At 41.7% G+C, this 110,223-nt stretch overlaps 1 protein-coding gene across 5 annotated transcripts; it reads left to right on the forward strand.

Moving 5' to 3' along the window:
* Window positions 1-29,612: 29,612 nt before the first annotated feature.
* Window positions 29,613-104,232, forward strand: RNASEH2B (ribonuclease H2 subunit B). Of its 5 annotated transcripts, none has more exons than XM_043891823.1 (11): window positions 29,613-29,875; window positions 52,668-52,739; window positions 54,670-54,777; window positions 57,863-57,939; window positions 62,070-62,193; window positions 70,598-70,662; window positions 72,483-72,588; window positions 75,095-75,176; window positions 76,706-76,748; window positions 88,434-88,514; window positions 90,930-91,362. In XM_043891823.1, the coding sequence occupies exons 1-11, from the start codon at window positions 29,647-29,649 to the stop codon at window positions 91,035-91,037; spliced, it is 1,095 nt and encodes a 364-aa protein (XP_043747758.1). In that variant the 5' UTR covers window positions 29,613-29,646; the 3' UTR covers window positions 91,038-91,362. The 5 variants fall into 5 exon arrangements, with proteins under 5 accessions (XP_043747758.1, XP_043747759.1, XP_043747760.1 ...); XM_043891824.1 differs by having other exon boundaries at window positions 62,079-62,193; XM_043891827.1 differs by lacking the exon at window positions 29,613-29,875 and adding an exon at window positions 29,883-30,231.
* Window positions 104,233-110,223: the final 5,991 nt, after the last annotated feature.

The following is a 110,223-nucleotide window of genomic DNA, read 5'->3' on the forward strand; positions in this document are numbered from 1 at the left end:
GTGAAACACACTGAAAAAGAGAAACTATATCATCATACCTATAGATACAGAAAGGCATTTGACAAAACACAGCATCTCTTCCTTGTAAAAACTTGCTGCAAACTAGAAATGAAAAGAAACTTCCCCGATGTGGAAAAGCATATCCTTGGAAAACATACAGCTATACCATACAAACAGTAAAAGATTGAATGCTTTTCTCCTGAGATTTAGGACAAGGAGAGAATATTCACCACCATTTTTATTCAACTTTGTCCTAGCAGATTCTAGCCAGTGGAAAAAAGAAAAGAAAAATAAATTAGGCATCCAGATGGAAAAGAAAAAAAGAAAAACTACCTTTTTCTGCATTCAACGTGATTATTTATGTAGAAAATCCAATGAGAATTTATTTTAAAAAAATCACTGGAACTAACAAACGTAGTATGTTTGCAGGAGCTCAATATTTAAAAATGAATTGTATTTCTATGTATTAGCAAAAAATTCGAAATTGAAACTTTAAAAGAAGTGCCATTTATAACACATCAAAAAGTAAGAAACAGTTAGGGATATATATGACAAAATATGCACAATACTTGTATGCTGAAAATAATAAGAAATTGGGAAGAGAAATTAAAGATCGAAATAAATAGATACTCCATGTTCATTGATCAGATGCATTCAATATTAAGATGTCAGTTCTTCCTAAATGGATATACAGATTCAACACTATCTCATTCACAATTTCAGAAGGCGTTTTGGTATAAGATGACAAACTGACAATAAAATTCTTATGGAAATGCAAAGGCCTAAAATAGTCAAAACAACTTGAAGAAGAACAAAGTTGATTTCAAGACTTTTTATAAACAATAGTAGTCAAGATAGTCTGTTGCTGGAATAAGCAAAACAAATAGATCAATGAAACAGAATAGAGCCCAGAAATGGCCCCATACATAAGTCAATTAATTTTTGATGAAAATTATAAGGCAATCTAATAGGAAAAGAAAATCATTTCAACAAATGGTGCTAGAATACTTGTAAAAGATTTAGAATAGTGTGGATTATTCTGAAAAAGAAGAATGGAGCTAGAGAACTTTATTTATCTATCTATCTATCCAGATAAGGTCTGTCTAGTCAAGGCTATGGTTTTTCCAGTAGTCATGTATGGATGTGAGAGTTGGACTATAAAGAAAGCTGAGCGCCAAAGAATTGATGCTTTTGAACTGTGGTGTTGGAGAAGACTCTTGAGAGTCCCTTGGATGCAAGGAGATCCAACCAGTCCATCCTAAAGGAAATCAGTCCTAAATATTCACTGGAAGGACTGATGTTGAAGCTGAAACTCCAATACTTTGGCCACCTGATGCAAAGAGCTGACTCATTTGAAAAGACCCTGATGCTGGGAAAGATTGAAGGCGGGAGGAGAAGGGGACGACAGAGGATGAGATGGCTGGATGGCATCACCGATTCAATGGATGTGAGTTTGAGTAAACTCTGGGAGTTGGTGATGGACAGGCAGGCCTGGCGTGCTGCAGTCCATGGGGTCACAAAGAGTCAGACACAACTGAGCGACTGAACTGATCTATCCAGATAATTTTTGTCAAAAATCAATGAATGGGGGAAATGGAAATCTTTTTAATAAATGTAATTTTATTGAGAAAATGATTTGCCAAATCACAAACTAGCGAAAATATTTCCAGTAAATATTAACGTCTGACAAAAGACTATATCTTAATATACACAAATTGATAATTGAAAAAAAAATCCTGTTTTTAAATGAGCACAGAATTTGTATAGACATTTCACAAAAGAAGGCATATGAGTAGTCAACAAACAGGAAAAGTAGCTGCACATCATTAGTTATCTGAAGAGACAAGTTAAAACCACAAGGTGCTGCAATTTCAGTCAGTAGAGTGGCTTTAAAAAAAGAAGGCTGATGACAACAAATGTAGGGAGGACGTGGAGCAATTGAAAGTCATACGTCACTGGCGGGAGTGTAAAAACATGGTCAAGCAACATGGAGAACTATTTGGCAGCTTCTTATAAAATTAAACATACACGTCCCCTATGACTCAGCAATTACATTCCTAGGTACTTAGCAAGAGATGTTCAAACATATGTTAACTAAAGGACTTGTAAAACAATATCATAAGATTCTTACTCAGAATAGCCAAAAACTGGAAAAACACACATGTCAGTTAACTAGGAAAGTAGATAAACAAATGATCATATATTCACAGAGTAGAATATTTCCCAAGAAAAAAACTTAAAGTGATTGATAATAGCAAAACATGCCAAAACTTACAGATACTAAATTGACTGCATTAAGTGAATTAAAAAAGAAAAAGAATCTTTATTGCAGGTAGCAAAATTTTGGCCCCATGACTTTGGCCATGCTGTTATTCCTGTAAATATGTTACATGACATAGCAAAAGAGACTTTGAAGATGTGATGGAGGTTACTTATCAGTTGATCTTAAAATAGATTATTCAGGATTATTCTGGGGAGTGGGGGCTCCGCTTAATTATATCTTGAAAGCAGAGGCTGAAGGGGAAGTGAGAGTTATTGAAACTTGAGAAGAACTCACATTAGCTTGAGGATGGAGAAGGCCATGTGGAAAGTGTGAGGAAGAAACAGATTCTGCCAGCTATCAGTGCTTAGAAGATGACCTTGAACCCCAGCTGAGACCCTCCCCTCAGCCAACGCTGGATTTTGGCCTTGTGAGATCATGAGCAGAGAGTTAAGCCATGCCATGCCAGATTTCTGATCTATAGAAACTGCAAGATAATAAATATGTGTCATTTAGGTTGCTAAGTTTGTGGCAATGTTTTACACAGAAATAGATAATACACTATATGATTCCATTCATTTTCATCATTCAGTTCAGTCTCTAAGTCATGTCCAACTCTTTGCGACCCCGTGGACTGCAGCACGCCAGGCTCCCCTGTCCTTCACCATCTCTCAGAGCTTTCTCAAACTCATTTCCATTGAGTCAGTGATGCCATCCAACCATCTCATCCTCTGTCATCCCCTTCTCCTCCTGCCCTCACTCTTTCCCAGCATCAGGATCTTTTCCAACAAGTCGGCTCTTCACATTGGTGGTCAAAGTATTGGAGCTTCAGCATCAGTCCTTCCAATGAATACTCAGGGTTGATTTCCTTTATGATTACTGGTTTGATCTCCTTGCATCCAAGGGACTCTCAAGAGTCTTTTCCAGGACCACAATTCAAAAGCATGAATTCTTCAGTGCTCAGCCTTCTTTATTGTCCAACTCATGGAAAGACCATTGCTTTGACTATATGGACTTTTGTCGGCAAAGTGGTGTCTCTGCTTTTAAATATGCTATCTAGGTTTGTCATAGCTTTTCTTCCAAGGAGCAAACATCTTTTAATATCTTGGCTGCAGGCACCATCTGCAGTGATTTTGGAGCCCAAGAAAATAAAGTCTGTCGTTGTTTCCATTTTTTCCTCATCTATTTACCACGAAGCAATGGGACTGTATCTTAGTTTATTGAATGTTGAGTTTTAAGCTAACTTTTTCACTCTCCTCTTCCACCTTCATCAAGAGGTTCTTCATTTCCTCTTTGTCTTCTGCCATTAGGGTGGTGTCATATATGATTGTTGATATTTGGTCATACCTGAGGTTGTTGATATTTCTCCCAGGAATCTTGATTCCAGCTTGTGCTTCATCCAGCCTGGCATTTCCCATGATGTACTCTGCATATGAGTTAAATAAGCAAGTTGACAATATACAGCCTTGATTTATTCCTTTCCCAATTTTGAACCAGTCCCGTGTTTCATGTCCATTCTAACTTTTGCTTCTTGACCTGCATACTGGTTTCTCAGGAGGCAGTAAGTGGTCTGTTATTTCCCTCTCTTTTTTTTTTTTTTAATTTTAATTTTAATTTTTTTTTCCATTTGTTTTTATTAGTTGGAGGCTAATTACTTTACAATATTGCAGTGGTTTTTGCCATACATTTCTTTAAGAATTTTCCAGTTTGTTGTGATCCAAACAGACAAAGGCTTTAGTGTAGTCAATGAAGCAGAAGTAGATGTTTTTCTGGAATTCTCTTGCTTTTTCTGTGATCCAACGGCTATTGGCAGTTTGATCTCTGGTTCCTCTGCCTTTTCTAAATCCAGCTTGTACATCTGGAAGTTCTCAGTTCATGTACTGTTGAAGCCTAGCTTGAATTTCAATGATTAGCACAGCCAAAACTGTGATAATAGAAGTCAGAAAATAGTTATTCTGTGTGAAAGGAGAGAATTAATTGAAAGGGGTACAAGGGAAATTTCTGGGAATAGAAATGTTTTATATGTTGTTATACATGGTGATTACATTATTTATAAAATCATCACAATTCATTACACTTTGTATCACCATCAACACAAACAAACACAACAAACACAGTGAGACACCCTACATGCCCACTAGTCTGGCAAAAATAAAAAGGACTGACAGTAAGTGTTGCTACAATGTGAAGCAACGAGAACTCTCATGCACTTCTGGTGTGGGTATAAAATGGCATAACAAGCTTGGAGACGTGTTTGGAAACTTCTTATAAAGTTAAACTTATATTTTCACCATAACCCAGCAATTCCACTTGTAGAAAAGTGAAATGCTACAAGTGAAATTCCACTTGTAGAAAAGAAAAATGAAAACTAAGTTTACAAAAAGACTTGTGCAATAATGTTCATAGTAGCCTTATCCATAAGGGCCCCAAGTTGAAAAAATAACCTAATGTCTATCAAGAGGAGAATGGAAAAACAAGTTGCAGTATATCCCTACAGTAACACAGTGTATTGTTGTTGTTTAGTTGCTAAATTGTGTCTGATTATTTTTGTGACCCCATGGGCTGCCCACTAGGTGCCTCTGTCCATGGGATTTCCCAAGCAAGAATACTGGAGTGGGTTGCCATTTCCTTCTTCAGGGAATCTTCCCGAGCCAGGGATCGAACCTGTGTCTCCTGTTTGGCTGACAGATTCTTTGCCACTGAGTCACAGAGATGCCCAATACAATGTATACTCAGCAAAAAAAAAAAAAAAAAGGAATGAATGATACTCATAGAAACATGAGTGAATCTTAAAAATATTATATTGAACAAAATAATTTCTGTACAAAAGAATGCACACTGTTGATTCCATTTATATGAAGCTGGTGAACAGTAAATAAATAGATAAATAAGTAACTATGGTGGTCAGAACCAGGAATTGGTTGCCTCTGGGATTTGGGATGAATGATTAATTGGAAAGGGTCAGGAAAAAACTCTCTGGGGTGATGGTAGTATTCTATAATTTGTTTCGGATGGTGATGACACAGGAGTAAGCAATTGTCAGAACTTATTCAACTGAACATTGGAATCCTGTGCATTATATCATATGTAAATCTGTCTCTTTGTAAATGAAAAAGAAATCCTAAGGAAGTGGGAACAGTATTTATTTGGTCAGCATTTACTCTCTGAATGTAATGAATTAAGTGTCTTATCTACTGCACGCCTGACCCTGTGCTGAGCCCTCATGCTGGAAGACCATTTTGTTTTGATTTTATCTGTTTATTATCTTGACAGATGTGCTTCAGATGCTTCCTTAATGACAAAGTTCACAAGTTCAAACAGGTCCTTATTACCTTAACAGTGAAAAGTTACATGTAGTTGTCCACAGATGCTCCATGTACAGTGGTGTGGTATTTGCATATAACCTACACACACCCTCTCATATATCTTAAATCATCTCTAGATTATGTAAAATACCTACTACCATGTAAATGCTATATAAATAATTGTAAATACAAGGTAGATGCTATGTGAATAGTTGCCAGAGTGTGGCAAATTCAAGTTTTGCTTTTTGGAACTTTCTGGAATTTTTTTTCTAGATATTTTTGACCTAGCGTTGGTTGAATCTGTAGATGAAGAACCCACAGATAAGGAGCATTGACGGTATCATAATTGCACCCCATCCCCAAAACCAGCAGTTTTAAGGGTTCCCTCTTACTCGTCTTGCTGCTGCTACTACATCACTTCAGTTATGTCTGACTCTGCAACCCCATGGACTGTACCCAACCAGGCTCTTCTGTCCATGGGATTCTCCAGGCAAGAATACTGGAGTGTGTTGCCATTTCCTCCTCCAGGGGATCTTCTCAGCCCAGGGCTCAAACCACGACCCCCACTCCCCACCCCAAACCCCATCTCCTGCATTGACAGGCTGGTTCTTTATCACTAGCGCCACCAAGAAAGGAGGACTGACTATATAATAGTTACACTATTAGCCTAAAATGTGTATTTCCAACAACTATAGCATGAAACACAGTGTAGCTTATTTTCATAGGAAATGGAAAATTATGTCTAAGGAATAGTTTGATTTAGAATCCTGAGTCCACCCAAACGTGATGGAGTTGAAAGCTTTGAGATTAAACTGAACAAAGATATTGAGATTTACATTTCTTTTTCTTATTTCTATTTTGGCAGTATTTGTTTGCTATGGATTATTTAGTCACTGCTTTAATTCTTATTGATACCATACACGATATGTTTTTAATATTATGCTGTGGTGAGTATGAAGATTTGAAGGTTTTATAGAGAGTAGAGGGATTATTATGGAGATATAAAGTTTATTTTAAAATTTCATTTTGCCCTTGCAGAGCATTTTGCTTCAAAATTTAAAGCAGTTCACAAAAGGAGAAATGCAAATGATTAATAAGCTTGTGACAAGTTAAGCCATTCCAATAATAAAAGAAAAATAAATTACAAATTAGATACTACGCTTTTGCCTCTCAAATTACCAAAGATTTTTATAAGTGATGTTATCAAGGTTTGCCTGGGTTGTAACATGGGTTGATGGTAGAAATGTAAACTGGTACAATTTTTGGAAAAGCAATGTGGCTTTGTACATGAGCACCCCTACAAGTATAGGCAGCTCTCTCCTTGCGTGGTGCCATGTTTAGCTGAAACTCATTCATATCAGAACTATGCAAAGTAAGGAGTGTCTTTATTGCTTTAGATATAATAACTCTACCTTCAGGAATCTATTTTGAGACAATAAATAGAGATGCCTAAAAGATTAACGTATATTTATGGGGCATAATTTATAATAAAATGGGAAATAATCCACATATCCAACAATAAGGAATTGGTTAAATAAATTATGGTGCTTCCATATAGTGGAACACTCTGCTTCCATAAAGATCATGTTTTCAAACAATAGCTAAAGACATTTGGAAATGCTTATGATATAATATTCAATAAAAAAAGGAGAATGCAAAAATTACATACAGAATGAGCTCAATTTTATGTGCATCTGTGCAGCCATGCTCCCAAGAATATACACATGATTCTAGTTTAAATTGAACCAAAATGTTAAGAAGGCTCTTTCTGAGTGATGAGATTATGGATAATCTTGTAATTTTTTTTAAAGTTTTCTGTACTTCCCCCAATTTTTCTTATAAAGCTATTCATTCTTATTTTATATTTTAATACCTACAATAAATGTATTTTATAGTACATTTTTAAAGTCTGAAACTGTATAGAGTAAAAAGGTAAAGTGCCCAGTCTGTTTTCCTGTACAAATGTCCAAACCATTTTCTATGTACTTGCATAATGATAAAGGCATTATCCAAATTAAAAATGACTTCATTGAAAATTAAGTTACTGCCTACAATAAACCACATCCATTTGAAGTGTACAGTTTAATGAATTTGACAGATGTACCTCTCTGTTAAACTGGCACCATAATCAGAACATGAGACATTCCCATCACCCGCAAAAGTTTGTTCATGTCACTTTACAGTTCAACACTCCCTCCATTAATCAATTTTTGTTATCTTTTTGAGAACTTTATATAAATGGAATTATATAGTAGTTAGTCTTTAGCTTATTTTGCTCATCATTATGGTTTTGAGATTCATCCATGTGGTGTGTATAGAAAGAGTTCCTTTTTTATTGCTATAGTATTTAATTGTATATATATAAGAAATGCTGTTTATTTATTCACCTGAAAATATTTGACTTATTTCTAGTTTTTTTACTATTACAGATAAATCTGCTTTTATCATTTGTACATAGTATTTGTGTAGACATAACATTTTCATTTTTCTTGGCTAAACACCTAGGAGTGTGTATTAGTCTGGGTTCTCTGGAGAAAAGGAACCAAGAGAATATATGTAATAAATATCAATATAGATATTACATAGATAGATATATAGAGAGGTAGATAGAAAGACAGAAAGGATTTACTATAAGGAATTGGCTCCCTTGACTGTGGGGGCTGAGAATTCCTGAAATCTGCAGTTAGTCAGCTGGAGACCCAAAAGAACTATTGGTATAGTTCCAATGTGAGTTCAAAAGTCTGAGAACCAGAAGAGCCAATGGTGTAAATTCCAGTCTGAGTCCAAGTCTGAGGGCAGGAGAAGACTAGTGTTCTAGCTCAAAGACAGCCAGACAGAGAGAGTGAATTCATCCTTCCTTAGTTGTTTAGTTCTATTCAGGTCCTCAGCAGATTGGGTGAGGCCCACCCTCAATGCAGAGGGCAATCTGCTTTACTCTACTGATTCAAACATTTATCTCATCCAGAAACACCTTCGCCGACACACCCAGAATAGTATTTGACCAAATGTCTGGGCTCCCAGTGACCCTATCAAGTTGATACATAAAATTAACCATCACGGAGTAGAATGAATGAGTCATAAGGTAAATGTATGTTTTACATTTTTAAGAAACCACGAGAAGTTTTCCGAAGTGATTGGGCCATTTTCCTTTCCTACCAGCAATATATGAGTAGTTGCACTTTTTCCACATCCTTTCCAACACTGGTACAATCAGTCTTTTTAATTTTAGTCGTTCTGATAATTGTTACTTCACTATGGTTTTAATTTGTGTTTCCAGAAGATGTAAAAACATCTTTTCATGTGCTTATTTGCCATATGTGTATGTTCTTTGGTAAAGTGTTCAAACTTTTTGCCCAGTTTTTAATTGGATTGTTTCTGCCCTTACCATTGTGTTTTGAAATTTCTTTCTATATTCTGGATACAAGTCCTTTATCAGATACACACTTTATATTTTTTCCTAGTCTGTGGCTTAACAGTGTCTCTCCAGGAGCAGAAGTTTTTTGGTTTGATGTAGTGCAGTTTACAATTTTTTTCTTTTTTGCGTTATGCTTTTGGTATTGCAGCTAAGATCTTTGTAAATGCTAGGTAATAGGTAACAAAGATTTTCTCCTATTTTTTCCCAGAAGATTTATAATTTTACATTTATGTATGTGATTCATTTTGAGTTAATTTGTATATATGATGTGAGATGTGAATCAAAGTTCTTTTTTAAAAAATACAGATGTCTGATTGTTCCAGCCCTGTTCCACCACTGTTGCAGATACTATCCTTTCTCCACTGAATTGCTTTTGCACCTCTGCTAAAACTCAGTTGTTCATCTGTGTGAGAATCTATTATTGGAGTATCTAATCTGTGTTATTATCTCTTTGCCTATCTTTATGCCAAAACTGTATCGTCTTGATTAATGGAGCTTTATACTCGGTTTTGAAATTAGGTAGTGTTAATCTTCCAACTTTGTTTGTATATATCACATTTAGTTTGATTATTTTAGATTCTCTGTATTTCCATACACACTTTTAAAATTAACATTTCATTTCCTACAGAAAGTCCTTTTGAGGTTTCTACTGAGTTTGTGATGAATCTATAGATCAGTTTGGAGACAGCTGACATCTTAATATTGAATCTTTCATCTATCAACATGGTTTCAGTATCTATCTATATCTATATTAATCTATCTATCCTAAACATTGCTGAAGCTATCAGACATTATTAATATGTATATCAGCAGTGCACATACTCACACACACAATATTGTTAAAACCATTAAACACTGCTGAGATATATATCAGGGCCTCGTGATACAGGGATGAAAGTCCCAAGACATTTAAGATTCTAGTGAACTTTGGGAACAATAGAAGGATCATAATTTAGATGTGAGCACTCCCATGATATTCAAGTTCACATAGTCTAACATTTGAAACAGCTATTTCAGGAGCCAAATTATTAAGGATAATTTATTCCAGATCTCTGCTGGAATAAACAATGCTTCTGAGTTCTGTACAGATGTGTAGCCAACAGCGAACCGCCTGACTGCATCAGTTTCTAGACATCTTTCAGCAGAGTCAGGGCTGCATGAGGAGAGCCAAGTATTCAGGGCCTCTGTGCGTTTTCAGGCTCACCCCGGGGCCTCGGGCTAGTAAGGGGTTACACGCTTCTCTGTGTGTGATTGTTTCACTGGTGACAGATTTAATGTGGATAATAATGCTCACTTAATATAGCAGTACAGTATAATTTAACAGAAGTTAGTAATTTAAGTTAAAATGAATTTTCATCTACAATTTTCGGAGCATCGTGTGTGTATGATAGAGAAGAGCAGTGAGTGAAGAGCTAACCTAAAAATAGAACCATCCTGAATTGTGTGTTAGTGCATTCATTTCTTTTACTTAAACAGCTGAGACTATGAAACGTGGAAAAATGTATGGCTTGGTAGAGACAATTTGCGTAAATAATAAGAGCTTAAGCCAAAAGATTGTACCAGTCACCTAACATAAGACATGAAATCATGTTTACTTACAGTTTTAGCCCATCAACTAAACCAGTGTTGGCAAATGTTTTCTCTAAAAGTCCAGATTGTGAATGTTTTAGACTAAGCAGACTATCCAATTTCTGCTGCAACTACCCAACAACTCTGCCTTTGCAGCCTGAAAATAGCCATAAACAATAGGTAAATAAATGAGCATGGCTGTGTTTTAGTAAAACTTTATTTACAAGAACAGGTAGCAGGCTGGGTTTGGCTTGAATGAAAAGGTGGGAGCAGTGGAGCTGAAATTAGACTCTCTACAAGATAAGTTATGCACAAAATGAGTTGATCTATGGCTGGCTCCGGACAGAATTAGTTGATCTACAGCTGGCTACAGGCTGTGTGTTATGCATTAATTATGACTATCATGAAAATACAAGATGAAATTTATGAGTGGGTATTATATCAATACATCATGACCATTTTCCTCAGGGTGGTCAGGGAGATAGATTCTCAGTGGCTTTCCACTGAGTGGGAGAACTATTAATTAGATTAAGATCACTTAAGTTATAGATGTTTTCAACACCACTCATTCATTCATCCAGCGCTATGTTGTTCATATCTTGCTAGGATCTGGGAATACAAAGATAAATAGAAAATAATATCTATTCCCAAGGGCTCAGTCTAGTTACAGGAAGTGATGAAAAAATAATTAAAAAGATTTAATAAATCTCATACCCGGTAGCCCAGTGATAAAGAATCTGCCTGCCATGCAGGAGATGCGGGTTTGATCTCTGGGTCGGGAAGATCCCCTGTGAAAGAAAATGGTTACCCTCTCCAGTATTCTTGCCTGGAAATTTTCATAGCCAGAGGAGCCTGGCTAAGCCTGTGGGGGTCACAGAGCGCTGGACACGACTGAATGACTAAGCATAGCCCAACACATAGAAAAAGCACGGACAAGGGACTCTGATATAGGGAAGAGAAACTTTCAACTTTTCCTGAAGCTACTAAGGAAGGCTTTGCAGAAAAGATGTCGTTTATTTGGTCTTCAAAGACTGAATGTTTGCCAGGCAGACAGATGAGAGAGAATTCTAGGCAGACAGGCAATTTCATTGTACTTTCTTCATTTTATTCTTAACCTCTGGTCATCAGGCTTCTGTCTCCACAACTTAAACTATTCTCTCCTCTCAGCTCTTTCTCAGGCTGTATATTCTCCTTGATTTTTCTGCCTTATGTCACATTGTTTAACCACTGTCTTCTCCTCATTCATTATTTTTTTTCCCCTCCTTCTTCTTTTTTTAAACAGATACATACTTTTGGAAAATCCCTCAGCTTGAAATATGGAAAATAGATGGTAACGGGGAGACTGGTTACAATTTTATTGTGTTAATTTAAGTAAGAAATAATAGGTCCTGACCTGAGTCTTGGAGTGCTAATTGAGAGAGGGGAAAAGATTCTAGAGGTGTTAGGAAAATTGATTCCAGTGAGTAGGGACTGATCAGATTCGGCACTGTGAGAGGTAAAGGTATGGCCCATGACCCCACCACACTGAACTTGGTGTCTTAGAACCTTGAAAAAAGCAATTGACTCCTGTCTCAGAAATACTATCACCCCTAAACACATATAAAACAGACATAATTTTACTTGTTTCTTTGAATTATTTTTTAATTGTCTTAAAATACACATATAAATGTTACCATCGTCACCAGTTTTAAGTGTACATTTCAGTGGCATTAAGTACATTCACATTGTTGTGCAATCATCATTACCACCCATTTCCAGAACTATTTCATCTTTTGTGAAACTGGAAGTCTGTATTTATTAAACAAAACTCCCGTTTCCTCCCCCTGCATCGCTGGCAAGCACCACTTACATTCTGTCTCTGTGGATTTGATTACTCTAGGTACCTTGCACAAGCGGAATTACACAGTATTTTTCTTTTAAGGAGTGGCTTATTTTACTTGGCATAATGTCCTCAAAGTTTATCCATGTTGTAACATATGTCAGACTTTCCTTTTTAAAAACTTAAAAATATTCTACTATGTGTATATACCATATTTTGTTTATCCATTCACCCATTGATGGATACTTGTGTTTCTCCTAGCTTTTGGATATTTACTTACTTTCTAATGCTTAAAATAACATTGTAAGATGCTTTTCAAACTAAGTACTATTTGAGTACTATTGTAACTACTATTTCAAACTAAAAAATCTACAAATTATCAATATTTTCAAAAATGCATGATTTTTTTCACAAATTAACCTAGTGTAAAAAAGAGAGAGAGGAAAGCACAAAGCTGTTCTTAACCGCACAGATATCTCAAAAATCTTCCATCTTCTATACACTCTTTTTGTGATTTTTCTCTGCTTGGTCCTTTCTTCCCTTTTATGACACACTTAAGAAGAAATTGGCTGTTAAATAACCCTTAGAATAGCCAACATGTATAATTATTACTGTTTGATAGTCAGAGCTTGTTTTGTTTTATTTGCACCTTTGCCAAATAAAGCAAAGATGTATTACTTCTTACCTCCCAGTTCTCTCATCTGGTTTCAGTATTCTTCTTCCTGAAGAACATAATTCAGTAGCTCTTACAACAAGGACCTAGTCGATTTCTCAGGCTTTGTTGCTCTGAAAGTCTATTTTGCCCTCACTCTTGAGTGAAAGTCAGAGGACCATAGTTAGACACATCAGCATGAAACCTCAGGATACCAAGGAAAGAGAAGCCTACTAACTTAACTTAGATGTAGACATTTGGCATATGACAGAAGCAGCATTATAATTAGTAGTCTTGGGAAATTTGGCGGCTCAGATAGATGAAAAACCTAAATAAAAAAAAATGCAATATTGTAAAAGTTTGGAAAAAATAGAAAATAATATCTTTATGGTATTGTAGTTATTATTATATAAGATTCAAGAACATAAATGATAAAAAATAATAAACTTAAATATCTTAAGCTTTAAAAAAAATCCTCACACAATACCTTATACAAAGTAGAAAAGCAACACATGTGGTAGGATATTTGCGTAGCACACAGCAGACAACTACTATTATGTAAAGAATTCCAAGAAATCAATAAGAAAAAGTGATAATAGAAAAACTGGGCAAAGAATGTGAATAGGCAATTTATAGAAGAATAAACTTGAATAACCAGTAAGCATTTGAAAAGATAATTAGTCTCACAGTAATGAGAGAACTTAAAAATAAAGAAACATTGAGAATGGTCCCTTACACTCACTGGCTTGGCAAGGAAAATATTTTATTTTTATTTATTTATTTTTTTAAGGAAAATATTTTAATCTGACTACACAGGATGTTGTTAAGGACGCGAGAGAAAAGAACTCTAAAAAGTCACTGATTAGAGAGTGAATTGCTATAATCACTTTGAAAAATTTAGTAGTGCCCGTGGCTCAGTAACTAAACATTGCCCTGCCATTCCAGGAGACACGGGTTCAATCCCTGGAGAAGGAACTGGCAACCCACTCTATACTCTTGCCTAGAGAATCCCATGGACAGAGGAGCCCCGTAGGCCACAGTCCATGGGGTCACAAAGAGTCAGACATGACTTAGAGACTAAACAACAACTACAACAATAAATTTGAAGGGACACACAACCTACAACCCGGCAGTTCCACATCTGAGTGTCAATTATCCATTTAATAAAATACTGTAAAACAGAGATTCCCTTTCTAAAATAAGATGTAGGGATACTCTTAATGTTATGTTCTACCTTATGAATAAATACACTTTATAAAATCATTTTAGGATAAGAGTACTTAGGGTAACCCTATGGCCAAATACTCATCAAGGTAATGCTTTCCACATAAGTTTTAAAGTCCTTAATCATTAGACAGGCAGATAAACCTGACTGTAATGTATAAATTGAAATATTATAGCCTATCATCATTAAGCTTAAATCAAAAATAAGTAAAGATTAGCATTTTGGTACAACCACTCCTCACTCAATGAATGACAGTTATTTTCAAATTATTTTCCTGCAGTCTTTGGCATCTGTGCTGCCCTACACAGCACCTACCCCCGCCAGCCATTGGGTAAGCCAGGAGTGTCGCTGGACGGTGGAAGAGGTGCTGGGGGTGTGCTCACAGTCTCCTGCTCGTCCTGATGGTAAGTGGATGCTCAGCTGCAGTTCATGGAACACGTATTCCCCTTCTTAGTATCTCTTATTCTATAAAAGGAGAAAGAGTAGAGGAGGGGAGAGGAAATCTAGGAGATGAAAGAGAAAAGCAAGAACAGAAGGATGAATTAGAAGGGCTGTGGTTTTGAAACACAAAGCCTGAATAACAGAAAATGCAAACAGAAGAGAAGAAAAAACTTAAAGCTATGGAACAAAGGGATATGAGAAATGAAATCTTTAATCTGAAAAAAAAAATGTTTGATGATAACAAGCAACAGGACTCTTAAGAACATCCTGAAATGTCCTTGATTGTACTAAAGTGTTTCTCATGGTCATTTTATGTCTGTAAGAATGGTAGGTGTACAAATGTAAATGATGAAAAGCAACCTTGTAGGGGAAATCAAAGCACTAGTTTGGTTTAATATGGCCCGAACAAGCTAAATACACCCACTTTATTCAAGTGCTTTGCAGCAATCCATGGACTTTTTCGATTCTATGAGACCCTTGGGATTCCAGCCATACTTAGGATTCACTCGCCTTGTAGTTTTGGTACCAAAGCCTTACAAACGCTGTTTGTGTAGAGAAATCAGTGATGTTAAAGAAAGCCATCATTCATAAGGAAAATTCCAAAGGGAACAGTAACACAAAATGATGAAAATGCCAAAGATGTGAAAAATAAAGACAATTGTTACAAGACACAATAGCTCTGAATGTTTGCTTTTATGTGACAGATGTTTTTAACCAAAGCTCAACGTTGGCAGTTTAAGTACACTTATGATTTTAATTTGTACTCTATCCCCTTTTCATATTGATGTCTACTTACAACATCTGTGAAGGCTCTATAACCTGAATTTGACAGGGGAAAGTGAACAGACTGCCTTTGGAGTGTTTCCATTAAGTCCACGTAATAGACTGTTAACAAAAATCTTAAATAGCTATTCTAATCATCGACAGCAATCCTACACAAATTAAATTAGACCCAAAGAGCCTGATTAACTTTAAAATGCCTTACAGGCATGTTGCATAAGTTTAACTCTTTTTTCCTTTGGAATAGAATAGGATTGTTCGGTGCGTGTCTGATGTACAGTTTAAAAAAGAAGTTAGCATGCATGTTGGATTCATAAGGACTCAAGACAGAGTTTCGTTTTCTTTATCAGGAAACCACACTTCTGTGCCTAGAAATTCAGTTACACCACAGCCAAGCTCCTTGTTTACATGCAAAGTAGATGCTTTGAAAGAGGTAGGGAACACAGCTCCTCTATTAAGCTCAAGGAGGTCTTGCTGGTAAAGAAAGGAGGCATATAACAATAGGCATTAACATTAAAATGATGCCCTCAGCAGAGGTTAAAGCTGAGCTAGAATTTCTGTAATTTAAATCCACCTATCAAGAAATAAGCTTGATTCATGACGTGAAGTATAATTATACTATGAATCAAGGAAGAACCATTGCTATAAATATCTTCCTTTCTTTCCTTTAGCCAGTTCCCCAGAGGCCCGTCCAAATGTACTTCCTGAATTTTCACTCATCTCAAATTCCAGCCATCATTTGGACATTTTGGTATAGTCTCCAGTCTTCATGGATAGTTGATAACTTTGTGTAGGCACCTTCCTTCCAGCTGCATGGAACATGTAATTTCTGCCCAAATCAATAGCAGTGAATGAGAAAGTCGATTCATATTAAAGAATATTAACCACCAAAAATTCCCAAAACTACATATGGGCATTTGAGGAAGATATGGCCTTTCAAGTCTTACAAAGCTATCACAGACACCCATACTTGTCAACACCCCTGTGTTCTGGGACCCTAACAGTAAGTTTTTTCACCCACTTAGGAGTTGTTGTTCTCTGCTCCCCATCTCCCCAGACACTGGATCAGGGTCATGCAAAATGTCCACTGCCTACAGAATATTCATTAGTACCTTATAGAACCAAAACACTTTTTAGAAACCCACTCTCCCTTTCACACATCTCGGGATTTAACTACCACCTAGATCACCAAGGATAGAACCAGATTCATTCAAGTCAATGGCAGTCCCCCAGCCACTGTCAGTCTAAACCAGGAAGTGTATAGCTCCATTGCCACTGGCAGCCAAATTCTGAGCACGAAGAGAACCAGTCCTAGGATTAAAGTGATGCTGCCTGCTTTACCTTTGTGAAAGTGAAAGTGTTGGTCACTCAGTCATATTGACTCTTTTGTGACCCCATGGACTGTAACCTGCCTCTGTCCACGGAATTCTCCAAGCAAGAATACTGGAAGTGGGTTGCCATTCCCTTCTCCAGGGGATCTTCCTGACCCAGGGATAGAACCTGGGTCTCCTGCATTGCAGGCAGATTCTTTACTGTCTGAGCCACCAGGGAAGTCCTGCCTTTGGGATCTAGTTGTATAATAAAATTTTCTTAGTGTTTATGCCAACCTGAGTCAGGGATTTTAATTCCCTGTAGTTGAAAATACTTAACTGATTTAAGGGGTCTTCTGAGCAATTTGTTCTCCAGTGTCTCTGAATTTTTCCTAGAATTCAACCAGCAGTTCATGAGGGCTGGGCCAAGACGCTCTGAACGGTAGAGTGTACTCCATGCTGTCTGTATTCTCCAGGGCTAGAGATCTGGTTGTTAACCAAGCATGTGCTTGGCTTTCTAAAAATGGGTTTATCTCCCAAGAGAGTTCTATCCTCATCCAACTAGACTCTTCCTACCCACCCGCCAAGTATGTTCAAGTATGCCATAAAATATATCAGGCCAGACTCAAACTAGAACCTTAGTTACATAAATACATGTATTTTTTATTCAGTTCAGTTCAGTCGCTCAGTCGTGTCTGACTCTTTGCGACTCGTGAACTACAGCACGCCAGGCTTCCCTGTCCATCACCAACTCCCAGAGTTTACTTAAACTCATGTCCATTGAGTCAGTGATGCCATCCAACCATCTCATCCTCTGTTGTCCCCTTTTCCTCACGCCTTCAATCTTTCCCAGCCTCGGGGTCTTTTCAAATGAGTCAGTTCTTATTATCAGGTGGCCAAAGTATTGGAGTTTCAGCTTCAACATCCGTCCTTCCAATGAATATTCAGGACTGATTTCCTTTAGGATTGACGGATTTGATCTCCTTGATAAAACCCACTTTCTTAGTTTATCTTCACACCTCTCAATTTTAGATGAAACCTAGAGTGAGGAAGGAGTGGCTCAGACAGTAAAGAATCCTCCTGCAATGCCGGAAGTTGGGTTCAATCATTAGGTCGAGAAGATCCCCTGGGGGAGGGCATGGCAACCCACTCCAGTGTTCTTGCCTAGAGAATCCCCTGGACAGAGGAGCCTGGAGGGCTACAGTCCATAAGATTGCAAAGAGTCGGACAGGACTGAGCGACTAAGCACAGCACACAGGCTCAAACTAGAACACTTGTTACATAAATAAATGTATTTTTTATTCATTTGTGCTAAAGCGCACTTTCTCAGTTTATCTATCTCCACATCCCTCAATTTTAGAAGAAACCTGGACTGAGGAAGGGGCCAGACTCAGGAGAACAACTGAGGAAAACCTGAGCTGAGACTGACCTCACATCCCTGCCCTCAGTTCAGGGCTCTGCCTGAGGCAGACACGCAGCCTTCCAGGGTAACCCCAGGGCCCTTCCCCAGTGGCCTGGGAGCATAACGCATGCATTATGCTGGGGATTTAGAATAAAACTGTCGAAATTCTATGTTTAAAAAGTCCAAATTTTTCGTATCGGCCAAATTAGCTGTTTACATGATTTTTGCTATTTTTCTTGAAATAGGGCTCAGGTGCAGTGAAAATCTAAAGAAGAACCAACCACTCAGAAGGGCTCTAAGCCCCAGGTCAAAGCTCCGCAGATGTCGTCTGACTGATGATAAGTTTCATCCAATTACGCTTGCCCTTCTTTCCATAGGTGTGTTTTAAATTAATTGAGTAGTCATTTAACAACAAAATTTTATATTTTAACAGAAAAAAAGAAGTAGACTTTTGATTTCATGCATGTGGACCTTTCATCTTATACCTTGCATTCACGCTCAGTTGCTTCTGTCGGGTCCGACTTTGTAACCCTTTGGGCTCGCCAGGCTCTGTCCATGGGATTCTCCAGGCAAGAATGCTGGAGCAGGTTCCCATGCCCTCCTCCAGGGGATCTTCCTGATCCAGGAATCGAACCAGTGTCCCCTTCGTCTCCTGCACTGCAGGCAAATTCTTTACTGCTGAGCCACCCGGGAATCCCATTTTATACCTAATCCATGTGAAATACTTGATTGTAAAAAATTGCTACCAAATAAATCTGGAAACGTGGTTTATAATATATCTCTGACCTACTCAAGAACACACACTGCTTCTTTCCTTCTTTCCCTCCCTCCTCAAGTCTAGAATTCTTTGGCTGATTTTCAAAGCATTCTGTGACCACACACCACTAATCAATTATTCCACTTCACCACCTCCCTTACTCTCCAAAATATCTGCACTATAGACAGATTCAGCAACATTCTCTGATACTCAGGAACAGTTCTCAATCCAGTTTTAGCCCCCATTTAGCAAACATATGAAATGCCCTCCACCCTTCTACAACAGTTCAAGTTCCATCCATCCCCCAAGAATCCTTCTAACCCCCTCTTCATTGCTGGTGAGCCCACACGCTTTGCTGTGCCTCAGCCTCATCCATTGCTGTGTTCAGTTCAGTTCAGTCGCTCAGTCGTGTCCGGCTCTTTGCGACCCCATGAATCGCAGCACACCAGACCTCCCTGTCCATTACAAACTCCTGGAGTTTACTCAAACTGTTATTTGAGACTGGTTTCCTTTAGGATGGACTGGTTGGATCTCCTTACAGTCCAAGGGACTCTCAAGAGTCTTCTCCAACACCACAGTTCAAAAGCATCAGTTTTTTGGTGCTCAGCTTTCTTCACAGTCCAACTCTTGCATCCATACATGACCACTGGAAAAACCATAGCCTTGACTAGATGGACCTTTGTTGGCAATGTAATGTCTCTGCTTTTTAATATGCTATCTAGGTTGGTGTGTTATGTTTTTCTAATTATTTCTTATGTGTGGGCCTTTTCAAATTTGATTGTACACATTTTAAGAATAAGCAATGATGGTATTCTTTCCTATATTCATTCTGCAGAGCACCTTACACAGTGTGGAATGTGAGTGATCCTCTATAAATGCTTATTGATGGTGGAAAGAAATAATCTGGAAGCAGGTGAAGAAGCATCTTCCCCTGCATCATTGGCCCCGAGAGCCTTGGTCGCCTTGGTCCTGCTTAGGTACCACTAGCATCTCTTATGTTATAAGCTCTTATGAGGACTGATGGCCAAGCTTTCTTGTTCTCTTCCTCAGTGTCCTTTCCTTGTTGCAGATTCTGAGTAGATCAGTAAAGATCAGTAAAGAATAGATCATAAAGATCAGGCCTATAGAGTTGGCAGACAGAATCTCAAATTTCCAAGGACATCTGTGACATTGCTAATCCCTTCTAGTTCCAAGTAGGCTAGGATCTAAGCCGTTTCAGCAAAGCTCTTATTCTCAAAATCCCCAGGCAGTCCTGAAAGTGTTACAGAGATCTGAAATTATTTCTTATGTCTAATCTAAGTCTCTCTGACTGCAACTTAGTCTGTTTCCTTTATCACAACCCTAAGGATTGATAGAAATAGAGACTAGGGCTTTCTTTGCTGAAAACCATGTCCACACCCTAAAACTGATTTTTTTTTTTTAATGTATTTATCAGGCTATCTTCTTTACAACATGAGCTGTACCTTTTCAGTCTTTACATCATCTCTATAAATGCTATCTGGAATAGTGTAGGTGGAGACTTGAAGTGTGAACCCAGTGTACAGTGTGCCCTGACTCGCTCCTTATTGGAATAGCCAAGAGGGGATCTGGAGGACGAATGAGAGGCATGGCCTCAGTGAGGCTAAATTTAGTAAATAATTTAATAACTAGCAGGAATTTGGGCACAGAAGATGAAAATCAATGAGTGGTCACTTCACCAAGACATTCACCAAGAATTCATAGAGTATCAACAAATTCTTGATTCTTGAGGAATTATTATTTGGACTCAATAAGTTGTCCTTGAAAGGTGTAAAACCTTTAGATAAAACTATCTTTATAAGCCAAGGGAAATCATAATTAATATTCACTGATGAATTTTCCTTTCATAATTATTCTACAGCAATTATTCTAATTTCTAGACTTCAAAAAATTTGCTTATTCATCTGCTAACAAGAACTTACTGAGCATTGATTATGCCCCAGACTCTGTGCTGTGAGGAAATGGGACAAGAGAGATGGGTCCCTGCCCTCATGGACCTCACACACCTCAAGGAAATATGCCATCACAGGAACAAGTTAGTTCGTGCTGTTACAAGGGCTCTCCAGCACCCTCTGCCTCGTCTTCACACGTGTGGCTCCTTTCTTCCTTCAGGGTCTCAGTGAAACTCACTTTCTCCAAGAATCCTCTCCCCACCAGCGATTATTCTCTGGTCCAGCTCAGACCCCTGACTTAAGATGCTATCACAACTTACTCTCATTGGGGTGTTTTTAGACAGTCTGTCATCCTAACTAGACTAAGAGCTCCACAAGGACACAGAGCCTGTCTCTTGTCCTGTCATCTTTGCTGACCCTCGCCAGCATCTAGCACAATGGCTGGCTCATCGATGGAACTCAACAAACTTGCTAAGTGAGTGAATGAACACGTGAGCCAAGAGGAGGAGGAGACCTAAGAAATGAGTTGGCTTTGTCCAGGAAAGGAGGACACGAGAGGAGTATTGGATGGGGAGTGGAAACAATTTCCTGGCAGAGGAAACACCCTGTGTCTGATTTTTGGGGCTGGAAGGAGCATGGCATGCTGCAGAGGCAGAAAGAAGACCAGGAGACTGGAGTTGCAAGGACCTAGTGGTGGGCAGTGTCTTCCCTCGTGGCTCAGATGGTAAAGAATCTGCCTGCAGTGCAGGAGACCTGGGTTCAGTCTCTGGGTTGGGAAGATCCCCTGGAGAGGGCATGGCGACTCTCTCCAGTATTCTTGCCTGGAGAAGTCCATGGACAGAGGAGTCTGGCGGGCTACAGTCCATGGGGCTGCAAAGAGTCATACATGACTGAGCTACTAACACACACACACACACACAGTGGTGGGCTGGGGTCGGTTCATCTTGGTTTTGAGTGCCAAGCTGAGGATTTTAAATTTTGAAACGTTGTTGGAAACCACTGAAGGGATTTAGGCAAGACAGTGATCTGTTCAGGTTTTCACACCATCCACATCAGCACTCAAAAGCACAAGTGGCTCGTGGCTACCCTAACATAGAAGAACAGCTATAGAGCATTCCCATCATTGCAGAAAAATCCACTGGGTAACACTGTGGAAAAAATTGGCCACTCTTGCTGTGTGGTCAGTGGATTGGAGGGGACATTTCCAGTGTATGATAAAACTTGAACCTATCCAATGGCAAATCTAAGAACTTTTTGCACTGGCAAATATATCTATATCTATATCTATATATCTATATCTATATATATTTAAAAGTACAACATTGTTGAAAATGAATTCTAAGTTTTGAAAGGGCAGTTTAACGGTTCAGAAAAGTACCAGTGCTTATATATTCATAAAACCAAGCTGTTCTCAAACATTTTGAAAAACTTTAAAAAGATTTTTGAGATCCAGTTCTAAAATTTGCACTGGTTTCTAAAACAACTATATCTAAACATTGGTCTGGAGATAATGAACAGAAATCTATTAGCAAATTTACTAATTAGGGTCATGTCTACACTTTTTTTTTTAATTTATTTTTATTAGTTGGAGGCTAATTACTTTACAATATTGTAGTGGTTTTTGCCATACATTGACATGAATCAGCCATGGATTTACATGTGTTCCCCATCCCAATCCCCCCTCCCGCTTCCCTCCCCATCCCATCCCTCTGGGTCATCCCAGTGCACCAGGCCTGAGCACTTGTCTCATGTCTACACTTTTATGGAAACAGTAAACATTTGTTTATTTGAAGTAAAGTCTCTTTAGTCAGCTACCATAAATATTGGCTGCCCGTCAGAAATGATGTACCTGAATTTCACATGTTTTATATTTCCTAATAGTGACCCAGCCCACACAACATTTGTATATGACTACAACTGTCATGAAAGCAGAATATCTTGTATATACATTGGCTTTTCATTAATGAGCTAATGGTGGTTCCCTGTTGAAAGTCATTAGGCCTTATATGTGTTTAGCCAAAGCTCACTCAGAGTTGACAAAGATGTTGATTATGTCATCCACATGTTAGGGTGTAGCCAGAACAATCACATTACCAATTAGCCATGCTCTCTTAACTGTACATCACAACTAGGTTGTAAAATCAACTTAGTCGATGTTATCAGCATTGAATAAGGAAAAGAAACCTAATAGCCTAGATTTAGAGTCCACTGAACATTGATGTGTGTAAATTTTGGTTTGTGTAACTTTTATTTGTATGTGAGCCTTTTGTGTGATGGTTGGGTCATGCTTTAAAATATATTTCTTATTTAAAATATATTTCTTATTGTGGAATGACAGTGGAAATATTTTGAGCAACACTGGGCTTTTCTGTCATGTTTTTAGTTGCAACTATTCTTGATTGTTCTCCCTTTTTCCCTTTTCTTATCCTTTATCACACTCTTAGCTTTCCTTGGTCAGCCCTCTGGAGAATCCCATTTTACCTCTTCCCATGGCATATAAGGGCTTCCCTGGTGGCTCAGATGGTAAAGCGTCTGCCTGACCCAAATTCGATCCCTGGGTCGGGAAGATCCCCTGGAGGAGGAAATGGCAACCCACTCCAGTACTCTTGCCTGGAAAATCCCATGGATGGAGGAGCCTGGTAGGCTACAGTCCATGGGCATGCAAAGAGTTAGACATGACTAAAGCGACTTCACTTTCTTTCTTTCTTTATGGCATATAAGGTCCTCACTTCTCCATACTTGTCTCCTGCTTCTCTTCCCCTTGCTCATTTCAGTCAAGCCACACGGGCTTCTTTGCTATCCTTTAATGTGCCGTAAAGGCTGTAGTCTGGAGGTTTTGCACTGGTTGTTCCCTGTGCCTCCCCTTCCCTCAGATACATACACTTCCTTTTCTCCTCAGGTCTTTACTCAAAGGTTACCTTCTTAATGAGGCTGACACTGACTGCTTTATTTAAAACTGCAACCCTCCTCGTCCTCATGAGCCCTTTGCACTGCTGTACTTCTTTCCTACAGAGGACTAGCCCCCTTCTATTGCACTACAGAATCTATTTATTATGTGCGTTCACATTACTAAGAAAAATGTTAATCTTTTGCAACAGATCAGCCATATTTAGCAATTGCATTTCCTATTTTTTGCTAGTTTGACAGAATGAATTAATAAAATATCACATTACTGTTTGAAGAGTATTTTATTTGTAGGCAGAGAACAGCAGAAATGTACTGCTTAGATGTTATAAATGAATGTGTATCTTTTTGTTGTTCAGTCGCTCAGTCATGTCTGACTCTTTGTGACCCCATGGACTGCAGCATGCCAGGCTTCCCTGTTCTTCACCATCTCCCAGAGCTTAAACTCATGTGCATTGAGTCTGTGATGCCATCCACCCATCTCATTCTCTTTCATCCCCTTCTCCTCCTCCTGCCTTCATTTTTCCCAACACCAGGGTTTTTTTCTAATGAGTAAGTAAGCTCTTCACATCCTGTGGCCAAAGTATTGGAGCTTCAGCTTCAGCATCAGTCCTTCTAATGAATATTCAGGATTGACTTCCATTAAGCCTCTTAATTATGAGATCTTCAGTAAAAGTTATCAGAACTAACCACATGAGAACCAGAATGTTACTGTTTTAGTAGCTAGGAGGAAGCACAGAGTTTAAAAAAAAAAACAACTAGAAATGAATAATATTGCTATTATCAAATTAAAAATATTAACTGAACAATTTTAAAAAATATATCAAAGTAGAAAAAATTGATTAAAGGACAACTATGGTTAGATGTTAGTCACCAATCTTTCATTTTTATCATTCTTCTCAGTTGTAATCATGCCCTCTATACAAGTTTGTATCCTGCTTTTGAAAAGTATTTAACTGAAAAATAGCCAACATTTGGCATTTATCCATTTCTCCTTGTCAGATAACTCAACTTAAAAGATACATCTCAAAAACTCTGCACTATATGAAATAGTAAAAGCACATGTAAAAGCATAGTGGGAGTAAATTGAACATCAAGTTACTGAAATTTTCTGAATGATTGCTTATGCTGTGAGGAAGCAAAATATGTAATTATTCGACTGTCTGCTTCACTTGAGGAGTAGGAAATGGCAACCCACTCCAGTGTTCTTGCCTGGAGAATCCCATAGATGGAAGAGCCTGGCGGGCTACAGTCCAAGGGGTCACAACGAGTCAGACACGACTGTGCAACTGACCTACTGCTTTATTTGAGCATGGCAGCCTAGCTCTATAGTTTGCAAAAGTACATTTTGGAGCTTAAATTGCCTGAATTTTCATACTACCTTAATTTTACATAAATATATGTAAGGTTTATGACTGTACGCACACACGGAGAGGAAATGTGTAAACACGGTGTCAAGCCCAAGTTTAGCTCAAGAACAACTTGCGGTTGATCAAGCAGATCCAATACTCAATTGCCAGAGGCAGAGCACAGGCCGTGGGAAGTCAGGGGTGTTGAGCAGGAGGGGGCTGGGAGGAAGCGGGGGAGGGTTGGGCTCTGGTTGGGTGACCTGGGGAGGGTCCAAGGACACAGGGATCTACCCTGGCTCTGGTGCTATGAGAAAACCGGGCAGTTCTACCATTGGTGTCTCCTCTACAAGGAGGGGAAGCTGGGGGAGGATGAAGCTGTAATTGCGAAGAAGTAGCAGTCACTCATTTCAGCTAGGAGAGGAGGTGTTCCGTATTTTGCAGGTCACCCAGTGACCTGTTTTTGTCTTTGCTTCACCCAGATCGTGAAGCAGCCTTACTCTCATTTTATCGTGGTCTCAGGGCAGCCTTGTCTGAGGCTGGTATGGTCCTGGGAGAGTCACGGGATCCAGGGGGGCCAGCTTCTGAATGTCTGAGGCTGCTATTCTTTCTCTCTCAATAGCTTCAGTCATTCTTGTTCTATAACTGGCAGATCTCAGTTTTATATGTGGGTATTTGCATATAAGATATGCAGCCTTTTGCAACAAGTACGATCCTATTGGGTTGGATAAGAGAGTGAATATAAGAGGAAATATTATCCCCAGAAAGAACAGCTCAGTACTACTCCTTGGTCTCCCATCTAAACAGTTGGCCCTTTCGAGAACTGGTGCTCTTCTCCTCCCCATCTTTTGCTTGGGTACCATGTTGCCTTCCTTGTTATCCCTAGATGAGTGCTTGGCACCAGGACAAAAACACAGCAGCAATCCTTTCTCAGGATAAAGTGATGATAAACTAGGATTTTCATTCTCATTTTGTTTTGAAAGAAGAATTCTCGTGTTTAATAATTTATAAGAGGAAAAGAATTTTATTTCATTATCAGTGCAGACTCTCTGTTCTGATCACCACTAACCATTGCTAGAGGTCACTGGGCTCTGAACTGTCTTTAAAATTTTTTTCCCCAGTTCTTTTTTTTCTTCCACTAGAAAACAAACATGTCTTATTTCTGGTATTTAGAAGAGTCTTTTTTTGTTTCCTTACTCAGAGGTATTAATGTTGCTGTTCCCTTCTTACTCCTTGGAGAATGACTGTTGGTCCCTTTGTATGTCAGTATAACTAGTACAAAAACTAATTTATGGAATATTTTATGATACACTAAATATAATCACTTTGTTCTTGCTTATAAAACTTAGGAATGCCACACTGACTTTTACCATAACTGCCTATCTATCCACATGCATGTTTACTCAAAAAATATTTGTGGGGCATCTGCTATGTGCCTCAGCTTTGCTCCAGGCATCAGGACACTAAGGAAGGAGGGAAGGGAGGCCAAGAGTCCAATGTCTGGGTTGGAATTCCTGCTCTGCCACTGCTGGGTAATTCGTTGATCTCGCTAAAGTTTACATTCTTTCTCTGTAAAATGTGGGGATCACACTGCTACTTCCCCTTAAGACTGCTGGGAAGACTAAAAGAATCAGTTACATGTTCACTGCCATGCTTGTCACAGTTAGTAAGCAGTGAAAGTCATCTCTCTCTCTCTCTTTTTTTTTTTTTTTTGAGAATAAATTGTTGAATTATTAAATGCTGTCCTTCCTCAAGGAACTGACTGAAAATGAGGCTCACTCCCTAGTAAGGAGGCATTCCGCTCATTCATGGGGAGGGTGTTTGGAAAGAGGAAGAGGAGCCCTAATGAGAAGTGAGCCTGATGGGTGAGGGTCCAGGAGAGTGAGAGAAAAGGCGGAGGGGAGCTTAGTCCATAGTTGTGTGTGTGTGTGTGTGTGTGTGTGTGTGTGTGTGTGTTAGTCAGTCAGTCATGTCTGACTCTTTGTGACCCCATGGACTGTAGCCTGCTAGGCTCCCCTGTCCATGGGCGGAGGGGAGCTTAGTCCATAGTTGTGTGTGTGTGTGTGTGTGTGTGTGTGTGTGTGTGTGTGTGTGTGTGTGTGTGTGTGTGTGTGTGTGTGTGTGTGTTAGTCACTCAGTCATGTCTGACTCTTTGTGACCCCATGGACTGTAGCCTGCTAGGCTCCCCTGTCCATGGGATTCTCCAGGCAAGAATACTGGAGTGGGTTGCCATGCCCTCCTCCAGGGAATCTTCCCAACCCAGGGATCGAACCTGGGTCTCCCGCATTGCAGACAGACTCTGCCATCTGAGCCACCAGGGAAGATTTAGTCCATAGCTGAGAGCAGTGCAGTTCCAACATTAGGGACATAGTGTCAAGTGCTAACAGAGAGCAGTTTCTTAGGACCTGCCAGACTGTGGTCAAGGTGGGGAGGGAGGGAGGCAGTGGAAACTGACGGGAGGGGCACGTGAGGACCAGATCTCATGGGCCATGTGTTCCAAGCTTAGGACCTTAGACTTTACCCTGAGGACAGTAGGAATCTGGAGCCTGTTTGGAACATCACCACTGGTCCCCCTTCCAAGAAGGTTATTCACCCAGTTGTGTCAGACTCTTCAACACCCCATGGATTGCAGCACACCAGGCCTCCCTGGTGTCCCTCACCATCTCCCGAGTTTGCCAAGTTCACGTCCTTTGCATCCAACCATCTCATCTTCTGACGCCCTCTTCTTCTCCTGCCCTCAGTCTTTCCCAGCATCAGGGTCTTCACATCAGGTGGCCAAAGGAGTGGAGCTTCAGCTTCAGCATCAGTCCTTCCAATGATTATTCAGGGTTTATTTCCTTTAGGATTGACTGGTTTGATCTCCTTGCTGTCCAAGACAGCAAGGGTTCCAAGAAAGTACTTAACTAATTTTTTAATGAATAAATGAAATTGCATAGAGATGTTTGTTTCAGCACATTAAAAAAAGAAAGTTTTCATACTTGGACCTACAATGAATTATATTCTCATTCACAGGACATAGTGACAGTCATCCACGTGCCCCTCCAATCCCTCTTTTATTTGATATTTCTTGCCTTCTCATTCCTTATCCCATTCTTTTCCCGTTTAAAGACACCCATTTCTTATGTGTTTGATATATAGCCTTAAATGTGCATGTATCCTTCTAAAAGATATGTTGTTTTATGTGTTTTTAATTTACCAATTTTTTTTTCTGCTCTAAATCTTTCCCTCCTTTTTTTCCCCTCTTGATATAAAGCAGCCACGTTGCCATGTGTACATTAGTTCACTATGTATACCTCTAGTTCATTGCTTGGCTCAGTGGGTAAAGAATCCGCTTGCAGTGCAGGAGACTCAGGTTTGGTCCCTGGGTCAGGAAGATCTCCTGGAGGAGGGCATAGCAACCCACTCCAGTATCCTTGCCTGGAGAATCCCATGGATAGAGGAGCCTGGGGGACTATAGTCTATGGGGTTGCACTACTGAAGTGACTGAGCACACACTCCCACTGCATAGTCCATATATAGTATACATTATAGCATTGTTTAGAGTAACAGTTTGAAATAACCTAAATATTGCAGGTTAAGAAATGGGTGAGTAACCATGGTACGTTAGCAGTGTGAAATAGCCTGTCTCCAATGACGGTTCTGGATGCCATGGGAAAAGTGTTTATGGCAATGTTAAGGGAGAAAAGCAGACAAAATAGTCTTTGCACTGTTGAAACAACCACATAAAAACACATATTCAAACAGTCAACCGCTGGAAGGGATCAGAGAAAGATGAAAATAGCTCTAGAGCAATACCCCTCTGCTGCCTGTCCCAGAGCTGGCCTCTGGGTGCCCCTCCTCTACCAGAAAGGCTTCCTCTCTGACAGGTGTGTCCTGCAAGTCACCTTCAGTTGCATTTGTCTGCCCTGGTGGGAAATAGGATTGAAACAGAGAATCTTTTCAGAAGGCTAGGTGATCTAGTGCTGCAGCATTTAACTATCTTCAAGATTAAACAAGAAACGTTAAGTGCCTTAAGAGTTATGCATATTACACTTTCATTTGTGCAAAATAAGAGTAAGACACAGGAACTTGTTTGTGAATGGGAAAATTCTGGAAGAACAGATACGAGGCGGTTAACACTAATTAGCCCTGGGGAGGGGGGTTGGGGATCTAGGGTAGCAGGGTGTCAAACTTAGTCTTAAGTATGAGACACACACTTGGTACCTTTTCTAAAACCGTGTACGATTAAAATTTTATTTTTGAGAAGTTTAAATACGTAAACATCATGACTCTGACTTTGTAAACATCGCTTTTTAAAAGTCTTGACTTTTAACTCGTTACAGATCAACGTCTTCCAAAACAACAAATGTACATTTGGGGCCTCAAACTGTGCCCCTGTTTGGAGTAATGAGGACTAAACCCAACTTGAGGTCTGCTTTGCATGCATTTTGTCATGAATCAGAGCACACCAGATTCTGGCATTAATTCCAACGCAGAATGCAAGCGCTATCCAGAAACGTTGACGAGGAACAGCGGCGTGAGGATTCGGGTGTGACGGTTCTTGTCCTCAGGATGGATTTGCACCAGGCTTTGCCTCCTGCCAGGTGTGCGCGCGTCCGCCAGCCTTCTGGGGCGGCGAGCGTCAAGCCTCCGGGCGCCCCACGGCCCAGGGACCCGGCCTCGCCGCGATCTCCCCGGGGCCGCGCCCCCGCCGCGCGCGCGGAAGGCCGCAGGGAGCGCGGACCCGGAGCCCCGGGGCCCAGGCGACCCCGCCCCCGGGCCGCGTCACGGGGCGCCGCGGGTGAGCAACTACCATTGGCCGAGCCGCGGAGGGGGGAGAGGCCGCGACCCTTCCCCGCCGGCGGGCGACGAGCCAGGGGGCCGGCAGCCTGGGCCCGGCGCTCAATTTAAACTCTGAAATTCGGGCCGCTGGCGGACTCCGGAAACGAAACGACGTTCGCCCGGCAGGCCGCGCGCCCCGGTCCCCGCCGCATTCCCGGAATCGACGCTTCTCCCGCCATTTGCCACCCGCCTCTCGCCGAGCCCGCGCTCCGAGGGCTGAGGCCCGCGGCCGCCGGGAGCGGACGAGCGGCATGGCGCGCGGCGCGGACGGCGGGGACGGCGCTCGCGTCTGGCAGCACGTGTTCCTGCTCCCAGGTAACCACGCCGGCCCCGGGGCGGCGGCGGCGCGCGCGCGCGGCCCGACCTCCTGCCCTGGGCGGCCCGGCCCGAGAGCGCGCTGGGCGGGTTCTCGGCGACGGGGCGCGCGCCCTCTGGCCCGCGGTCCCCCGCGCGCGCACCCTGACTGTTCCGAGTCAGCGCCGAGCCTAGGGGCCGCCGACCCCGGCCCTGCGCGCCCCGCGGCCGCGCGTGGGGGACCCGAGTGTGACCCGGAACACGTGGCTCCTCATCTTGGTCACAGTGCCCTCGGTTGCGCTTTTTTTAAACCTGAGCCGGAAGCGCAGAAGCAGACCGAGTGGATTTTCCTGGTTCGGGTTCCTTGTGGATCGGGTGGCCTGGCGGGCAGGCTTAGGGAGGGCGGCGCGGGTTCAGGACCTGGGGGCCAGCGGCGAGGCCTGGGGGCGTCTGCTCTTGGGGTGTAATTTGGTATCTTCTAGTCGACGGTTGGCTTAGCGTCTGAGCCCTGCTGGATCGGAACCTAGAATCTAGTAGGTCCGCATTGACCTGAAGGCTCTGCTGCCTTAACACTTTCCCTGCGCTGGGACATGCCTTAATTTGTGAGGCTGCATGGTGGCGGGGATTAGGACAAGGGTGATTCGAAGAGATTCAGGCAGGTAGCTAAGGGCTGCAGCCAGCCTTGTCAGCTTCCCCAGGATGGTGACCACATCCAGGCCTGCAGGGGCTAGGGGTGATGGACATCAGTTGCCACCTATGATGGCATGAAGGGGCAGAATAAATGGAGTTTGGGACCAGGGAGTGCAAGCTAGAAAGTTTTGGCCTTTTGATAGGAGGATACATTGATTTGATGGCATAATTGAATATAGGAAAACCCATTGTTCTCTGTATCTAATTTTGAGATGTAGCCCAGCAAATACAGTATTTTTGCAGTAAATGATACTCTGATGTCAGATGTAGTTGCCCAGTAATTTAGATTTTTATGTGTGCTTAGTTGCTCAGTCGTGTCTGACTCTCTGATCCCTTGGACTATAGCCGGCTGGGCTCCTCTGTCCATGGGGTTTTTCAGGCAAGAATACTAGAGTGGTAGTCATTTCCTTCTCCAGGGGATCTTCCTGACCCAGGGATGAAACCTGACTCTCTTGCGTCTCCTACATTGGAGGCTGATTCTTTACCCTCTGAGCCATCAGGGAAGATTTTTATGATTGATATTGAAAATTATTACAGGATAGTCTGTCAAGGATATTTTGTATGTGTTTAACTTTTCTTCTCTTTGTAAAGAAGTATAACATACATATTGTTGTCCCTTTATAAAGAAATATAAATATTGTTGTTATTTAATCACTTAGTCATGGCTGGTCCGACTCTTTGTGACCCCATGAACTGTAGCCAGGCTCCTCTGTCCATAGGATTTCCCAGGCGAGAATGCTGGAGTGGGTTGCCATTTCTTCCTCCAGGGGATCTTCTGGATCCAGACCCAGATCATACCTGCCTCTCCTGCACTGGCAGGCAGATTCTTTACTGCTGAGCCACCTGGGAAGCCCATATACATACAGTAAAGTGTAGAAGTTTTAAGTGTGCAAGTCAATGAACTTTTCACATGTATACACCACTGTCACCATTCCACACGTCAAGACCTTGAACTTATCCTGTGAGCTCCTCTTGCCTGTTCTAGATGGCCTCAGTAACCTCTATGCTGAACTCTGTCACCAGATATTTGTTCTGCCTGTTTGGTCAAGCATGTGATTCTTTATCTCTTGCATCTTTCACTCAGCGTTACATCTGGGAGGCTCATCTGTAGTCTGTAACTGTGGTCAGGTTTGTTGGTTCATTTGCATTTTCCTTGCTGTGTCTTATTTTATTGTGTGCATAGTCATACTATTTTTTTCCACTACTGAAGATGGATATTTGGATTATTTTTTCCTGGTTGTAACTATTACGAGTTACACTTCTAAAAACACTTTTATGAGGCTTTAAGTAGCTGGACGTGGTCATTTCTGTGTGGTGCAAACCCAGGAGTGGAATTGCTGGCCCTGGATATTGTGTTTAGCTTTGGTAGACACTGCTCAACAGTTTTCCAAAGTGGTTGTACCGATTTATTCCCCCAGCTGTGTGAGAGTTCCCGTTGCTCCACATCCTCACTGGAGATGTTTATAGTTTGTGTAAGGCAAATTAATGAAGGGCTACCTGATACATGCTTTACAGTAGAAAATTTCTCTTCTCACTGTTACTATGTTATCTCAATGAGATTTTAATGGTGGGAACGCTAATCATTAAGAGTGCATAAAAATAATTCAGATACACATAATGGCTGAGAATAATTTGAGTTTCTTGTTCTATTTAATCAGTATTGAAATTTTCATTCTTAAAGTATGTTTGTATCCTCATAGTATTAAACACAAAATCTTTAGTGTAATTAAATATCGATTGCATCCCTGAAATTTGTAGGTTCAATATGTCTTCTTTTGGACCACAACAAGAATTTCAGTCCAGTTCCTGTTCAAAGCTGGGATGTACTGTGACCTTCGAACTCATTGGAGGAGGCTGAGCCAGCTGTTAAGAAACTGTTGAACAGTGTGGTCAGGCAGGCTGGCTCTGTAACACTTGGAACTTGAGCTTCTAGTGCCTGTAATTCTTCTAACTGGCCTTTACTGCCACCTGCAGGCTCTGGGAGTTACAGGTGCCGGTGGTTTGATAGTTACGTCTGTGCAACTGTACTTCTCAAACTTGGGGGCCTCAGTCACCTGGGGAACTGAGCTCCGGGGAGTCTGTAACTCGGTAGGTCTGGGGACAGAACACGCATTTCTAACAAGTTACCCAGTGATGCCGATGCTGCTGGTCAGAGGTTCCACTAAGAACCACTGCCGCAGGCGAGCCCTAGGGAGCTGGATTGGGAGATAGACACAGCCAGCCTCAGGTTTAGCTGTCTTTATTTTTATGGTGGGTCAGAATTTCCAGTCACGGGAGTATATGTAAGTACAGCGTATGAGGCCCATCTTCACAGACTTGTTTTTTTTCCCAGTAGATGGAAAGTCTGCCCCAGTAAGTTATGCATTTGAGCGGAGGAGAACCATACCCTACCACTGTCAGTTTTTGGTCGCTAAGTCATGTTCGACTCTTTGTGACCCCACGGACTGTAGCCTGCCAGGCTCCTCTGTCCATAGGGTTTTCCAGGCAAGAATACTGGAGCGGGTTGCCTTTCCCTTCTCCAGGCTATTTTCCTGACCCAGGGATCAAACCCATGGCTCCTACCGCATCTCCTGCATTGCAGGTGGATTCTTTACCGCCGAGTCAGCGGGGTAGCCCATACCCTGCCATCCGGCTGTATTATATCTTAAAGGATACAGTAAGAGACATATTAAAAAGTACTAGTTAGGTCTCTCTGCTGCTAGTATTCAGTTTGTCTGAGAAGTCCAATATCCCAGAAAAACAAGAGCTGAAACTTGGAAGGGATACTTGCGAGGTAGTCAGACGTGGGGCCTTGATTTTTTATAGGCCAGTGGAGACAGAACGGCCTCCTGTTTCAGCAAGGTAAGCATTTCTTGCAGTTTGGGTTGGTCTTCAACATTTCTCCCACATGGCCTGGAACACTGGCTGGTTTGCACTTATAGTTGCTATAAGAGACCGTGAATATCTCTAATTTTTGGAATGAGGTAGTAGTTTCCATCTCTCTTTGCTGCCCTAAAAGTAAATGTTTTAAGTTATATTTTTAATATTTTTCTCTACTCCAAGTTTTGTATGCTTGTCGGTCCTAATAAGTTGGAGTGGATGCCAGCAAGACGGATTCACGGAATGCAAGAGGGAGGACTGGGTGGACTGCTCCTATGGCTGAACTCTGTTATTTAGCCATCCCCAAGGAAACATGAAAGGGTTGGGAAAACCTAACGTTACATGAGGGAAAAAGAAAGGACAAAAATGATCTCAGGGTCCACTTACGCTGAAATCATGCCTTAGTCAGCCACTGCCTGATTGGAGAGTCTCCAGGTCAAACTAGGGCTTCCCTGGTAGTTCAGATGGTGAAGAATCTGCCTATAATGCTGGAGACCTGGGTTTGATCTTTGGGCCAGGAAGATCCCCTGGAGAAGGGAATGGCAACCCACTCCAGTATTCTTCCCTGGAAAATCCTATGGACAGAGGAGCCTAGCAGGCTACAGTCCATGAGGTTATAAAGAGTCAGACATGACTGAGCGACTAACACTTTCACTTTCAGGTCAGACTGGACTTTAGATCACATCTTCAGTTGGAGACAAATTTTGCAATAAAGTTATTTCCCTTTACTTTATGAAAGTACACATTTTAAAGTATTTTAGGTATTTGGTATTTCCCCCCACAGATCGCATTAGCAATGCCAGCTTTTGGAGGGTAGAGGACGGAGTGCTGTCTGGGAGATTATTCCAGGCCTGCCTTAGACATTCCAAGTACAGAAACAACCCTTATGTGTGAGGTGCCATGTTAATCACACATAGTAATATCAGATTTGTCTCTCCAGAAGAAACACAAAAATAGATTTGTATGACTGCAAGCTTTAGAGCTATATGCTAATTAATGGATTAAAAAAATTAAATTATAAAAGGAAAAATGAATTTCCTATTTAATAATGGAGAAAATTTATATTAATATTACGTTTGATTGGGACTCATAGCTTTTTTTAAATAGGCCCACAAGAAACACCTCTTGTTTGAAAAGTAGAAGTTTAATGTGGCAAAGAAAGAATTACTATAGACCCAAATGACTTTTCAACCCTAAAAAAAATAAAACTTTTTTCCTCTTTTTACCTAAAGGCATATGGTTAGCCTCAGAAGAATGTAAGCAGGTTATTTTGTTCTTTGTCAACACCATTTGCTTGTATGTATGTCTGTGCTTAGAATTACACCTTGTGGGCTGAGAGTTTCTCTACTTCCAGAAGAGCTTGATCACCTGGGGGAAACCTGCGTTAAGTTGGCCAGAGACAGGGAACCTGGCTGGTTCACGTCCTGACTCTCGACAACTCCAAATCATTCAGCTCAGCTTCCTGGAAGATGTGTCATTTACTGAATAGTAAGGCGGATGGCCATGAGGAAGTCTCTGAGTTTTCCAGCAGAGTGTGTTTAACATTTTCCACACAAATCCTCAATCTGGCTTTGTCTTTATGAAACGTTTTTGGAAGGAACCCGGCTGACCTTTCTCAGATGACCGCTCACTGGACACGCTCCCCTTGCTCTCTGAGCACGTTCTGGAGTGAATGGACTCAATCAGTTGCCAGTCAGTATAATCCGGCGGTTTCCAGAGCTTGATCCGGTCCTGCTAGCAATTGTTCCAAAAGGCCTGGGATGTTTGTAAGTCAGGACTCAAGACTCCCACATATTTATCCTCCAGGGTAGAAAAGAATTCATAAAAGGAAAGTAAGACATGCTCATGATTTTTTTTTTTTTTCACTTGAATAGCAGAATAGGGACTGCTTGGTTTCCCCCCATGCTCTGAGTGTTAACCATGATGTTTTCAGAAACCAACAGCTCATCAACGTTCTTGAAAGCCTGGCTATAATAAAAACACACCTACAAGTAGACATATACTATTTATGAGCTCTGTGTCTTTGGAAAAACTGCTCGTTGTAAAGCCTCCATTTCCTGATCTCTGCAGTGGGGAGAATAGTACTGGTCTCACGGGGTTGTTGTCTGTTGGTTTGAATTAAATGTCAGCTCTCTCTTGCACCCCAAGCTTTTAATCCCCAGACTGGGGATAGAGGAGGCATGCAGTCAGTGAACGTTCTTGGAAAGAACAAATGTCTTTCATTCTGTTTCTCCCCACGGCCTTTGTCTTTGCTCATACTGTCCTTTTTCTTCCCTTTCCACTTTCATCCAAATTCTACCCTTTCTTCAAGGCTTGGTTCACCTGTGTTTTCCCTGAAGCTAAGCTATCTGTATGTATCACAAAATGAATTCCAGTATTCTTTTTTCTATCTCTCTCTTGATTTCACTGTTTACTCTTACTATCTCTTTACTGGATTCCTCTGTGAAATACTTAGCACTGTTTTGGAGTTACACAGCTTCTGTTTCTTTGAGTGCCCGGGATTTGTGCCTGCCTGGACCCCTGCGCACTCTTTTTCACATTCGTTGCTTGGCAAAGAAATGTTTAAGAAATCTCTCTTTAACCCAGTGCAAGTGTCACCTCCTCCAGGAAGCCTTCCTGGGCCTTTCCCACTGTTAGTGTGCAACTTAATAGTACCTCTCCCACCACCTACACAGTTCATCGTGGTTATGCAGTTCATTATCATTTATATATGAGTGTGTGTCGGATGCCCAGTGCGTGCCTGTAGCTGGGGAGGATCCAGGCACTTTCTCCCCAGTGGCCCCATTAGTTCCTCAGCTGTAGGCTCGCCTCTGAAGGCACACAGGCCACCAGACCCTTCCAGCCTTTTTGTTCTGAGGTCCTTTATATGTACTTTTAAAATACTTTTAAAAGGAAGGGCCTTTCTGTTCTAGGTTTGACTGCTGAAGTGGAGTGAGCCCTCTGGTGACAGGGTCTGACCCGCTCTGAGCCCATTTTCTACCTCCTGAGCCTGTGAGGATCTGGCCCCTGAGGCTCTCCAGCCAGAGTGATCCCCCTGTGAGGGCTGAGGTCCCCGCAGCTTTTGACAGGGCTCTCTGCCGTCTCCAACTGCTCACTTAACCTTGGTTTTGACCATTTAACTCTTCAGTTAACACATTGTTCTCCATTGTTTTTTTTCAATAACATTTTTTAAGTTAGGATAGTATATAGCCAGTGTAGAAATTTTAGTAATGTAGAAAAATATACAGAAAAAAAGGGATGTGTCCATCATCCAGCCACTCAAAAATAACAATTTTAAGAATATTTTTTCAAACCTTTTTGTGTTGTTGGTGTCATAGAATAAATCCCAGTAGTAGTAATTTTTTTCCCTCATTTTTCTATTCCTGCTTTTATTTCACTGTTTACTCTTATTTGCTAGAACAGTGACTGAAACACTCAGGGACATTGAGGTTACACAAGAGTACTGTGTGGCTCTGTGTACTATACTTCTACATGGAATTAGAGAAAGCTGGTTAGACTGATTTAATGCAGAGCTGTGTGTGTGTGTACCGCGTCACTTCAGTCGTGTCCGACTCTTTGCGACCCTGTGGACTGTAGCCCACCAGGCTCCTCTATCCATGGGATTCTCCAGGAAAGAATACTGGAGTGGGTTGCCATTCTCTTCTCCACAGCATCTTCTAGGGGGCCAAAATTTTTTTCTCCTTGTTTTGAGAAAGGTGGCGACTCAGTGACATGAATAAACTGAGAAAGAGAATCTGTAGGTCCTACTTTGAGCATTGAAGAGGCTTATGATGAGTTTATTTATCCTGTAAGAAATCAACCAAAGAAGAACTGTCGCTTCACTGGGTAGGCAATACATATTAGGGATGGATTATCTTTATGAGTGGACAAAGACAGAAAATTCAGTCAGATGCCAGAAAGGTGAAGATAAATTCATAGTCCCATAGTGAACGTACAGCCAGGCTAGGATGTTTTGGAAGCCGTTTGAGCTTGAATTTTTGAAGACAAGTGTGGTTTCCTGCACATGACCCTGGTGTGTTTGCCATAGTAGGATGCTTGTTTGAATGGACCATGGGTCTACCTTAGTCTGGAAATTACTCTTTGTTTAGTGTGGGACCAATGCATCCTGATGGTGTGTTAGAAAACCTGACTTGCGCGTCTTCAGGACTTCCTTAGCAGGGCCACGTGTGCTTGGCAAGGGCCGGCTGTGTGGGGCAGGGTGGTGGGGTGGTGGAGAGCTCCAAGACCTCGGGAATAGGGTGTCCCAGCACCAGGAGGTCCAGGGTGTCTGCCTCTCTCAGCATTCACTTCATCTTTTTAAACCAACTTCCTCCAGTCCGTATAAAACAAGCTGCACACACCCTGCACCCAAACCTCAAACCTCCCAGTGTCTACTGGGAGAAGCTGCCCCCTTGTCTTAGTTGTCTGTCTTTAAGACGACCTCCTGACCAGTTCCCTGTGACTGCTTGTAACCCAGCCTCCACCCCCATGAGTTGTAACTGAGGAGCTGTGAGCTCCACGAGCAGCGCAGAGGGGAGAGGAGGACCACAGGGGGTGCTGAGGGTGTTCCCCTTTGTCCGGAAGAAGGAAAAAGTGCAGGGCGGATGGCCCAAGGGCCAGCCCCTGCCTTCACTCAGCAGTGAGACCCAGCTCCAGCCAGGAGCCTCAGCCGCATGTGCCCGGCCTGCCCTGGTCATCGACGGTCTTTGAATGGCGTAGAGACGCGGCAGTGCCCGCGTGCTCGGTCGCTTTCATCGTGTCCAACTCTCCTTGCTTTCCCAAGGTTTATATCATTTTTAGGAAACCCATCTCCTAGGCCCGTATCTTCCATCTCTTACACCATTGTAATGCACACTGGTATATGTTATTGTATTTGATCCTCACAGCAACCATGGGAAGTAGTCCACAGAGGTTTTCCCTATTTTAAAAACTTCAAGAAGTCAAATAATCCACCCAGCACTCAACAGGAGTTAAGGGGCAGAGACCGCCAGCTCTCCCAAGTCCTCCAGGCCCCCCGCCCTGTGTGCAAGGCCGCTCTGCCTGCCGCTGATGGGCCTCGCCTCCATGGGGGCAGTGGGAGGGCCAGGCCGAGTGCCCTCCGTTGTCAGTGTGATGGCCGGGAGCCAGACTCAGCTCCTCTCCATGAGCCAGCGCTGTGGCTGGACATCCCAGTCAGGTCTGTCCTTTCTACCTCTCCAGGATTCTCCTGCGTCCCACGTGTTTCAAGGCCTCGGCTCCATCTCCTCGTGGTGCTGACCTCTGTGGCTTTGAGTGGCCCCAAACCTGGAGTTCTGCATCGGTGTCTTGAGTGCACAAGCCATTCCTAGAAATATGGCCACTGATAGGTCAGCCTTAAAAGAAAGGAGATTTTATCCCCTATGGTCTTGGCACAGGAGGTCTTGGCACTTTTCTTTTTTCTTCAAAACTTCAAAATGAAAAGATATTCTTAGAGGAACCCATTACTGGGAAATTGTTTCCCTAGTCCATGCCGCTCCAGCTTTTCTTGGTTTGCCTCCTGTAGTGTTTGAGCAAGCTGAGCGCTTCAAAGCCGGGAAAATGACCCAGATCTCTTTGATAGTAGTGCTGACATCTTGGGAAGGGAAGGCGTATAGTTGTTACTGAAATTAGCATTCCTGGAAGCGGGCAGGTAGCTTGAAAATTGTACTGATTTGTCTTGCATGCCTTGTACTGGTGTCCTAGCAAAGCCTTCCTGAGGAGATATCGCTGGCTATCAGGCAGAAGGAACCAGCGGCTCTGAGTGTATTCTGATGGCTGGAGTCTAAAGAAAATGAACTGGGACCTATTCTAGAGTGCAGCATTACATGAGCATGGAGTGATTATCTTTTTTTTTTTTTCCCCTGCTGGATCTTCTTAAGAAACCTGAATAGCCTTGATATGGTATCTAAAAATAAAATGAGGGGTGCTTTGATGTCTGTTCCTCCTTCTCCGTGTAACAGTGGGAGTGTGTTTCTCAGCGCTTATCTGCTATGTGCCAAAAATCAGACAGGGTCAGAAACAAATGCCCATGGCTTCCAAGTCCTGAGAACACTTGGCAAAAAGGGGGCCCTTCTCTTTTCCCCTGTTTCGTGTCTTTGTACGGTATGAAGAAACTTGTCTTAACCAAGAGAGGGATAAGAAAAAGCTGCCAGGTTTAAAAGCTAGTTGATAAATATCTGCAGATGAAAAATAATGTTCCATTTTGGCCTGTGTAATACTTTACAAGTAACCTTTCAAAATTACTGAATGGTTTTACTATAGATTAAATATTTAGAGAGGAACATAGTAATGTAACTGAAAAATACCTTGATTTAATACATTGAATTATTTAATATTTTGTATTTACTGTTATCTACTGAATTTGCTTTCAAATGTCAGTTACCTCTTGTAAATATTGAACTTTGTTTTCTTCCTAATGAACATGTTTTGTCATGTACTGTTCTTTTCTTACCCTCTAAAATCACTATTTACACATATTCATTAAAAATTACTGAATGGTTAAATCTGTGCATTGATTATGGGCTGTACACTAATATTTAAAATGTCATAGATGATTGGGGGCAGGGCTGTATACAGCTGTGCATAGGATATTGTAATAGGAAGATCAGTTTCTTTTTTTTGGTCGAACTTCACTTAACTGTTTTTATCACCAGATGTTTCTTGTATCCCACAACAGATTTCTCTCATCCTTCTTTTATATATTTTTTGATCCTGTCTTTTTCTCTTTCTCTTTTTCCTTAGCTCCCCCTCCTTCCTCTTCCTTTTGCTTCACCCCTGGCATTGTGGGGTACAGGCTGGCTTGGAGTGAGCGCAGCTGATTCAGCAAGAAGACTCTGAGGAGGATAGGATAGGGATTTGAGGTGTTAGTGTCACAGGAGAGCAGTTATACCAAGATAATTATTGTCCTTCAGATCTGCCATCTCTTTTCCTGAGTTAAGAAGAGCGGGTCTTCAGATTAAGAGTTTCTCTAAAGCATCGTAGTTTAAAAATTTTGTTGCCTGATTTAAATATTGGATCTCTGTATAGCTGAATCGCTCTGTGACCTTGGACAGGTTGCTTAAGTTCAGTCAAATTTTTCATCTAAGAAATTGGAAGTTAAAATGGTACCTACCTCATGGAGGTATTATGTATATGTATATGTGCATGCTCAGTCACTTCAGTCGTATCTGAGTCTTTGTGACACTATGGATTGTAGTTCTCCAGGCAAGAATACTGGAGTGGGTTGCCATGCCCTCCTCCAGGGGATCTTCCTGACCCAGGGACTGAACCCGCATCTCCTGCAGCTCCTGCATTGCGGGCAGATTCTTTACTGCTGAACCGCCAGGAAAGCCCATGTTTATGTGTGTATATATATATAAAGGATGTTGTTTGGTATGAATTCTGCATACAAATGAGCTATGATTTGTTATTTTACATTCACTGTACACAGTTGTCTCTGTGTCACTGTATGTTTTCTTTAAAGTTCACATGTCAGGAAAGTAGCAATCAGAGTTCCATTTTTGTTGAGGTGTTTAGATCTGGATGGTAAACAGATGGAAGGTTTGCTGGTAGAGTTAATGGTGACCAGTGAGACATAAAATTGGATCTTTACAGAGAAGGCAGAGACCATAATGTGGAATTGGTTAGACATAAGAAACTCAAGTGGCAGGGCTTGAGATAATGGAGAAGTTTAAGATATTATTGAATCTGAAGTGGCACAAAAGACTCAGTACCTGCTTCAGATTTGTCTGAATTTTTTCTGTTTTTGTGAGAACAGTTTTAGCCAGCATGGCTTATTATGTCATCTCTTATGTAAGAGAAAACAGTCAAAAAAAGAGTAAAGCTTACTCTTTAAAAAATATAATGTGAAGTCTTATTTTACTCAGCATAGTTTTAGAAGGTGTTTCACGTGAGTAAATATTCCATATAATTGAAGTTTGGCTCATTAAGTATAAAAAGCTTCTTTTATCATTTCTTACTGAGGAATTTTTCTAAAAATCAAACAACACATTCAAGTAACATTTATCAAGCACATTGCATGTGCCAGAAACTGCTGGGTATTTAATATATGTTATCCTAGTTTTTGCACATAAAATGCTTTGCGTTCTGGTTTCTTAAAAAGAATATGTTTTTGTTGTTTAGTTGCTAAGTTGTGTCCAACTCTCTTGCGACCCCGTGTACTGTAGTCCGCCAGGCTCCTCCGTCCGTGGAATTCTCCAGGCAAGAATACTGGAGTGGGTTGCCATTTCCTTCTCTAGGGGATCATCCCCACCCAGGGATTGAACCCGCATCTCCTGTGTCTCCTGCATTTGCAGGCAGATTCTTTACCACTGAGCCAGCAGCGAAGAATATACAGGCGTAATTTTATTGCGCTTTCTTTCTGTGCTTTGCAGTTAACTGCACTTTTTTTTTTTTTTTAAATTAACAGTTTGTGGCAGCTCTGCTTTGGGTGAGTCTGTTGGCACCATTTTTCCAACAGCATTTGTTCAGTTCATGTCTCTGTGTCACATTTGGTAATTCTTAGAGTATTTCAAATTTTTTCATTATTGTTGTATTTGTTAATGTTGATCAGTGATCTTTGATGTTACTATTGCAAAAAGATTATGACTGAAAGAGCAAACGATAGCTCTTTTAGCAATAAAATATTTTTAAATTATACTTTTTTTAGTCATAATGCTATTATGCACTTAATAGACATAACTTCTATGTGCACTGGGAAACCAAAAAATTTGTGTGACTCACTTAATTGCAATATTCACTTTATTACAGTGGTCTAGAACTGAACCCACAATATCTTTAAGATATGTCTGTACTGGTAGTAATTTAGCCTCCTCTTGGAAAGCTCATTGTTAAGCCTCTTGGTCAGTTCTGTGCTTGGCTTCTTGACTTTTATATTTTGACCTGAATATTTCTAGCACACTCTTAATGATTCCACAGAGTTAAGAGCAAGGAAACTGATTCTTAATTGAGTGCTGATTGCATGTTCTAGGCACTTTCATGTTTAGTTAAGCCTAACAAAAACCTATAAAATAATTATTGTGCCCATTTTGTAAATGAAATAAGTGAGGTACAAGAGATTGAATATCTTGCCCAAGGCTGCACTGCTGAGTAAGAAGAGGAGCTGGGAATGGATCATGGATCTGTCTGACTTAAGACCTTGTGTTATTTCTGTGCTGACATGATTAAAGAAATAGATGTCAATTAAAAATAGTTTATAGAGGAATACCCTTCTTTACACTCCTACTACTTTTCTGATTCTTTCCGACTATTCTAAAAGCAGATTTTTTTCTTCCTTAATTAATCTTTCAGCTGTGCTGAAGGTAGACACAAAAGTTAAAGAAAAAAATGGAGATTTCAAGCTTGATAGGTAAGGGACTAGCCCATGGGATGACCCAGGATTTTCCTAATTTAAATGAAAAATTTTAAACTCTATCTTTGACAGAGCCTTTAGCTTATAGTCAAAAGGAACTTTGTGTGCTTAAGGCACACACACAAAATTATCAACTAAGCATTATAGCAATATGAGTTGTTTTTTCATACCAAGCCTTCACAATCCGATGGTGGTAGATCCACCCCTCCTTAAAAGCAGTGAAAACATTGGCAGAGATGGCCAAAATCAGCTATTTCAGAACTCTTGAAATTAGCCAAAGGCTTCCAACAATCTGAGGAGTATTTATTCAAGAAAAACTGCTGAGTCTCATTGAGCAGGGTTTGTGGCATTGCAGCTTGAACTGCTCCCATCTCTCTTTGCTCAGGTCTGCAGTAACCTTGAAAAGCAGCAGGCTTGCAACCACTGGGTGGGCAGGGCTTGTTTGGGGCACCTCAAAAACAAACAAACAAAAAAAAAGGCCCATTCCCAAAGCATTGTCCCTATTTGACCTGTTGTCCAGCTCCCTGGAAGAGCCCTGTTCATTGTTGTCATTTGACCTGAGTGGAGCTCAGAACTTGATCTTCAGGAAAACCCTGGCCTCAGGGCCTTTGTCAAAAACAACCAGTGGCAACTGATACTCAGCTGCTGGGGGGGTCAGTAGCAGTTGTGGAAACAAGAACCTGACCAAAAACTTAAAAGGAAGATATGAGAATAAAATCTCCATGAAAGGCTTTGAAAAGCTGTTAGTATAGCCACTTCAACTGTCCTTGCCCATCAGCAGAGACTCTTGAGGGTGGTAAATGTATTAAACATTCCTATTAAAAAGGTGGAGACTAGGAATGGAGAGGGGAGGAACATGATCCAACTGTGTGCTATCTACAGGTCATACACTTGAGAGTTAAAGACACAAACAGGGTGAAAGTAAATGGATAAAAAAGATATACCATGTAAATGGTAACCAACGGAGAACTGAACGGCTGTACTAATATCAGATGATATAGATTTTAAAGCGTTGTTATTGGACAGAAAGAAGGATGCATTACAATGATAATTAGGAAACTATAACAGTTATAAATGTATGACCTAATGACAGAGCCCCAAAATGCATGAACCAAAAACTGACAGAATTGAAGGGTGATACGGAAATTTGAACAGTAATAGTGGGAGATTGCAATCACCCATTTCAATATGGACAAAACAACTAGGAGGAAGATCATTGAGGAAATAGAAGACTTGGGCAGCTCTATAAACCAGTAAGACCTAAGAGACATCTATAGAATGCTCATTCAACAACATTCTCCGAAACAGACCATATCAGAGACCATAAAACAAACCTCAATAAAGTTCAAAGGACTGAAATTGTACAACATGTGCTCTCTAAAGATACTGAAGTGACAAAGGCAATTAATAGAAGAAGATTTGGGGAATTCACAAATATGTGGAAATTTTAAGTCTCAGTTCAGTTCAGTCACTCAGTCATGTCCAACTCTTTGCGACCCCATGAATCACAGCACACCAGACCTCCCTGTCCATCACCAACTCCCGGAGTTTACCCAAACTCATGTCCATCGAGTCGGTGATGCCATCCAGCCATCTCATCCTCTGTCGTCCCCTTCTCCTCCTGTCCCCAATCCCTCTCAGCATCAGGGTCTTTTCCAATGAGTCAACTCTTCGCATGAGGTGGCCAAAGTATTGGAGTTTCAGCTTCAGCATCAGTCCTTCCAATGAACACCCACGACTGATCTCCTTCAGGATGGACTGATTGGATCTCCTTGCAGTCCAAGGATCTCTCAAGAGTCTTCTCCAACACCACTGCTTCTAAATAATTAGTGAATCAAGGGAGAAATTACAAAGGAAACTAGAAAGTACTTGAAATGAAAGGAAATGAAGCACAGTGATATAGGAATGCAAGTAAAGCAGTGTTCAGAGCAAAATACTTAGCTGTACATGCCTATATTAAAAAAGAAGAAAGATCTCAGGTCAGTAACCTAATCTTTCATCCCAAGAAACTAGAAAAAGAACAAACTGACACCCAAGCAATAGAGAAGAAATAAAGATTAGAGAAAAGCAACACAGAAAAAAAAAAATCGATGAAAACAAAAGTGGCCCTTTTGAAAAGACCAGCAAAGTTTTGCAAATCTTCAGCTAGGCTGACCAAGAAAAAGAAAATTAAAATTACTGTGTATCAGTAAAATCAGGAATGAAAGACAGTGCAACATTACTGATCTTATAGAAATAAAAAAAGGAACATAAGGGAATATTGTGAACACCCAACAAAGTAGATAATTTAGATGAAGTAGATAAATTCCTAGAAAAGCATAAACTACAAAAATGGACTCAAGAAGAAATAGACAATTTGAACAGACCTATAGCAGATAATGGGCTTCCCAGGCGGCACTAGTGATAAAGGATCACTGGCCAATGCAGAAGATGCAAGTGACGTGGGCTCGATCCGTGGGTCGGGAAGATCCCCTGGAATAAGAAATGGCAACCTACTCCGCTGTTCTTGCCTGGAGAATCCCACGGACAAAGAAGCCTGGCAGGCTACAGTCCATGGGGTCACAAAGAGTCGGACACGACTGCGCAGCTGAACACACAGCAGGTAAACGGGCTTCCCAGGTGGCGCTAATGGTAGAGAACCCACCCGCCAGTGCAGACCTGGCAAAGAGACGCGGACCTAATCCCTGGGTCGGGAAGAGCCGCCGGAGGAGGGCATGGCAGCCCACTCCTGTGTTCTTGCCTGGAGAATCCCACGGACAGAGGAGCCTCGTGGGCTGTGGTCCATAAGGTCGCCAAAAGTTGGCCATGACTGAAGTGATACTACACACACACACAGAGCAGGTAAAGAGATTAGATTAGTAAATTAAAACCACTCCATCGAAAAAACTCCAGCCCCAGAGTGTTTCACTGGTAAAACCTAAACACTGAACAAATTAGTACCAACTCTTTACAAGCTTTTCTCCAAAAACGGATAGAGACTACTTCTCAATTCACTCTGTGAGGCCAATATTACCCTCTTACCAAAACCAGACAAGGACGTCATAAGGAAACTACAGACCATTCCTTATGAACATAGATGCAAAAATTCTCAAAAAGTAACAAATCAAATCCAGGAGTGTGTAAAAAGGATTATACGTCATGACCAAGTAGGATTTGTCCTAGGAATATAAGGTTGGTTAACATACCAAAATCACTTAATGTAATATGCTATTACAGGAAAAAAAAGGCCCCAAACCACATAATCATCTCAGTAGCCATAGGAAAAATATTCAAGGAAATAGTCTTTTCATGAGTATAAACACTCAAAAAATTAGAAATAGGAAACTTTCTTGGTTTGTTAAAGGGCATCCATAAAAAATCCCCACAGCTAACATAGTTCATATTTTTTATGTATTGAAATAAAGATATTTTAGATACATTGGGTTAAACATATCACTGAAAATTTATTTTACGTATTTTTAATGTGGCTCCTAGAGAATTTTTAATTGCATTTGTGGCTCATGTTTATGGGAGGCATTTTATTTGTGTTTGACAGTGCAGTTCTGGACACGGGGCCTCTCAGACCTGAGTCCTACTCCCTGCCCTGTAGGACTGGATTATGAGACCCAGGGCAGAGGATCGAGGGGCTGGGGTGAAGAAGCAGCAGATGGGAAGATGAAGGCGTGTCTTAAATGCTGTTTTTCTCTGAGCACAGCGGTTTGTTTTGTTCACGGCTCTATCCTCAGTGCCTTGGATAGTCAAATGGGTAATAGAATTGGTTTCAGTAAGAGGATAGTATTTATTACTGAATGGTTATTTATTCAGCATCTGATCTTTGCTCTGCTGCTGCTGCTAAGTCGCTTCAGTTGTGTCTGACTCTGGGCAACCCCATAGATGGCAGCCCACCAGGCTCCCCCATCCCTGGGATTCTCCAGGCAAGAACACTGGAGTGGGTTGCCGTTTCCTTCTCCGATCTTTGCTCTAGGTACCTAAAATCTAGAAAATGAGAATAGTGCAGTTCAGTGAGCACAGACGTGGCGTTTGGTAAGCATATAGCCATGAGATGAGCATATAGATGCCTGGAGGACTAAAGGGGGCTGGACAGTGGTGGCTGCCGTTTAACAGAACATTTGTTGCTGCCAGGTGTTTTGACAGTACAAGTAAAACCTTTGCCTAGTAATTTTTTTTTTCATATTTAGGCAGACTATATCTGATGTAAAATTAACTGATTTCCAAATACTGGCACCTAATTCAAATTTTTTTTAAAAATGTGTATATCAAACAAAACCTGCCTATACACTGGATTTGGCCTAGAAGCCAACGGAATATCTGACTGGTAAAGTGAATATATACTTCCTTTGAACTCTTAGGCATCAAAGCAAAGGACTCAACCAGTGCTACACACAGGAAGCCTTCCTTCCCAGACCTCCTTATCTGTGTTATATCCTGTCATAAGATCTCATAGTCCATGTATTTCTTCTTCTCAGCAGTTGTTAAGTTTGCAGTCTACATTTGTGTGATTATTTGATTCAAGATATGTCTCTTCCATAGGACATCCAAACACTCCCCATGGGCAGGACCTGGGTCTGTTTTTACTAACCAATAATTAACAAATGAATAAATTGAGCAGGAGAGGTGAATTTTGAAATGCATTCTGTATTTTAGTTAAAGAGTACAGCATCTTACTTGGAATTCTGGGCTGAAAGATTATGTCCAATAACAAGTTGGTTTGTTGGCTCTGTATGAGAAAAGATGACTTTTTCCCCCATTACATAGACATTTCACTATTATCTACACTAATATATCTTAAAGGATATTTCAGAGAACTCTGGCATTTGCAGCAGAGCACATTAATGTCAGTATTTATTTGTACTTAGTAATTCCAGAGTTCTTATAGTCTGACATGTTAGACTATTGCTAATCCTCTGGATTTACTGCTCTTCCTGGGAAAGACAGAAACACTGCTTCCCTTGAATGGTTATTAAAAATATCTTTTTTAGATTTGGGATATTTGTAAAGTTTGATTATTTTAGGCTCTGGGAGGGAAAGGTGGAGAACTGGCAGGCATCACTAGAAGCAAAGTTTTCAGTTGAAAAACAGAAAGAAACACGAATCAATAATAATCTGCCAAGTTAAAGTTGAAATATTTACTGTCATACCAAAATAAAATAGTCTGTCTTGCTGAAAAAAGAGAGGTCACCTTTTCTCTGCCTTAAGACAGAATGAAGAAACGCCACGCTGGGGAAGTGAGAAACAGCAGGCAGGAGGGGGATGGAGAGAAGATCGGGACCTGCTGTGGTCTCCTGGAAACGTCGTTAGCAGTGCTAACCCTTGTCCTTCACGTTTTTGTAGCTGCAGAAAAGAAAGCCTTGAAAGATTTCCTAAAATTGAATCTGTATGGTTCCGTTTACATAGCATTCTCAAAATGACAGCATTTTCGAGATGGAGAACGGATTAGCGGTTGCCCAGGATTAGAGGTAGGGCAAACGGTTCTATCAGTTTTTGCTCTGTGTATCTTAAAGCTCTCTGTGTGTGTAACTGTAAACATTTAGGGTATCCTCCTGATCCTTCTATCATTATGAAATGGCCTTCTTTATCCCAGGCCATATCTTTTGTCTGTTACTAACAGAGCCATTGTATCTCTTCTTTAATTAGTTTAGCATGATAACCACACTCATTCTTCCTTTTAATCAACATGTGTCTTTATATATAAAATGTGTTTCTTATAGGGAGCATATAATTTTATCTTACTTGTTTATCTAGTCAGACAGTTTCTGCCTTTTCAATGGAATGTTCACTCCATTTACCTTGAATGTGATTATCGATGTGGTTAGATTTGAGTCTGTCATTTTGCTATTTGTTTTCATTTGTTTCATCTGTTCTTTGTACTGCTTTAACTCCCTTTCTGCCTTCTTTTGAATTCAGTGCTTCTTATGATTCTGTTTCATCTCCATTGTTGTCTTTTTAGTGATAGCATTTTTTTGTTTTGTAATTTTTACTGGCGCTCTTGGGTTTACTGTCTACATATTAAATGATTACGTCTACCTTCAAGTGATGTAGCACCACCCCACATATTGTACAAGAAACATACAATGGTGTGTTTTCATTTCTCTCTTCCTGGTCTTTATGCTATTATTGTCATTTATTTAATTTATGCATAGATTATAAACCCTGCTGCACTAAATTGTTACTTTTGTTTAGCCAGTGATCTTTAAAGAGATTTAAATAATAAAAAAAGTTATTTACCCCTGCAGTCACCATTACCAGTGTTCCTCATTCCTTTGTTTAGATTCATATTTTCCTGGGGTTTCCTATTCCTTCTTGCAGAACTTCCCTTAGCATTCCTTGTTGTATGGGTCCGTTGATTATTTTTTCCAGCCTTTGTATGTCTGAAAGAATCTATTGACCACCTCCACTTTTCTAGGGTATTTCCTGTGGTTTCATCTTGTGTTCTCTTAGTATTTTAAAGACTTGTTTCTCCATTATCTTCTGCCTTACAGTGTTTCCAATAAGAAATTTGCTCATTTTGAACTTTGTGCTTCAGTACAGTGTCATTGTTTTCTCTCTGCTTTTAAGATGTTTTCTTTATTACTGGTTTTGAACTGTTGATTCGGATGCATAGTTTTATTCCCGTTTCTTGTGCTTTGGGTTTATTGAACTTCTTGAATGTTTATGTTTATAGTTCTCATCAAATTCAAAAATATTCTGCCGTACTTTCTCCAGGTTTCTTCTGTTTCTCCCCTCTTCTCTTTCAGGAGCTCCAGTCACACATATATTATTAGGATGCTTGAACTTGTCCCACAGTTTGCTAATATTTTATTTTTAGTTCTTTTGTGTGTGTGTGTGTGTGTGTGTTTTCATTTTAGATAGTTTCTATTGCTGTGTCTTCAAGTTCATTAACCTTTTCTTCTGCCATTAATTGCATCTGGTATATTTTTCATCTCAACTTGGGTCTTAAAAAAAATCTTCTATGTCTCTACTTTTTTAGTACATGAGGAATACTGTTTTTAATTCTTTTATCTCTACATTCTAACATCTATATCTAACATCAGTACCCCCTCTCAGTAATTGATTTCTTTATTTTTTTTCACATTGTGGGTCATATTTTTTGCTTCTTTGAATGCCTAGTAATATTTGATTAGACACCAGACATTGTGAATTTTACCTTTTTTCCAGAAGAATGTATTTGTATTCCTATAAATAACCTAGAGCTTCATTCTGGGACATAGTGGAGATACTTGAAACAGTTGATTCTCTCAGGTCCTGCTTTTAGAATTCGTTCAGTGGGACTGGCAGCATCTCGTCAAGGGCTGTTGGTCCCTTACCACTGAGGCAAGACCCTTTGGAGCGCTGTACCCAGTGTCTTCTGAACTGGAAGGTTCTCTAGTCTGCCTGGGAGTAGGCCCACGGCAGGGCCCCGTGTGGACCTGGGGCGCTGCTCCCTCTGATCTGTCCGGCCCGTTTTTCTCCTGCCCTCGGCAGATCCGTGCGTGCCCTGAGCAGTGCTCTGCTGAATGTTCGAGCTGTGTCCCCTTTGCAGGTCTCCGGGGTTTCCTCTGCTTGTAGCCCGCTCCTCTCCTGACTTGGGAACTCGGGCCGTGGTGTCCTGAGAACTCCGCACTCCGTCTCTTCAGCTCAGGGAGGCCGCCAGGCTTCAGCCGGGAGCTCACATCCTGCACCGTGGCCTGGAAGCTCTCTCATGGCAGTAAGCTGGGGCGACAGGGCTCCCCTCATTTGTTTCTCATCTCTCAGAGATCACTCTCCTGCATTGCCTCACCCTCAGTGTATTGAAAATAGTTGTTTTGCCTATTTTTGTCCCTTTCATTTTTGTTTTTGGTTGTTAAATTGGGTTTCTTTAATTCCATTCGATTGCAAGTGAAAATCTCAAAATTAGGAGTTTTTTGTTGTTGTTGTTTGTATATTTAATGTCACTATTGAGAAAAATGTTGTACTTAGACCATTTATGCGTAAGCCAGTTTCTAAACATGTTTGCTGTGTTTAAGTTTATGAAGATCTGAAGTGGAATAAAGAGGGGACTGTAGAAAGTCAACGTGACCGCGAGTCCCTCTCCTTCTCACAGCTCTCTGATTTACTCTTTGGCAGGTTATTGCTCCCTTGTTAATCAGGGTCCCTTGGTTCCTTCTGGAGAGAAATTCTTTCAATGGATTTAAATACACCGCTGAAAATATGTGAGGATGCTATAAATAAAATTATCATGGTTTTTATGTTTTAATCTACGTGATTTATTTAAACTTTGACATTAAAATATTGTAGAGAAAGCAATGAGAGGATTTAGCTCAGCAGATGTTAAAATGTCTTTTAAAGCTACAGTAATTAAGATATTGAAATACTAATGCTAATACAGCCACAGACTCGTGGGTCAAAGTACAGTGTCCACAAACAGACTTATAAATGTATCTTAAACATTTAGCTTAGGTTATTGAGTGGATGTGGAGGAGGGCATGGCAACCCGCCCCGGCATTCTCGCCTGGAAAATCGCATGGAAGAGGACCCCTGGTGGGCTACAGTCCATGAGGGTCCCAAAGAGTCGGACACAACGGAAGCGATTGAGCATGTACGCACTCAGTAGATGATGTGGAAACAACCGGACAACTCACTGCAAAAATTAAAATTGGATATCTCCTCTTATTTTATAGGGGATGTATTCCAAATAGGTTAAATATAATTTAAAAGTGTTAGAAGAAAATAAGGGCAATTCAGATAGTCTTGAGGAAGAGAAGGACTTTCTAAGTATGACACAAAAGGTGTAACCATGAAGGAAAATATTGATGAGATTACACAAAGACTTTTTTATCTCCTCAGTGGCAAAATAATCATTAAAAACAGGGAGCTCCCTGGTGGCCTACTGGTTAGGATTGGAGGCTTTTGCTGCTCTGGTCCGGGTCAAATCCCTGGTCAGGAAGAGATCCTGCAAGCCGCACCATGCAGCCCCTTCCCCTGCCCCCCAAAAAAGTCACTAAAAACTGAGTTTATATCCTTACTGTATAAAGACTCCTAATAAGATAATAAAAGAAATATAAATGTCCTACTCAAAAAATGGGCAGAGAACGTGAGTTAGGTAATCATAATCATAATTAGGGGCAAAAAACATAAATGTCTAGGAAATATTTATCTTTTAAATGTTCTATTTCGTAATAATAGTAACAATAAAGTAATAAAAGCTATCATTTATTATGGGTTTCTGTTTGTCTGAATATGTTAAGAACTTTCAACAAATTAGCTCATTTAATGCTTTGCAAGGCAGGTATGTGTCCATCATCATCATTTTATAAATGTGGCCCCTGAGACAGGACCTGAGGAGCCATGCCTGAGGTGACAGAGCTGTCAGATGGTTGAGCCAAGGTTTCCGCCGGCCATCTGAGTCCTGCTCCTCGTCACTTCTCCAAGAAACAAATTAAAACTACCTTAGATTCCACTGCACTTCACAGAGAAACTGGTAATTTGCACAAGATCACACAGTTTATAAGCAGTAGAACAGAGCTAAGATTTTTAGAAAGAAAAATCATATAAAGAGAAGAAGGGAAAAGAGCAAAGTGAGCAACAAAGCAGCTGTCTTCTAATCTTAAAATGTGTTTCTTTCCAGAATATTTAAAGGATGCTTCAAAGAAGACGAAAAGCGGGCTTGTGTTTGTAAAACTGGCTAACCCATGTTCAGGCAAGTGCCCCTCTCCTCCATTCTCCTCTGATAACTTGAACATTTTTAAAACGTTGTGGCTGAAAAGTATGTACATTTATTTGTCTTCTCATATTTTTTCTTCCTGTCTAGCCATTAAAGGTAAAACAATATTACATGATGACAAAAGCAAGCTAATGACATAACCAGTCTTCTAAGATAATTCACTTGACCTAAACATTTTTTAAAACTTCTTCATAATTTTAATCCATAGAACTGTTTATTCATAAGAAATGCTGGCAAAACAAAAAAGCATAGAATGTTTGATTTCTCTCTGAAAACAGATGAGTTTTCCTTGGCCTTTTAAAGCCAGCTTTTCTTTAAGTAGTTATCCAATATAAGATTCCATTTATACTCATGTTATAAAGTAAAATAAATAACCCGAGTTTAAAAAAGAGGCAGGGGGATGCTTTTACTGGACATGCCACGGTTTTGAATACTTTCATTTTTAGCTGTACTTCCCTTATTTTGTTCAGACCAAGAAGTAGTATATATATATTTTCCTGTCAGGGGGTGATTTTTTTGGCATTAAAAAGCATTGTATTTTGAGGAAATACACATTTTATCAGGAATAATTTTAACTCTACACTCAGTGTATTTTCCTTTGTCTTATCATTTTTAGGCAAAAGTATTAAAATACACTAAGTATATACTGATATTGAGGACATTATTTATCTTTGTGAAATTGTTTTTCCGTCAGTTTATTTTACAAGATTTATAAGGTTAGTCTTAATTTTACAAGGTTTTAAATAGCTGTCTGATATTTAGCAGATGAGATCGTCCTCTTGGGGACTGTCATACTGAATAGTGAAAGCAAGAGACCTCAGCGGGTGGTGCCGTGTTGCTGTTGTTGGAAGGACTTGTAAATAGAAGTGGCAAGAGAGGCAGATATCCCAGTTTCCTTTTCCTCAAAACGAAATTGGATGTAGTCGGTCAGCTGTATTATCTGGAGTTCCTTAGTATGCATAAATGTAAAATGAGGTGTGAAGTGTTTTTGCAAGAGAAGTCTTAGATAGCCAGTAAAGCATTTAACAAAGGTAAAATACAAATAAAAGCCAGGCTTCCCGAAAAATTCTGAATGTCCATGGACAACACTTTACTGACTATGGAAAGATAAAGGCTAACCTTTGACTAATGTGCTGTGCTAGGAGCTTTACGTGTCCATATTCTCTTTTTAATCCTTAAAAAAGCCCTGGTGAGGCCGTTCAGTATTGCTCCCACGTTACAGGTGTGGAAACAGGTACAGAAGGGGTGGTAGCGCTTCCCCGAGGGCACACGCCCAGGTGTAGTTGAGATAGATTCGAATTCAGGGCCCTGACTGTGCTGTGTTTGGAAGGAAATTCCTGCATTGAAGGGATTCATTCGGATGCATGCAAATGTGTGCAGTCCTCACCCCTTCTAATGGTCCTTTTCTTGGGGAATCTGAGGAAAGGGAGATTTGCATCTAGTCGGGCCTGGCCCTCCTCACTCCTCACGGCTGAAAGTGTGTGGCTGTCGTGGGCCCTGGCCTTCCTCCGGGGGGCCTCCCCTCTAGGGTGTGTGGACCCCGTCTCGTCCCTCGGTGTGGGAGGCTGCAACCCCCCCACAGGCCAACTCGGTTCATCTGGCTGAGCCATTTGGGTTTGGGTGGCTTAGGAGTGATGGAGGACTCAACGAGAGGCTTTGGAGCAGTTAAGATAAATGATTTGCCCTTTTGTATTTATTGGTCTAAGTTCAGTGAGGATTACAGAGTTGGGAAGCAAGCATTTGTGTGTAATAGCTACAAGCTTTCCTTGGAGTAACTTTGTATAGACTGTATATGTATGTTTATGTTCATATTAGGAACATTCCTCAGAACTATTAGTCTTCTGGGTGTGTGTGTGTGTGTGTGTGTGTGAAAACTTACAAATAAAAAGCAGATTTGTCTTAACAGGGGAAGGAGCCATTTACTTGTTCAACATGTGTCTACCACAGCTGTTTGAAATAAAAGTTTTCAAGGAAAAAAACCGTTCTTGGTTTATAAATGAATCAGTTCAATCAGGTAAGTGACTAGTGTATATATTTCCATTAACTAAACACATACACTGACTTTGCCATCCTTCATGCATGGAAGTCTGAGTCAGTCTGCCTGGTTTGGAGTCTAGTCCATAGTTGTTTTTTTGTTGCCGGCATCAGAGCAGGGTTTAATCAAGGAGAAAGGAAAGATGGTTGGAACAAGTCTAGATCAACAACTTTGTGTCTTAGGTGGCAGGAAATTTTTAGCTATTAATAACAACTCTGATTTTTTTCTCCTAAAACACTGTCACACTCTGAGTCAGAAGTAAGATGAATTTTGTACTATGGAGTACACGCTGTGTTGACTGAAACTCTTTGCTCTTCTTTTAGCCACTTTTGAGATTCTTCAAGTTTTTTTAACATCGTATTTCCATCGCAAATGGATACTGGTAGAATAGAACAAAGATATTTTTGAATGCTTTGTCATATAAATTACCATTGCAACCCCCCCACCCTCCCTATCCCCTGAGCTTCCCGTGTGGCTCAGCTGGTAAAGAATCCGCCTGCAATGCAGGAGACCTGGGTTTGATCCCTGGTTTGGGAAGATCCCTGGAGAAAGGAAAGGCTACCCACTTCAGTATTCTGGCCTGGAGAATTCCATGGACTATATAGTCCATGGGGTCACAAAGAGTCGGACAAGACTGAGTGACTCTCACTTTCACCCTACCGCCCAACACACACACTCAACTCCCGGTTTCTCTCAGTTTTCCTTTGTTTTGGGTCATTGTGGACTCTGAAGGAGACAGGATACCAAATGTAGCCCCGACAGTTCTGGGGTGCCGGGGTGGGGGGTCCTGGGGTGGTTGAGGCCATCTCAGTTCCCGCTATCTCATTTTTTCTGATGCTTGGGCTGGGGGCGGGCGGTGCATCCCGGGGTGGTTGAGGCCATCTCAGTCCCCACTATCTCATTTTTTCTGATGCTTGGGCTGGGGGCAGGCAGTGCATCCCGGGGTGGTTGAGGCCATCTCAGTCCCCACTATCTCATTTTTTCTGTTGCTTAGGCTGGGGGCGGGCGGTGCATCCCGGGGTGGTTGAGGCCATCTCAGTCCCCGCTGTCTCATTTTTTCTGTTGCTTGGGCTGGGGGCGGGCAGTGCATCCCGGGGTGGTTGAGGCCGTATCAGTCCCCGCTGTCTCATTTTTTCTGTTGCTTGGGCTGGGGGCGGGCGGTGCGTCCCGGGGTGGTTGAGGCCATCTCAGTCCCCGCTGTCTCATTTTTTTCTGATGCTTGGGCTGGGGGTGGGCGGTACATCCCGGGGTGGTTGAGGCCATCTCAGTTCCCGCTATCTCATTTTTTCTGTTGCTTGGGCTGGGGGCGGGCGGTGCATCCCGGGGTGGTTGAGGCCATCTCAGTCCCCGCTGTCTCATTTTTTCTGTTGCTTGGGCTGGGGGCGGGCAGTGCATCCCGGGGTGGTTGAGACCATCTCAGTTCCCTGGGTTCCTCTGTCTTGTGTCTGTTGCTTCCTAAGCCTCTGCTTTCTGTCGAGTGTCTAAGCCTCCACCTAGCGCTAAGGTTGAAAGGCCTCTTGACCTTTCTTGTAAGGTATCCAGAAGAAGGGTTTATTGCTGGCGGTGAATTTCATATACCTGTGTGCATGAGAACATCTGAAGTGGTTTTCAGTTGCCAAAAGGCAATGGTAGACTGTGGTAGGTGCCAAGTATACATTCCTTTTTATTGTTCCCTTTTATTATTTTTCATTTGATAATATATGAGAGTTCCAACTTCTAGTGTAATATAGTTGCCTTTGGGTTTTGCTGCATAGACACAGTAATATCCAGATGAAACTGGAAAATATTCAGAGGCAGTGACTGATCAGTTCTTCTGAACTGTCTGAGTTGGTGCCTGCTTTTTTTTTTAATAGACTTTTTTTTTTTTTTTTTTTTTTTAGTTTTTGGTTCTCAGTAAAGGTACCTGTTTTTTTCATAGTCTTCTTTTTAAATGTAACCTTGAAGAAGGAGCTCTTTTTAAGAATGGCCACTAGGATATTGTTTTCAGATTGAGAAACCTGTTTCTAATTTCTGAATATAATAGATGTCTCATATAAACTGGGCTTAGAGCTTCTGATAGATTGTTTTCATAAACTTCCTTCTACTTTAAAAAAAAATCATTAACTAAGGTCATCATAAAAAATTATGTCCTTAATTTTTTTTTTTAAAACATACTATGAAATGTATTCATGTGTGTAACTTAGGGTTAGAATTTCTTGGCTGTATAGTTGGGTTTCAATGTTAGAGAATAAAAATCAGTAGATGTTTCCTGAAACCAAATTGGTAAGTATGGAGATAAATGAACTGTTTATTGCTATTCTCTGTCACTTCCATGGAAGGGTTCTGGGATGTTTGGAGGGGGTGTGACGGACTAAAGAAAAGTAAGGTCCAGGAGGCCTAGTTGGTTTGATTTGTCTTTTTTCCTTTCAGCCTGGTGAGCATCACTCATCTAACTGCAGAGATCCCAGTTTCCTATACTCAATCTTGTTAAGATACCTACCTGCCTGCATTTTTTTCTTTGGGGGATGGTCAGGATCTGGGGTGGGTAACAACCTCTGAGCTTTGAGTCATTGACCGTGAGCCCAGAGCACATAGAAGGAGCCATGTACAGAGGGAATAATATTGCTTTCCCATGGCTTCATCCTCAAAAGCACAGGAAATTACATCTTACTGCAGCTCTGTAGATGAACTTACACTGGTTTCCTAATATTTGCCTGGTTCACATTCTGTCTCTCTACCCCCAACCCTGCTATTTTGGGCTGGGCGGCGGGGGGCGGCGGCGGGGGGAAGAATGGGAGGTGGGGAGAGGAGGGGCTCTGTTAAAAATGATTTCTGAAGAAGAAATGGAAAGTTGAAGGTCCAGTTCAGTGTCTTGGCTCCCCTCTCTACACCAGAGTTTGAAGCTCTTTGGAGTAGAACCTCAGGGACCACATTCTGCCTTTGAGAAATTCTTGGGCCAAAATAGGGGGAGCTTCTGAATTTGGAATTTCACATCTATTTTTCAGTGGATGGTTTCCACATTAGGATTAAGATGAAATGACTCAGTTGTCTTTCCAGAGCATTGAATTCTCTTTTTAATCTACAGGAGGTCTTCTTCACTTTGCCACACCTATGGACCCTCTGTTTCTGCTTCTCCACTACCTTATAAAGGCTGATAAAGAGGTGAGTTTCCCAGGTTGAGATATTGACAGTGGGGAAATAGAATAGATTGGGTTTTTTGTTTAACTTCCTCCCTCTCCTTACAATGGTCCAAATGTAGATTCCACACAGTTGAGATGTAGCTTGGTTGGTGTGGTACGCCTGCATCTTGTGTGCCAGACAGATTGGAGCACTGGTCGGCAGACCTGAGACCCTGCACCTTGACCTTGGACTGGTTCACCAGAGACTTCTGAGAATCACCTAACCCTCTGTGTTACCTCCCTTCCTTGTTTGACAAAGCCTAACAACAAAAAGCTCATTCGTTTTGAAATACAGTACAGATGTTAAGACCTCAATCTTTAAGAGCAGAAAGTAGATTTATTGTCTTTCATTTTCTTCTTTGTGAGAGACTGAAATAGGTACACTGGAGTGTGTGTCCAGAGAAAAGCTCATTAACTGGGAAGCTGTAGCTGAGACTTAAGGAATCCCAGACAGTAAAATTTACCTTTGTAATATAAAGACAGAGTTTATTAATAGTAATAGTTCCAAACAGAGATTCTGAAATACTTTGGTCCCAGGATACCTTTACACTTGACAATTATTAAGGATCCCAAAGAGCTTTTTGTTCCTGTGTGTTTTACCTGTGAATATTGACTACATTGGGCTTCCCAGGGGGCTCAAATGGTAAAGAATCCGCCTGCAGTGCCAGAGACCCAGGTTCGATCCCTGGGTCAGGAAGACCCCCTGGAGAAGGATTAGCAACCCACTACAGTATTCCTGCCTGGAGAATTCCATGGACAAAGGAGACTGGTGGGCTATAGTTCATGGGGTCGCAAAGAGTCAGACACAACTGAGTGACTAACAGTACAGTTTCATTGACTATATCAGAAATTAAAACTGAGAAATTTAAAAATTTCTTATTTATTTATTTTGAAAATAAAAATCATAAGCCCATTTGGAAAAATATGCCTCACTGAATTTTCCAGGTCTTCCAAATGTCAACAGAATACATGCATGCATGCACACGCACACACCTTTGTTAATTTAATATTACTGGAGGAACTGAAGAGCCTCTTGATGAAAGTGAAAAAGGAGAGTGAAAAAACTGACTTAAAACTCAACATTCAGAAAACTAAGATCATGGCAACTGTTCCCATTGCTTCTTGGCAAATAAATGGGGAAATAATGGAAACAGTGACAGACTTTATTTTCTTGGGATCCAAAATCACTGCAGATGGTGATTGCAGCCATGAAGTTAAAAGACATTTGCTCCTTGGAAGAAAAGCTATGACTAACCTAGACAGCGTATTAAAAAGCAGAGACATTACTTTAGTCAAAGCTATAGTTTTTCTAGTAGTCATGTATGGATGTGAGAGTTGGACTATAAAGCAAGCAGAGCACCGAAGAATTGATGCTTTTGAAACGTGATGTTGGAGAAGACTCTTGAGAGTCCCTTAGATAGCAAGGAGATCCAACCAGTCAATCCTAAATTAAATCAATCCTGAATATTCATTGGAAGGACTGATGTTGAAGCTGAAGCTCCAGTCCTTTGGTCACCTGATATGAAGAACTGACTCATTGGAAAAGACCCTGATGCTGGAAAGATTGAAGGCAGGAGGACAAGGGGATGACAGAGGATGAGATGGTTGGATGGCATCAGTGACTTGATGGACATGAGTTTGAGTAAGCTCCGGGAGTTGGTGATGGACAGGGAAGCCTGGCGTCCAGTCCACGGGGCCACAAAGAGTCGGGCATGACTGAGAGACTGAACTGAACTGAACTGAGTGATCTCTTTAGAAAACACTTTGAATGCTGGGAAGCATGTCATAGTGACAGATACAAATTTTCTGCAATTCTAATTTTTGTTTTAAAGTTCAAATTTTTTCATTTGCTACAATACTGTCAGTCTTTCTCTTTAAGTGACAGATTCACTGTATTTACGTTCTGCCAAATATTCAAGTCTGAATAACCATAGTCCATGGTGATGTTTTCAGGTGAAAATCTGAGTAAAGGGCAGCTAGCTCTGCTGACAACTCAGACAGTTACACAGAGCGTTTCCTTGAGCCTTAGCGACAGCAGAAGTGCTTTAGCCACGACTTCACTTTCATCACACAGAACATTGAACCAACTGGCACTCAGGGTCAAGATTTAAATAAAAGTTAATTGTTTTGCTCCTTGGTCCGGGAAATCCTTAAGTAAACTGACATTTTTATAACTGCTTGTCTGTGGCAGTGGAGGACGCAGTGACTGCTGGACAGGTCGCCGGCACCACCTTGACTGGTGCTGAAAAACCAGCAGTTGTGCCCACCTTTGCGCTGGAGTCCTCAGTGCAAATGTCAACACAGTGAAAATGCAGACAGCGTCATAGCATTGTTATGAAAGTAGTTCGAAGTTTGTGGACCCCCTGCAAGGGTCCTGGGGACTCCCAGGGGCCACCAACCACAGCTTGAAAACCTTCGAAAAAACAACATCAAGGAATAGTGTTATTTAAACACTTAGCCGCATCTTATTTTTGCACTCAACATGTTTGCCAGTAGTTTAAGAGCTGATGGGTTCTCATTGAGTACTTAGACCCATTTTCCAAAACTCCTATTTCGGATTTATATCAATTTAATTTGCGATAAATACTGAGTAATAAAACTGACTTAAAATGTGAACTTGTGCTTTCTCCTGATGTGCTTTGCTTTCTCTTACTCTCCTCCTCTCCTGAATCCTTACTCTGTTCTTTAGTGTGGTTTAGTGAAGTTTTGTTCCTTAGTTTAATCATGTTTCCCCTTATCTGGAAGCTGCTGTGATACCCAGTATATGAGGGCATGAGAGCAGTGAGGCTCGTAAGCCATGTATATCTGAGGAGCAGAAGTGGTTCTAGTCACCACCAGGAAGGCCCTGGAAGTGCTGCGGGAAGAAGATGGCAACTCCCGTGGCGTCCACTCCTGGTGCTTCCTGGGGCATACTAGCAGGGAGGAGGCACCAGCCAGCCTTGTGCCTGTGCTGATGCACCTTTAGAGGCCTTCCCTCCATCTAGGGGGCCTGTTCCCCTGTTTCCCATTAAGAACCTGGCTTGGCTCTGGTGAATTAATCCTCACCCTGGCCCTCTGGGAGGCTCTGGGGGTGCTGTGACTGGCTCAGGTTGGCAGATACAGAATGAAGCTCATGGTGGTGGTTGGCTTTTATTCATTGTAAACTATTTTGCTGTCTCTCTCAAATACTTTAAGAGCCCCTTAAAATAGCCCATGAGGCACTCAGATATTCCTCCCCTACATTTTAGATGTGATCTTTCTCTATTTAATTAAGAAAAATACTACTGAGCAACTAACACTTTCACTTGGGACTTCCCTGGTGGCTCAGACGGTAAAGAAACTGCCTGCAGTACAAGAGATCCAGGTTCGATCCCTGGGGCAGGGAGATCCACTGGAGAAGGAAATGGCAACCCACTCCAGTAATCTTGCCTGGAGAATCCCATGGACAGAGGAGCCCAGTGGGTGGCAGTCATGTGGTCACAATGAGTCAGACACAACTGAGTGACTAGCACTTTCACTTTGATTCACTTTTGAAATGGTTACCTATTTTTTTTAAAATATACGATTTATTTTAAGATCAGTAAAAAATAATTCTTCTGTCTAGCTCTCCCAGCTGTTAGTGACTTTATGTTCAAACAAACTTCTTATTTCAGAACCTTTTTGTGTATACATGGTAAAGAAAAGGAGAACGAAACGTTAGTTTATTATGAAATGATTATGTCATGACTGCATAGTTCATTATGTATAAGTAAAACATTGTTTTAAAGTAGTTAAATATTTAACACATCGGTGATCACAGAAAGAAATAGACTAAGCTAGAAATCTAAAGACAGTGAGACTTGGAAAGCCTGTGGATTATTCTTACTATCTAGGAAAAAGAGAATATTTAAATTGAACCCTTTCTTGCCACTTGTCAATAGATCCCCAGTGCTTTCAAGAGCTTTCTAAAGGGAACTGAGAGTCAGTTCTGGAGCTTGTCCCCATAGAGGGAGTTCTTACATGGAACAAATGGCTTGGAATTTAGTTTAAAGTTCCAGCTATGAAATTATGTATCTTTTTCTCTTTTATTTAGCTATTTTTTTTTTAATGTATGAGTCTTTTGACTGGAATGCTTGCCTCCTGACTGACTTACAGTCTTTTCAGGGGAAGTTTCAACCTCTGGATCAAGTTGTGATGGATGACATGTTCCCGGATTGCATCTTGTTGCTGAAACTTCCTGAACTTGAGAAGTTGCTTCGACACGTGACAGAGGAGAAAGGTATAGCATGTGGCCTTTGAAGTCAGGCTTACGGCTGCTGGGAAAGCTGGCCGGTCTGTCTGAGAAGACAGCAGCTGGAAGTCCTGCGGAATGTGATGCTTATTCGTGTGGGTTAGAGGAAAAGTTCTGGTTCAGATCCCCTTTCAGTTGTCAGTATTCTTCCTCTAACTGCACTGCTTGTTCTGTCTGCGGAATTCGGGCCAGTGAAATCTGACGGCCTGTCTCCTGCAGGGCCGGGGTTCATGAGGCTTGGGCTTTGGTTCAGTCCTTTGAATGAGGCTGTGACTTTGGCTAAGTCCCTCAACTGCTTTTTGCCTTGGACTTCCATTTGTAAAACTTGCATAAAATCTATGCCTTTATTGATTCAGGAAACATTTATTGAGTATCTACTAAGAAGCATATATTAAGCACTAGATCCAGGCTCTAGGGATAGTCATAAGTAAAATACTGGCCTTTATCTCATTTTGCTTTGACTCTGATGGAGACAAATGACAAGTTAGGGCAACAGCAGTAGAGAGTAAGGGAAGTGAAAACTGGGTTTTGTGGGGATGCACAGTATAAAGGTTGTTGATATATCTGCTTTGAAAATGAAAATACATGGTCAGGTGAAGCAGTTTTTTTAATCGAAAATTTAAAAAATACTGGAAAACTCAGAGGAAAAAACTACAAATATTGTTTGTCCCCAACCCCAGTAATCAACCACTCTTTATATTTTGATATATTTGCTTTAAATCTCAGGGAAAGAATTTCTTTAGGAACAACTTGGTAATCTGTAGGATCTGATGTCCTACAAGAAAAATTAAAAATGTATTTGCTACACAGTTCTGAGCAAATCATTCAAACTTTTCAGTATCTGTGATGTGCCAGATGAAGGGTTTGAAGGGTTAAGAGTACTTCTCATATTCTGCTATACGTTATAATTAGTACCCTGAAAAGTTGTTCTAAGTCATAAAATAAAGCTTTCCTTCTTTTAGCTTTAGAGTGTTGAGATCTCTAAATGACCAGCATATGAACATTATTTAAGTATTGCAATTAATAGTGTCTACCACAAAGAGATGCTTCAGGAATTTAATGAAATAATACAAGTAAATCAGTGCCCAGAGAGTGCTGGGTGCATGGTAAATGTTAGTATCTTAAGGCTTCTAACTAGAGATTTTTAATTCTTTCCTAGTGTTTAAGTACTAGATATACAGTAAGTGGGGCTTCCCAGGTGGTTCAGATGGTAAAGAATCTGTCTGCAATGCAGGAGACCTGGGTTCAATCCCTGGGTTGGGCAGATCTGTTAGAGAAGGACATGGCAACCCATTCCAGTATTCTTGCCTGGAGAATTCTGTGTACAGAGGAGCTTGGCAGGCTACTGTCCATGGGATGACAAAGAGTCTGACACAACTGAGCATGCACGCACACATATAGTAAGTGACCAGTACACACTTGTTTGATGGTCCATTGATTAATATATAGTCAAGTGGTTTAAGTAGGAGAATGGGGATAATCAGACAATAATAAAAATGTCTGAAAATGAAGGTGTTAGTGGCTCAGTTGTGTCTGACTTGCCTGGTGGCTCAGACAGTAAAAAATCTGCCTGCAATGCAGGAAGCGTGGGTTCAGTCCCTGAGTTGGGAAGATCCCCTGGAGGAGAGAATGGCAATCCACTCCAGCATTCTTGCCTGGAGAGTTCTGGGGACAGAGGAGCCTGGTGAGCAGCAGTTGTGAATTGCAAAAAGTCAGACATGAACTGAGTAGCTAACACTTAAGCCTGCTAGGTTTACGAGAACCTTCACCCTTGGCTTTTCCCCACTGGATAAACCCAGCCACAGTTGCTTGTATCCTGAATGGTGATGGTGGTGGCTTTAGTTAGCACTGTTCGCTTTATTAGTGAAGGAAACGATGTGTCTCTGCTAGCTCTGGGGCTCAGCATGTTTCTTGCCAAAACTCCCATTCAGTGGAGAGTTGACAGGGGAAAGGACTAATAAAGGGTTATGAACTTCGTCTTGAGTGTAATGCTCCGTTTCATATTGCAAGCAAAAGCTGCTCTGCATTGTCAGATATGATTAACAGGAAGAGCCAGGAAAAGTTACCTGATTAAAATACCCCAAGCATTGTTGCCAAGTTTCTATCCCCAGGAGGCAAGAGAAAAAAAAAAGAGACCATATGAGTTTCTCAGTTGTGGAAAACATTCAAAAAGTAGATGTGAAAATGTGCTCCAGGCAGTTTGTTCAACAATACATCAGGGAAATTCAAGTTTGCGAACCGATTACCCAATTGCTGAACATGTTATTTGATTGTGGACTCCTTTTTATTCCATCTTTATTTTGTAAACCCAGTCTTTCCAGATGTTCAAGACCAGTTTTACAGGCACCAGACACATTAGGGAAAGAAACCTTTCCAGCATATGTACATGTTATCTAACTCACAAACTCTTGCAAGTATTAAGTTTAGGACACAATAGAAAAGAAGCAAAGATAATAAGAAGAGGTGACAAGAATACACAGAAGAACTATACAAAAAACATCTTCATGACCCAGATAACCACGATGGTGTGATCACTCACCTAGAGCCAGACATCCTGGAATGCGAAGTCAAGTGAGCCTTAGAAGCATCACTGCGAACAAAGCTAGTGGAGGTGATAAAATTCCAGTTGAGCTATTTCAAATCCTAAATGATGATGCTGTGAAAGTGCTGCACTCAATATGTCAGCAAATTTGGAAAACTCAGCAGTGGCCACAGGACTGGAAAAGGTCAGTTTTCATTCCAATCCCAAAGAAAGGCAATGCCAAAGAATGCTCAAACTACTGCACATTTGCACTCATCTCACATGCTAGCAAAGTAATGCTCAAAATTCTCCAAGCTAGGCTTCAACAGTACATGAATCATAAACTTCCAGATGTTCAAGCTTGCTTTAGAAAAGGCAGAGGCACCAGAGATCAAATTGCCAACATCCGTTGGATCATCAAAAAAGCAAGGGAATTCAAGAAAAACATCTATTTCTGCTTCATTGACTACACCAAAGCCTTTGACTGTGTGGATCACAATAAACTGTGGAAAATTCTGAAAGAGATGGGAATACCAGACCACCTGACCTGCCTCCTGAGAAATCTGTATGCAGGTCAGGAAGCAACAGTTAGAACTGGACACGGAACAACAAATTGGTTCTATATTGGGAAAGGAGTACCTCAAGGCTGCATATTGTCACCCTGCTTATTTAACTTATATGCAGAGTAGATCATGCGAAATGCCGGCTGGATGAAGTACAAGCTGGAATCAAGATTGCCGGGAGAAATATCCACAATCTCAGATACGCAGAAGACACCACCCTTATGGCAGAAAGCAAAGTGAAGAGCCTCTTGATGAGAGTGAAAAAGTTGGCTTAAAACTCAACATTCAGAAAACTAAGGTCATGGCATCCGGTCCCATCACTTCATGGTAAATAGATGGAGAAACAGAAGAAACAGTGGCTGACTATTTTTTTGGTCTCCAAAATCACTGCAGATGTTGACTGAAGCCATGAAATTAAAAGACCCTTGCTCCTTGGAAGGCAAGCTATGATCAACCTAGAGAGCATATTAAAAAGCAGAGACATTACTTTGCCAACAAATGTCCATCTAGTCAAAGCTATGGTTTTTCCAGTAGTTATGTATGGATGTGGGAGTTGGACTATAAAGAAATCTGGGCACCGAAGAATTGAGGCTTTTGAACTGTGGTGTTGGAGAAGACTCTTGAGGGTCCCTTGGACTGCAAGGAGATCCATCCAGTCTATCCTGAAGGGAATCAGTCCTGAATATTCATTGGGAGCACTGGTGCTGAAGCCGAAGCTCCAATACTTGGGTCACCTGATGTGAAGAACTGACTCACTAGAAAAGACGCTGATGCTGGGAAGGATTAAAGGCAGGAGGAGAAGGGGATGACAGAGGATGAGATGGTTGGATGGCATCACTGACTTGATGGACATGAGTTTGAGTAAGCTCCAGGTGTTGGTGATGGACAGGGAGGCCTGGTGTGCCGCAGTCCATAGGGTCCCAAAGAGTCGGACATGACTGAATGACTGAACTGAACTGATAGAACATGTTGTGGTATTTTTCATAATCATGGGTAATCTGTGGCCTTCATGAATATTTTAAGCCACTTTGCTTATCAAAATAGGTAAATTTTAACATTAAGTGGTAGTTTATGCACTTGGTCCTTGTATAGCATCTTGGGATATTCAAGTTGGATATTTCTTGTAATCATCTTGTCCAGGGAATGTTTAATTCAAAATCAACTTGCAGTTTTAAAACTTCTTAGGAAAAAACTCTAGGCCCAGCAGGCTTCATTAGTTGAATTCTACGATACTTGAAGGAAAAAATAATACTCAAAGAAATAATGATACTTAGATTATTTTAGAAATTAAATGAGAAAGACATATTTCCCAACTAATTTTATGAAACCAGAGTAGCAAAAAGAAAACTGTAATTTAATATTCTTTATGATCATAGACTGAAAAATACTTTAAAAAATATAGCAAATTAACTGTGTAAAAAGGACAGTATGTTATAACCAAGTGAGTTTATCATAGGAATGGAGTTGGTTGAACGTTACAAAATCAATCAGTATGATTCACCGTATTTATGCATAACAAAAGAAAAACTGTATGACCATCTCAATAGATGTAGAAAAACCTTTGACAAAATTCAGTCATATAAGTTCTCAGCATATTAGAGATAGAAGGGAACCTCCTAATGCTTTTAAAGGACATCCATGACAAACCTAAGCTAATATCATACTTTACTGTGAAGGACTGAATGCACTTTTTCTCTAAGATTAGTACAAGATAAGGATGTCAATCTTCTCCACGGTTACTCACCAGTGTAGTGGATGTCCTAGCAGTTTCGATAAGATAAGAACAAAATCAAAGGTATACAGCTTAGAAAGTAAATAGTGAATTGTCTTTTTACATCAACAATATGGTCACATATATAAAAAGCTCGAAAGAATTTACCAAAAAAAAAAAATCACTAGAACTAATAAACAAGTTCTCAGGATATAGGGTCAATATACAAAAATCAGTTCTGTTTCTGTATATTAGCAATGAACAATTGAACAGTGGAATAAAAACATGCGATTTGTAATATTAAAAAATCATGAGGTTGTAGCGATAGAGGTAGCATAATATATGCAAGACCAGTACCCTGAACATTGTAAAACATTTCAGAGAGAAATTAAAGAATTAAATAAATAGATATACCATGTTCATGAGTTGGACGACTCAATATTGTTAAGATGTCCATCTCCTCCAAAGTCATCTATAGATTTAATGCAATGCTTCTCAGGCTTTTTTTTTTTTTTAATCAATAAGCTGATTCTAGAATTTATAAAACTATGCAGAGTATCTAGTAGTCAAAACAATTTTGAAAAAGAAGAACAGGTTGGAAAGCTTATACAACCTGATTTCAAGACTTACTATAAAACTACAACGGATGAGAAAGTATGGCATTGGTACAAAGATAAAGAGATAGTTAAATGGAACCAAATAGAACCAAAGTGGACCAACATTTATGTAGCCAATTGTTTTTTCAGTGATGTCAAGACAATTCAATGGGAGAAAGGATTATCTTTTCAACATATGACCTGGAAAAATTGGACATCCATGTGAAAAACAACATTGACTCTTACCTCAGAATCATACAGAAAAATTAACTTGAAATGGATTAATAACTTAAATGCAAAAAATGAAAACTACTGAATTTCTAGAAAAAGCCATAGAAGAAAACCTCTGCGATCTTGAGGATAGGCAAAGATTTCATAGAACACAAAAGCCACTAACCATTAAAAAAATTATAGATTACATTTTATTAAAATTAATATCTTCTGTTTTCTGAAGAAAAAAAAGACAAACCATAGTTGAGAGAAAATATTTATATGACATATATCTGATAGTGTGTGTGTGTATCCCAAATGTATAAAGAACTCTTAGCATACTAATTAAATGATATCCAGTCTTCCCATGTGGCGCTAGTGATAAAGAACCTGCCTGCCAGTGGCAGGAGATGTAAGAGACATGGGTTCGATCCCTGGGTTGGGAAGATCCCCTGGAGGAGGGTATGGCACCCCACTCCAGCATTCTTGCCTGGAGAATCCCATGGACGGAAGAGCCTGGCGGGCTACAGTCCGTAGGGTCACAGTGAACACCAAATCTGTGACTTTGAAGTCAGGTTGAGAAGGAATCCAGTGCTCCTGTTTACCAGCTCAGTGGCTTTGGACAATTTATTTTAACTTCACTCAAACCTAGTGTTTCAAGATGGAGACGAATAGTTTTCACCTGAGACTCATTCTGAGCATTCGGAGAGAAAACATGTATGAAGAACTTAGCCCAGGCCTGAATATACACTAGATGTGATGTTATTATCATTAATGAGTTATTTCATTCTTTCGTAAATACTGTGAAGTACTTGCTGTGTGCTGGATGTTGTGTGATAGGTGACTTCCCAAGGTGACATCGCGCGCTGGGGGTGTAGGAGCCCAGCAGTACAGCTCCGAGCCTGGTCTCTCCTGAACCAGCATTTCCAGAGGGACGGGGCCTGCAAGGGGCTCAGACAGTGAGCAGGAGGGGGGAACGCTGTGGCAGGTTGTAGAACATCCTTTCAGAAATTTGGAGGCAGAGGCAAGAGACAAGTGAGCGGCAGAGTCAAGGTGCGGTTCTTGGATGGGAGCCTCTAGGGAGACTGTCTCCGGCGACGGTCGGAAGGTCTGAGGCTCGGTCAGCAGCACGCGTGTTCAGAGTGGTGGCCGTGTGCTCTTAGAAGCAGCCCTCCTTTTGTACAAAGAAATACTGCATCAGCTCCAGGGAGGCTGAGTCTAGTCTTACCTGCCTTGGTTCCCCAGCAGGCATTTGCAGCCCCTCCTTTTCATTATTCCAGTGACACGTCCTGAGGACGTGGGTGCAGAGGGCCAGCCCCGATCTGTCCGCCCCCTAGTTAGTGCCCGCAGTGTTGACGACCGCAGGCTGAGACGGGGAGGACACAGCGGGAGCTGGCTGCGGCCAGCCCCTCCTGTGCAAGCCGTCTTACTGAAACTCAAGCAGTTTAACCGTCTGCAGAAAACCACCCCTGAGTAAGCAGTTTCCGTTACCCACCATGATTACGGAGGAAAGAGAAAGTGTCATTACAGAGGGAAGAAAAAGGCGAGTTTGCATCTGGCCTTAGGAGTCCCAGGAGGGAGGGAAGAGCTGCCCCTGCTGATTGCACAGAAAGCAAGAAACCCCGTGAATGAGGTGTTACCGAGGAAATAACGGCTTAATGTCATATACCATATATATGCTATATGTGACATTAAGCCGTTAGATTACATAAAGCTAGCTGGATTGTGAGAAGAGGAAGTATAATTTATAGGAGATGAAACTTTTATCCCCATAAAGGGCCAAATTGAGCCTATCATAAATCTAAATTCCCCTGAAATAGCTATGGCTATATTGTTAATACATTAAAAGATAAATCTTTTCTTCTTTCTCCACCAGTCCTACCAGAACAGTTCTAAGTAGTTAACACAATTCTTTTCGTGAATGTATGTAATGAACTTCTTAGGCACCTGCATTTAGCTTCAATTTTCTCTCTTGGGATTTCCATTTTTATGTCAGAAAAGAAGTCTTTCATTGAAAACATTGGGGTGATCTTAAAATTATTCAGAAAAATGAAGATGGCTTGGTGTGTTAATTTGCTGAGTTTTAAAAATGACCTTTGCAGACATTAGATTTACTAGATTTACTGTGGTGACCATTTCAGAGTGTGTGTAAATATCAAATCACTATACTTGAAACTAATACAATATTATATGTCAGTTATATTCAGTTAAAAAATTACCTTTCCTCCAGATTTATCTGTACAGTTGTTTTCTGTTTTATTGAGAAATAATTGACATATGTCACTGTGTAGGTTTATATTGTACAGAATGATAGTTTGATTTACATATATTTTGAAATGATTATCACAGTAGTTTTAGTTAACATCCACCATCTCATATAGATACAATGAAGAGAAAAAAATTTCTCCTTGTGATGAGAACTATTTGTATAATTTGATCATTTTCCTAATTCTCATTCATTTAATATTTGGTGAAGCCTGAGGTGTCCCAGTTCTGTTGAGGAATTTTTTTTTTCAGTGTCTCAAGAATGCTCTCAGGGTTATTAATTGAGTTTTTCAAGAATATAAAATGTTATTTATTTTTTTGGCTGCACCTTGCAACTTGTGGAATCTTACTTCCCCAACCGGGGATTGAACCAGGGCACTCACAATGAAGGCACGGAGTCCTCACCACTGGACCTTCAGGGAACTCCTTGAAATTTTTAAACTGTTGTCTTGTATATGAAATAGCCTTAGGAGTTTATTTTTTGCTTAACCTACTGCACTCTTTTTTTTCTTTTAATTTAATACAGAAATAGGCAAGAAGAAATATTACAAGTACAGCAAAGAGAAGACATTAAAATGGCTAGAAAAAAAGGTACAGTACCTCTCAGTGCCTTGTGGCAGAAAGAACTTAATGTTCCTTTTTAAAAGTGTTTAGAGAGAAGGTAGTAAGCCTGACCCCAAAAACCATCTTGAAAGTCCAGCTGCAAGAGAGAAGCTTACAAAAATGTCCCAAGTGCGAGAAGTCTTTGACTTTCCACTTTTCCCAACTCATGTAGCTCTGGACTTAGCGTGATGTGCTTCTTCCTTTGACCTGCATTCCCATTTCCCCATGATCCTCACCACTGAATAAAGAAGTTCTTGCTAGTTGCCAGTATAGACTTGAGTCTTGCAAGCCAGGTAATAGCAGGGCCACGTGCACTGTCTGTCCGTCCTGCAGGCATCTCAGAAGTTGACATTGCTCACACATGACCTGCAGGGGACCAGACAGACGGGATTTGGGTTTAGTGTCTAGATGCTGAAGACGGGTCTTATTCCAGGCAAGCCCTTTATCTTGGTGATCCTAACAATTAAACTTAATATAAGATCTCTTGCAATGCTTTTCCAGTCAATTTAGTGGATCACACCCAGTATTTCTCTTGGAATGGAATGAATAGAATGGGCTAGGATAGACTAGGATGAATTAAAAAGAAAGTTGGATTGAGAGTTTGGGATTACCAGATGCAAAGTGGTATATATAGAATGGATAAGCAATAAGGTCCCACTGTATAGTGCAGGAAACTATATTCAATATCCTGTGATAAAAAATAATGGAAAAGAATTTGCAAAAGAAAAAACTGAAATTGTTCTGTATAATCAAATATATATCCTTTTATTGTTTAAAGAAAAAAAGCACAAGGTAAGGGCAAGTGTTAAGTATGACACTATAACATATTTATATATGTTTTCGGGTATTTGGTTGCTGAATATTTCTTACTGTGCATACAGTGAAGAAACAAAAAAGCCACTGGTCTAAGGATATTGCTAACTTTTATAGTGATAAAGAATCTCACCAGACTAGATCTGTGGATGACAAAGTTTTTGCAAGTTTTGTGGATATCAGTTCTAGCACTGATTCCTAAGATTCTCTTCTGTCTTGTATATGAAAACACATGTTTGTCACATCATGTTAATGGGCACATTGGGAGCCTGGGAACATGGAAATGAACCTTGCAGTATTAATCAGACTCCTTTGTGCGAAGTAGAAGAAAGGTTTAAAAAGTGCATGTGTTTCACTCTTCATTTGCATTACCAGTAGTCTTTGCATTTGTGGGATTCTGTGTAGATGAAGAATGAGAAGTGCTGAGCAGAAACTGGGCGTTTAGTTTTTGCTCTTAGCAAATGATAATGACATGAAATAGCAAAGTGAAGTTTATATTTATTGTGTTTCCTTTCTTAAATTCCTAGAAAGTGAGAAATTTATATTATTTATTCTCCCTAGAAAATCATGAAATACAAGTTTTGTGCCATGTTCTGTCCTAAGGGCTTAACATACATTAACTCATTTAGTCCTCACAGTAGTACTGTGCGATCGGCGCATCTTTATTTCCCTTTCACAGTAGAGGCCCAGAGAGGTTAAGTAAGCAGTCCAGGGTCACAGAGCAAACCCAAGCAGCCTGCCTCCAGAGTCAGTGCTCTCACATGGTGTAGGCCTTAGGAAGTCCAGATACCGAGCTCATCCCGCAGTGTAGTCACTACCCCTCACCTTTCTCCAAATATGCAGCCATCTCTCATCTTCTGAAGGTATATCTATCCTGTACTACTTCTTCCTGGACCTTCAATGGATTGAAATCATGGGTTTAGAAAGTCTGGAAAGTCAGGGCTTCTAGAGTTAGTTGAAAATATCCTGATATTCCTCCTTTGGTTATTTCATAGGTTAATCAGACTATGGCAGCATTAAAAACCAATAAGGTAAATGTCAGTGCCCGGGTACAGTCTACTGCATTTTTCTCTGGTGGCCAGGTTTCCAGTGACAAGGACGGTAAGTGAATCATTTTTTGTTTTGTTTGTTTTGCCTGGAGTAAGTCGCCAATGTGTAAATGCCCATCTTAGGATTTAAAAACCTTAATGTCTCAGAAACTTCACATTCTTGCCAATGTGTTCTCTTAGATCTCATGGCAGGTGTGCATTTCATTTCAAAACCAAGTAGTACTTCTGCTGTAGATCACTTCTATCACTAATTGATACTTAAGTCATTTAAGTGAACTACTAATGGAGCTTGCCTGGCACTTAAGCCCACACTCGTAACCTTTTTGTTGGACTGTTCTTGGGGGGCAAGGATTTCCAGAGCTGTATCTGTTTGCATCTTATTCTCCAGAAGCGTAAGTCCTACTGTAGGTCTCAATATTTTGATTTTAGATGAAAATATATTCACTGGACAATTTATTCTTTAAGATACATTCTTTTGCTTTTCTCATTATAGTGTCCTCTTACCTTTATGTGTATCATTGAATAACAACAACTATCTGATACAATTTACTTTCTTAAATGGTAGGACAGTAATTATCCTGACTTTAAACTCTAATTCAGTGTTCCCCTGTTCTAAATATACAATTCCAAAACATTGGAGTTTCGTCATTTAAAAAACAGAACAGCCAAGCAGCCTGTTGGTGATTGGCTGTGATTCAGGCAGTCTTTGATGTGCAGATCTCCACCTCACAGTACCTTGCACAGACAGATGATGGCTGGCTCCTGCCGTTCTGGGAGTGGTGGACTGCCCTTGACATCTGAATTAACTAGCTGTCAGTGTTTACAGAAGGAGAGAGAAACTGAATCAAATGGCTGGCTGGCTGGATAGATGGATAGATCCATGGATGATAGATGGATGGATAAAACCATAGATTTTCAGTAAAGCAGGAGAAGAGGCGTTAGTGGTTATTTAGACAGATGTTCTCATCTTAAAAATGAAAAACTGGTCTCCAAGAAGTAGATGGCTTACTCAGGGTCACCAATCCTAGCTAGCAGACCAGGTCGTCTACTCTGAGTCTGGTGTTTTTACCAAACCAATATCTAAATCTAAGAGTCTGGACTTCGCTATATTGCCATTTAGTGTTGCAGTCATAAAGTAAGGTTTATACTCGTTACATTCTTGCCTTTTTTAGACCTTTAGCTTGATATGTGCCAAAGGAAGCAAACAGATATGTTGGCTTTCTTATTTGCTGTTTGACTCAGGAAACTCAAACAGGGGCTCTGTAGCAACCTGGAGGGGTGGGATGGGGCAGGAGATGGGAGGGAGGGTCAACAGGGAGGGAATATGTGTATACCTATGGCTGATTCATGTTGAGGTTTGACAGAAAACAGTGAAAGTCTGTAAAGCAATTATCCTTCAATAAAAAAAAATTAATTAATTAAAAAAAAAAGAAGGGTCCAGTGATAACTTTCAGTTCGCAGTGTTGGCAGTGAAAGTCTCTTACTAAAGACTTTGAGATCAGGTCATCCAGGCAGCAGCCCCTTTCTGCCTGTTGGTAATACTGAGGCAGACTGTTATTCTGATGTCAAATGTAGAAAAGGAAGAAAGATGGAAATGAATATCCCAGCAGCAAGCCTGGGATAGTGCTTTTGGTAGTTTATATCCCCTTGTGATTATCCCATCTATTGAGTTTGGTTATCCCCTAGTATTTTACAAAAAAAAAGACTGAATTGAGGAAGAGGGCTTTAAAACAGATTTTCTCTTTTGTAACTGTATTTAATTGATACCAGAGCCTCATTTTAGTATGGAAAATCCAGGTGCTGTAGAAGTCATGATTATACATTTGACTGAGTTTTGTTTTTTACATTTTTAAGGCGTTTTATTAGTTTGGGATTCCCTGGTGGCTCAGACGGTAAAGCGTCTTCCTGCAATGTGGGAAACCTGGGTTCGATCCCTGGGTCTGGAAGATCCCCTGGAGAAGGAAATGGCAACCCACTCCAGTACTCTTGCCTGGAAAATCCCATGGACAGAAGAGCCTGGTAGGCTACAGTCCGTGTAGTTTCAAAGAGACGGACAGGACTGAGCAACTTCATCCCATTAGTTTGGGGTTATATGTAACATTCAGCAAGTGCTTAATAGAGACACATTGTATATTATTTCTCTTAAATGAGCAACTCATTACTGTTCAGTAATTAGATTTATTTTATATTGAAACCAACCTAGAAAAGATGACTATTTTATATTGTTACATCTGATGTTTGAACTTTATTTGTAGTCAAGGGCCTCAACTAAGAGAAGAACCCTGAATTTTTATCTGTTATTTAGTGGGCATCTATTGTATTATACTTTATTATCTCATCATATCTTCAGTGTCATCCTATGTGATATCTCATACATCATATCCCCCCCACCACTCTGGCAGATAGATATGAGCATCCCCATTTCACACACACACACACACACAAAGCTTAAGTGACTCTCCAAAGCTAAATAGTGCCAGAATTTGAACTCCAGTCAATTTGACTATAAAGCAGTCATAATTATTACTAAATTTTTTTCTCCATTCTGTTTCTTTCAGAGGATTATGTTCGTTACGCCCATGGTCTGATATCTGATTACATCCCTAAACAATTAAGTGATGACTTATCTAAATATTTAAAGTAAGTATGGCCCATCTTTAGTCGTAATTAAGCATAATTGTGCTTGGTTTCCTAGAAATAGGGTTTCATTATGGCTTATATAAGGTTTTCCAGACAACTCAAGTGGTAAAGACTCTGCCTGCCAATGCAGGAGCCACAGGAGACATGGGTTCGATCCCTGGGAAGATCCCCTGGAGGAGGAAATAGCAGCCCACTCCAGTATTGTTGCCTGGAAAGTCCCATGGATAGAGGAGCCTGGTGGGCTACAGTCCATGGGATCACAAAGAGTCGGACATGACTGGGCTCACAAGCAAGTATGGCTTGTCATATCCCTTTTTCTGATAAGAGGTTATTCTTGAGTTGCGTCACAGACTCTATGGTTTGGAGGTGATTTTTAATGGACAGATTTTTGATTGGAACAAATTAATTTAATGGATACTGGTTGCAAGAACCCCAGAGTGTTACGATTAGAATTATGAGTTGTTATAATGTTAGAGGATAAATTGTGTTAAAATTTTATCCCCAGCCAGACTTAACTAATTTGGTTCATGGGATGGAAAGAGTAGATGACAGAGTAAAATATTTTCGGAAGTTACATTTAAAGGTTGTGTACCATTTTTATTATTATTATAATCATTAGCTGTTCACTAGGTATTTTTATTATGCCCAGCACTTGAAACTCTATCTTAGGCTGAAAAAGATGTGTTTCTTTTCTATATTTTAGCAACTACTATTAAAATTTCATATATGTGATGATCTAATAGCTTTTCCTGATTCTTAGAATAATTTTCTCCTCTGATACATGGAAATAAAATGACTTTTTAATAGCTATAGTTGCATTTTTAGCAAATTATATTTTTGGTCCTACTTAAAGAACAATTAGTAGAAACTGGTTTCTGTAGCATAATATAGTATGTTGAGAGCTTGCTCTGAATTAAAGGTACCCTTCTGTTTATTATTTTCCTGAGTTTCTTTGTACCTGCTTATCTTGTTAGAGACTTTATATCTTTGTATTCCATTATTTTTTTGGATTCTTTTCTGCTGAAAATTTTTTTTTTTCTGCTGAAATTTTAAAGTTTCAGTTAAAGACTTGAGAGAAGGATGTGTCAGTTAAACTTTTCTTTAATAGAAAAGTGAAGTTCCTGTGACTTTTTTGTCAACAGAATGATTTTCACTTTTAAATATATGCTCGATTCATCATTTATGGTGAAAAAATACATACCAAAATACATATTTATAGAGACTAAAGGAAAGCAATTCCATTGCAATCAATGACTTCTAATTTTGTTTTTTAGCTCAGAATTCCAGTACAGAGAATTAAGTAGCTAAATGAACATTTTTTCACTTAGAAAAATTTCACTCTTTATACTGAGGTGATTGAACAGTAAGATATATGGAGGTGAAACTATTAGATGAAATAGGACTTACTGTTATTATTAGATGAAATAGGAATTACAACTCAGGACTTACTAAGTCTTAAGTTGGCCGAGTCATTCTGTTTGCTTGTCTATGAAAGACCATGACTCTGATTTTTATTTTTCACTCCTCAGGCTTCCAGAACCTCTAACTTCAGTGCGAAACCCTCCATCAAAGGTAAGAAACTATGTCTAAGATATCTTTGGAGCACCTGGAAAAATAGTATACTCTTGCCGTATACATTTAGTTGACTCTAGTATATGTTAATGGAGAAGGAAATGGCAACCCAATGCAGTACTCTTGCCTGGAAAATCCCATGGATGGAGGAGCCTGGTAGGCTACAGTCATGGGGTCGCAAAGAGTCGGACACGACTGAGCGAGTTCACTTCACTTCAGTATATGTTAAAGCATCTTAATATACCTTATGTGGAATAAAGATTATACTGCTCTCCATCATTATTTTTATTTTGGTGGATTTTAGGTGAATCATAAATAAGGTGCTATGAAAATCAAGGAAGAGTTGGTTCTAGCTCAATATCTGCATTGACATATTAGAGAATCATAATTAAAATTAAATCTTCTTGTTTGAGCTAGATCCTATAATTAACTTTATTAATCATTAGGAAAACTCTATAACTAAAACTCACTTTGCCAAATATAATTGTCGTGGGCACAGAGGTGCATAGAGCATGATTTTTGCAACACAGAATTCTTTGAGCAAGGATGACCACACTTTACTCTATACTCGAAATGATCAACGCAGTTTGTATGTAATCATTGTGAATCAGTGAAAAACCTTTCCTCTGCCAGCTGCTCTCAGATTCCACCCACAGCTCCTCCGCGCTGTGGACTCTTAGATACAGGGAGTAGAGAAGCCATTCACACACCACGCCCGAGAGCAAAGAGTAGCATGCCTAAGTCCGGCCTGATTGCAGACTAGTGAGTGCTGCTCAGACACAGGGAAATAAACATGCACCAGCTTGTCCGTGAGGCCATTATTCTCCAGCGGCAAGATAATGAGTACCTTGTGAATGAATGTAACATGGATGCTAAAGAACTTTCCTTCTTCCCTGCCTTCTAGGTGGCCAACATTCTCAGGATTTTTTTTTTTTTTTTTCATTTGTATACTGTTTGAAGGTGGTGATGGTTCTAAAAACATTCAATACTTTGACTTTTAGGAAAGGGCATAAAATTTAAAGTGCATCATTGTTAGTTGGGGACGTTTTTTAGCAAATTGTCCAAGGAGGTTCATCTTTTCCTCACTGGAGGAAGCAGTTGGTGTAAGAGAGATCTGGGACAGACCCACAGCAGCACCAGGGGACATAAATATAGCTGTCTTGCTCTAACTAAGGTAACAGGCATATTTGTTTCTTTCTTAATTTTCTCCTTCCAAAAGCGAGGCATATTTCTTTCTCTCAAATATCTGTCTTCCTTAGTAACATAGAGATCTAAACCTGCCCTTGAAAGATTTAACCTTTGATGTGGTTGCTGGAGGGTAGGTTCTTTTTTTGTTGCACAAAGAATTCACAGATGAGATTCGGAGGCGAAGTGAAGCAGAGGGTTTATTGAGTGACAGTACACTCTCAGGAGGGCGCGTGGGCAGGCTCAGAGGAGGAGCAATGAGGTCCTTTTGGCAAGCTGGTTATATGGGGTGTGAAGGATTAGGTGGAATATTCATCCAGTGGGGAGGGGTTGAGGGGGTGATTTCCTGGTTTTCGTCCCAGCTCCACCTTCCAGAGATGAGGAGGATGTCCTTATGTGGTCTTGCTCAGATCTGTCGTGGCACAGGGGCATGGTGGGTAGCACTCTGATGCAATGCTAGTTCTGTTGTAATGTGGGCATAGTGAGCAAAAGGTAACGTTCGGACCAGAGGTTCTCACATTTCTTTGTTTGCTGCTAGATCCCTTGTCATCACAAGACTTATGATCTCCTGTCAGCCCAGAGGTTCCCACTTCTCTGTTTGGCCCTTGGACCCCTGTCATTGTAAGATGTATGTATGTCGTCACCTGACCCATGCCTGCTCCTTTGCTCATGTCTGGCTAACGGCCTGCTCTGACATTCTCCTCAAGTCTGCACCCTTCAAATCTTTAAAGGGTCAGAGGGTCCATGATCTGTCTTCTGGAGCTGCCTCAAGCTGAGCAGGGGCCTTGTGCCTGCCTGTGGGGCCCAGATCACCTTGCCCTCTGTCAAGAGATGAGGTCTCGGGTCCTTGACAGTGGCAGAGATAGAGAGCGGGGAGTAGACGGAGGCTGCAGCCCTGTCCCACAGATGGTGGTGGTCCCCATTGTCCTGAAAAGAAAAGAAAGTGAAGTCACTCAGTCATGTCCGACTCATTGTGACCCCATGGACTATAGGTTCCTCCATCCATGGGGTTTTCTAGGCAAGAATACTGGAGCGGGTTGCCATGGGTTGAAATTCCTGGTGTATCATCATCTGTAGGTGACACTGTTGTAACCTGAAGAAACAAACTTAATAAGCAGGTTAAAAGGGACAGGGCCAAAAGTCAGTAAAGGTATGATTGCGATCAGAGGTCCAAGCAGGGGCAGGAACCAGGTTATGTTTGATAACACCCCTCTGACTGCAGGCCAGAAGAGGGTGGCACTGGGGTTACCCTTCCTGAAAGTGTGTAGCTTTGGGGCCTATTCGTATGTGCTTTGGGTACCTTCGTCCACCTGGCCAGTGGTGTTGAGGCAGGTGCAGCACAATTTATTGATAACTGCACAGACCCTCCCTGTTCAGCTGGGAGACAGTCCAGGTCCATTCTGTTCTCCATCACTACGTCTGCTAGGAAATAAAGGGATCCCCTGTAATCCTGGTCAGAGTAGATAGAACATCTGACAGGTTGCAGAGCATTGCCTCAAGGGAGGCAAAGGCCGCCCCCCACCCCCGCCCCCTGCCATGGGGACACACCAAACCAATAGCGGCTCCAGGGCCTTCCAGCATGTGGCCCGTATGGATGGTTACACCTGGGTTCCTTTGATTACTTGGTTGGCCGAGTGTGCCATGAGCAAGGCAATATCTATACAAGGAAAGTGAAAGTGAAGTGAAAGTTGCTCAGTCGTGTCTGACTCTTTGCAACCCCATGGACTGTGGAATTCTCCAGGCCAGAATACTGGAGTGGGTAGCCTGTCCCTTCTCCAGGGGATCTTCCCAACCCAGGGATCAAACCCAGGTCTCCCACATTATGGGCAGGTTCTTTACCAGCTGAGCCCCCAGGGAAGCCCCATACAAGGAAAAGTCACAGCCGCTCCCAGGGAGAGGCAGAGGCGTTGGGGTTGTTCTGAGGAGGGAAGTGGCTTATGTTTCAGCCACAAAGGGACCAATATCTGGAGGAAGCGCATGCCTGGCGCACTTCAGAGGAGGTGAGAAACTCCTTAAGTGGTTTGTCCGAGAGGGGTGCCCGTGAAGCTTGGAGAGAGAGGCCCACCATTATGAGAGCGGTTATGAGGTGGGAGGACACGGCAGGACACAGGTCCCGGGACTCTGAGACTGGCAGGGTTGCCATGTGGCCGCTACCCCCACATGGGCCAGAGTTGGCAGGACTGGGCGCCTGTAGCCAGTCCTGACAGAGGGAACCCCTCCAGGCCCCTCATGGTAGTGCTCCTCTCTTTCACAGGAGCCCTCTCCCTGGAGGTTCACGGGAAGCCTCCTCTCCATCCCCAAGGACTCACCCCTGGGGTGCATTCTCAGTCATGGGACAAGTTTGAAACAGGAAAAGCTCGTCTCCTTTTGTAATACAGCCGGGCCCCGGTGTAAACTTGAGGACAAGGAAGCCTGACCGATAAATGGAAGCCTCAACTATAATACCATCCTACGATTAGGTTTTGCGAAAGGCAGGGAAATTAGTTTCCTTACATTCAGGCCTTTATGACCCTAAGAGAGAATCCAGAGCCATGCACGTCCTGTGTTGGGGAAGCTTGTCAGTTGGGACCGGTTCAGACTATACAAAACCCTCTTGGTAGCGTCTCTGGAGGAAAGTAAGTCTTAGACAGAAGACCCAAGTCCTGATACTCCTTCGCCATCTTCAGCCCCTCCGGCTCCGTGTAATCCTCTTTACTCTTCTATGCCAGAAGTGCAGCAGAGTGCCCTCGCCCTCCCGCCCCCCACCCCCTGAAGCAGTAGGCAGACCTCAGGGAAATACCAGAGTCCGTGCCCCCTTGCCTTTGTCTGACCTCAGCCAGCACCACCCTCACTTAGGCTGCTTCTCAGGGGCCCCCTGGCCAGTTCACTGGATTCTGGGGGCTAACTCTTTACTTGGACCTTACTTGAAAGGACCCTGAATGTTGTCATTTCCCACTGCTGTGCCCCTGAGGAAAAGACCCGTATCTGGGCACAGCCTCAAGCATTTGCTGATGAATTATACATCATCCAACCCAGTTACTACCCTGAGGGCATGACGGCAGGGCCACTGATTGATCCCAAGTGGGACTGTGAGCCAGGCCAACCCGGTGACCCTAGAAGAACTCGCACGACCCTTTGCCTCATTGAAGGGACAAGATGGTGCACAGTTAAACCCGTCAGCTGTGACAGGGTTAAAGAGGTCACCCAAGGTCAGAACAAACCCTGCCCCCGCCCGGTCGGTAGATGCCTCAGAAAGTATACGAACGTGGACCCGACACTTTCGAGGGATGTGTTGTGCTTGCAACCTACTTCATTTACCAGTTGGTCCCCGACATCCATTGGAAACTTCAAAAGCTCGCCCTGGGGTCCCAAACCCCTCTCAACCTTTTTGTTGATGCGGCCTCCAGTGTCTTTAACAATAGAGTCCAAGCTGAGGAAGAAAGGAAGAAGCAGCATGACTTAAGAAGGGCCCATTGGCAGGCCAGACTTCCAGCAGCTGTCATGGCGGGACTTAACTCTCCTCCTGATTACCACAGAGGTGCTCCTAGAGGACCCCCACCAGATAAAGGAGCCTGTTTTAGCAGTGGGAACCCAGACACTGGAGCACGGAATTCCTAGGAAATAGGTCCCGGCCTCTACCCAACGCTCACCCTGTAGGAAGATGGGCCATCGGACAAGAGAATGGCCCATGAGAACGGCTCGCTCAGCTCTGAAGGGAGTGCGGAACTCCCCCACGCCAGTCAGGGCTGTGGTTGACTGATGAGATCCAGGACTTCCCAGGGCCCCTCAGAATACAGCCGCCGTCACATGGGAGGGGCGTGGTGGACCATTGGCGGGGCAGGTAATCTTGTCCAGTTTCCAGTGGACACAGAAGCCACTTACTCCGTCCTCACTTCTCATGCTGGGCATCTTGTCCCCGAAACCTGCTCTATTGTTGGGGTAGAAGGAAGGCCAAAACAGAAACGTTTGACCGCCCCTCTAACTTGTACCTGGGGAAAGACCCTCATAACTCACAAGTCTTTTGTCATGCCTGAGTGCCCTAGCCCATTATTGGGAAGAGACTTTCTGTCAGTCTTGGGGGCAACTTTTGCTCTCCCTGAAAATGAAAACAAGGCCTATTTTTGGCTGAACTATGTGTTATACAAGACTCAAAACAGTCCAGCCCATATTTTCCCCAGTAATTGGAAAACTTACAGATCCACAGATCTCAGATCAAAGACCCAGGATGGGCAAAATTTGCCACTCCACTAAAAATCACCATTAAGGAAGCTAGTATCTTCTTGCCATCTATGTGTCAGTTCCCCATAAAACCAGAGGCTCAACAGGGCCTTAAACCCTGATCTCAAAATTCATCAAATGTGGGCATTTGGTATTATGCCAGTCTTCTTGTAATACTCCAGCCCTGCCTGTCCTCAAACGAAATGGGGCATATAGAATGGTGTAAGGTCTTCAACTCATCAGTGGAGTTGTGATTCCTCTCCATCTAATCATCCCAATCTATACTCCATCTTTTCTCAGATCCCAGGGGACACGACCTGGTTTATAGTCCTTGATTTTAAAGATACCTCCTTCTCTATACCTGTTCAGTCTGATTCCCAGTACCTCTCTCCCTTTGAATGGACCAATCCATTCACCAATGACCAATCCAGACACCAATGTGACCTGACAGTATACCTGAACTGTCCTTCCCCAGGGATTCCAGGATAGCTGACACCTACTTGGCAGTGCCCTAGCAAAGAAACTGAAGGCATTTAATTTAGAGATGGGGGCATTATTACAATACATAGATGGCCCCCTTATTTGCAGTCCCTTGAAGGAAGCCTGAGACCAAACCACTGCACAGATCCTCAGTTTCCTGGCTCCAGAGGATATCCCCATAGAAGGCCCAAATTTCCTCCCAGAGAGTCACCTTCCTGGGACATGTTCTAAGCACAGGAGTGCGCGGCTTTAACAGCAGTCCTCCACCTACAACCACCATATTCAAAGAGACAGCTCAGAACCTTTTTAGAAGTGGCTGGATTTTGAAGGATTTGGGTCCCTGGGTTTTGTCTCACACCATGCAATGCTGGAGACCCCGATTCGATTCCTGGGTCAGGAAGATCTGCTGGAGAAGGGATAGGGTACCCACTCCAGTATTCTTGGGCTTCCCTGGGGGCTCAGCTGGTAAAGAATCTGCCTGCAATGTGGGAGATCCCTAGGTTCAATCCCTGTGTTGGGAAGATCCCCTGGAGAAGGGAAAAACGACCCACTCCAGTATTCTGGCCTGGAGATTTCCATGGACTGTACAGTCCATATGGTCGCAAAGAGTCAGACGTGACTGAGCAATTTTCACTTTCTTTAGGGGCTTCCCTGGTGGCCCTGGTAAAGTGTCTGCCTGCAATGCGGGAGACCTGGGTTCAATTCCTGGGTCGGGAAGATCCCCTGGATAAGGAAATGGCAACCCACTCCAGTACTCTTGCCTGGAAAATTCCAGGGACAGAGGAGCCTGGTAGGCTACAGTCCATGGGATCGCACAGACTTGCACACGACTGAGCGACTTCACTTAAGCCATTATATGAGGATCTGAAGGGACTAGACAGAGAACCTGTAGACTGGATGGTCAGTTTACAGGAGCATTTGATCAGATTAGTTAACCTTAAAAATGCCTTCCAATATACTCTCAGTTCAATCACTCAGTCGTGTCCGACACTGTGACCCCATGGACTGCAGCATGCCAGGCCTCCCTGTCCATCACCAACTGCCAGAGCTTACTCAAACTCATCTCCATTGAGTTGGTAATGTCATCCAACCATCTTATCCTCTGTCATCCCCTTCTCCTCCTGCCATCAATCTTTGCCAGCATCAGGGTCTTTTCCAATGAGTCAGTTCTTTGTATCAGGTGACCAAAGTATTAGAGCTTCAGCTTCAGCATCAATCCTTCCAATGAACATTCAGGACTGATTTCCTTTAGGATTGACTAGTTGGATCTCCTTGCAATTCAAGGGACTCTCAGGAGTCTTCTCCAACACCACAGTTCAAAAGCATCAGTTCTTCAGCACTCAGCTTTCTTTATAGTCCAACTTTCACATCCATACATGACTACTGAAAAACCATTGCTTTGACTAGATGGACCTTTGTTGGCAAAGTAATGTCTCTGCTTTTTAATATGCACCAATATACTTTAGGTGCAGACAAATGCTGTTTGATTCCATTTACATGAGGTACCTAAAAGAGTCGAATTCATAAAGTCAGAAAGTACACTGGTAGATGCCGGGGGGGTGGGGTAGGGAAGGGGAATGGTGAGTTGGTGTTTAATGGAGACCGAGTTTTCCTTTAGAGAAATAAGTTTGGGAGTTGGATAATGGAGATAATGTGAATGTACTTAGTGTCACTGAGCTGTACAGAGATAAAATATGGTTAAAATAGTATGTTCTGTATTATGTGACTTGTACCACAAAAAAAAAAATTTTTTTTTAATGTTTTTAATGGCCCTGACTAGTGCCCCAGCCCTAGAGATTCCAGATCTAAACAAGCTCTTTACTGTTTTCCTCGGAAGAACAGGGATTAGCCCTGGGAATTCTTGCCCCAAAGGTGGGACCAGTCCCATGGCTGATGGCATATCTCTCCAAGCAGTTGGACCCAGTGGCCTCCAGCTGCCTCACATTTTGTGAGGGGGGCCTCCAGTCAGCCATTGGTGTCCCCTAATTTCCCCCGGTTGGGTAGAAGCCTTTCCAATTAAGACCGAGGGAGCCCCAGAAGTAATAAAGGCATCATTTAAGGAAATAATTCCTCAGTTGAGACTTCCATGGTCTTTACAGAGTGGCCACAGTCCCTTTTTTGTGGCTCGGGTCACCCAACTAGTCTCTCCAGCCCTGGGCATTTGCCCCCACCTCCGCACTGCCTGGAGGCCTCAGTCGTCAGGGAAAGTGGAAAAGGCAAATCAAACTTTCAAAAGAACCCTGGCTAAACTTTGTCAAGAGACACCAGAACCATGGACATAGCTTTTACCCACAGCCCTCCTGAGAATCAGGGCAGCATCCAAAACAGGGCTAAGGCTTAGCCCCTTTTAAATGACTGGTGGTAGGTAGGCCCTTTGTTCCTTCAGATACTTTGGTGGACACCAGAACTGGTGAGCTCACTAAGTAACTAAGTAAGTGAAGTTGCTCAGTCGAGTCCGACTCTTTGTGACCCCGTGGACTAGAGCCCACCAGGCTCCTCTGTCCATGGGATTCTCCAGGCAAGAATACTGGAGTGGGTTGCCATTTCCTTCTCCAGGGGATCTTTCCAACCCAGGGATCAAACACAGGTCTCCCACATTGCAGGCAGATGCTTTAACCTCTGAGCTACCAGGGAAGCCCATAGTTACTAAGTAACTAATCAGGGACAAATCCAACAGGCGATTTCATGGGGAGGGGGGTGGTTCCCTACCTTGAGGCAGCACGTTGTAACTTGTCAGATATTCTATCCCCTCTGGCCAGGATCACAGGGGATCCCTTAATTCCATAGCAGATGTAGTGATGGGGAACAGATAGCCCTGGACTGTCTCCCAGCTGAACAGAGAGGGTCTGTGCAGTTATCAATAAATTGTGCTGCACCTGCCTCAACACCACTGGCCAGATGGAAGAAGGTACCCAAAAGGCATATGAACAGGCCCAAAGGCTACACACTTTCAGGAAGGGTAACCCCAGTGCCAACCCCATGTGGCCTGTAGTCAGAGGGGTGTTATCAAATACAACCTGGTTCCTGCCCCTGCTTGGATCTCTGATCACAATAATGGGTTTGCTGATTTTTGGCCCCATCCCTTTTCAACCTGCTTGTTAAGTTCGTTTCTTCAGGTTACAACAGTGTCACCTACAGATGACGATACACCAGGGATTTCAACCCATCCTTCACGACAGTGGGCACCACCAACATCCACAGGCCGGGCCTGCAGCCTCCGTCTGCTCCCCGCTCTCTATCTCTGCCACTGTCGAGGACCCGAGACCTCATCTCTGACAGAGGGCAAGGCGATCTGGGCCCCACAGGCAGGCACAAGGCCCCCGCTCAGCTTGAGGCAGCTCCAGAAGACAGATCATGGACCCTCTGACCCTTAAAAATATCTGAAGGGCGCAGATTCCTTGAGAAGGGAAATGTTAGAGCAGACCATTAGCCAGACATGAGCAGAGAAGGAGGCATGGGTCAGGTGACCATAATACATCTTGCAATGACAGGGGTCCTGGAGCAAACACAGAAAAGTGGGAACCTCCGGGCCAACAGGAGACCATACATCTTGTGAGAACAAGGACCCAGAGGCAAAGAAAGAAATGCAGGAAGCTCTGATCCAAATGTAACCTTTTTCTCACTATGCCCACATTACAACAGAATTAGCATTGCACAGAGCACTACCCACCATGCACCTGTGCCATGACAGATCCGAGCAAGACCCCATAAGGACAGAAACTCGCCGTCCTTTTGGGAAGGTGGAGCTGGGACAATAACCCAGAAATTACCCCCCAAGCCCCTTCCTCCTGGATAAATATTCCACCCAATCCTTCACACCCCATATAACCAGCTTGCCAAAAGGACCTCACTGTGTCCCTTGAGCCTGCCCACACTCCCTCCTGAGAGTGTACTGTCACTCAATACATCTTTGCTTACTTGGCCTCCGAGTCTCATCTCCCAAATGCTTTCTGCAAGAAAACAAGAACCTACCGTCTGGCCACACAAAGACGGCCACAAACAATTCATAAATGAATCAGTACAGCTGTTTTCCAGTAAATCTTCGTTTGTAAAAACAGACGGATGGCCTGTGGGCAGTACTTTGCTAAGCCCGGATTTCTCCTACATCTCAGCTTCATCTTCTGGATTATTTTAGTGGCTTTCTAAAGTTTCCTGCTTTATTGTGTCTTCCTGGGGCTCTAGCGTGTATATCACAAACCGCACTGGATGATATACCGTAGTTTAAACAAGAGCAGGATAACGTCTATTAACTTTCCCATCTGTGTCCAGGACTTGCTCGATTCTTACAGAAATATAGTTGATCATTTGCAGAAAATAACATTCCAGTGGCCATTAGGTATCTTTGCATCTCTTTTGCCTTAATATGTTTCACATTATTTTATAACTCTTAAGTTTGCCTATGTTGAGGCCAGCTTCCGAACCTCACCCCCTTCCGTCTTTTGACTTTGCCAGTGTCAGCTCACAGAGCTGAATACAATCAGTGGATGTGGGGATGTGGCTGAGTTTTCTTTGCAAATTACTTGTAGGAATGATAAGACCAATCTTAGCATTAATTCCTGTATTGTCTACTGTCTGCCCTTCTCTTTCCAGAGCTGTACCCATTTAGTCAGATGCATTGTTACTGTCTTTCTGAACCACTTTTCTATTTCTTCTGAAGCATTCCCCTAAATCTGCAGTGATTCAGTCTTTAAAATAACAGAAATTAAGTAGATGTTACAGTTAATATGTTTTCCCAGCACATTCAATGGTATGCTGGTGGTGAATTTCAAGACGTGTCATTTTATCCACTTGTGTTACACATGTGCTGTGGCATCTTTTAGCTCCGACTTTACAGTTCTTTGTTTAGTGAAAGCTTGGTGAGAAGAGTGAAGCTTGGAACAAACCTGCATTTCCTAGCGTGGGTCCGTGTTGGGTCATGTCAGTGTCTCCACAGAGAGCTTGAAAATCTGTAAAGAGTCCAAGTTGTGATCCCAGTGCAGTCAGTTCCCCACATTAAACATCAAGACTCACCTGCCTGCCATGTGCCTCCTATGAAATAAGCATGTCACGATTCCTATTATACCATGAACGTAAAGGCTACAGTCTAGCTCTTGACCTGATTCTCACATTTGTTGATTGCAAACTGCTCATGTGAAAGGTGAAAGCAGGAGGTAACAGCTGACTTAGTTGCGTTGGGTCCCATGCAAAGAGCACCTGTACAAAAGGTGAGATCTCCCCTCGTCCTCTGCTGGGCGACCTTAAGCCTGTTCACGTAACCTCTGTGCTTCCCTCCACTGCCTGCTTGCTTTGCAAGGTTGTTCTTGTGTGGATAAAATGAGATAAACTGAAAGGACACGAAGATGGTAATAATAAGAACACTGTTCCCATACTCCTAGATGGACATCACACTGGTCCTCCAGGTGAATAAAGGGGGTTCTGGCTGGACCCCTGGCCACCATAAAGGAAATTCTCTTCTCTGATTTATGTGTCTGCATGCACCCCCTTACACTGTCCTGGAAGTCAGCGTTCATCTAGATGCCCCCTGTCCCTGTTACATGTAGTATGTGATCATACTGCTAGACAACCTCAGGACTGGGTCATGGGCTTGCCTGCTCACACCCTCTCACCACCAAAGCTGCTTCTCAGAAGGGACGTCTGGCTTAGAACGTTCCTAGAGAAGTGGCAAAAAGTGAAGGGACTTGTAAAGAATAAGCCCTCTGCAGAGTCTGCAGCTCCATTCAGCTGCCACAGGGGTCCAAACTGTTCATGTTTGGTGTTTTGCTTTTTTTTAATGGATTGATGTGTCAAGGTGACATTTGACAGTTCACTGCTCTAACATTACAGAAAGCAAAGTTATCAGATGAGCCCGTAAAGGCAAAAGAAGATTATACTAAGTTTAACTCCAAAGATTTCAAGACTGTGAAGGTACGTGTCCGGGTGTTAGCGGCATACTCCTGAATCCCATGGCTGATGCTGCTGCGTGGGGACTTCCAGGAACGATTGCATGCTTGACTGTGATTTTATCGTTTTAACCATTAAGAATTATTAACTTGAGTTTCAGTGACTTTAGAACTATTTCAAAATTGTGAGTGACAATGAAAGTATCAAGCAAGGAAGACCTTTTTACAGATAAAGAAAGGCAGAGTTATTAGCAAGAGTGTGCCTAAGCTTCATAGTATAGTATATCCAGAGTGGTAGGGTGGGGCAGAGGAAGGGGCTTCAAAGATAATGTTTTGTCAACTCAACTGCCTAGTAGCATCCCAGAAATTATGATGATAACAATTATTAACAACCCCATAATTCAGCAGTCACCTCAGCAAATATTTTCATAACATCCCTTACTAAGCTTTATCCTTCACATCATTATAAAAACATATGTAGCTTTCAGAATTGGCATACATATGTATTGGAGTTGTGCCCTTTTCATTTAGCTCTGTATTGTAAAAATATTGATGTCATTAAGCTTTCTTTGAAAAACTATAAATGGTCTCATGGTATTCAGTCACTGTTATTTTGTCTCACCATGTAGAATATAATCTATTTAATTCCCCTATTTTTGGACACATGTTATTCTGCTTCTTTTGTCTTAATGGAGTGATAAAACACTCTTACTTACAGTCTGCATCTCTATTTCATTAGACACAATTTAAAACTAAGAGCAAAGGCTTAGGAAACATGAGCTCTTTCCATCATTACTGAGACACATACATAGCTAAGAAGCTTTCCAAAAAGGTAGCAGAAATTTATCCCCCCAGCCATTACTGCTGCTGAGTGTTCATCTCACAGTCTTGACAGCATTGAGTATTGGTTTTATTCTTGAGAATTTTGCCTGTCTAATCAGGTTACATTTCTTTGGGTAGAAAGGTTGTTTTTCCAAATGCTTATTACCTATCTGCAGTTTTACTGGTTGTCAGTTTATGTCTCTTGCCTGATTTTACATTAGGATAGTGATGTTTTTCTTGTTGATTTGTAAGCGCTCAATCTAAATTAAGGCTATTAACACTTTTCATGACACATAAAGTACAAATCATTTTCCTATTGTGTTAGCCTTTTCATTCAACTTTTGAACTGTTTTTTAAGCTTTTCTGAAGATTAAATATGGAATTTTTTTTTTATGATTTTCTCATTATTTGTAGGCTTAGGCCTTGCCTGCCCCAAGATAAATTAATTCCACTTAGATTTTAGCAACACTTACTCTCCCTTAGGTTTCATGGTTTCTAGAAATTGTATTCTTTACATGTAATTCATCTAAGCGTGGCATATCAGGGAATAATCCAACTTGAGATCTGGCTTAATAGCTGGTTATGTCAGGGCCTTCTGTGAGCAGGGATGTTCTTGAGTTTCTCCATGAGGAATATTTCCACCCCACCCTTCTAAGTGCTGCTTCCCAGCATGTCGCCTTGGGCACAGCACCAGTGAGCTGCGAGGTTGAACCAGGATGTGAGTTAAGTGCAGGGGACAGAGGATCACTTGTCTCAGAGAGACTGTCCCTCTTCCCCATCCAGCCAAAACATAAGTCTAGTAAATTATAAGTGACAGAATGTAAGAAGCATGTTTCCAGGGATCGTATACTGACTGTGCCCTTAAAAGATACTTTGGCAGTGACTTTGTCTCACAGCTCGCCGGGAGACAGACGATTTCTTCTTTGCTGAATCCCATCACTTATGCTTCTGCTGAACACTGAAGTACAATCAGCTGCTGTTTCCCTTCTGCCATTGCTTTGTTATAGGACATGCATGGCAAAACAAAACCAAACAAAAACAGTGACCAGGAAGAGGTAGAGTTTTAAAAGACAGAGTTATTTGGAGTCAGCTTTTTGGAAGGTGTTTTTCGTGGTTGGAGGAAAGGGGACAGCCATCCTGCCGGTCCTGGGCGCCGTGCGGCACAGGTTATCCTGTGAATGTGACCGCCCTGCCCTCGGTATCCCAGAGAGCCTCCGAATAGAGTCAGATGGTAGCAGGCTGTGAATTATTCATCACGTAATACAAGGCTCTGATTCCTCCCTCTGACAGTTTGCTACCTGTGTCAGTTCCGTTGTTTATGTTACTGCACTTAATACACCCTCCAGAATTTTCTCCCCACAAGTAAACCATCAGTTGTAACATTCCACTCCTCAGAAGGCAGCAGTTTTATCTCCTGCCTGTTGACATACTTTGTCTCAGGTATGAATTCTGAGCAGAAATCAGAACTTTTATAAAGAATCACTCATGAGGCATGTTTTTAGCAGCATGCTTACCTCCCTGAATGAACCTTGAGACATACATGGTCTTGTCTGATTTGCATGTGCGATTTATAAGTGTTACATTTGTAATGATTTTTCTCTCTTATTTTCATTAACAGAAAAATAGCAAAATGACCGCAGCTCAGAAGGCTTTGGCTAAAGTTGACAAGAGTGGAATGAAAAGTATTGATTCCTTTTTTGGTGCAAAACATGTTAAAAAAAAATAGGAAAGATTTGAACCTTGAAAGTGAAATTGAGCAAAAATACCTGCCTTCTTCATGTCCCACTTTCATCCTTCCTCCTTGCTACTATGCTTCTAAACCCTTAATTACCACCTTTTGAAAAAAGGTAGGATGAGGGCAATTTTCAGATTGACTCAAACATTTCTTTGTATTTGAATTTTGTGTTTCCTGAACAAAATATGGGAAAGTAATTGTGAAACATTATGGCTTATAGCCTTTGGAGTTTTATTTGACATCATGAAAAGTAATCAAGCGAGTAGAATTAGCCTTTAGCATCACAAATTCCTCAATAAACTGACATGTGACAATGTTTGAGTGTGTGCTTGTTATTTTATGCCACTTTGCACATGATAGCTTTGGCAATATGGTTTTCAGTATACAGACAGAAATCGGATTACACAACTATCAGATTAACTACTAATTTTTAAAAGTATTTTTCTGTTTTATGAATATATGTTCTTTGTAGAAAACAGATAAAAGTATACAATAGAAATTATAATCTCCTGACTATTACCTGAAGATAATGTGATGCATTTTCTTCTATAATAATTTTTAAATGAATTATAGTAGTAATTTTATAACCTTTTTTCTTGATTGTCATTTGATGAGCATTTTCCTAGGCTACTATTCTTCGTAAATATACTTTTTAATGACATTAATTTTTAATTATTTGAGTGTTTCATTATTTAATAATCATGGCCGTATTTTTTTTAGATGTGGGCTTACTGATTCATAACTAGGTTTTTCAAGTATATACTTGTGGGAATATATTTCACAGAAAGGTTACAGGATCTTGCAGTCTGACAAATGATGGTATGTATCTTTGAACAGTATCCTTGAAGTTAGTGGGGAAAAAAGGCATATTAGTGTGACTTTAACTTATATTTTCCTGATTAGTAATGTTAATTGAAGAAAAACCCCTACAACCTACAAGTTGAGAGTTATGTTTTATTCGAGGCCCTCCTTACAGTTTACCTTGAATATCCTTGATTAGATTACCTTTTGAGCACCCACAGAAGTAATGCTGTGTGTTTCTTAATGCACTGTGTCAAGTCAAGAGTCACATGACCCAATACTAGAGATGTTAACTTTAATCACTTAATTAAGGTGATGTCTACCAGGTTCATTCACCATAATGTTATTTTTCTCTTTGCAGTTAATAAGTAATTTGTGGGCAAATACTCTGGGACTTAGAAGTACTCTATTCCTCATCCAGCACTCACCTACATGTTTTAAAATAAACCTACTAACAGTTTTTCCAACTCCATCATTACTTCTGTATTCCATATTTATTCCTTTTACATTTAGTTGGCACTCCATTTATTTATTCATTTATGACTTTATATCAATATGGACTTGCAGGTTATTTTATCCAGTGAGTTAAATTACAATATTCTTTTCCTCATATTGTCCCAGAAGGGTCAGCGAGAGTCCCTTCAAGCTGGCCACTGTATCTTTTTGCTGCGTTTCCCTCATTTTTAAATACTTCCATTATTTCTTTTGCAAGAGGGTATCCCAGGCTCTTGATGTATTTTCCCTATCCAAGCCCTGGAATCAGCCTTTTTCCTAAGGAGTCAGGGTTCCTTTTAGAAAAGAATGGTATTTAGAAACCAAGATCTAGGCAAGAGGTGTGCTCATTGCTACTATTGATCTATGTGTGTGATTTTTTTGTAGATTTCCTTTATCATGCTAAAGAAGCTCTCTTCTGTTCACTGAGAACAGAATCATGAACGGATATTGAATTTTGTCAGATAATTTTTCATCATCTATTGATGATCACACAGTGTTCCTTTAGTAAAAGAATATCTTTCAGTAGGGCTACCCAGGTGGAAGAGAACCCGTGTGCCGATGCAGGAGACACAGGAGAACGTGGGTTCCATACCTGGGTCAAGGAAGACCTCCTGGAGGAAGAAATGGCAATCCATTCCAGTATTCTTGCCTGGGAAATCCCAAGAACAGAGGAGCCTGCCCATGGTGAAGAGGAACTAAAGAGCCTCTTGATGAGGGTAAAAGAGGAGAGTGAAAAAGCTGGCTTAAAACTCAACATTCAAAAAACTAAGATCCCATTACTTCATGGCAAACAGAAGGGGGGAAAGTAGAAACAGTGACAGACTTTATTTTCTTGTGCTCCAAAATCACTGTGTGTAGTGACTGCAGCCAAGAAATTAAAAGATGCTTGCTCCTTGGAAGAAAAGCTATGACAAACCTAGACAGCCTATTAAAAAGCAGAGACATCACTTTGCCAACAAAGGTCCACTTAGTGAAAGCTATAGTTTTCCCAGTGGTCATTTATAGATGCGAGAGTTGGATCATGAAGACTGTGTGCTATAGAATTGATGCTTTCAAATTGTGCTGGAGAAAACTCTTGAGAGTCCCTTGGACAGCAAGGAGATCAAACCAGTCAATCCTAAAGGAAATCAACCCTGGATATTCATTGGGTGGACTGATGCTAAAAGCTGAAGCTCCAATACTTTGGCCAACTGATGGGAAGAGCCAACTCATTGGAAAAGACCCTGATACTGGGAAAGATTGAAGGCAGGAGAAGGGAGCCAAAGGATGAGATGGTTGGATGGCATCACCAACTCAGTGGACATGTATTTGAGCAAAATCCAGATAGTGAAGGACAGGGAAGTCTGGTGTGCTACAGTCCATGGGGTCACAAAGAGTCAGACACGACTAAACAACTGAACAACATCTTTCAATATGTGAAATATAATGATTGATTTTTGAATGTTGAACTTCACATTCCTGGGATAAACTCTACTTGGTCTTTTCATATTTAGTATTGTGTTTTACTGCCTAATATTTTGTTAAGGGTTTTTGTATCTCTGTTCATGAGGGATATTGATCTAGTTTTCCTTATTTGTAATGATTTTGTCTAGTTTTGTTATCAGAGTAACACTGGCTTTATTAAATGAGTTGGGGAATATTACCTCATCACCTGTTTTCTGAAAACGTTGTGAGATTAGTATTGTTTTTATGTTGGACGTAATTCACCAGTAAAGCCATTTGGCCTGTGATTTTTATATTTTCTGAGAAATTTTTTAACTACTAGTTCAGTTTCTATACTAGACGTAGAACTGTTCTGATTTTCTCGTTTTTCATGTGCCAGTTTTAGTTTTTAAAGCAAGGTATCTATTTCATCTAGTGTCAGATTCATTGGCAGAAGTTGCTTTTTATATTTTTATGTCTGTGAACCTGTAGTGATAGTCCTTTGGTACCTGCTTTGGTTATTTGTGTCTCTGTTTTTTTTAATTATTCTCATCACATTGGGAACATTTCTGGCCAGTATTTCTTTAAATACTATTCTGTTCTTCACCTGTCCCCCTTTTTCTCTTCACCCCCTTGGCTTTTGGGACTCCAGTCACAGGTATGCTAAGCCACTTGATGTCCCATAGATCCTTTCATTGATTTCTGTTCTTCTTCATGTTCAATTTTACCTTGTCTTTAGAGTTTCATCTTCTATTAACCTCAGTTAGTGAATTTTTATTTCATATATTGGAATTTCTTCTCTAGATGTTCCTTTTTTTTTTTTTTCCTGTATCTTCCCATTTCTCTCCTCATTGTGTTTTCCTGCAGATAGTTTGTTATAGTTACAATGCATGTGTGCTAAGTCACTTCAGTCATGTCCAACTATTTGTGACCCTGTGGACTGTAACTCGCCAGGATCCTCTGTCCATGGAATTCTCTAGGCAAGAATGCTGGAGTGGGTTGCCATGCCCTCCTCCAGGGGATCTTCGCAACCCAGGGATGAAACCCCTATCTCTTATATCTCCTACATTGGCAAAAACTGCTTAAGTCGATGACATTTCTCTGCTTATTTCTTCTCTTCTGTCTTTGTATTTTGAAATAATTCTAGACTTATAGAAAAGTTGCAAAAAAGTAGAGTTTACATATACCCTTTACCCAGCTTCCTCTAACCATAACATCCTATGTAACCAGTACAGTTAAAAAACCAGGATCCTTACAATAAAACAGTTCAATTCAGTTCATTTCGGTCACTGAGTCGTGTCCAACTCTTTGCGACCCCATGGACTGCAGCACGCCAGGCCTCCCTGTCCATCACCAACTCCCGGACTTTATCCAAACTCATGTCCATTGAATCAGTGATGCCATCCAACCATCTCATCCTCTGTCGTCCCCTTCTCCTCCTGCCTTCAATCTTTCCCAGCATCAGGGTCTTTCAAATGAGTCAGCTCTTCACATCAGGTGGCCAAAGTATTGGAGTTTCAGCTTCAATATCAGTCCTTCCAAAGAACACTCAGGACTGATCTCCTTTAGGATGGACTGGTTGGATCTCCTTGCAATCCAAGGGATTCTCAAGAGTCTTCTTCAACACCACAGTTCAAAAGCATCAGTTCTTCAACACTCAGCTTTCTTTATAGTCCAACTCTCACATCCATACATGACCACTGGAAAAACCATAGCTTTGATTAGAAGGACCCTTGTTGCAAACTAATGTCTCTGCTTTTTAATATGCTGTCTAGGTTGGGCATAACTTTCCTTCCAAGGAGTTTTGTTTTAATTTCATGACTGCAATCACCATCTGCAGTGATTTTGGAGCCCAAAAAAATAAAGTCTCTCACTATTTCCACTGTTTCTCCATCTATTTGCCATGAAGTGATGGGACCAGATGCCACGATCTTAGTTTTCTGAATGTTGAGCTTTAAACCAGCATTTTCACTCTCCTCTTTCACTTTCATCAAGAGGCTCCTTAGTTCCTCTTCACTTTCTGCCATAAGGGTGGTGTCATCTGCATATCTGAGGTTATTGATATCTCTCCTGGCAGTCTTGATTCCAGCTTGTGCTTCATCCAGCCCAGCATTTCACACGATCTATTCTGCATATAAGTTAAATAAGCAGGGTGACAATATGCAGCCTTGATATACTCCTTTTCCTATTTGGAACCAGTCTGTTGTTCCATGTCCTGTTCTAACTGTTGCTTCCTGAGCTGCATACAGATTTCTCAAGAGGTAAGTCAGGTGGTCTGATATTCTCATCTCTTGAAGAATTTTCCACAGTTTATTGTGATCCACACAGTCAAAGACTTTGGTGTAGTCAATGAAGCAGAAATAGATGTTTTTCTGGAACTCTCTTGCTTTTTCAGTGATGCATCAGATGTTGGCAATTTGATCTCTGGTTCCTCTGCCTTTTCTAAATCCAGCTTGAACATCTGGAAGTTCACAGTTCACATATTGGTGAAGCCTGGCTTGGAGAATTTTGAGCGTTCTTTACTAGCGTGTGAGATGAGTGCAATTGTGCGGTAGTTTGAGCATTCTTAGGGATTGCCTTTCTTTGGGATTGGAATGAAAACTGACCTTTTCCAGTCCTGTGGCCACTGCTGAGTTTTCCACATTTGCTGGCATATTGAGTGCAGGACTTTCACAACATCATCTTTTAGGATTTGAAATAGCTCAACTGGAATTCTATCACCTCCACTAGCTTTGTTCGTAGTGATGCTTCCTAAGGCCCACTTGACTTCACATTCCAGGATGTCTGGGTCTAGGTGAGTGATCACACCATCCTGATTATTTGGGTTGTGAAGATCTCTTTTGTACAGTTCTTCTGTGTATTCTTTCCACCTCCTTCTTAATATCTTCTACTTCTCTTAGGTCCATACCACTTCTATCCTTTATTGAGCCCATCTTTGCATGAAATGTTCTCTTGGTATCTCTAATTTTCTTGAAGAGATCTGTAGTCTTTCCCATAGTATTGTTTTCCTCTATTTCTTTGCACTGATCACTGAGGAAGGCTTTCTTATCTCTCCTTACTGTTCTTTGGAACTCTGCATTCAAATGGGTATATCTTTCCTTTTCTCCTTTGCTTTTTGCTTCTCTTTTCACAGCTATTTGTAAGGCCTCCTCAGACAGCCATTTTGCTTTTTTGCATTTCTTTTTCTTGGGGATGGTCTTGATCCCTGCCTCCTGTACCTCCATCCATAGTTCATCAGGCACTCTGTCTATCAGATCTAGTCCCTTAAATCTATTTCTCACTTCCACTATATAGTCATAAGGGATTTGATTTAGGTCATACCTGAATGGTCTAGTGGTTTTCCCTACTTTCTTCAATTTAAGTCTGAATTTGGCAATAAGGAGTTCATGATCTGAGCCACAGTCAGTTCCCGGTCTTGTTTTTGCAGACTGTATAGAGTTTCTCCATCTTTGGCTGCAAAGAATATAATCAGTCTGATTTCGGTGTTGGCCATCTGGTGATGTCCATGTGTAGAGTCTTTTCGACGTTGTTGGAAGAGGGTGTTTGCTATGGTGAGTGTGTTATCTTGGCAAAACTCTATTAGTAATACAGTATTATTAACTAATCTCCTACCTTATTTGAGTTTCACCTATTTTTACACTAATGTTTTTCTATTCCAGAATCCAACCCATCTTTCCACATTGCATTTAGTGAGCATATCCCCTCTTTTTTTGGTAATGTGTCTCTCAGTCTTTCTTTGTCTTTCAATGACCTCAACACTTTGATAGTACTAGTCTGTTGTTTTCTGACATGCCTCTTAATTTTTTGAGATACCTTGAAATTGTCCTGATATCCTATTTCTCATGTGATCATTTGATAATACTAGTAATTAATGATACTAATAACAACAAATACTGTGTAGCTTTTATGTGTTTGATACTATTCTAAGCACTTTACAAATAATAACATTTAATCCCCACAGCAACACTTTAGAAATAATAACATTTAATCCCCACAGCAGCTGTAGTTGTAAGGCAGGGTGCCATAGGAGCCAAAGGGCAAAGGTTGAGGGAAAGGCTACTTAAACTCCTGGATTATCAGCCCTGCTGTAAGTAAGCTCCTTAAGAGCAGGACCTCTGCACTATTCACATTTGGGTTTTTCCATAACATTTTATGGAAAAATCCAAACTTTTGGGCCAGCCCAACACATGATAGGTGGACAGGTTGAGTAATCTAACCAGTGTCCTCACTAATTGACATTTAACTTCTTTCCCCAAAGGGTCAAAGTCATGATCTTGGTCTGTCTTGGTCTTTTAAAATGTCTAAGCTATTATGTGACCTTCTTTTCGGTCCTTGAACGTGCCACACTTTTCCCACATCAGTGCCTTTGTGTGACCAGTTTATCTCGTATACCCTTCCTCCAGATCTTCACATGATTGCTTCCATCATGTCATTACTTCTTATCTCAAACATCATTTCTTCAGAGACCCAGTTCCTGACCTTCCTCCCTTGCTGCCAACCCTCCTACTTGTCACTCTCCATCCCATCTTCCTCCTCACCCTCCCCAGAGCCTTGCCTGACTAGCTCGCAGTTAATGACCAAAGCTCCTCACGTGGGGCAGCAGAGAGCAGGCCTTCTATAAAGGCGTGAGGTAGCCGGTTGATCAATTAATCAGTGTGAACTGAACACCTCCGAAAATGATCTACAGTACAGCATTGGGTTCCTTGACATGTTATGGCTGAACTTTGAAATTTAAGTTTGATTCTGATTCATTTTCAGTGGCGTGCTTAAATTTGAAGTCTTAAGGACATATTCATAAACTCCTTGTGTAGGCTTAATAGAAATGTGCATGCTTGCTCAGTTGTGTCTGCCTCTTTGTGACCCCAAGGACTGTAGCCCTCCAGGCTCCCCTGTCCGTGGAATTCTTCAGACAAGAATACTGGAGTGGGTAGCCAATCCCTTCTCCAGGGTGTAATAGAAATAAATAGGTATAATCTTTATCTCTGGATAAAGGGCTGTGAATTTTCTTCTGTCAGTTGATTAAACTGCTCTTACTGTAATAATTTTATCTGTGTCAGAACAGCCACAATTAGAATACATTGTTTATATCTGTGCTAGTGTTAATAAATTTGCCTTTACATGACATTTAGAGATTATTCATATAAAGCCCATAACCCAAGTTATTGAAGTTTGAAAATTTATGTGGTCTGTATACTCCTGTCTCAGAAGTTTTTATTTTTTTCAGCTTTATTGAGGTATAATTGACAAATTTATGTTATATATTTAAAGTGTACAATGTGATACTCTAATACACATGTACATTGTGAAATGATAACCACAACCAAGCTAAGTAACGTATTTATTACATCACATTTATTGCATCATACAGTTACCTGTGTGATAAGAACCCTAAAGGTCTGTTTTCTCAGCAGATTTCAAGTATATAATACAGTGTTATTAACTGTAGTCACTATGCTGTGCATTAGATTCCAGGAGCTTTAAATAAACGCTCACATCATGACTTAGCTATAGATTAAATGGGAATTTGTGAAATCATCAATTTTGTCTTCCATATTTGAATTTACCTTTGATGTCAGGATGAAGATTCTTACTTGCAGTGTTGACTAGGAGTTGACTAGTAATTGAAAAATGAAATACCAAAGGTGTTACACATGCCAGATGCTCTTTGGGGGAATAATATGAGGAACAAATCAATGTGGGCTTATGTATGCATGCCAGTATACACAAATAGACACACTTATGCACACACCAGACTTATATAAAAGACACATGCACATACACATATATATCGTATACTTCTTTTGAGTGTAAAGAATTTCAAACTAGAGACTTTTTAGACTTTATTACTCAAACATTGAGGTTCCATACCTTCCTCAAGTCCTTTGGCACTTTACTTCTCTTACCTGCCTCATTTATCTTTTTTATGAATGTGCCGAGTTTGGAGAAGGCTTCAAAAAATTTCTGCCAACTGTAAAACCGCTTGTGTACACACACAAGAGCCTCCATCATTTTCATCAACCATATGCATTTCTGAAACTCATCTCAGATTAGCAACATTCTCTCCTTTTTTGTGCCTGATTTATCTTCAGTTTAAATTTTCCTTGTGCTCTGGCTCTGAGGCTCTCTCATCTTCCAGGTTTGTGCTTCTCTGGTTCTGACTCACAAGGAGATTCCCCTCCATCAGGTTTAACATGGATGTCAAGTGGGACTCTCTTTCGTCGGTTCGGGTCTGTTTTTACTCTGCCACTGTCCATTCCCAGGATCCTATTTCTCTTTTTGGGGGCCTTAGCTAGACACCAAGGCAATTTGGAAATGAGAAACTAAAATGTACCCATTTACTTACTAAATGCACAGTGTCTATACTGCATGCAAACTTACAACAATAACAGTGAACAGATGGAAGTGAGTGAAGTGAAAAATGACCAGCCATGTTTCAAAGTAAGAAGTTTACTTTTAAAAAAGTAAAATAATTGGTCTGAAAAGACCAGTTAATTTAAAAGAACTGGATTTATATTCCTCATCCTGCCTTAACTCTGACCTGTGGACAAGCTACTAGCAGGCCTGGCCCTCCGTGGTGTCTTCCATGTGAGATGAGACTAGGTCACTTGGGTGGTTTGATGTTCCACCTTGTGGTCACCGGCTGCTCCAGAAGCCTCTTCTCCACACTATGAGGAGGATGCTCTTAGATGAGCATCCCTCTCAGGCTCACCGAGCATCAGGCCCTCCTCCGAGCTCCTGAGCTGGATTATCTCACCTGTTTTGCTGGAAGGAAATACACCAGCATGCTCGTCTGGCTGTTGTGTTCCTGGTATAGATTTGTTTCTTCATTTTCCATAGATTACATTACTTTGCAGTGGAAAGAAATAAAGCAAATTCTTGGCAAGTAATAATAAAGATCGACAATGTGTTTTGCCCTTTTTAAGCGCTTTTCACATGCATTTATGTGTTTAAAATCCTTCCAGAAACCATGTGGCACAATTGGTATTATTTCCCCTGTTTTACAGTTGAGAAAGTAAGGTCATCTTATTTGCCCAAAGTCGCGTGGCTAATAAATGAGCCAGAAGCTAAACTTAGGACCTCTGGCTCCCAAACTCTCCACACCAAATTAATTCCCTTTCCCCTAACTTCGACTTTTGTTATATCCTGAGAAGTCACCCCTTCACCAGATTTGAAAGACAACCTCTTCACATAGGTTAAGGTTGACTTTCTTGGTTCTTGCAGCTGGTTGAACGTAACTGGCTGCCTTGTATCACGTTTTTTTGTTTTTTGGTGTTTTGTTTCTTTTTCCCCAAACAATCCTTTCTCCAGGACTAACCCAAAATTTGGAGCTCTCCAGATATCGCATTATACAGTTGAACCTCTTGGTGAAAAACAAGCAGCTCTGAGTCTAGGAAGGCAGGTGAAAGGCTATTTTCTAGTGTCCTTGGAAGACGTCCACAGGCTTTGACATCGTCTTAATAAGGAAGAAGCAATTAGATTCATACACCTTTTTATACACAGATTTATATACTCCTTGGTGTCATTAGACTGATGAAAAGTACCTTATGTTTAATAAGGTTTTAATAGTTTAATAATTATGTTTAATAGTTTTACATGTTTTACAGCAATCCTGTATCAGTAGTTAAATTAATCTTTACCACAACCTTCTAAGGCAGACCAGAGAGGTGGTGCATCCCTGTTTTATAGATGGTCAAAATGAAGTCACCCAGACTGAGTGGCCACGCCAGACACTGTTCTTCTACCCTCAAGCCCAGCCCTCTCTCTCTTTGGCCTCCCCAAGGTTCTTACATTGTGTATACAGCTTTATGGCCGTTTATCCTTCAGTACCTGAAGTAGGAAATGGCAACCCACTCCAGTATTCTTGTCTGGAGAATCCCATGTACAGAGGAGCCTGGTGGGCTGTAATCTTTGGGGTCACAAAGAGTCGGACATGACTGAGCACAGATTCCCTCAGGAGTCTGTTTTAATTGTGAATTTTACCCTAAGGAAGGAAAATCAGATTTAATCCTGCTTCTGTTCATAATGAATTCGGCAGGTCACTCATCCTCAGCAGTGCTGAGCCAGAATGCAAGTAAAGCTTCCACTTAGCCCATGCATTTGCATGTCAAGTCTCTTAATTCAGCTGTCAGCTTTTTAGCAGTTACTGTACTTTGGTTAATAAATGTTTTTGATGGTCTCACACTAATCAAGGCTATTGGAGGCAAGGAGGGGGCGGAGGGAAGCACCAAATTTACAGATAATCGGAGCCTCTTCACGATGTGAAGAGAACTGTTGCCTTACACATGTGTTTTGATCAGAATGTGTAAAATTAAAGTTAGTCAAGTTCTTGGTTCTTTCAAAAGAAAAAAGGAGCCAAGGAATAGGGCTTAGATTCATGTCTTCTTTCAAGAGCACCCGCTTTGTGCCAGTGTTGTCTGGGCACTAGGAATGCAGCTGTCCACGTGGGAGACAAAAACACCTGCCTTCAAGAAGTTTCTGCTCTCGGGAGGTGGAGGGAGGGGCCGTCAGATGGTGCCGGGGGCTGTGGAAGAAGCCGGACGGGGAGGTGGCCAGAGTCCTGGTGAGGCCGGTGGTCAGGAAAGGTCTCACCTCTGCCCCATCTTATCCGCATTATGGCATAGAAACCTGGCTTCCATCAACATCTTTTTTGATAACATAGCTCCACAATAATTATGTTTGACTTTTAGTCCTCAGAAACCAACTTTCAATAGTCACGCTTGTTTCGTGGCATTCTTCAGGGGGATATTAAGGACTACTACTTCTACCAGCAAGTCTGTATTCATTCTTTTATACATTGGATCTTCATGAGGAAAAGAGAAAAAATATTTAAGAATTATCCGCCTTAGAACCTTTTTGCATGTGTTTCTTGCATTTTTTTCCCCTAAAATGAGGGTGACCATTCCCTGACTATGGGCAACCTGAATGTTATTTTGTATTTCATTCCCTTTGAACACTAGAAGGAAACTGGGTCTAACCCACCTCCTGCAGTCTAACATTGACTCTAGAATGAGGTTGCTAGATGGAACCCCCTTCCTTTGTCTGAAGTCTTCTCTCTCTTTATTTACTGTCTGAGCCACCAGGGCAGCCCATTTATATGCATATATATATATACATATGTGTGTGTGTGTGTGTATGTATGTATGTATATGAGGAGGAATGGCAACACTCCTGTATTCTTGCCTGGAGAATCCCATGGACAGAGGAGCCTGGTGGGCTCCAGTCCATGAGGCCGCGAAGGGTCGGACACGACTGAGCAGCTATCACTCCCTCATATTTCACTTGTTTTTGGCTGTGCTGGGTCTTAGTTGCTGCGAGGCTTTCTCTCGTTGCAGCGAGTGGCGGCTACTCTTCATTCCGGTGCGCTGGCTTCTCACTGCGGTGCTGTCTTTGCGAGGCACACAGGCTCGGTGGCTGGGGCTCCCGGGCTCTAGGGCACAGGCCCAGTAGTTGGGGCGCACGGGCTTAGTTGCCCCGCAGCATGTGGGATCTTCCCAGATCGGAGGACGAGCCCACCTCTCCTTCATTGGCAGGCAGATTCTTTACCATTGAGCCACCAGGAAGCCCTGAGGGCTTCTCTGGGAAGCCTAAGCGCACAGCTGCTGGTCTCAGGACTAAACCCGCCAGCCTTACTTTCCTGTTGTGAAGGTGCGGACGGGCCTCGGGGTTGCAGGTGGCTGCGTCTCCTCACCAGGATGCAACGTCTGCTTTCCTTTTCTCCCTAGGTGGCAGCACGAAGACAGAAAAGGGACAAGTGACAGCAGATCCACGCAAGGCTCTTCTGCTTCTCCTGTGATTTAAGACACTCCCAAAGGGCTACATACAACTTCTTCCACACTTTCTAGAAAATCAGCAAATGCCAAAAGAAGCGTTTTCAAGGACTAACCAGGAATGCTTTATTTCTGTGAGCAATACCACAGTCCCTTCGAGCAGTGGCAACTCCCCGTGGAGGCAACTGTCATGGAACTAGAAAGCCCCCTGATTGTGAACCTGCCCTGAGAAATTCAGGCCACATCAGCGCTCTGCTGATCTACCCGCCATAAAGCTGTGGATTTTTACAGCCTAGTGCTTCAGATTGCAATACATCTGGAGGAGACGGCTCATTGTGAGTTTCGGGTCATTTTTTATGCCCGACCCCATTGACCTGCTCTGCTTTCCTGGGGTTAAGAGAGCACTTTTAGGTCGGCATGTGGTGACTATAAGTACTAGGTTCCACACCAGAAGCTTTAACAAACCAAGTTTCTAGACTTATTTACGAAAAGAAAAAAAAGGGATTTTCCTGGCAGTCCAGGGGTTAGAACGTGGAGTTTTCATTACTATTCCCTGGGCTCAATCACTGGTCAGGAAACTAGGATCCTACAAGCCCCTCAGTGTGGTTTGAAAAAAAAAGCCTGACCTTTCTTTACTCCTTATCAATTTTGGCAGCTTCTAATTCATAACAATACCTGAACATGTGCATTTTATGATCTGCTGGGGTTGTAAACTTTGCTTCATTTTTAAAAGACTTGTCCAATATGTGCATTATTATTATTATTTACAATGAGAGCATAAGATATGGGGGAAAGTTAAAGTAGATGCCAAAAAGTAATTTGGCAGAGAATTCTGTGCATAGTGAGTATGGTTAGGGGGCGGTGGGAGGTTTTGTGCAAACAGGTCAGGGAGTTCATGAACCTGGTGAGCTTGCTCTGCAAGAGGTGGAAGCCACGTGGGTGATCTTCGTGCCTCAGACCTCTTCTTCAAACTTCTTCTTCAAGAAATAATTTTGCTTCTGATTGTCTTCCTCCATCAGGTAAGTAGGCTCTGGAAAGTACGCTGTAATTTTTTATATACTTCTTTCACACAGGGACCTTCAACACTCCCAGGCTTCTGGAGCTGATGCTGTGTTGTATTTGTAGGGAATCCTCACCTCTAAGGGCTTCCCTCCTAGCTCAGTCGGTAAGGCGTCTGCCTGCAATGTAGGAGACCGAGGTCCGATTCCTGGGTCAGGAAGATCCCCTGGAGAAGGAAATGGCAACCCACTCCAATATTTTTGCCTGGGGAATCCCGTGGACAGAGGAGCCTGGCAGGCTACAGCCTATGGGGTCGCAAGGCTTGGACATGACCGAGCGACTAAGCACCCAACACACACTCGTCTCTAAAAACCCAGTTCTAGAAGTCCGTTGTGGAATTCAGGATGTGCGTACCACAGGCTTCCAAGAGGGGGTGCTTCATAGAACTCGTCTATTTGATAAGCCAGACCACGTGGATAAGTCAAGAGCCTAACATATATAGTTTAATACACTGTTGTGGAGTTAAAATCCAGCTTTTCTGCCCTCCTTGCACAATCCGGAACTCTGTTCTTGGAGGTCAGTGGCCATATATTTTGGCCCCAAGTTTCCTCCTCTAGCAGACGGTAACCAAATGACTAAACTCTCCGGTGGGAACGGAAGTCCCCCGCCCCGCCTCCCCCACACCCACACCCTGGCCTCACTTCCGGTCTCTCAGCCATTCCTCGCTTGCGGCGAAGCACCCCGTCCTCCCGGGGCCTCAAAGCCTTGCCTGCCGGACCTCCAGCTCTGTGGTGTGTGCGAAGCACCTGCTTTCCTTCCGGGGCTCGGAACTTGGGAACGTGCTGGCCAGGGGGTGCCCACGTGCCCAGCCCCCCAATAAAGACCTGAGCCCAGAGTCTCCGGTGGGCTCCCAAGTGGTCACCGCACGCCTGTGGCCGCACTTGGCTGTGGGGTGCACTCTCAGGGGAGAGAATGACCCTGCTCCCAGGGGGTCAGGCCTGAGGAAGCCTGCACCCGATTCCTCCCACTACGCCTGTTCTTTTCACTTGCGACTGGGCTCGGTGTCCTCACACCACTGCAGTACATCTCGGCTGTGAGGACAATTGCACAACTCCTCTGAGTCCCCACAGCAAATATGCGAATGTCAGAGTGGTCTTGCTCAACACACCATGGTAACCCAGAACCCTGTACAGTATCTGACACCTGATAAATGATGTACTGGGCTTTCCCCGTGGCTCAGACAGTAAAGAATCTGCCTGCAATGCCGGAGACCCAGGTTCAATCCCTGAGTTGGGAAGAGCCCCCTGGAGAAGGAAATAGCAACCCACTGCAGTATTCTTGCCTGGAGAATCCCATGGACAGAGCAGCCTGACGGGCTCCAGGGGGAAAGCTAAGTCCATGGGGTCTCAAAGAGTCGGACACGACTGAGCAACTAAATACTTTAACTTTTTCAAATGATTTACTACCTATTTTTTTGAAACAGAAATGACCTCAGAAGCCAAGGGCTAAGTCTGTCCTAAGGAAATTCTCAAAAGAACTAAGAAATATAGGTTATCAACTACATTCTAATGACCCAAATAAAAAATGTACATACTTCTGAAAAAGGAAGAATAAAAAATGGTTCAGGAAATTTAGCAGCGTCAAAGTCTCTCAGAATGTCTTTCTCATGAAGATGAATATTCTTTATTTGTGATGGGGGTGGAGGAGCCCCAGGCCAGGACCTGTTCCCCACCCCCACCCCCAGGCAGTTTCCAGCTTCCCTGTCCCCTCCCTCCCTCACCACGTCTGTACATTGTTAGCCAACTGGATCAGGCGGCGTGAAACTCGGTATTGGGCGCAGTACAACTCTGGAATCATCTGGAAGCTTTAAAAAAGACTGATGCTAGGCCAGCAGCCCTAGAGATTTGGGTATAATTAGTGGGCAGCCCCTCCTTATACCTCCATTCCCCTTCCTTTCCTCTCTGCCCCCATCTCCACCTTGACAATCGTATTTCCCAAGGTCCAGGCTCACACTTAGGGCCAACCGATTCTTATTTTTGGAAGGTTTCTTATAATTTCTGTTTTGTGGTCTTCTAGCTCACAGCCAACAGACAGGCACAGTGATCAGAGGGAGAAATAAGTCCTTTTCTCTCAATAGCACCCGGGGGGAGCCACTAGGGCAAGCAGGCGAACTCAAAACTGTAAAACTCAGAGCCACTTCAGAGTGGGTCACAACTAAGAACATCTTGACAGTGCAGAACAAAGTCATTCCTGGGAGTGTTGTTTCTAACAGTTCATGGATGTCCCCTCTCCCCCATGCATGCTTCACTGACCTATGAAGTTAATTAATTTTATTTTGAATTTTTGATAAGAGCTCATTGTCCATGATGAGGATGTACATGTCATTTACTGTCTCAGGAAAGTGCTGTCGTCCAGTGAATGTAAACCATCCCTTGCCAGTCCTCCACTCTTCTCTGTGAAAGACAGCCAACCCTGAGATGCATCAGTGCTAATTGGCAAAGCTGTGATTTCTCTCTTCTTTGTAATATCCAGCAGGGCTGCTCTAGGGAACCCAGTGGGGAATAAACTGGGTGAGGAAGGTTATCCAGGTCTTGAAAGTCAGCCGAAGAGTTTGGCTTATCAGTGGATGGAAATGTAGGTTCTTGAACAGAAGAGAGGAGCTATGAAAAGATGGAGGGCTCCATGGAGAAGCTGGACCTGGGCCGGAATGATTGGATTTAGGCAGGCATGGCGTAAGGCCAGGCTCACAGGAGCAGTGAGAATTAACAGTGAATGCACCTACTGTGTGGGCTTCCAGTAGGTGGCGCTATTGGTAAAGAACCTGCCTGCCAATGCAGGAAACCTAAGTGACAGGTTCGATCCCTGGGTTGGGAAGATCCCCTGAAAAAGGAATGGCAACCCACTCTGGTATTCTTGCCTGGAGAATCCCCATGGACAGAGGAGCCTGGCGGGCTACAGTCCATAGGGTTGCACAGAGTTGGACATGACTGAAGCGACTTAGCACACACACACACCCCCCTACTGTGCGCCCACCTGCCCTTTGCTCAGAAGGAAAAGTGGAAATCCCTTCAGAATATGATTTCACTTTTCTTCTGCTGGATTCTGTGGCCTAAAGGTGGAAATGCCAAGGTAGGTTGTGGTCATAACCTCTGCCCTGGAAGAGTCCCCAAAGTCTACTGAGGAGGCCTGGGAGGACATGGCCTGTCCAGGGGCCCTGGGGTCTGGCAGCCCAGGTGGGCCAGAAGCAAAGTCAGGAGACCTCATTTACTCAAGTGCTAAGAAAGGCTCACCTTTCAAAGCCCTCCAGTCGCTTTTACATTTTAACAAGGAGGGCAGAGGTGACAAATCATTGAATAGGCACTAATCATTTTGTGGCTCATTTATCTCCCCAGCGAATACTTTTCAACACAAGCGTTTACATTTCCAGAGAATAAAGACTTGTAAAAAGACTGTTGGAGTTTATGGCAGCAGGAAACTGGCTCCTAGTTTGCTCTGCTGACAAGTTTATAAGGCCAAGGAAGTTCATAAGGTAAAATGAATTTCTAAGTAAATGTGTTTTTAGGAAATGAATTTTTTACCTTTAAAAAAAATACCAAAGTTATTTGCATTGATTTCATCAGTGAACAAATGAAAAGTGGTCACAATGCAGTGTCTTATTTCTTTTAACAAGTACAAAAGCACCAGTGGGTTTTTGTCTTCTTTTTAAGAAATGATCTGGGTAAAATATACCTTGGGTCTTCAAAGTTATCTATTTGGCCTGTTTTTTAAACAGATGATTTGTCTAAATAATTTGGTAAAGTGTTTGTATATGAATACCCTGTTTCTTATCTTTTTAACTTTTTTATTTGGTGTTGGGACATAGCCAATTAACAACACTGTGATGGTCTCAAGTGGACAGCGAAGGGACTCAGCCATACACATGCATGTGTCCATTCTTCCCCAAACTGCCCTCCGTCCAGGCTGCCACATAACACTGAGCAGAGTTCCCTGTGCTACACAGTAGGTCCTTGTTGGTTATCCATTTCAAATACAGCAGTGTGTACATGTCCCTCCCAAACTCCCTAACCATCCCTTCCCTCCATCCTTCCCCTCTGGCAACCATAAGTTGGTTCTCTAAGCCTATGAGTCTGTATCTATTTTGTAAATAAGTTCATTTCTACCACTTCCTTTTAGAGTCCACATATTAAGGGATGTCATACGATATTTCTCCTTCTCTGCCTGACTTCACTCGATCACCTGTTGTTTAGAGCATAGTTTCCAGAGCACCAGCCTAAACAAGCAGAACCCATTCACCTTAACACAGTCTGGATCTATTCATCAGGGAACCAAGAGCAGAGGGGATCCTGTTATTTTGGTTGCATTCGGGATTAGAAGCTAAGTCAATACATATTAAAAGTATGAAAAGGAGTGGTTTTTAAATAACTGCCATGGAGATGGGAAGGAAGGCAAGAAGCAAGGGTCCTGGAGGCTGGGAATGTCCCCACAGCCCATGCGTGTCTTTACAGGACAAGTTTACACACCTGTGAGAGTAGCTCTGGGAAGAACATTTGGCCCCCAAACCAGGAAAGCCAGGATTTCAATCCTGGCTCTGCCATTCTGAATAAGTTCTCTAACCCCTTGAGCCCCTCTTACCATGCCTCTAAAATGGAGCTGGAAAGACTATGTACTCCCAGGAACATATGTAAAACTCCTAGCCCAGAGCTAGGTCCTAGTAAATTCTCTCCACAAGTTAAGTTCTCTGCTTTCCACTTCAGAGCCCCAAACTGCTCCCCCATCTAAGTAGCCTGGAACCTAGATTCCATCACTCAAGATTCGTGTCTTGCTATTAAACCTTAGGTTGTCTGTCCATCCTGTCTGAAGGCTTTAGAGAGCCCTTCCCCTCATTGGAAAAATGAGGTCCAAAGAGATGAGATGGCTTGCTCAAAGGATAAGTTAAGAAAATACCCTGAATATTTTAACTCTGAAACTGTGTAATCATCAGTTAATCCATTTCACCTGTAACCCATCTTCACGCATTAAGGTGGTTTTAATTGTTGCTACAAGACCTGCATGTCCTCCAAGAAGTGTGGAGCCTAAACAAGGTTTGCCCAAGAGTTGTCTCCCAGAAACTTGGCATCACCTGTGTCTAGTTGGAGCCAAGCCACCTGGGACCACCAACCCTCCAAAGGGTATATGCGAGTGTCCTCTAGGTGACCCTTTGGAAGTCAGAGGGCCAAGAACCCCACGCTCAGATCAGTCCAAGTGCCTACATTTTTGAACTTGTGGAATGTGTAGCTTAGTTGCAGTTGCCCACCTTTTCCCAATCACCTTGTGGCGAGCTCCCCACGCCCCAGACCGCTCAGCTTCTTTATTCTTTATCCCATAAGTCTCTGCACCCCGAGCCTCTGACAGTTAAATTGGAGACCTCTTTGCTCGGCTGCCTCTCTGCTGCAGGCCTCAGCATCTCGGCGTTTTGGTTTGCTGGGCGACAGGGAAATTGAACCTGGCTCAGCAACAAATCTACCTAAGGCTTCAAGATGTGTATATACTCTGGACAAATGAATCCTCTGTCCTTTTCTTTTTCTTTAAAAGATGTTGAGAATTAGCTGCTTCAAACCTTTTAGGCTTTTCATGCCAGAGTTTGCAAGATTAAGGTCTATGTAGTTTTCTGGCTTAAGATAAAGGTGGTAGGGGGCTGTCTTTCTTCTTTGAAG

Source organism: Cervus elaphus, chromosome 30 (assembly GCF_910594005.1).
Source record: "Cervus elaphus chromosome 30, mCerEla1.1, whole genome shotgun sequence".
Lineage (NCBI taxonomy): Eukaryota > Metazoa > Chordata > Mammalia > Artiodactyla > Cervidae > Cervus > Cervus elaphus.

What these genes read in the sequence shown, in the direction of transcription:
- RNASEH2B (XM_043891823.1), top strand. Translation starts at nt 29,647, where the DNA reads ATGGATTTGCACCAGGCTTTGCCTCCTGCCAGGTGTGCGCGCGTCCGC. An exon ending in TGCGAAACCCTCCATCAAAG is followed by an intron (nt 76,749 to 88,433) that starts GTAAGAAACTAT and finishes CTAACATTACAG; the next exon opens with AAAGCAAAGTTATCAGATGA. An exon ending in AAGATTTCAAGACTGTGAAG is followed by an intron (nt 88,515 to 90,929) that starts GTACGTGTCCGG and finishes TTTCATTAACAG; the next exon opens with AAAAATAGCAAAATGACCGC.